The 133143-nt window shown below is 37.5% G+C and overlaps 3 protein-coding genes across 5 annotated transcripts; 1 reads left to right on the forward strand and 2 right to left on the reverse strand.

Moving 5' to 3' along the window:
* Nucleotides 1–31992: 31992 nt before the first annotated feature.
* On the reverse strand, nucleotides 31993–41380 carry MS3_00010888 (uncharacterized protein; the record flags this gene model as incomplete). Its single annotated transcript, XM_051219303.1, has 10 exons — nucleotides 31993–32072; nucleotides 32635–32703; nucleotides 34005–34064; nucleotides 35617–35682; nucleotides 36169–36207; nucleotides 36959–37015; nucleotides 37063–37110; nucleotides 39190–39252; nucleotides 39940–40002; nucleotides 41314–41380. The coding sequence occupies 10 exons, from the start codon at nucleotides 41378–41380 to the stop codon at nucleotides 31993–31995; spliced, it is 612 nt and encodes a 203-aa protein (XP_051066065.1).
* Nucleotides 41381–71064: 29684 nt separating this feature from the next.
* MS3_00007274 (uncharacterized protein) lies at nucleotides 71065–99659 on the reverse strand. The gene is made up of 11 exons (XM_051215540.1): nucleotides 99435–99659; nucleotides 99319–99398; nucleotides 99146–99286; nucleotides 98713–99112; nucleotides 93500–93785; nucleotides 91705–91855; nucleotides 86918–87067; nucleotides 79518–79647; nucleotides 78860–79011; nucleotides 77119–77151; nucleotides 71065–72383 (listed from the first exon to the last, which is right to left on the reverse strand). The coding sequence occupies exons 1-11, from the start codon at nucleotides 99610–99612 to the stop codon at nucleotides 72324–72326; spliced, it is 1761 nt and encodes a 586-aa protein (XP_051066066.1). The 5' UTR covers nucleotides 99613–99659; the 3' UTR covers nucleotides 71065–72323.
* A 14271-nt stretch (nucleotides 99660–113930) lies between these two features.
* SREK1IP1_1 (SREK1-interacting protein 1) lies at nucleotides 113931–119009 on the forward strand. Of its 3 annotated transcripts, none has more exons than XM_012944080.3 (5): nucleotides 113931–114121; nucleotides 114158–114214; nucleotides 114250–115550; nucleotides 117975–118023; nucleotides 118076–119009. In XM_012944080.3, exons 3-5 carry the CDS (start codon nucleotides 115352–115354, stop codon nucleotides 118227–118229), a joined length of 402 nt encoding a protein of 133 aa, XP_012799534.2. In that variant the 5' UTR covers nucleotides 113931–114121; nucleotides 114158–114214; nucleotides 114250–115351; the 3' UTR covers nucleotides 118230–119009. The 3 variants fall into 3 exon arrangements, with proteins under 3 accessions (XP_012799534.2, XP_051066067.1, XP_051066068.1); XM_051215541.1 differs by having other exon boundaries at nucleotides 114250–114393; XM_051215542.1 differs by having other exon boundaries at nucleotides 113999–114121; nucleotides 114250–114393; nucleotides 118080–119009.
* The last annotated feature ends 14134 nt before the right edge of the window (nucleotides 119010–133143 follow it).

A 133143-nucleotide genomic window follows, 5' to 3' on the forward strand; every position in this document is an offset into this window, starting at 1 on the left:
GACATGTTGACTCTCCAACACCCATACTGCACAGCGTGTTGACAAGTTATCTGTCACTCAATTCAACTTGGTCAATTTGGGCATTTTAAATAGGATGATTGCTACTGATGTGAACTAACAGAATCAAATATTTTTCAAAACAGTCGGAATGAATGTCTTGCCAGTGTTCATTTAGTCATTTGTAAGTAGTATTACAATCGATTATTGCACTTATACCACATGTTTATAGGATGTGAAGTGTAAAGTCCTGTTCCGCAAATGAACTGTCTTGTTGTGAATAAACCACTCACTATGAATTTCATTAGACTTGAATATTTTCATGACTCAAAATTCATGTTGTTCAACTAGCATGATTATTGATCTTTTGACTGCCAGTTTTCATCCAACACACTGTCCGACAGACACAGGATGAACTTAAGAAGACGTACAATTGATTACAGACAATTAGACTCTAATTTAATCTGTGGCGGATGTGGTGTTTGAATGAACTAATGATTTCTTTGTACTTGTTGAATGTTTGATTTCAAATTTCAAATACAGTATATTCGTTCGTGTCTCCCTAATACTTCTTGATCCAACTACGTTATTTCTGGGATTTTTAGTTCGTACTATAATTCAGATACTCTTAATTATCTCATTTATACTCTTGAAGCACAACTTGAAATTTTAAATGGAACTTAGTTCGTTTGACCTGCTCAGTCAAATCACATCTATACATCACACATGACATGTTGACTCTCCAACACCCATACTGCACAGCGTGTTGACAAGTTATCTGTCACTCAATTCAACTTGGTCAATTTGGGCATTTTAAATAGGATGATTGCTACTGATGTGAACTAACAGAATCAAATATTTTTCAAAACAGTCGGAATGAATGTCTTGCCAGTGTTCATTTAGTCATTTGTAAGTAGTATTACAATCGATTATTGCACTTATACCACATGTTTATAGGATGTGAAGTGTAAATACCTGTTCCTCAAATGAACTGTCTTGTTGTGAATAAACCACTCACTATGAATTTCATTAGACTTGAATATTTTCATGACTCAAAATTCATGTTGTTCAACTAGCATGATTATTGATCTTTTGACTGCCAGATATGATTTTCATAAGTACGGTTAAAAAGCTACACCTTGTGTTTTCACGCGATGGTACATGTTGTCGGGGGTTTTGTATGTAGTTATTTATCAGCTATCAACCGCACTATTTCCATCGTACGTCAATTTTCGTGGTTTTTGTACTTTTTACATAGCTTTTATTCCAGTTTATCATTGGTTTGACATAGCTGTTGCTCACTACTTAGGTGGATGTTAAGTCAGTCTAATGTACTTATTTGGAACAATGTAAACTCAAGGAAGTCAAATTCACCATTTATCAAGTCAAGAATGTAGAGTAATCAGATGCATTTACGCAGAAACATTCGATTCACCTTCATATATATAGGAGGTGAATCGGATCGAACCAACATCCATGTTCATCACTAGCCTAATTATAATTACATTAGTGGTGAACACTGATGTTGGGTTTATGGATTAGCCTAAAATGCGAACAGTTTAGATAATAAGATTGAAAATTTAGGTACTATCAACTGCACTAGTAAAATAACTAAATCCCTAGCTAGCTGTTGGCTAAACAAACGTTCAAAATCAAAACTCCGTAGCCTACTAGAATTAACACTAAGCGAATCTTTCTGAATTAAAATTTATAATTAAATTAGGCGTCTCGGATTCTGTAACACTACAAATTTCCGATAATTTTGAATCACCTAAAGCAAAAATACCTATTTTCCACTGGCTAATCCTCAATCAACACTATAACTAGTTAAATTTAATAGTTTCAGGATATCGTCATAAAGCATTGTCATGACTTGACAATCACGTAATATGATTGATAAAATTAATGAAACTATTAACGAAATCGGTCAACAAATTGACTTATAATTACCATTAAATGTTGTTTTCTTGGTATCTTTATCCATCACAGATGATTACAGTATGTTTCTCTCTCAGTTGCTCATTAAGTAAATATCTCAAAACCTTGTCAGTCTAATTGATGGTTTGGCGACACAACCACGCATGCAAATAATCAGTATAAGCAGTCGAGCAAATCTCCTGCAAACTGAAAACATCAATGTCGAATTTACCCCAACACTGACTAAGGTTCAAGCCATTATCATAGACATGAGTTGGGAGTGTACTCCCTTGGTTACAACTTATGTTCTCCCTGATAACCACATGAGCATCACTCATTATTAATCATCTTGTAAAAGCTTATTTAGCTAAATACATCTTGCAGCACCACATCACTTCGTAATATGACACAGGCCTAACTGATTTTAATAACTTATAACCACTATATCTCAATTAAATCGTATTCCGCCTTATGATAAACTGCATACTTGCAACTAACTTGTATGCCCAATCAGCCAGCAAGTATAAATATAAATAAATAGTCTGCCGCAGATCAGAACATTGAGTCCAGAGCATGTCTCTTACGAATACACTCATGTTTAACGATTTGTTCTTAACTATCTGTCCAAAATTCATATAATTATCACTCATGTATTTAAATTTTATTTTGATGAACATTCATATGTATTAGTAGTATTAATAAATTCTATCACGGTCAAGTAAAAATGAGGTTGAGAAAATCTCCCCGTAACTAAATAAACCGTATCAAACTAACTGGAACACTAGTTGGAATTCTTTTCCATGGTAATACTTTTGTTCTTTCAGTTAGCCTACTAATACAGATGCAATTGGAAATCACATATGGACGGGTTACCGGCATAATTGTTAATTGGTTTCATAATTTAAACCGAAACTAATACCAATATTAACATTTCTACAATATTCATTACTTTAATATTTCTAAACACAAAATACTTACTGCCTATACGTCAAGTTATTAACCAACGGCTAGTAACACGCATTGTATTATTATTATTACTGTAATCCCATTTTTTTATAGCTCAAATAATCTTCACCCAAATTGTCATTTTAAGCGTGTCAAGCATGAAGGCAGATTTTTTTTAAAAAATTATTACATGTATTTCCCGACCAGATGCTGCCGCCTTTTTGATTTATCTTTCAGCTTATCATTACCCGGGGGATTCTTCCTAGTCTTGGTAACCTTCAACGCACGACGATCCCATCCAATTCGGTATCGAACCAACATCACGTTGATTCTGGTGGGAGAGTAGTGGAGTGGCATTGAACAATAACCGCACAATCCACAAAGCTGAACACGAGGCTACTCAGAAAATAGATATTCAATATTTAACGCGTAGAAATACCTAACAATGGAGAAAGCGCGTACAATGAATTGAATGGACTGGAGTTGATCGAATGGCATGGCTCGACCATGCAGGCGTGGTCTCTGCTGAATATTACCTTACATCTTCTATTCATATTAAATATATTGTTCCTTCTCTAGCTTAACCTTGTTCTACATCATGTATTGGTAATTGATACGATACGGTGAGTTGGTGTAGTCGATGGTGTGACTTCCACGTAAGATCTTATAGATTAGGCAGTTATATCATGACAAATCTACAAATTTAGGATGAGGTCTATTATTAGAGCAGTACTAATATCATAGTAGACCATAATTCTACAGTTGTTTATTAAATGTAGGTTGAAGCAATTATTTGCTAAACCATTTTTGAACATTATATAAGTTGGAAGCATACAACCACAAACATTTCTATCCACTATTTTTGACAGAACTGACATTTTATTATATAACGTATCTGAGAATGGAAAATTATATGAGTAAAAATTGACGTTGATAGCCTTTTTTGTCTGTTTTCTGAACATGTTCGGGAATTTTATGTAAAATAACTGTAAGTGTCACATTAATTAGTGACATATTCTTCATAAGTGAAACGATGCTTGTTTATTTTGACCATGGTAACTGAACCGTGTTCTTAGTGAATACGGATTTATGATGTGCACTTTATAGAGATTGCGAGTAGATTTCTGTAAACAAAATCTGTAATCACTGACCAAATTATAAACGAATATCTGATGCGTATTGATGAATAATATCTAAGTAGTGATATCTAATGATGTTATTATTGCATGTAAACAGTGATTTGCTAATAGTATTATGAACGTTGCAATTCGAATCTTCTTAAATTTCATGATACTACTTAAAGTTTTTGAATCAGAGTTTTCGGTGCCTGCAATTCCTTTGCAAATATTAAATGACTAGGTGAACTTCTAGGAGTAAGACACTTAAGGATGAATTCTGTTAGTTGTTATTCCATTTACTTATGGAATTTGATACCCATGACGAAGTTAAACTATTTTTTCGTCGTTGATGTGTTGTTTTTCACAATGGCATTGATTAGGCTGAGAATCTATTCATACGTCTTCTGATATGCAACTCATGGCTTCTGTCAACTAATTGAAAAGCCTAAAACTTTCTAATAATCTAGTCTATACTGGCAAGCAACTTGAAAAAACTTTTGAATATGGAAAATTATGTGAGCAGACAATTTACAAGTTGACTATAACTGTGTTTATTATAGACTATGGCCAAGTTTATTCATCTACTGAATTATTCATATATAAATGTGACAAATGTACTCAGTCTTTTGTGCTATAAATCTTATTATCATTTGTCTGAATATGTTGTCGTGGTGAAGAAACTTTTATATGAAATGCAACATTTTGGCGAAACTTCTAAACTGATGCAGTACTACAAGTTTTTATAACCAAACGTGCACTTATAGAGCAAACACTTAGTTGTTTCTAATTTTCAAAAACATTTACGCGTCAAGATTATCGGTATACCTCCCCATAAAATTACGAAGACGATGAAGAGAAGAATTTGACAGAAGTTTATTGACGCATCGTTGCTGCTGGTAAAGGAAGAGCATCATTTAATGCAGAAAAATCAGTTTACAAGTTGTTTATATAGTGAAGCTAAAAACACAACCCCAATGAACCTCTCATAATAAACAGTCCCTTTAATGTCTCCATACTTTGCTATATTCCTTGCCATACTTTATATCGTAAAAAAGACTATACAAAGATAGGCGTTAGATAAACTGCAGTTTTACCTAGTTATTGGCGACTTACAGAAAAAAATTGTCGACGTTCCTCTACCATAGCATCGCAAAGTGCTCACTATATTTTTCAAAAATCTGTTGTTTGTACCTTTTGTAGCTTTGCTGGATTTGTACATAGTGTTTGCTTCGCCTGAGGAATGCAACTGTTGCGTTATTGTGGAACAACCTGAAATATAATTACATACACTTACATCACAAGTAGTGACCAGCTTACCAGTTCGATCCTTAATACTTCATCTGTAAATGGTGATTGCAGCATCACCGGCTTCAAAGTTCTTTTATCTTCTGAGGATAATCTTCTGGTCAATAGATCAGAAAACATCCACAACCTACTACAGAGATGATTGTGAAGTATCATGAATGATTTTCTGACGTATTTTTTAACGACCAAAGTTGCACGAAACACTGATTGGCAGTTCACAAACTTAGATCTCAAAATTCACATGTCGTTTAAAGTTCTCATGGTTTCCGACTCACTGTAAGACCTTGTGGCTTGCAGTCACGACAAAATGTGCACTAAAACGCTACATACATTTATCCAAATCTCAAGTTATTCAGTTATTCGCTTTTGAAATTGACGTATTGAGTATGGTTAGTCTGAGAAGAAATAAAAATATTCATCCCTACCTTGTAGAATTCATTTAGCACACGAAATGCCTGTCCAGTATTATGCGCTGAAACGCCTCTCATACGTTCATTGAAATATCTCTTAAACGTGAAGCACTACAAACAGAACTGGATAATTATTGAGAAATGTTACCCATTGCAATGATACTTTAATAACTGAAGAAAGTATTACTAACAATTAAAACTTACCGGTTATTTTACAATTTGTTTTAATATTTGCGTAAAACAGAGATTCACGCAAACTTTGTGTATCTAGAACTGTTAAGTTATTCTCATTACACTGCTCTTTAGATCTTATTAACTTCTAGAAAAGGACGGGGAGGTTCAGTAAAGTAATTGGTATTCCAGATAAAGTTATGAAACAACAACTGAGTCAACGTGTACACTACATAACAGAAAGCTAAATTAATGTTTTTCTGGATGATCTTGTGATTTTACTGCAGCAAAAGACTACTTAAAATTCATGCAAGCCATCAGACACCCAACACACGCACAGCAAATGAAATACGGAATGGTCGCTTAGTACCAGGCTGTCTAAGGTCGATGGAACGAAATGGTGGGCGGCTTTGAGTAAGCATACCTTTTTTTTACTGTCCCATTTTGATGAGTAGGGTCAGGAGAAATTGAAATCATAGGTATCTTAATGACATGACAATATCATATTAGGCAAAATAGATGACTTTATACGAGATACGATCAAAGTTCAAATGATACAGAAATGTTTAACTACACAGGTATGAATAATTAAGCTTATCATTATATTTGGAATTTTCTTTTACAAAACACTGATGATGAGTTAAAGTTTCCAAAACTGTTACTTTTACTCAGTGTAGAAATTATGAATCACTGGACTTCATGTTAAAACATAATACACATTAACATAACTATCATTCTTTCTAAATTAAATATTCGAAACCAGAAATGTATTCTTTTTAATATTCCATAGGTTATAAACTATGGTAACGTGTAAACTATGGATTTATATACACAAATATCTATCAAAAAACTGTTCTCAGATGAACAGACTATTAAACTGATTAGAACACATAATGTATGAAATGAATTTTTGCCTCATTATTGACTGAATATACAAAACATTCAAAGAAAAGACAGCATTACATAGTAATAATAATATAAGAATAATCATTTGTTTATGTTCGAAAGATATATAGTAGACACATCTCGAAAATCTAATTTGTGCTGATGTTTGATATATTCACTTTAAATACGCCGTTTCATAGACAATTTAAAGAGTTTTATTTGAATTTCGGTTGATATTCAAGATACGTCTAGTATCCAATTTGTAACACAAAAATTAGATTCGAAGTTTTATATTCATATTCTGATCGTAAGAATAATTAACATTTAATCACTAAGAACATACTTTAGTTCCATTGATAATGCACAGCATTCTATGGTATTGCAGGAATATGTCTCTAATGTATATACATTCAAGCAATTAATTTATTGAAGTCATTGGGAAAATTCAAGTGTATCGTAATCTCAGTTGCATTCATCATTAAATACAGGGAAAAATACTCTACCATCTTATAGATCTTAGAATAGCGAATTCCACATTCATAACAGAATGATATCAATTTCTTTAGTTCGTAGATTTCACTCGGACATAAAATTCATCAATGTTATTAGAAGAGTACGAATAAGTTCATTCACTGAAAGTTCCATGAGAGTGCTGAAACATCACAATAATCTAACTTGAAAGTTAATGTAATATAAATCATATTATGATCGATTGGTGTCTAGGAAATAGACATAAAAGTGTGGTCAAAATCCACGATATATATTTATATACTTCTGTTTGACTGATTTGGATAATCATTTGGAAATTTTTTCCTCCCGATGATTGTGCATTCGATTCCTAATCTTTTCTATCACGACTGATACTGATACTGACTGTGATATTTGTTGGGATTTGTCCTTACAATTTCGGCTCGCTGTGCTAATGGGGTATGGCAACTTGAATCGATGTACATAAAGACCAGGTTCTGCATAATAATTAACTCGATGGCTGGATCACGTTTATTGAACATTGAAAACTTCAAAGAAATCTAATCATTGAATATCTGCATTAAATGTTTCATATTTATTCATCTAAATTAAATGAATGTTGTAAGCCACTAAAATATGTCTAACTAGTAAGTATAGCCTACTTATACTGTCTCACTGATCATATTATTTAGTAGTGTACTACACACATCTATCACACTGATACCCTTGATGTGGAAATTCATAAATACATTGAGATGATTACAGTCAAAGGAGACGAGCTATTGAACAATTTATCTCGTTTAGTTGTGAAAACAATCCGTTTTCTGGCCCCAGTATCACTATATTGTAACCTGGTTTGAGGTTGTGTCGTGTAAGATTTGCAGTTTGTTTTTGGAATCCAGAGTCATAGTGAATATCTAACGAAGGATTGGAGACGTTTTCTTCTATTACTGTTGTTTAGACAGTTATAATTAACATCGTGCCAGTATTGTTGTTCCAGTGAATGAACTTACTGCAGCTATTGAATAAGTGGACTCCTGTGCTATTGTTCATTCACTAGTTCTGGTTTGGCAGATGAGTACAGTTAGTAAAAATTGTATTTCGTTCATTGTGAAGACTTCGATATTACAACTGCGACATGTAACTTGATAACACAACTTGCATAAAGTGTTGAAAAAGCTAACAAACGTAAACCAAGTCAGTCATATTGTTCATTTCCTCAAGTTAACAGCTCTGATGAATTCATGAATAAAGTGCTTATCTGTCATAGCGATTTTTTTCTCAGAATTGTTTAGCTTTAATTCCGTTTTCCCTAAAATATCTACAAATGAACAATAGATTGTTTGAAAATGTTAATAAACTACTGTACAGTAAGTCGTATAGATTTGATCATTTATTTCAAATCCCATTTCTTATTTAAAAAAGATAGTTTTAAAGTGTATGTTAAAGTAGAGTCAGTATGAATAATTTTTTTTCTGGTAAGCGTTTTTTAGCGAGTTAGTTTTCCACGTCATGGGGTCGCCGACCCCGTATCCAACGCTCCTGCTTTATCCGGGCTTGGGACCGGCAGTAGCCCCAGAAGGGCTCCAGGTGGAGCTGCTTATATATAATGTTCCCAATTATTTGAATTATAGTACGAACTAAGAATCCCATAAATAACGTAGTTGGATCAAGAAGTATTAGGATGTACTGTATTTGGAATTTGGAATCAAACACTCAACAAGTACAAAGAAATCATTAGTTCATCCAAACACCACATCCGCCACAGCTTAAATGAGAGTTTAATTGTCTGTAATCGATTGTACGTCTTCTTAAGTTCATCCTGTGTCTGTCGGACAGTGTGTTGGATAAAAACTCCGTATTATCTAGAATTTGCTCATTAGTATTGGAATTAACAACCAAAATCGGAACAGACTCACCTGGTTCCTGCAATTGTATACAATCAGCATGTCGATTTCTGACTGAAATCATTAATATTTAAAAGTTGAACCATAGAATTTCCAACATTATCCTCCCCCAAGAAATAATGTTGGATCTTCATATCCCCAAGTTATGAATGACGTGGCTTCATTTAAAACATATTCCTCACATTGACTAGAGTAAACATTAGAAGTGACTTTGCGATAACTATAAACAGCAGTTGACATGGAATCATCCGAATCGTAATCAAACTCTAGCTCATTTAGTACTTGTGCATCTCATTGAACAAGTTTCCCACAAGTAACAAATGCATTATGAGCACAAATAATATTTGATATGACATCAAGATTTGATAATTTCCGAAATGATTTTCATCAAATTTATTAAGAATGTCATTACAGACTAAAGGATCATTAGAAAAATTGGCATCTATCAAAACACCATCAGGTTTTCGATCATGATTAGGTTCACTCAACATGTTTTCCTCACATTTGCAATGAATTTCATCAGAAATATGTGAATCATTAGTAAAGAAACCATATCTGGTACAATAACATTAGAAATCTGATAAGTTGACAGATTAGAAACTGTTGTCTCGAAAGGATTCTGATTTTCATTTAACTCTGAACTGCTATGTGACTCTACACTGTCTATTGCAATCGTTGATGAGGATAAATGATCATTATAAATACTCAACCTAATAGAATCAGAATTACAGCACTTAATATTAGTTGCAATAAGATGAACATTAGTATTACAGACTGACTGAATATGTCCAATATCACCACATTAAAAGCCCTTGGAATTACGAAATTTACATGAATTAAAAGAGTGGAACCTGCAACTGGATAAAAATTGACTAAACTTGTGCCCATCTTCGTGAACTTCATCGCAACTCCTCAACGAATTGTTATCTGCATAACCTTGAGTATGCACTGGATTGGGATGGCGTGATAATGCATTGGAATTTTTTATATCCTCATGAATCATTTTATGAAATCTCCCTCCTTTACCCCATTCGAAAATTGTATACTTAACATAGTCTAGCAGCAGTTCCTTCAGGGTTGTATAAGAAGGCGAAATGGGTTTTTCTGGTAAAGCCAGAGTTTTTAATAATCCGTGTGCTTCTTTTCCGATGAGTGTGAGGAAATGTGACACAATATTAACATCCTCATAATCTTCCTTGCTCATAGCCCAGATTTCGAACCTTTCAAAGTAATACTCGAAAGCATCAAAATCTGAAAATATATTCAACCGTTCCATCATAGGGTCCTGCTCACGACGCCAATATAATGTTTTGAATTATTTGAATTATAGTACGAACTAAGAGTCCCACAAATAACGCAATTGAATCAAGAAGTACTAGATGAGCACAAACGTATGTATTGTATTTAGAATTCGAAATCAAGCATTCAACAAGTACAGAGAAATCATCAGTTCATTCAAACACCACATTATATCGAATAATCACCGACATACCTATACTTACATCTATCTTCCTATGTATCTAACTTCTTATTCACTTAGCAATTTTGTTAGTCGTATCTAGTCAACTATAAATATATATCTACATACTTCATAATATTTTTTAAAATGCCTTCAAAATGTAAGGAAAATATTATTCGGTGAATTACTATATACATACAAAACTTCATAACCTGCTTACTGTGTGTGTATTTATGTATGTAGGTTACTTTCTAGTTAGGCACATACGTATATTCATTTACAATCATTGAATTAGACTCAGAAACAATTATACATCTACGAAGTAATTACTTGTTAGATTTTGTAGAGTAACCGAAATATTATTCGACACCATTTGATTTCTCATTCCAACTATCTACAATTTAAACATGAGCAAGTTTATTTGAAAATTCAAGTATTTCTCTTCATGTATACGATCATATATCAGTTCGTTATACTCACTTTTATTTTACTTCTTATATGAATCAGTTACAGAACATAGATTTCAGTAGTATTAATCAACTCATATGTTGAATCCATTCATGTTCATTAAATAAATCATATTACATTTATAAGATGTAAACTATTCTAATGTTACTATTTATATAATAATATGAAAATTTTTTTTCTACATATTTTTCACTGGTATTCAACCATTAAATTCTATACATAATTATGATCAGTAATGTTCCGTTTCTTTCATTCACATCTTTATGGATTCTTGTACTGTCATAAACTAATACAGTAAATCAATAAAATAAAATGGATGTAAATATTTATTCTTATTGCTTTGGATGTAACTCCTTGATAGAAGGTAATATATTAACTTGTTTAAAGTAAATCATGTGTTAAAGCTTGTTTTGATACTCTATAATGACGTTTATTTTTGTTTTCAGCAAAACTCTACAGTATTTGATAATGACCAGTAATTTCAGTTTTATTCACTTACTTAAATAAATCGGAATGTATGATGCAGTGGATTGTAATATCACAAATAAATGACATCATCCGATTGGTTTGCGACTCAACAGAATACTAACTTCAAATGTGCTGATGAATACAGTGATTGCTTGTCAAATATTGCAAATCCAATAAGTATGCTCAATCAACGCACAAGTAACGTACAGGATGAGTAGATTGACTAATGCGAATTCCATTCATACTCTGCATATAAGAATAAATAACTAAACAGTCATAGATATGCGAATGAAAACAAACATGATAAGTCTTGTTAATTTGAACGCTTTATTCGTTTCCTAAGCTATTCTGGTAACCCGCAAGCTAGAACTACGCAGTGACCTGAACTCGAGGGAAGAGGAGCAAAATAAACGAAAAACACTTTACTCCAAAGGTTCATTTCTGTACAGAAAAACACGGGTATTTATAGATGTTAACATTTGTTAAATCAACATCATATTTTGGCCCACTCGCTAAAGGACATATTATGCTACTGACCAATAGTAGCACGCCACGTTGATATTCTAGAGGGCTCCATAATGCTCTGATTAACTAGGACTCTTCGGCTCCTTTAGGGCCTCTGGAAGCTCCGTTGCAGTTCTCGGAAAGCCGACACAACATCACACACATTGGTGGATGCAAAACTCAAACACCTACTTGGTCATCAACTAATGACCTAAGTCTATTACGCAGTTGTCTGTTGACGGTACATTCAGTCAAGATCTAGCGTAATCCACACTTCCTTTGTACAAGTTTACAAAACTCCAACTCCACCATCAAGTCCCGTGTCCATAGATCGGACAAAGCATTACACACAGCTTCCACAATCTCACTCCAACTAATCATCTATTCCACACTACCAAATATATTGCACTTTGATTAGTCTAGCTGAATTAAACTAAATTATATCAAACTTCACTATAGTAAGTGAGCCATTTGATTGCAAATATTAAATTCACACACGAGATGAGGCACTGGACATAATTGCATTAAGGCACTGATACGTCTTGCTGATGGGATGCTATTTTTGGTTCCCAAGTTATTCTCTTAACTCCCAAGCTAGAACTACACAGTGACCTGAACACGAGAGAAAATTCTCAAAATATGAGAGGAGTAGTTTACTCCAAAGGTTCGTTTTAGTACATAAAAAATAGAGTTTTTATAGTAATTTAGATGTCCTTGGATTTCCCGAAGATTCTGGAATGCTACTAAACATAGTAGCAGTATAGTAATCAGCCAATCAGAAACTCTACATGTGACTTTTCACTTTCTTGATGTTCCTGGCTAAACTTCTAGTAAACGCTGATTGGATAAAATGCTTCTTAGTGTTTTTCTGATCCTTTCCTGTCTTTTGAGAGAAGTTTTCTGGATCACCACAACATCAGCCCGCTTTAAAAAATAAGACCATTTCTTTGCGTCTACTTGATAACTGGTTTTCTGCGGCGTTCGGACTTTCTTGGTGTTGGGGACGATAGATCCCCAGACTCATATTTTAAATTTTATCTTATCGATTAAATGCTAGATATTTTTATTGGGGTCAATTGATGAACTATCGATTAAATGCGCAAATAGGTCAATTGATGAACTCGTTGATCAATGTTTAAAAACATTTTACTATGACAATATCGATTGTAAATAATTGTATAAATACGCTTGATTTGTGTGTTTGATTTGACTTGTTATCTGCTGTTTGTCTGTAGAATACACTTTCTACACCTTACCCAGACTTCTGGATCGAGTTAGCAGAGTTGGGGACAACGAACCAGAATAGCTATGGAGTCGCTGAATCATTGATCCTTCGTTCTGTTCGAGTAAGACGCATCAGTAATTGCATTCAAGCAATAACGAAACATAACAAATTGGCGACGGTGGTTTTTCAATTATGGACCCTGCCAAACTTGAACTGTTACTTGAGCAGCAGCTGAAATTAATGCAAATGTTGATGGAGACCAAGGTTACACCTCCTTTACAGCCAAGCACGTCTATTTCAACCACGGCACCATCAGTAGATGGCATCGCAAATAGCATAGCTGAATTTCATTACGATCCTGATTCTAATGTTACTTTTGAGATGTGGTTCAGGCGTTATGAAGATCTATTTAAATTTGATTTCGCCAATCAAGATGATGCTTGGAAAGTGCGGCTGCTACTTTGTAAACTGGGTGCAAATGAGCTGGACAAGTATTGCAATCTGATCTTGCCGTTGAACCCACGTGATCGATCATTTGCAGACACAGTTCAAACATTAATCCAACATTTTGGCGATAACTCGTCACTGTTTAATACTCGTTATCGTTGCTTGAAGCTAACTATGAACGAAGATGATGATTTTCTTACGCATGTGGGCGTCGTCAACCGTGAATGCGAACGCTTCCGGTTAAAGTCCTTGACTGAAGATCAGTTTAAAGCCCTGATCCTTATTTGCAGCCTACAGCACCAAAAGTTCAGTGACTTACGAACAAGGCTACTAAGTCGTTTGGATCAAGAACCGAAACTCACCCTGAGTGATATAGCTAATGAATATCAACGTCTCATTAATCTTCAACGAGACACTTCTATGGTCCAGAGTGGTGGTTCTAGCCGATTTGAAGTACGAGCGGTGCAACAGACACCTCACAAAAACAAACACTTCCCCACTTCATCCAGTCCATCTCACTCCAGCTCTAGACGACAGACTAAAGCAACTCCTCCTGCTCCTTGCTGGCAATGTGGTGCATGGCACTACGTTCGAAACTGCCCATTTAATCAACATCGATGCAAGAAGTGTAAGGTTATTGGTCATAAGGATGGTTTTTGTCTGACGAAGAAGACTCGAAGTCAATCCAGAAATACCAAAAAGACCCGTCCTAGATCCCGCAACAGTTCATTGAGCTTAGTATCTTCGTGTCAAAGCTCATCACTAAGTCAGAGAAAATTTATTACTGTTAACATCAATGGGCATTCACCTAAATTGCAAATAGATACAGCATCAGATGTCACTATCCTCTCTCGTAAGACTTGGATCAAAATGGGCAGCCCAAACTTGCAGCATACAACGCAAAAGCCTCGTACTGCGTGTGGTAATTACCTTCACCTGCTAGGAAAAATGGAATGTACAGTTACTTTCCATGATTTGGCATTTGTTGGGGTATGCTACATAACGCCAGCTGATCTAAATTTGCTCGGGTTAGATTGGTTTGATCACTTAAATTTAGCTGATGTCCCGTTGAATACCATATGCAACCTGGTATCACAACCCCAACTGCGACAACAACCACACGACTTGGAAGCTTATACGAGGAACCTAATGACGCAGTTTTCAACTATTTTCCAACCTGGATTGGGTCGCTGCTCTGTCATGAAAGCAACACTTCGATTGAAAACTGGGGCTAAGCCTGCTTTTCGCCCAAAGAGACCTGTCCCTTATGCAACATTACAAACAGTAGATGAAGAATTGAACCGCCTTCAACAACAAGGAGTTATCACTCCCGTTTCCTACTCTGCATGGGCAGCACCTATCGTGGTTATTAAGAAGGCCAACGGCACGATACGTATATGTGCTGACCTTTCAACAGGTCTCAATGCAGCTCTGGAACAACATCATTATCCCTTGCCTGTTCCCGCAGACCTATTTACCATGCTGAATGGGGGAAGATTTTTCGCTAAGCTGGATCTAGCTGATGATTATTTGCAAGTGGAAGTAGACGAAGCATCAAGAGAGCTGTTAACTATCAATACTCACCGTGGTTTGTTCCAGTATAACCGTCTACCTTTCGGAGTCAAAACTGCACCATCTATTTTCCAACAACTAATGGATACCATCCTATCAGGTATCTCGGGAGTCGCGGCTTATTTGGATGACATTTTAATTGTAGCAACGACATTAGAACAGCTACGAGAACGCACGACATTGGTACTGCAACGCATCAGTGACAACGGGTTCCGGTTACGCCCAGAGAAATGCCAGTTTTATTTGCAGTCGGTAAAATACTTGGGGTTCATTTTCGATGCCGACGGCCGCAGGCCGGATCCTGAGAATATCCGAGCTATCAAACTGATGCCCACTCCCACTAATGTCTCGGCACTACGTTCCTTCCTGGGACTTGTCAGCTATTACTCAGCGTTCGTTCCATCGATGCATGATATTCGCGCTCCACTCAATAGCTTACTGCAGAAGAACAGCTCTTGGAACTGAACTAAACAGTGTGACACTGCCTTTTGTAAACTGAAGTCCATTATTAGTTCTGAATTGCTGTTGGCACACTACGATCCAGCCATGCCGATCATCGTAGCTGCAGACGCTTCAGCGAATGGCCTAGGCGCTGTTATCTCCCATCAGTTTCCGGATGCGTCGGAAAAAGCCATTATGCATGCAGCCCGTACACTAACCCCAGCAGAAAAAAAATACAGCCAGATAGAAAAAGAAGCGCTTGCACTTGTGTTTGCTGTGCGCCGTTTCCACAAGTTCCTGTACGGTCGGAGATTCACGCTTCTCACAGATCACAAGCCTTTACTCTCAATATTCGGGTCGAAATCTGGCATTCCAGGTCATTCAGCAAATCGTCTTCAGAGATGGGCTTTAGCACTCTTGGGGTATGATTTCGAGATCCAGTACCGACGCACTCAACAATTCGGTCAGGCGGATGCCTTATCACGACTCATTAGTGACCAGTTGGCGGCTGAGGAAAACACGGTAATTGCATCTCTGCTAGCGGAAGACCACGCCGAATGTTATCTGACGACCGCAATACGAACTTTGCCGGTATCTGCAACGGACATACAAAATGCTTCTAAGAGCGACCCCATCACCAAGAGAACTATGAGCCATGTCACCAACGGTTGGCCGACTAAGAAGTTTGATGGTGATATAAAACAGCTGTATCAGCGGCGGGATTCTCTATGCATTGTGAACGACTGCTTGATGTTCGGAGAGAGAGTGGTTGTGCCAGAATCCCTTCGTGCAAAAGTGCTGAAACAGTTCCACCTTGGTCATCCGGAGGTTAGACGAATGAAATCCATACCCAGGAGTCATGCGTATTGGCCGCTAATGGATCAACATATAACAGAATTGGTTGGGAAATGTATGCGGTGTCAGCAAGCGGCAAAAATGAACGCCAAAGTTCCACCAGTTTCATGGCCACAACCTGATCATCCTTGGTCCAGAATACACGTCGACTTTGCAGGCCCGATTAACGGAACCATGTATCTAGTTGTAGTTGACGCCCTTTCGAAATGGCCTGAAATCAACCCTATCATACCGCCAACGACGACTAAAACAATACAGATCCTCACAGAAATTTTCTCCCGAAATGGTATACCGGATGCTATTGTATCTGACAACGGTTCACAGTTCAACTCCAGCCAATTCCAGTCATTCTGTCAACGACTAGCCATAAAACACTTACGCTCGCCACCATACCACCCGCAGTCGAATGGGCAAGCAGAAGGGTTTGTGGATACGTTTAAAAGAGCCTTGGCTAAGGCAAAAGGGGAGGGGACGCCAGCAGACGCGTTGCAAAATTTCTTATACGTGTATAGAACAACACCAAATGAGACGTTGCCTGAGCGAAAGTCCCTAGCAGAGATCCTAATGGGAAAAAGACTGAAGACGATCCACAGCCTGATGCATCCAAGTAATGCACCGACACCAGTACGGACAAAGTTCGAAAAGCGGTCCACGTACGAAGTGGGATGTCCGGTGTTTGCCCGTGATTACAGACCGACCCATAGTCCATGGACAGAAGCGCGAGTGGTCAGAAGAGTTGGCCGAGTCATGTACGAAGTTGAGGTAGGCAGCGACAGGTGGCAACGCCATCGGAATCAGTTACGCAAACGGTTAGCCCCAGACCGCCCATCAACAGAATCAAATATTCCTCTTGACATCCTGCTAGACACATTCAATTTACCGGCAACCCCATCACAAGAAAAACCTCAACAACAAGCTGAAACACGTCCCAGACGGTGGCCTATCCGAGAACGGCGAGCAACAGTCAGGGTGCAGGTTGACCCCAGGAAAGCCCGCTATTAAAATGGGGAGGAGTGTTGGGGACGATAGATCCCCAGACTCATATTTTAAATTTTATCTTATCGATTAAATGCTAGATATTTTTATTGGGGTCAATTGATGAACTATCGATTAAATGCGCAAATAGGTCAATTGATGAACTCGTTGATCAATGTTTAAAAACATTTTACTATGACAATATCGATTGTAAATAATTGTATAAATACGCTTGATTTGTGTGTTTGATTTGACTTGTTATCTGCTGTTTGTCTGTAGAATACACTTTCTACACCTTACCCAGACTTCTGGATCGAGTTAGCAGAGTTGGGGACAACGAACCAGAATAGCTATGGAGTCGCTGAATCATTGATCCTTCGTTCTGTTCGAGTAAGACGCATCAGTAATTGCATTCAAGCAATAGCGAAACAAAACACTTGGTATCTAGCGTCTATGAGTGTCTGTTGGGGTTCCTGTCATTGAAGCATCTGTAATTATCTGTAGCGGTAGCCTCACTCAACTATCTACAGCGTTTAGAGTCCATTTTCTCCTGTGTATTTGATTAATGTGTCTGATTCACGTATCGAAAGTCCCACGCACTTTGTATAAGACATTTACCATTTTCTACTCAATGACTCCCGGTTCTCAACGATTTTTTCCAGTGTATGACTTGACGAGCACTTTATCACCGACGTTGGAACTCAGGATATTCTCATTTTTTTCTGCGTCCATCCATTGGTTTGGATGGTAACGTGACGTCGAATATAGTTCGGATGCTTCTCTCGAACATCTTTTCAGCAAGAGATTTTCCATCTGGGATGATAGGGTTCGGCGTAGTTCTATAAGCTGTTAACAATTTCATAACTCCCCGCTCCTTCCCCTTTCAGTAGTGCTCTTTTGAATATGTCCACGAAGCGCTCTGCCTGTCCATTTGATTGAGGGTGATAGGGTGGATATCGTATCTGTAAAATTCCATTAATGTCTCAGACGTCCTTGAATGACTCTGCAGTGAATTGTGAGTCGTTATCGGTCACTAAAGTCTCCGGAATACCAAATCAGCCAAACAGTTCGGGTAACTTGCTGATTGTTTCACTGGCTGTGCAACTTACCATACCGTAGATTTGTGGCCATTTTGTAAGTGAGTCTACTACGACTAAATACATTCTTCCTCGTATTGGACCGGCGAAGTCTGCATGCAGCCTCTGTCAAGGACTATTGGGTTTTTCCCATTGTTGCGGTTCACACTTCTTTGGAATTTTAGCTGCCTGCAGGCAAGATGAACGGTTGCGGCATCTGGTTTCGATATCGTGATCCACTGTAGGCCAGTATGCGTAGCTTTGAGCCAAAGCTTTCATCTTATTGATGCCAGGATGACCTCTGTGGAATTATCCCAGAACCTTGTAGCGTAATGTTTTTGGAACAACACTTCTGTCACCAAACAAAATACATGAATCGAACATCATGAGTGAGTCCCTTCGGTGAATATATTGTAGCATTTCTCCTTGAAAATGACGGTTCGGCCACTTGGTGAGAAAATAACCACTAACGTCTCCTAAAGTCTTGTCATTTTCAGTGACTTCTTTGATGGATTTGGTAGCGACTGGTAAACCATCGACTGCGTCTTGCAATACTCGATGTACGCATATTTACATCTCGATTGCTGTCACCAAAGTGTCTTCTTCCTGTTTTACTTGTGAACCAATCAGTATAGATAAAGCATCAGCTTGTCCAAAATCAGTAGTGAGCAGGTACTTGATCTCAAAGTCATGACCCAAGAGTGTAGTTCCCCAACATTGCCATCTGTTTGCTGTGCATGCCGGTATACCTTTCGTCAACCCGAAAATGGCTAGTAATAGCTGATGGTCAGTTGATAGGGTGAAGTGACGTCCAAATATCAGTTTGTGAAGTTACTTTACAGCGAAGATAATCGACAATACCTCCTTCCCTATCTGACTGTGGTCACGTTCTGCTAAAGCTAACGATCTAGCCGCATGTGATATGGCTTTCTCAGATCTATCTGGCATGATGTGAGAAATAATTGCTCCACTGCCATAGTTTGAAGCGTCTGATGCTACTACAATGGGTAAGGATGGATCGTAATGGGTGATCAATAGATCCGAGACTAGTATTTTCTTGATTTTATCGAGTGCAGCTTGACAAGTTGCAGACCGATCTAATTTTAAATTCTTCTCCAGAAGGTTGTTTAAGACGGCATTCAGTTGATAAAGGTCCGGAATAATAATGACTAACTAGTCCCAAAAAGGATCGTAGTGTGGGGACATCCGTCGGTCTTGTCATAGTTTTCACTGCCTGGATATTCTCTGGATCTGGTCCTCTGCCGTCTTTGTCGGTTGTAAATTTGAGGTAGCGTAATTTTAGCATACAAAAGTTACATTTCTCTGGGCGAAGCCTAAGTCCATATTCGGCTATTCGCGACAGCACTCGGTGGAGCTTCTTTTATAGTCTATTCTATCTACTCCCATAATTATTATATCACCCAGATAAGCTGCAGCAAGTGGAACATCCTGTAACACAGTATCCATAAATTGCTGAAATATGGATGGGGCCGTCTTGACTCTGAAGAGTTGTCGATTATACCGGAATAAACTCTTGTGTGTGTACATCAAAAATTATTTATAAAATACATTTGTCATGCTTATCTCCACACAGCTCCCTCAGAGTGTTCGAAAGTAACACTGACTGTAACAAAAAATATGATAAAACAGGTGATTGTGGAAAAATGTGACTAATTATATACACGTGTGAAAAGAAAAAAAATAGTAGATTTCATTGGAAAATTGAGTGAATTTAACGGTGCAATACGTGCCACTGATTGTTTGTTTTGAGTTGTTTCATCCAGCGAAATGTAAATAACGTTTGAATTTCTCTACAGTCCTGCCTGAACATGTTAAGTAAATAGGCTTGATGCTCGGTTTTTCATTCTCCTCTGTCTCGTGGTGATTAGTGGCAGGGGTTGATGGACTGCGGTGCTATCTTCTTTGTCTTGTTACGCCTCATAGAAAGCTGGCTTTACTCTATCAATAGCGATGATCTCCTTCTTTCTGGACTTGTTGATTATGAAATGTTTATTTGTTCTTTTAATTACTTGGTATGGTCCGTCGTAAGGTTGTTTCACTGGCTTTTTAACAGCGCCAACTCGAAAGAAGACAAACTTCACGTTTCTAAGCTTTTGTCAAGTTGTATTCGATTATTATGTCCTCGCGGCGGTATTGCCTTGACTCTTTGCATTGTTTGTAGAAGTCGACTAACAAAACTACTTGGATCAGTTGATACTGATGTGTCTGGATCTACTAATTGTCCTGGTAATGTAAGAGTTGCACAGTAAACTAGCTCAGCGGCTGTGCAACCTATATCTTCCTTCATGGTTGAACGGATTCCTAGGCGCACGAGTGCTAATGCGTCACTCCACTTTGACGTATCAGCCTGTGCCATCAGAGAGCCTTTTAATTGGCGGTGTAACCTTTCGATCAGACCATTAGCTACTGCATGATAGGCTATTGTTTTGATAAGCTCCACACACAGAAGTTTTTTTAATTAATGAAATAGGATAGACTGGAACGGAGGACCACGGTCTGTAGAGACGATTAAAGGCACTCCGTAATTTGGTATCCACCAATCAAGAAATACAGATACAACTGTCTCTGCAGACGTATCTGAGATAGGGTATGCTATCGCCCATCGTGTGAACCTATCCACCGCTGTAAGAATGTCCGTGAAAGAGTTTGATGGTGGTAGGGGACCGACTATGTCTAAATGAACATGTTGAAAACGTTTATCGGGCGAACGGAATTTCCCAACAAGACTAATCGTGTGTTTTTGAATTTTGCTACATTGACACTGTATGCAGCTACGAGTCCACCTTTTTACTTCTGAGTCGATTGTTGACCAAACGAAGCGTTCTGCGATAAGTTTTGTGGTAGCTCGAATTCCAGGATGTGAAAGCTCGTGTACTTGTCCAAATACATGACGTCGGCAAGCTTGAGGTAAGGAGGGGAGGCTACTGCCTGTTGAAACGTCACAAATGATAGATGCGTTTGAGCAAGGAATGGGTACAGGTTTGAGAATAAAGTTAGACTTTTCTTTGCAGCTCTTTAGGTCTGCATCGTCTACTTGCAATTTTGCTATTGTTTCATGATCAATGTCTTGTTTACGTACCAGCGTATTTATATCCTTTCATGTTAGTGCATCGGCTACGACGTTACTATGTCCTTTGATAAATTGGATATCCGTTGCAAATCGAGAGATGTAATCGAATTGTTACGCTTCTTGTGGTGAATTTCGATTGTAAGAGGTGTTAAATGAATAACTTAGAGGTTTGTGATCCGTCATAATAGTGAATATACGCCCCTGTAATAAAAACTTAAAGTGTTTGACTGCCAAATAAATGGCGAGCAGCTCCCGTTCGAAAGTTCTATAACGTTCTTGGCTTGGTGACAGTCGCTTGGAGAAGAACGCCATGGAAGTAGTCAGGTTGTTTACTCGTTGTTGTAATACTGCCCCGACGGCTTTTTGAGACGCGTCCGTGCATACGATCAGGTGGGTTGTGGGGTCAGTATTTAGATGTTGTAACATAGTGGCACTGGTAATCATTGACTTTGCTTTCTCGAATGCTATTTTGGCATCACAATGTAGCTTGAATATGTCGTTCTTTTCTTTCTTCGTTACCTTTTTATCACTTTTTAGAAAATCTGTTAAAGTTTGTAATACGTCTGCGCAATTCGGTAAAAATCGTCGATAAAAATTACACGTTCCAAGCAAACGGCGTAATGATTTTATTGGAGCTGGTTCAGGATAGTTGATGATAGATTCAACTTTCTCCGGAAGTGGTTTAATGCCTTGAGAGTCGATGTAGTGTCCTAGAAACTCTAAGGCTGAGACGCGGAATATATACTTGGAAGGATTAATTACGACACCATGCTTTTTGAAACGGTCGAAAAGAATCTGTATATGCTGAACATTCTCTTCAGTTGATGAGCTAGCAATTAAAACGTCGTCGATATAGGTGAATACAAAGCCCACACCTCTGGTAACCTCGTCCATAAATCGTTGAAACGTCTGAACTGCATTTTCTAGTCCGAATGGCATTCTTAAGAACTCAAACAAACCGAGAGCTGTAATAATGACTGTTTTCTCGGTATCTTCTGGTGCCATCGGAATTTGATGGTATGCTCGTACGAGATCAAGTTTTGAAAAGAAACGCTTTCCATGTAGGTCTAATGAAAATTCGTGTATGCGTGGAATCGGGTATTTATCTGGAACGGTTTGGTTATTTAAACATCGGTAATCTTCACATGGGCTCCAGTCTTGATCTTTTTTGGGAAACATGTGCAATGGCGAAGCCCATGGGCTGTTAGATTGTCTGATGATTCCAAGTTGCATCATATGTTCAAATTCTCTTTTACCATTCTGTAACTTGTGTGGAGGTGACCTCTTCGCCTTGGCACAAATGGGTGGACCGGTGGTGGTAATGTGGTGTTGCACATAATGTACGGTGCATTCCGTTTGGTAATCTACTTCAGAGATGCATTCGTATTTCGTCAAGATATCGGTGAAAAGATTGTTCACAGGTTTTCTTATTCACACACCATGGATTTCATAGTCGGTAGTAAGTGTACCATTCACCTGCAAGCGTGTATTTTTACCAGTCAACTTCTTTTTGTTCACATCTACTAATAAGCTGTATGCACTGTGAAAATCGGCCCCGAGAATGGGTTGCTTGACTTGGGTGACTATAAAAACTCACGTGAATCTTCCGCGGAGTCCGAGGTCTAAAAGAAGGGATTGTTCTTCATAAGTTTTAATGACCGTGTTGTTAGCTGCAACAAGTGACGATTTGGTACTTGTAGTGTGCTGTCGTCGCGAGAGGTGAAGTGGGACAATGATGATTTCTGCTCCTGTATCAACTAAAACGTCTGAGCCAGAAATACGATCACGGACGTGAAAAACGCGGCTAGCGTGGTGGCCAGTAACAGACTTCTCCATTACTGTCTGACCGGCCAGTTTCCTTGGGTCTCTTGTTTGTTTGGTGTGAATTTGCACGGCTGTGTACAGCGACATGCTTTTGCACCATGCTTGTGATGATACCAACAAATAGCAGCTGCCCTCTTGGGTGACGTAGGGCGCTGTCTGGGGACTGGTCTTCTTCCAGACGTGGATCTAGCCGGTCGGGAATGGTTCGTTGCGATAGTGGCCTATAGTGATGCTAACTGCCTTGTCAACTGTGTTAACTCTTTTTGGAAGTTAGATGTTACTCGTATCTTCTTTACTGGAGGTTTGTATCGCGTTAACTCAGTGACCATCGGGGTAGATTTCCATCATTTTGTCCACCATATCTGCTAGATCTTCTAGATTGACGGAATTTCCAGACACACTAAGGATTTGCTTCACGTTATGTGGTAAGCGTTGAAACTACACTTGTTTAAGCAGAGCTTCGTATAATTTATACGGACCTGCAAGTTGTTTCATATGTCGTAACAACTGTGGTGGTCTCTTGTCACCTAGTTCGCATGATTCTAACGGTTGCCGTAGTCGTTTTTCGTCAGAGACTGATGTACGTTGTATTACTGCGGCTTTAATTTTGCCGTAACGTTTGATCTCTGGTACCTAGTCGATTAAGTCTCCGGCTTCGGTATCGATTTCAATAGGAAGTGCAGCGACAACGTAGGCATACTTGGTTGCCTGGGAGCGTATACCTCTAGCTATGAATAAGGTTTCTATTTGGGTAAACAAAATCCTCGGGTTGTTTGCTCAGTATGCAGGTAGTCTGAATTCAGAAATGCGGTTAACTGAACTTAAAATATTATCGTCAGAATGTGATGAGTTAAGAGGATTTACTAAAGGACAGTCCATGTCAATAAGTTTGTTTGTTGAGTACATTATGTGAAAAACAAACTAATGTGTCAAGTAAAAAATATAAGCAATATAACAATTAGAATTAACTCGAGGCTCACCAGATAATTGTGGTGGACCAAACAATATCAGAACTCAAAAATAATATCAGAGTTATTGAGTACAAACAGTAATGTTAATATATTTCAGTTAAGCGTTATAAACACAATAAAAATTAGGGACGTTACTTAATTCAGCAGGTTTGTGCGTGTTCAGGATGGGTTTGGTACCAAAATCCACAATTATGGATGACTGATGGTTCCAGTAAGGTTGTTGTCCTTCCAGTGATATAGCCAAACGTAAAATATAATATAATTTGGTTGTAGTCTATAAATGTAGACAGTAGGTGATTTAGAGTTCAGTTGTCACAGTTATGAGCAAAGAAGAACAAAAAATATGTGTATAGTAGTGTATTTGTTAGTAGGTAACAGCGTGTGTCATGCTATGAGTGTAAGACGACGGAAGTGTGTTCAAGGTCATACACTTAAGCAACATGTGTGGTCACTTAACGATAAATGTACAGGCTGTGAAAAATTACAGAATAAATAAAATAACATCAAAATCTATTTACAAAATACATTTGTCATGCTTATCTCCAGAGGATAACTTTGAAATGTTCGAAATCTGGGCTATGAGCAAGGAAGATTATGAGGATGTTAATACTGTAGCACATTTCCTCACATTCATCGGAAAAGAAGCACACAGCTTATTAAAAACTCTAGCTTCACCGAAAAAACGCATTTCGCCTTCTTATACAACCCTGAAGGAACTGCTGCTAGACTATGTTAAGTATACAAATTTCGAATGCGGTAAAGGAGGAAGATTTCGTAAAATGATTCATGAACATATTGAGTCAGTTTGTATTACTAATGTTCATCTTGCTGCAACTAATATTAGGTCTTGTAATTCTGATTCTATTAATACGAGTATTTATAATGATGATTTATCTTTATCAACGATTGCAATAGATAGTGTAGATTCATATAGCAGTTCAGAGTTAAACGAAACTCAGAATCCTTTCGAGACAACAGTTTCTAATCTGTCAACTTATCAGATTTCTAATGTTATTGTACCAGATATGGTTTCTTTACTAATGATTCACATATTTCTGATGAAATTCATTGCAAATGTGAGGAAAACATGTTGAGTGAACCTAATCATGATCGAAAACCTGATGGTGTTTTGATAGATGCCAATTTTTCTAATGATCCTTTAGTCTGTAATGACATTCTTAATAAATTTGATGAAAATCATTTCGGAAATTATCAAATTTTGATGTCATATCAAATATTATTTGTGCTCATAATGCATTTGTTACTTGTGGGAAACTTGTTCAATGAGATGCACAAGTACTAAATGAGCTAGAGTTTGATTACGATTCGAATGATTCCATGTCAACTGCTGTTTATAGTTATCGCAAAGTCACTTCTAATGTTTACTCTAGTCAATGTGAGGAATATGTTTTAAATGAAGCCACGTCATTCATAACTTGGGGATATGAAGATCCAACATTATTTCTTGGGGGAGGATAATTTGAAAGTTTATGGTTCAACTTCTAGATATTAGTGGCTTCGGTTCACAAGCGACACAATGATTATACACAATCTTTGAACTCAGGTGAGTCTCTTCTGATTTCCGTTGTTGATTGTAATACTAGTATTTTAGATGTCCTTGGGTTTTGCTATACATTTCGAACAATCCGTTCACACATATTTTTGTCAGGGTATTTTTATATGAAAATACTGAAGGTCAAACAAAAAGGTTCAATTAAAATAACTAAAGGGAGAGAAAGAATAAGAAATTGCCGCGTTATCCTAGGTCATAGAATAACTTAAGGATTACCAATGTAAATTCAAGGTTACGACAAATTGTTTTTGTACACATAAAGGGGGTTTAAATTTACGAGTAGCCAAGGCTTCAATAAACTTAAAAATTCGTCCTTGACGATTCCTATACAACGTTCTAAATGCTGTATTAATGTTAATTTTGAGCCACGTCTCAATTATGTTTCACTATCGATGAACTTGGTTTTCTACCGCCTACCAGACTGTTCGAAATGTATAGCGCAAATACATAACATTTTTCAGATCAACTCCGTCTTCTCATTGTTCTATCGAAATCTATAAAAGGGACTAATTGCTTTAAAGTCCTTGGGTTTCCCGAAAATTCTGGAATGCTACTAAACATAGTAGCAGTATAGTAATCAGCCAATCAGAAACTCTACATGTGACTTTTCACTTTCTTGATGTTCCTGGCTAAACTTCTAGTAAACGCTGATTGGATAGAATGCTTCTTAGTGTTTTTCTGATCCTTTCCTGTCTTTTGAGAGAAATTTTCTGGATCATACCAACAGGCACAATGAATTTCGCGAGACTGACTGTGTCAGTTGAAGATCATATGATTAAGTTGCAGCGGACATGGCCAGCATAATTTTCATTGTTCAGTATGGTTACTTTTAGTTCGTCATGTTTTTCTTGTATAATATTACTACACATTTTCAGGAATTGTTTAGCTACCTTACAAATAATGGGTTTTCAGATTCAATCTTCTCGGAATATGCTTCTGTCGGTCTACTTTTTATTTTTATGTTGCTTTTGCTTTCGTATGTCAGATTCAGATCAGATTCAGATTTGTGTAGTAAGGACAGAAGGCCTACGGCCTATGTTATTCCTTTTCTAGTATGCTTCTGTGAGTACCCAGTCTTCTCTTGAAAGAGTCAATTGAAATTGCGGACACCACTGCTTCAGGCAGCAGGTTCCAAGTATTGATGACGCGGTGTGAAATCCTGTATGCCACGGGTATTTTGTTTGTTCTTGGCTTTTCTACTCGCCTGCTATGTCCTCTGAGGTGCCCCGATCTAGTGGGAAGAAAGAGAGAGAATAAGTTAGGTCCGAAATCATTTCTCAGTATTCTGTACATCAAAATGAGATCTCCCCTTGGTCTGCGATAGGACAGAGTAAAGAGGTTCAGTTTTTCAAGCCGCTCTTTATATGATAAACCCCGGGGTTCCGGACTTGCACGGTTAGCTGCCCTCTGTACTTTTTCTAGTATGTCTGAGTCACCTTTGAAACAGAGGCTTGCAGCCTGAACGCAGTTCTCTAACTTAGCCCTCACTAAGGATGTGTATAATGTGGTGAACATGGTAGTATCTAACTTAGTGAATGTCCTTTTTAAAGCCCAGAGGGTTCGAGACCCCTCAACTGCGACCTCCAGGCAATGGGCCGTCGTCATAAGATCATTACTCACTGTCACCCCTAGATCCTTATGAGACCGGACTACTGGTAATGACACATCCCCTATGTTGTACGTATTAACCTTTGAATCCCCCAAGTGCATGTAGACACACTTTTCCGAGTTGATAGGCATCAGCCACTCTTTAGACCAGTTTATCATATTATTTAAGTCTGCCTGAAGAGTAAAGGCGTCTTTGTCTCCAGTTATTACTCGCCAAATTTTTACATCATCAGCGTATAATAACATTGGAGACTGTACTATACTTATAAGATCATTAACGTACATTATAAAAAGTAAAGGACCTAAAACGGAACCTTGGGGTACTCCACTAAGTACTGGTCTCCAGATGGAGCACTTGTAATTTATTCTTACTTTTTGTCTACGACCTACTAGGAAATCTTTAATCCATTTTAAAAGAGATCCGGCAATACCAAGGTTTTCCAACTTCAATAGCAGTCTATTAGTTGGCACCTTGTCAAAAGCCTTACTGATGTCTATGTAGACCACATCCACTGAGTTTCCGTTGTCTAGCGCATTAATCCAGAACTCCCTAGCTATAAGTATGTTCGTTGTACAGGATAGACCCTTTCTAAGACCATGTTGTTCCATGTTCAGCAAGTTATTGGTTTCCATAAATGCCGTTATGGTCCGTTTGATTATTCTTTCCAGTATTTTAATTACAACACTGGTGAGGCTTACGGGTCTGTAATTCGATGGAACTTGTCGTGGACCTGTTTTATGTATGGGAGTGATGACTGCGTCCTTCCAGTCCATAGGTAACACACCTTGGTCAAGTGACATATTGAATATCACAGTCAGTGGGGACGCGATATATTGGGCAATATGTCTCAAGATTTTGGGGTGTAGTTCATCTGGTCCTGTTGACTTCTCCATGTTTAGGGTGCTAAGAGCCTTAAGCACATCGTTTTTGTCGAAGCCGGCGGTGAGCAGGTGGTTTGTTGACTCTGTATTTGGGTCTGGTTCTTTCTCTAGAGGAGGTTCCTGAGTGAAAACTGCCTCAAAATAGTCAGCCATAACCTCTGCTTTTTCCTGATCTTCCTCTATCATTTCAAATCCACTTCCTACTTTAATTAAGTTGGGAATCCAATGATGCATCCTTGTTCTGTAGTTTATGTACGAGAATATTACCTTGGGCTGCTTGAGTGCAGATTGTGCCAGCTGCATTTCATATTTTCTTTGAGCTTCCCGAATTTTTGTTATACACTCGTTTCTTATCGATCTGTAGCGTTCCATCGTACCTGCTGTGCCAAGGCGGATGGCAACATCCCAGCATTTCTTCTTTTGTCTTAGTAAGCGTCGAATATCCCGCCCTATCCAGTGATGTCCGTGCTTCTTTTTCTTTGGGACAGTCCAGGGTATGTATAGTTGAGTTACCCGATTGTATAACTGCCTGATTAGAGTTCATGCCTCTTGTACTGATGTCTTTGAGTCAATTTCCCAGTTCTCAGCCGATGCTGCGGAGTTAATTGCCTGCATATCTGCCTTCCATATGTTATGTGTTTGCGCTGTGGTGGATATTTTCACTTGGACTTGACTGTGTTTGCATACGTTTGGATGCTTTTTTGTGAGGTACGGGAACGAAAATTCACACTTGTATATTGGATGTCGACACAAAATCCGAATGTCGAACTGTTCGGCTATCCTAAAACGTTTATGACGCGAGTAAATCTGTATTTTGCAGAATTATCTGTTGTGTTTCGTTATATATCATCGTATGAGACGCAGAACATATCTTGATAGTGTCAAAGCGTCATTCTATTACAGAGAACGTGTTAATTTGTCGTGTAACATAATCAAATTTTAGCGTCACCCCAGTCTACCTCCGATGAGCGCTTAATTGACACTTATCTTTCGAATGATTGTTATTATTATTCTTGCCACAAAAACCATGATATATTTTGATCTGTATCATCACGTTTATCGATTACTCTAATTTTATGGACCAAAGATCTCCACTGCTTACTTAACTTACCTTTTAGTGTCTAAACTTTAAATACCACAATGGACACATTCTTTCAGCATTCAAGGCAGTAGATATGAACATCACTATTTTTGAGGATTTTTAACATTGAATAATTCAGTTATAATCTTCACCAATATCTTCTAATCTACTGTTTATTGTATCGACATATTGACTAATGTATAACTCAGGGATTTTAAAGAGGAGGTAACAAAGAAACACTTTGCCTAAGTGTGCTTGATTTGTAAATTTGCGTTTTGTAGATGTAACCTGGTATTCACCCATTCCTTTCATCTCTGTGAGCTGGTTGTTGTTGTTCTGGTTTTCACTTACTCAGTCCTCTATTTCGTTCATTGTTCGATATCTTCTAACGTTGTGATTATCGTCCTTATCATTACTGTGATCTTATTTCATCTGCGGGTCAAATATCATTAAACTAGACTATTTGTGAATATTCTCAAACTGTTTACCAACGTTATACTCTTTAGGTTGCGAAAAAACTGGTGAAAGATTGGGTTGTGGTGACTTAGACGGTATTCATTCTAGTAGTAAACGCATTGACCATATTTCATCTCAAACATGTTTGCACTCAGTACTTGTAGTGAACTCCTGGAATAGTCGAATAATTCGTGTGTCTGTATAGTTGTGTGAACAATGACGCTAACATGGTAAATAAGACGAACCTATGAGGATAGTTAACATGGACTTATTTTGTGGTGGATTTTTTTTATTAATCGGAATTTCTAAAAAAGTGAATAATAACAGACTAATTACAAAATAAGCCTATGTTAATTACCCCCACAAACCCTAATAAAGTGAAATGTACAGTTAGTTATGCCAGCCTACATGACAACTGAGGGTGTTGTGCGAAATTCTGTGTAGGATGATTATTATCTTTGAGGTTTCGCTCACATATTAGTAATTCTAAGTTGTATCAATGCGTGTTATGGATGAGTGGCGATAGTTGGAATGATGTCACCACTTTCAAACATCTGATTACAAATCGCGTATTACTTGGCGACTCTGTTACTTAGTGAATTCTCAACATGGTGAGTTTGTGATATGGCTCTGTGACACTAAGGATAACAGTATATGGCTGATAGCCGTTGGTGAGTCACGACTTACGATTTCAACTTCAATCGATTATGACTTGAGACGCTAACAAATATGGCTAAGGATTGAAGCGAGTTAAGGAGTGAGATTTCAATGGCGACAAATCGTCAACGATTCGAAAATTGATTCGTATGCGATGTTTTCAGTGTAACTTGCCTTCAATTACTATGTAGTGTCGATTGCTATATTAAGCCCATATAGCTTATTCTGGCTTCTGGACAAACCAATTTATTCATTTTTCTTGAGTCATATTTTGACCTTGTCAATCAGTCGGTTAATAACCTCGACTGTTTTTATATACGCGTATGTGTGTGCATTTCTTATCTTGCTCATCATTTGGCTGTAACTGATTTTTGTCTGATTAAATTGAGTTGGCTTACATGCTCACTCCACTGCCCGTTGTTTCGCTTCACTCTCCTCTTTGCGATTTCCTCACTTAGTTCCTCCGACCGTTTTTCTGAATCAACGATTGTATGAAATATACGTATTCGAAATTCATTCTCGTATTTGACTTATTTAATTGCGCTATTCACTAACGCCAGTTAAGTCGATAATTATATGCAAGGATTGGCGAAATGTATGTTTCAATAAAAATCATTCACATTATCTAACTGGAGTCACGTCTAGAGCCACTAAAACTGTAAATCAAGTTTAAAAGCAAGGAAAATGAAATTGACAAAATTCCATTAAAACCATTTATTGAAACGATTTTCGAATGATATAAATTATGGAATTTATACTAATTCTCATCATAAGAAAACGTGACTTTGATCACTTTCATGCATTATCTATAATAAACAAAATCATGGATTTTAGTAAAATCATGCAAAATGATCGCAGTTAAGAAATGCTTGTTATTTTCTGTAAATTAAGTCAAAAGAATGCACTTGTATACCTGTTATACGACTGATAATTATCAAGGAATATTCTATAGTTTAGATTGTGGCTAATAGTGAGATCCAGGAAGCGAGTTTTGTTTTCTTATGTCGCGTCATTTAAATATATTTACTTCACACTGCTGGTGCTTATAATGAGATGTGAACCTATTATCTACAGTTTTAATCGCTCAACCGAGAGGAAACCAAATACAATAATTTAAATCTCCTTGGTTTACACTGAAGTCTAATGCTGTACAATTACCATTTTACATTCTTTTTTTATACACCTAGATTCCTCGAAACTATCATTGAATTTTTCATCATTTTTATAAATGCTTAATTAGTCAATATGAAATCGATATGAAATTAACTTACTCGGTTTGGCTTTGTTGACAAAATCTAATATAAGTCCGTATTTAACTGAAATGTTTGCGAATAAACACTGAGTAAATCATTGTAAGGTATAACAAACAATGTAAACTCATCAGTTAACTTTATGAAACCTTTTTATGTTAAAGTTAGTAGACCACCAAGGAAAACCTGGAAACACTGGACGGCCGTTTCGTCCTATCGTGGGACTTCTCAGCAGTACGCATCCACGATCCCGCCTCGCAGGATTCGAACCCAGAACCTACTGGTCTCGCGCATGAGCACTTAATCACTAGACCATTGAGCCGATGGGCATCTAATGGTGTTAATGTCTAACTTCAACTAATCCACGAAATTGAGCGACACATTAACCATTGTCTTCACTGAGTTACTATATCACAACTGACCCGACTGAACTCCACTGGTCACTCCAATGTTACTTAATATATTAGTGAGTAGTACATTCTTTTATTTCATTTAGTCCAAGATGTACATTAAGTATTACAATATGAAATTTGCATAAACATCTGTATACTGCTTTAAGTCTAGTGAATATATTATTCAATAAAGAGTATTTATTTTATCAAATAAAGTTTTGTTGATTATTACTTACACAAATTTTCGTTGTAACTGTTGATAATGCTGTATTTATTTCTACTCAACTCAATGAAAGTTTCCATGTCTGAAACATATGAAAATATTGAGAGTGTATTCATATTTGCATTTGTAATCTATCATTTATTCATAAGTCTAAATTCATGAAACAGATTAAAACTAATCATGTACATATGTGTATGCTATCGAAACTGTACACAAATACTTAGATGATATTGTTGTTAATTAATTAGTTCATTGTTTCACTGGTTGAAATCATGAGTCAATTGAAGCTAGACCGCCATGGAAAACCTGGAAGCACTGGACGGCCGTTTAGTCCTGGTATGAGACTCCTCAGCAGTGCGCATCGTTGGATGCCGGCTCAGTGGTCTAATGGTTAAGTGCTCGCGCGCGAAGCCAGTAGGTCCTGTGTTCGAATCCCGCGGGGTGCGGATCGTGGATGCGCGCTGCTGAGGAGTCCCATACCAGGACGAAACGGCCGTCCAGTGCTTCCAGGTTTTCCATGGTGGTCTAGCTTCAATTGACTCATGATTTCAACAAGTGAAATTTCTAAAAATCTCCACAAAACCAATTCTGATAATAGTTCATTATTGTTATGAACAAGTTACCAGTATGATTTGTGAAATAACAAACTATTACAAGCATATTATTTGATTATGCCCATATGTGAACTTGTTATTATTTTGAGTAAATGGGATATTAAATAAATCCTATCACAAATAACTCTTATTTGGTGACCATGTAATATGTGTCCTTATCAATCCTCTGACTTGATTGTGCTTTTTATAATGTCATTTTCCGTATATTTCTGTGTATCCTCACATAAGCTTTCATGTCTATTCATTGTACTCAATGAATAGATATACAAACTGAGTATCGAATTCATTCTGTGGTTTGGTTATTAGCCAACATTCATGCTTCATCAATTTGTTCATCTTACTTCAATATGATTTGTCTGCTAAGATGTGTGTCTGACGAATAAGTATCTTCGAAATATTTCGGATCAGACTCTAAAAATATCATGCCATTGAAGTCAATCTAGTTACATAACGAGGTCAGTCAAAATACAGTGATCCAGATTAATTCAGAAAGCTATATTTCATTCCAGTCATGCTCTATCGTAATTAGACCGGTAGCAGTATCTCAGTCTCGTTAGAATATTTAATGTTGGTTTCATTTAATGAAACTTCTGTTTAAGTGAATTATCATCTATTAAGAATTACTATGTAAGTGATTTCGGTGTTGTTTGGTTCTTTGAGCCGTATTGTTTAGTCAGTACTTGAAGAAAGACTCTTGAAAAACAGCTTTAATATTCACCTACAATTGCCACTTGTATAATAATTAAATGGGTGGTTCATTTCAGCTTACCTTTGTAATTAAGTCCTGTAGGGATTTCACATTGCGTTCCGCTGTACTTAACCGCCTTTTCTATATAATTGCAAAAATTTATAAAGTAAGCTGCTTTTCATAAGCTATTCAAAATTTGTTTAGAAAACAGATTGCTATGGATTACGGACATTCAAACTCAACTACCATTCATGTAAATATAAACACAAGATTTTTAAATGAGAATAAGATGTAACCACAGATGTCGTAATTGCTTATAATAATGAATTTTGTTACCAGGTAAGACAAAATGAGAATGATTTTATCATTCAATCAAGAAAACTATATGTATGCTTTGGAAAGTGACAAATAGTCAGTAGATTCAGCTCTTTTAAGACATTATGATGTTATGTCTTGCAGCTAAGGCTAATCGAAAAAACATAACTATCCCGCAGTCAATAATTGTAAATTATAGTGAAAATTCCCATTTTGCCATTTGGTAAATAAAGAAATTTCTTCGCTCAATTCGTTCCTTCTTTAATTGTAAATTATTTGGATAAAGACATTTCTTTCCAAAATTATCAGTTATTGGACCAAAATGGTATTGAATTACTTATTGTATAGATCTTTCGTCCTTTTAAAAAATATCGACTGATTATATGTGGAAATTACCTTTCATCCGAATTCCAGTATTGGGTTATATTCGAGTGTAAGTTTCCTAGTACTATCATACTAAATTAATTCAGCATATGTGATTAGCTTATTCTAGATGGATTACACACACAAGTTCAATGTTTAATACACCGCCAACATTAGTTATCGAAACTAAGAGATTTGTATGTTATACAAGATACTGAAAATGAAATACATTATCTGTTATCATTATTGCCACCATGAAATAATAACGAATGTAAGTTATCGGTTTACATAATTCACTTCATAAAATATCTGTTTCCCAAGAGGGCTCTGATTCTGTTAACAATCCATTCCAACTGAATACAATTACTATTACGAATTTCGAAATAAGGATGACTTTTAAGACTTAGAATATACGAGACATTTGTTTATTCAACTAACACTAGTAATGTTCGTCTAAGAATTATATAATATTTTAGTAAGGTAGATTAACAAGAAGTTGAAATCCTTGTTATTTGAATAACATGAAAACATTAGATTATGCAAATTAGTAAGTTTGTTTTTAATTGAGAGCATGAAGCGGTTGATGTTAGACCACCATCAAAAACCTGGGAGCGCTGGAAGGCCGTTTCGTCCTATTGTGGTACTCCTCAGTCGTGCGCATCCACTATCCCGCCTCGCAAGATTTGAACCCAGGTTCGAGGTTAGACATTAACACTATTGGATGCCGGCTCAGTGGTCTAGTAGGTTAGGCGTTCGTGGGCGAGACTGGAGGCTCTGGGTTCGAATCCTGCTAGGCGGGATCGTGGATGCGCACTGACGAGGAGTTCCACAATAGGAAAAACGGCCGTCAAATGTTTCCAGGTTTTCAATGGTGGTCTAATATCAATCGGTTCATGATTTCAATCAAAAACCTACTTATCTCCATAACCCCTATACTGATAAGTTTTAAAAAAAAAATCAAATGATAAATAGAATTAAAACATTTAATCATGTAGTTTTGAATATTTACTCTTACTTTGGATTTTTTTTAGTTCCTTTTGCAAACATTTATAGCGACTTGAAGATTTTGCGACTTTCGCTTCTATATTGAGTATAATCAATGAATAAATAGATTGTTCATCTTAAACCATCATAAAAATTGATATAAATAACATTCTTTCTCAATTAAATACACTAAATATATAAATCAAAAAAAAAAGTTTATTCAACATTGTTTAATTGTTTAATTAATGATGAATTTTCAATAGATTATAAATACTAAATTCACTTGGTTTTGTTTGCTTGTATCATCCCTATTACACAAGTAAGTGGCTATCAGGACTCAGTAGCTAAGTGGATAACACAATGATATTTGAAGTCAACGGTACTGAGTTCAAGTCACAGAGTAAACATTAACTCTAAGATGCAGGTATATTCAATTGACGAGTCCCAAATAGGATGAAACACGCATCCTAGATTCTATTGCTAGCCATTATCTATCATTGCATATAAAGATTATAAATAATGTTCAAAAAAAAATTGTATATCTTTCAATAATACATATTTATTAGCTAATTGAAACACATACCGCGTTTGTTCATCACTGAACCAACTAATTTATCCAAACCTAAAATATTTTAATTGAAAATAGTAATACAATTTCACATAAACAAAAAATTCACTTATAGAATCATAAATTCTACGTAATTGATACTTAGATTATGTAAATATATGTTTATCTAGTAACTTGAGACTTGCCCATTCAATATACTTGTATATAATATTAATTAAGTAAAATTTATTACAGATTATAACCTCATGGAATATAACATACAAATCAGTATTAGGTTGTGGAGATTGTTGTGTTTTTTTATTGTGATCATAAATCGATGAATGTTAAACTAACATTGAAAATGTGAAAGCAATGAACGACTGTTTCGTCCTAGTATGGGACGACTCAGTAGTAATTAACTACAATCCTGCATGTAGGATTCGAACTCAGGATCTTCGGTCTCTCATGAAAACGCTTAATCTCCAGATCGTGTTCACGTCTAACTTCAAGTCAATCCATGAAGTTGAACGACTATCTTCTCATGTACACGATTGTGGATCCACATTGCTAAAGAGTTTCATACTAGGAACAAATGGTCATCCAGTATTTTCAGGTTTTCAATAATAGTCTAACATTCATCGATTCATGATCTTAATCAAAAACTCAGACAATAATGCTTAATAGTAATAGGTCATAAAATGAAGTTTGTAATGTTAAACTATCTTATAAGATAGGTATACAATGAATTTATATAGAAATATAGATAAAATGTAGTACACTTATTTTTAATTAAAAATAAAACAATATTTTGAAAACATTTTTGTACCTTGTCCAAAATTAGTTTTATGAAGTAAATCTACTGATAAATCAAAACATTTAATATCTAAAATTCATCATTATTATTAGAGTATTCATTGTATTATCACATACATTTAGTGAATACTTCTTCATCAGTTGAATACATTCGGGAAAGTCTCTCTAAAATTTAATATAATATAAAGTATATTATAACCGATAAATATATAATACCAGTGTTATTTTATAATGAATTCAGGATAACTTAAGTATGTTTTTCTACTATCAAATAAACTTAAATCATGAGTCAATTGAAGCTACACCACTATGAAAAACCTGAAAGTACTAGACGGCCATCTCGTCCTATCGTAAGACTCCTCAACAGTGCGCATTCACGATTCCGCCACGTGAGATTCAAATCCAAGATCTATCGATCTCGTAAGAGAACGTTTAATCTCTAGACCACTGAGCCAGTATTTAACGGTGTTAATGTCTAACTTCAACTAATCCACGAAATTTAGTGACACAGTTCTTCTAGGTTCTCCATGGTGGTCCAGCTTCAATTGACTCGTGATCTCAACTATTAAAATTAATATAATATCCACGAAAAAAAACCTCTTCCGAGATAAACTTTCTTGATAAACATAAATAGTTGGCAGTCACTTCTATTTTATTAATAAATACTATTAACTACCGATCAAATTGAGATGACCTAATCATTAAATAGCTGCTTGAAATAGTTCAGATTTATTTATCAGAAACAAACGAGTGTTTTTTAATTGTTTAAAATCTGTCTGTCTAGTAGGTTCAATCTACTAATAAATTTTGTTGCTTATATTAATTCGTAGTTTATTATACTTGTTATATCCTAGTGAAGATTAAATTAGGAGTAACTTCTGAAAATCGTCAACTTGCATCACGAGGCAAGCCCTAACCTGGAATCCTGAAGGGAAGTGGAAAAGAGGAAGACCAAAGAACAAATTACGTCGGGAAATAGAAGGAGATATGAAAAAGATGAATAAGAACTGGAAGGAGCTGGAAAGGATTGCCCAGGACAGGATTGGATGGAGAATGCTGGTGAGCGGCCTATGATCCTTCACGAGGAGTAACAGGCTTAAGTAAGTAATTAAGTAACCGTTTCGAAAGCTAATGCTTATATTCAAAAGCAATGATATACATCCCATTGTTCATTTCATGACTTAATTGTAGGCACAAACAGTATAGAGTCCACTATTTCATTGGAGAACGGGAATTCTTTAGATCTTAACGTTGTTGTACGACCCACTGAAGTCTCACTATCGAGGATTAGTGGACACAGACTGCCAATATGAGGATACTGTGAATTGTTAATAAGAGATGATAATTCTTCATACATGCCTTGTGAAGTTTTAGTTAGAGAAACAGGACTGTCAATACTGGATTTAAGAAATTTGAAAAGTCCTAAAGTGGTGTTGTATTTACCCGTTTCTAAAGAAAATTCACATGTTTTACCTAAGGATTTGATATCTGCGTGTGCTAAGTGCAGTGGAGATATAATAATTTAGCCTATAACACTTCAGGTACAGGGTGGTACAGTCTTTCTTAGAAGACGAATAACTCCTTATGGTCGTCAGGAAACATTACATTAGACATTGAACGGCCACATATTGTATAACTGTTCAGTAATTAGATTATATATATCTATATTCCTCTTATTATAATTGTTGTAACGTGTGACTTGCAGGTTATGCTAGGCAGCGTTTATATCGATCGATCACAGTAACACGGAAAACACGTAGTGGACGTCCTAACAATAATTTTCATTTTGACTCATAGACTATTATGATGAGATTTACTGTTCTTAAATTATGCTCATCTTATTCATTATTGTCTCCTATGTTCACAGTCACATTTTGATTTGATCTTGTGTAATTGTTAGTTCCTATTTCATGGTGTAATGTGGTTTGTTTAGCTGGTATATAAACCATATATGTTTGAAATAAATGATTCGTGTAGTAGAAGCTGTTATTGACGTTCTGGACTCAATTAGATGGGTTAGGCGAACAAAAACAGAAACCAAATAAGAACACTAGGCTGCTCATACAAGTCAATTGAGGAATAAATCACGTCATAATTAGCCGGATTCAAAATCACAACACTATTGATATTCTTTGTGTCTTATTGTGATGGGTACATTTTTTGATACGAAATTAAAGTGTTATTAATAGAAATCAGCTTTTCAAGTAAAAATTATTTATATATATGAATTTATGAATAAATTACCTATTTCTTGCTTTACTTTATAATCTGCAAGATGTAGACTCCGTGCGAATTCGCCTAAGTTAACTGCAAATTAAATATTAGTTCATTTTAAAACTTTGATCAATTACTTCTAATTAAAATGTATCAGTTTAAATAGTTACTTTTAATCCCATTTCATTTGACATAAAAACATATTTATGGAGTATAATGTTATAAAATGATATCAGTTAAGTGATCGGCTTAGGGTATTCATTTGTTCTAATCTATTTATCTAATCTATATATGTTAATTTATTATAACAAGATAGTTGTTCTATCTCTATTTACATTGTTCTATACATTTCATAATGTTTTTGAATGTCAGGGTTTTTGATTAACGTATCGTTCCACGTTTAGTTGTCTCCAAAACGTCACATCAATATACTTATTCAACTTGACTGTTTGCATGTCGAATACAAATCAAATCCTTAGAGTGATAAGTCAGCTGATTTAAGAGTGTTGTCAAGCATGAAGACTAAACGGTATGACTGGGATAGTTATAGAATCATAATTCATTGATTAAGTAGTATAGTTATATATTTGTTCAGAATACATTTATTAATAACCTGTCAATAAACGAACAAAATCATTTTATCACTATTCAGATTCAAAAGTGCATTAATCATGTAATTTTATATATTAGTGATGACGATTTTGTTGATATATCTTATTCTATCCACTCTCAGGGACCACATAAAGTTTCAACACATCTATCAGTCTATTATCTAATTACCTTTTAGATTAGCCAAAATGACCTCTGGATTTCCGAAACTATGTAGCTCTTGACTTTTACCATCTATAAATTGAACATAAATAAGTTTATTTGAAAATATGAATATTTGAATTCGGGTATATGGTTACATTTTAAATAGCTATTCTTTACTTTCATCTTACTTTCTACGAGATTTAAACGAAGAACTCAGGTTTGAATAATGTTAATCAAGTAGTATATTGAGAACTTTCAGGTTCATGGAATAAACTATAAAAATAGTTACATGTAAGTTGTACTAATACTACTAAGTATTCTATACTATTAGCCGTGTTCATATAGTTTAATTTATTTAATCAGGTTAGCGTTTTTTAGCAAGAATTCTTCTATAGGATGAGGTTATTGACCCCATGCCCAACCCACCTTCTTTACCTGGGCTTGGGACCGCTAATAGCTCTAGAAAAGCTACAGACGGAGTTCGGTTCATATGCTCTTCACTAATATCCACCCGTTATTTTCCATACATCAACACGTTCGACAATATATACCCAAAATTATTCATCATAATGATACATTCAATTTTATTTCAAAATGAACCATTTACTCTTGACAAGAATCATTTTTTAACTTTGAAGAAACATTAACTATTTGTATATCTACTCAATTTGATTCAAAAGAAACATTAAACAACTCCATGAACAAGGAATGAGCTTTGTCTTTATAAAACTCAAACATTTTCACCCGTTATTCTTTAACACGAATCTATTGACTGAAAACATAGTTTCTATTCTATCGGTTAAATGAGTAGACTAAAATTTAGCTTTCCAATCTTTAGATAAACTATTTACTATAAGTTAAATTTGATCAGAAAATAAATAATTACTAAAACATGGCATCATTTAGCACTGACACAACAATCAACAACGATCAGATAGAACAAGTATCTAAAGCAATTAGTCCCTTTTATAAATTTTGATAGAACAATGAGAACATGGAGTTGATCTGATCAACTTCATCATCTCATAACAAGTATCATATTAATTATACACCTTATAAATAGCATCCAGATCCCAGCGGAGGAAGAAATCAGCAAGAGGCACTGGAAGTGGATAGGACACATATTGAGGAAAGCACCCAACTACATCACAAGACAAGCCCTCACATGGAATCCTCAAGGCCAAAGGAAAAGAGAAAGACCAAAAAACACATCACTCCGTGAAATAGAAATAGACATAAGTAAAATAAACAAGAATTGAATGGAACTAGAAAAAAAGGCCCAGGACAGAGTGGGTTGGAGAATGATGGTCAGCGACCTATGCTCCATTAGGAGTAACAAGCGTAAGTAAGTAAGTTATAAATAGAATAATTGCGTAAATATTATTTAAATGTAAAACTTACCAACTTGTATTGAAACAAGTATGATCAAATGTAACACAATGATATCAAATAATAATGAATGAAACATTATTTAATGAAACTAATCATTTTCATTATCCGCTTTTATACTATTGATAATCAGTAAACGTTGATAATGATAAACTTAGTGACAAATAAAAACAGCAACAACAACAACAAAAATGTGACAACCAAACTATTGGTTAATTAAAAGAAAAATAAATCGTATGGAATTTAATTATTATTTCAGTAATATCAGCTTGTTTTCTTTCTTTTTTTTTTATTAAGCTTACTCTATTACAAGTTCAAGTGTTTTATGTTAATACTAACATCTCATTAGTCTTAGTTTGTTTTGTATTCATTACAATAAAATGTTAATTATAATAATTAGCATAATAAAGTGGCTAACATTTCGGAATTGTAATTTTATAATAATATGGGTTGAAATAAATACTTCATTAATGTTACATATGATGTTATATATGTGATTGTAGAATATTAAGTTATTACTAGTTTAACAAAATAAGTAGTATCTACTCAATCAAACAATGGATTACATGTAATAATTTAATGATTAAAGTTTTATAGACATTAGGCTCTAAATAAATGTGACAGTAGTTTACAATATGTAATCAATTAATGTTATTATCAATAATAAGATGTCTTTTATAGAATGATCATTTAATTTCTTGATGGAATCACTCATTTATTCATTAAAATGAGTCCTAAATAGGACGAAACGCGAGTCCTGGATTCCACTGCTAGCCACTATACATCATTGTTTACAAAAAGCTCATGAATTAAGGCAATATCGAGGCATACGCACAGTATGCACATATGCCAATAACAGACTGATCAATTGCAGTCTTAAACCTCAATGGGAAGATATAAGCCAAACAATACCAAGTGGATTTAAATTCACCCCATTGCACAAGCAAGTGGCTATCTGGACTCAGTAGCTAAGTGGATAACGCGATGGCGTTTGAAGCGAATGATACTGGGTTCGAGTCCCAGAGTGAAAGTCAATTCTGAGATGCAGGTACATCCAGCTGACGAGTCCCAAATAGGACGAAGCGCGAGTCCTGGATCCCACTGCTAGCCACCATCCATCATTGCTTATTAAAACTTCTAGTTTCAAATGAATGAAGGAATAATTTTGTAAACATCATTGACTGAATTTGAATATTTCATTGAAAATCAAAGTCGTTAATTTAATCCATTAACAAGTCCAGTCATGATTAACTTTGTGTTCTTTATTGCAGAAACCTTATCCAAAAAGAACCTAATGTAGGCAAAATATCTTTTTATTCTACTACTAAACATTAGAACTGAAGAATAAAAGTTTTTGAAAATTACTCCTTTTGACAAATTGATTGTTTGATATAATTATCATTTCATATATTGTTTCTTATTTGATTGCTTCGTTATGTATCTTACAATAAACCAGTTAATATCGGTAATTAATACTGTGAATGTTTTATCACCTTCACAAAATTTATCTTCAAATTCTTAGCAAAGATGGATGGTAGCTAGCAGTAGAATTCAGGATGCGCGTTTCGTCCGACTTTCGACTCGTCAACTGGATGCACCTGCATCTAAGAGTTGACGTTCACTACAGGACTGGAACACAGGACCACTGGTTTCAAACGCAATTTTCTTATCCACTTAGCTACTCAAACCTGAGAGCCACTAAGTTGTGCAATGGGGTGAAGTTTGAATTCATCCATACACGATGCACATATGCTAATAAGACACTGATCGTTTGCAGTCCTAAACATCAACTACTGTCAGTTTTCATATATCATGAAGACCACTGAACAATATCACTTCTCAAGTAACCAGTCACGATCCTAGTTCTCATTGATGCCGATTCCATGTCTCGTATTAGCGCTACAGTCAAATGTCCCGGAACTGGTAAACGATACATCCAACAAGCACTACTGAACCTGAGTCGATGCACCTAATTTCGTAATGGCTCTTTCTTTGCAAACTTCTCCCTATGTTACCTATCACTTCAAGACCATAAACTGCATTGAGGCAACTCTCCTTTCTAGCATAATTATCACAGACCCGTGAGCTAAAAAATCAAGGGCGTAACACTTTAGTTATATGAAAGCTACAGGAAGAAATTTTATATAAGTGGATTCTACGGTTAAGTATAGTTTATGCAAACAATCAAGCATCTAGAAAGTTAAATCCAAAATTAATAAAAGCGAAATATTTTTAATATCTCAATTAGTAGAAAAGTTAAATATTCCGACTTGTCATGACCCCGTGTAAGCCACCTCTTCACACAATAAATAAACAAATTAATTTCACTCAAGTTCAAATAACACAAAGGAACAAAGTGAAAATAATTATAATGATCAATTAACAAGACAAGAATGATTAATTTGATGTTATGACATTTCGGTCAAGGTGATCTATGTGATAAATGCTTGGGTATTTGCGTTTATGTTAATGTATGAAAAATGTGACATTTTTTAATGTGAAGTGATAGTATTAAATTTGTACGTATGATAATGGTTTGAGATGAGGGGATAGAATCAGTTATGGTCTAAATCGGATTAATAATAAGGCTTTTTTCTATTGAGAGTAGTAGGATTTAGCAACTCGCCTTTTTTTGTAGTTGGACAAGTCTTTTTGTATTATTTTTATATTTTTAATATTGATTTGACGGTTATTGAAAGTGGCACGTACCGATATCTCCAATGTAATTTAGAGTCTCTATAGTACCACAGGATAATCAGGTGTTTTCGTGTATTTAAGATATTCTTTGGTTTGATTCAATATTTCAAGAAATGACTTTCTAATATAGAAGGTGTTATAATCGACACATCTTAATTTGTAGACGCAATTCTATGTTGATACAAACGGGATCTTTTTCTTTATTAGAACTAAAGCGTTTTCAGGTGTGCTGGTTCTTTAGTAGTATGTATTAATGTCATGCACATAGCCCCGTTAGATTATCCTAAGAAGAGCAAGAACGAACATTGAAGCAGACTAATATGAATTGATTTTATTTCGTTATTCTCATCAGCTGCTTACAAGCTATAATGTGTTTAAAATCAACGTGGTCTTTGGATAAAAGTTGAGACTGTGGTATGGGGGAAACAAGATATTGGTTTGCGATATCAACTAGTTTAGATTTTAATCAGTTTTTCTTGTCTTCACTAACTGGGTGCAACTCTTTAATTTGATCAGATAAATTCTCAAATTGAGTTTCTGTGTCGATTCTGTCGGCACGCATTTCGGGGATATGAAATTTAAATCCAAGCGACAAAGCTTCTGTTTCTATCTGATTTAACGTCACTACTGATAGATTATAGAGACATTTTTCGGGGTTTTCCGAAAACCATAGTGTTATGATTCGTTAATCTTGAATTGCTATTACTGATTCGTCTTACTCGAACGGAACGAAAGATCAATGATTCAGAGACTCGATAGCTATTCTGGTTCGCTGTCCCCGGCTCTGCTAACCCGATCAAGAAGTCTGGGCAAAGTGTAGAAAGTGTATTCTACAGACAAACAGCAGATAACAAGTCAAGTCAAACACACAAGTCAAGCGTATTTATACAAATATTTACAATCGATATTGTCATAGTAAAATGTTTTTAAACATTAATCAATAAGTTCATCAATCGACAGGCATTCAAATATTTAATCCATAAGTTCGTCAATTGACTGCTATTTAATCATTTAACCGATAAGTTCATCAATTGACATCCATTCAAATATTTAACATTTAATCGATAAGTTGATCGATAATATGAAATTACAGAATATAAATTTTGGGGATATATCGTCCCCAACACATAGTATAAGTGCTCCATTGACAGAGCCATTGACAAGGTTATGTGGAAATGCTTGCATATTTTGCATTGCAGATCTTGATGAATTAGTCAACGGTCTAAGTATCGTTTGTCGCATAAAATTTTCAACTTTATCCAAGGTCTCCAAAGAAAAGTGTGTTAGTTGTTTAGGAGTGTGCTTTAACTCTGTGTGGCGTCAAGACGTTTTGTAGTTCTTCTGTTCTAGTATGGTAATATGGTAAAACTACAGTACCTACCCGTAGCATTTGATTCAACTTATTGTTTAGCAACAAGACGTTTTGTTGTATTGCACTTTAAATGATTTTAATGCGAAACTTATTGAATCGTAAGATGTTAATTATATGCTTTTGTTCTATTTGTTTATCCTCCTCAGATGAAAAAATCTCGCTTGCTCTTCTAAAGAGATTTAGCGCAAAGAAAATTTTTACGCTGGATGAATATATTGAGTTAAAGCCAATATCATAATTTGAATGTGTTGGTTTTCGCTAGATACTTCTATTTAGAGCTCTACTTAGATCTATTTTAACTAAACAATCTAAAAGTGACAGCTCACTGTGTTTATCTCCATTCTCTTAAGCAAATTTAACGTGAGATGAGAGTGTATTGATCAGTTTAGAATAAGTTCGTAAGAGAGTCCTTTACATGATGAAAACAATATCACTCACATATCTGAGCAAAATTCATGATTTAAATGTCATTGGCGAAAATTTTTGATTCTATATGTAACATAAACAGTTTGTCTACAATCGAGGACGCGGGAGTTTCGATTGCCTCTCCATCCCGTCGAATTTAAGCACAGTTTTATGGGTTTGATGATTAGACTGATGTTTAAAGTACATGTCTTAGATAAAGCTGACTATTCTCTAGTAAACCACCAATAAAGTCCAAGCATCTATCACAAAAATATCCATGAAGAAAGATATAACATAATAGCTTATCATGGTTTCATGGTTTACTATAATTAATTTCGATATATTTGACCTAAAGCCATAGGAATATTTATTTACATTACGTAAGTCATGTTGAAATAACTTAAATTTGCTAATCAAATAATTAAATCATTCATATATCGGATTGTTTGTAAACTCAACCCTATCATTTCACATTGCAAATGTCACATTTTTCATACATTAACATAAACGCAAATACCCAAGCATTTATCACATAGATCACCTTGACCGAAATGTCATAACATCAAATTAATCATTCTTGTCTTGTTAATTGATCATTATAATTATTTTCACTTTGTTCCTTTGTGTTATTTGAACTTGAGTGAAATTAATTTGTTTATTTATTGTGTGAAGAGGTGGCTTACACGGGGTCATGACAAGTCGGAATATTTAACTTTTCTACTAATTGAGATATTACAAAATATATTATGTTCTTTAATAATAACAACCTACTCAAAGCTCGATTTTTTTTTAAGTATCAAGTCAAACTTTAGTAAAGATACCTATTCTATTGCAGTTGTTCATGAAAATTACAATTAGAGGCCTACCTCTGAACAGGAATCCGTATTTCAAATGATACCACATGAAAATGACTGTTTATTAATCGTAATAATTTATCAAAAGTAGAAGTGATTTTTCTGGATAATTAAGATTCTTTCCATGTGTTTTATTGGTCCGAAATCTGAATTCGATAAAATCGTATGAATGATTGTTATTGAAGTACCCATGTCATCAATCTTCATATATTATTATCGACTTAAATAGACTTAATGAATAACGGAATTAAATAAGTCAAATACGAGGATGGATTTTGAAAAGTGTATATTTTGTACACTCAGTTTATTCATTCGCCTTAGTTGCACTTTGACCTTGTCAGTTATTCGCTTATTAAACCTGACTGCTTTTGTATGGTTATATGTGTGTTAATTACTTACCCTATTCATTATGCGTCTTCAACTTATTTTTTCTGAATATAAATGTTAAGTAAAGCTTGATTAAATTGAGTTGGATCACTTGCCTTCTCAACTGCTCGTCATTTCGTTTCGTTTCGATCTCTCCTCTTCGCTTTCTCCGATTCGTTTTCTTGACTGTCAGTATAGATCAACGATTGTAGGAAATATGGGTCTTCAAAATCCATTGCCGTATTTGACTTATTTAATTCTGTTATTCACCAACGCCAGTTAAGTCGCTGATCATATACGAGGGTAGCTGGGATGTATATTTCTATAGCAATCAATCGTGCGACCCAATTGGAACCAGATACTGGGTCACTCATAGTTATAAAATCAATCGACATTTTATCATCTTTAAAATTGAGCGATCAAAACCAATAATCAAAGGATTCCAAGTACTACTCTCCTTCTGTCATGACTGATCGTAAGTTGCTATGACTGAGTCACCAGTTATTGTGTCTGGTCGTCGCTAATTTTTTTGTCGTAATCGCTTACTCCTTATACTTTAAAAAAAAGAAGAACGACTGCAATCGACATGACACCTAGTAAGAACACCAAGATTGGTACGAATGAAGATTTACTAACCTCAAAACACTACTACAACCCTAGTCGATAATACACTCATTTATACATTGATTGTAAACCCATTTTAATTGTTAATTAGAATGAAATCATATGAGTGGAAAAATACCCTGAGGATTACGACAAAATCACGCATGCTACATACTGTACTATGCATAATACACGTGAATTTAATACAAGAATATCATATCTCGAATAGACATTACACTCGAATAAATCCATTTAAAACAACTAGTTACCTTGATAAATTTCGATAATGCAATGAAAAGATGAAGATAGTCTGATAATCGAAATAAATTAATGTTATACCGAATAACATGTCACACTGGAAAAACAAAATAAATACTATACTGAGTAGTCAACACATTGAATTAAAACGGGTGCATTATTGAACAAAAATCACAATGAGTAGAAGAACGTAACGTTATTTTATTCCCGTCATATCATCTTCCCACTGAGACTTATTGCTGAATAATTTCACCAGATTATTAAAACATATGGAGGGTAGGAAAAATAAATAAGAATATTTGAGGAAGTGCTAGAAACGGGCTATCTAACACCATGTTGATGAGGTACGATTTTCCCATGCTCTTTCCGGCTATCAGTTGTTTATTCACCTGCCTCTTAAGTCGCTCTCAAGTCAAAAAATGAATAAAAATTTACTTTGAAGAAAAAGATTATTTAAAGTCAGTCAAACCTGAAGAATCGCTCCACCGTTTGTATAAAACAATCACTTACAAAACGAAATGTACAATTATAAGTTATTTTTAGTTGGTTTTAGTAGAAACGTCATTAAATTTTAGGCTCAAGCCAAAACTGTAGATATCCTTGTTTGAACAATCCGTTGTGCCCATTTAACCGTTTTAGCTACCTGTGTAGATTTCTCTTGGTTACTTGTCAATTCTATAACTGTTTTGTCAGGCAAACGGTCTAATAACATGTATAGTGGTTCATGGTCTAAATAATCCAGTTTCAGCCTATCAATACATAATGAGTCGGTGTTTCCCTGTTTTCGTAACTCTCTAAGCCAAGCTATCTACTTTCAGCACGAGAAATGATAAACTCACTCGATGGTCTTAGAGTCATCTTGAAGACTGTTTCTGCCGTTGAACACTGTGAACCAGTTTTGACAAATGTTCTTATTCCCAAAATAACTTATCACATGGATTCTGTCCACTGACTGCAGTTTGGCTGTGATACCAGGGTAGCCTTTAACGGTGCAACATATTCTTTTGGAGCCTAGAAGTTTAGATAAGTTACTGAATAACTCAGATTCAAATCGAGCCCCTACATTAGTCGTTATTGCAATAGGTGCATCAAATCGGCCACTCATTTCCGAATGTAGACTTTGGCCACTGTTTCATCTATGCTTTCGGCTATCGGTATGGCTATTGGGAACCTCGTGAATCTGTCTATGCATGTAAATAGACAATTAAGACCATCAAAACTGGGTAAAGGACTTACCAAATCGATATGAATATGGATAAGATGTGCATCTGGCCGTGAGAAAACTCCGATAGGTGGATTTGTTTAACAGTTAACGTTTGGTTGTTGACATACCGAGCACTTTGAACCACTAGTGTACATCGTTTCGTAAACCTGGCCATATATATCTGGCACTGATTAGTTTGGTAGTAGCTTTCGTGCCAGCGTGAGATTAAGTATGGAAGTTATTAAATGCTAATTTTCGGATATTTTTGGGACGAAGAACCAAGCAATTGCCTTGGTTGTGCCATAGTAAATCGAACCACCTTCAATAGGTGGTGGTAGCTATCTTAGTTTGAGACTAGAGTGCTTTGCTGTGGGTTGGTTTTACAATTCTTGTTTCTCTTTCTGATTATCCCTCAATGCCTCGAAATTTAGTGAAGACTGTTACTTCATTTTTACTTCCAGTCGAAGTAGTGTACCTGTCAGCTGATTGCCTTGACTTTTAACATGTTGGATATCACTGGTGAATTGCGATACATAGTCAAGGTGCCGGACTTCTCGAGGTGAGTATCTATCGGCTCTCGTTTTCAGTTCATTAATTAGTGTCTTGTGATCCGTAAAAACTTAGAAGTCTGTGCCTTCCAACATGTATCGGAAGTGCTCAATGTTTAGGTAGATTGCAAGAAGTTCTCATCCGAATGTAGAATACCTTGTCTCTGCTGAAGCGAGTCTTTTTGAGAAGAAAGCAATTGGTTCCCAGGCGATTTTAACCAGTTGGTTAATGGTTACTCCTACTGCTTTGTCTGAAGCATCCACCATCAAAGTAAGTGGCGAGAGGGGATTCGAATACTTTTTCAAATACAGTTGATCATTTAGCTGTTTAATAGCCTCAACAACCACAGAGGTCAGCTTGAAATATTTTGATTTTCTTTTAAGAGGATCTGGAGTAGTGTCTGATGGTGTCCATTTCTTTTTTGATCGGTTTAACCTCTTCTCGGTGTATTGTGTGCCTGAAAAATTTTAAATTTCGAACACCGAAAACACACTTGTTGTGACGTATGTTCATTCCATTTTCATCCAGCCGTTTTAACACTGCTCTCACATGCTGTTCGTATGATTATAAACCGGGACCTGCAATTAATAAATCGTCCATATACCGCGGTGCAAATGGAAAATTTCGAAGTAGGTTATCCATAAATCTTTGAAATGTTTGTGCCACGTTCCTCAGGCTGAATGTCATGCGTACAATTTTGATCAGTTCAAAAGGTGTAGTAATAGTTGTCTTGAGGAAATCTTCCTTAGCTACTTGGATTTTGTGATATGCCTTGACCAAGTCCATCTTGGTAAATATGTTCATATTCCGTATTCCATTTCTAAAATCTTGAATATTAGGTATTGGGTACCTATAAGGAACGGTTTGACAGTAGGTTTGTGTTTATAAAAGATTCATATCTCTCCAAAACTTTCACTCTCAGTATTGCCAGATCCAAATCGGCTGTAGTGAAAACCCAAGGGAAATACCTCCTGAACCCCAATTCTAGCGTGAAAGTTTTCTGTCCAAGCGTCGCGATTTTAGATTTGTTGGCAGCTTGAAGTGTAACTGAAGAAGGTTCTCAACCCAGCTCGGCTTTATTCCGAGGGACGATACTATGAGCAATGTGGTGTGTGCTACTTATACTGATATAAGTAGTATATGTCGCGAGTTGAAACGTAATATCTGGCAGCAGAAGATGAGGTGAAGATCAAGAAAGAAAGAGTGAGAGCACAATGGAATTTGTAAGAAAACGCATGTACAATGGAATGGGAGACAATGGATTAGTGTTTGCAACGGAAACAGTCCAGTTTGATTTGATGCATGAATATTTTGCAAATTGACGATTTACTATATGGTATTCGGATTTTGTTGAGAGAGTCTGTAATTGTTGTGCTAAGTACACCTGTATGTCCCCACACGTGTTCTGGTTCACAACAGCAACATTAGTATCCACCGAAAGGTTCGGGATCAGATTTCTGTCTCTCACATAAAACAAGCAATTGTTTGGGCACCCCTCCGCAGTCGTCGCGACCCGGGGAGTGCTTATTGGTCTCGAATATTCTTGGAAGTCTGTTCAGACCAGACACATGGTTGACTGCACTTGGTCGAGTTGGAATGAAACTTTCAGTGATACCAACAGAACTGCCCAGATTGTCTGAACGTTTGTCAACCGATTTGGTACTTGGATGTTGGTCGTTGTGTTGACTTACCCATATTTCTATAATCAGCTAGCGTTTCGGTTACAACCTCTGTTGGACTTTCAATATCCGCGATGAATTGTGCAATGACAGGGCCTATTAACGATTCATCTTTGTGTATATGATGTATCGTACGATAGGCATTAGTGAGATCACTATCCGTCATTCTACCTCAAATACGCGAAACGTGAGATGGCCGGGTCATGAGCATTCAAAATTTGTTAGAAGTAGCATAAAACAGCCCGCATCAATCATTGATTTGGAAATGATTTGACCAGTTCGCTGTCACCTACTGCGTTTTAGCATACAAATAATGGAGGGTGATATGAAAACTGTGATAGAGAACTATCATCTATTTTTTTCCTACAAAGAGTCTTAGGACTATTTGGAAGTACAATAAACATACATATGTACCTGTTGTGTTTTGTGGACAGCAGATTAGAGCCCGGCGTATTATCGATCGGATCAATGACACGTAAAATTGTACGAGCAGTCTAGAGTGCTGATTGGTCCTACTTTCCTGTCTAGCCCAGCCATCTGAGTCGAGAACGCAAGACTCATCCTCTGAGATATGAATCATTATAAATCAAACATACTCTGTTCATATACCAATCAAGAAGACCACATCCAAAAATAAAAAAGAAAATAACAATTTACACGAATGACCAGTAGTGAAACGACATGTGAAATAAATACTAACCAATAAAGAAAAAAGCAATCTCAAGTCCGAGGATGGCATTAGACCTAAAAGAATAAATCCTTGGGAAAATTTTCTGAATATTTCAACAGTTACTGCGAATGGTAACACACACAGGGGACCTTAGGTCACCTACCAGATTCTTAACCCAACTCTGTCCTGGTCAATCCTTCCCAGTTGTTTTCAGATGCTATTCTTTCTCTGGATGTCTGCCTCCAATGCCCAAAGCAACGTGTTCCTTGGTCTTGCTCTTTCTTGTTTCCTTTCAGGATTCCAAGTTGGGGCTTGACTCTTGATGCAGTTTAGTGATTTCTACAATATATGTCCTATCCATCTCCAACATCTTTTCCTAATTTCCTTTTCGGATGAAAGCTGGTTCGTTCTCTCTCACAGTAGGTTGTTGTTGATGGTATTCGGACATTGAGTATATTGCATGGACAACTGTTTAGAATTACTTGTGCTATTCTGATGATGGTTGTGGTTGTTCTCCACGTTCCAGCTCCGTATAGTAGAAGTGTCCTGATATTCGTATTAAAAATTCTTACTTTGATGTTCCCTGACAGTTATTTTGAGTTCCATATGTTCTTCAACTGTAGGAATGCTGTCTGCTTCGGATTCCTGGTGTTAAGTTTACCTTTAGAAAACTAAGCTTAACATCAAGTGTTTTTAATATGGTAAAAAAGGCTAAAATGGCTTAGTTGGTAGCTTGACAACAGAGTAAGCATTAGCTCGATCAGACTTACTTAGTTACTCAGGCCTGTTACCCCACTTGAAGAAGCATAGGTCACTCACCAGCATTCCCCACTCAATGCTTTTCAGTTCTTTCCAGTTGTTACATTTCTTTGCCAGCATCTTCGTTGTGTCATACAGTTGTATCATATTTCCTTCTCTTGAAATTTATCCGTTGTCGCTGCTAGGTCTTCCACGTGTTTCTGCTTGTCAGCTCTAATGCTCCTCTTCACCCTCTTGCTTGCTTCTGTGTATTCAGTTTGTGTTTTGGCATCCTCTGTTCTTGTTCAGCTGTTGTTAGTTGTTTCCTACTTGTTCTCCCTTTCTTGAATCTTGTCCAGAGTTCCCATAGAGATCTATTCTTTATGAGGATGCTTGTTGCGGCCAACACCTCCAGACACGCTGAAATTAATGCTTCTTTGATCGCTTTTCAGTTGTCCCTCATGGTAGTTTCCTCTTTCAGTTGATCCTGTAAGGCTTGGGACCTGTTATCGATAGTTATCTTGAATTCGTTGAGTTTGTCAGTATATCAAAGGAAGTCTGTATTTAACCTTTGTACTGATGTTTCCCCAGTTTTCCAGTGTTTCTTTAGCTTCAGTTTCACTATGGTCACAACCAGGTGGTGATTTGGAACTATGTCAACTTCTCTCCTGATTCGCACGTCTTTCAATGCTCTTCTGAATTTTTCAGTGATGCAAATAAGATTTACCTGATCCTCTGTGGTGTGATCCGATGATACTCATGTAGCTTTGTGTATGCGTTTGTGAATGGATATTGTGCCACTCATAACTATTTTGTTGAATGAGTATAAATTTGCGGATATCTCACCATTCTCGTTCGTTTCTACCAGTTGTCCATGTCGCCCCATGGTATCCTCATGCCCAGTATTGTTCATTCTGACATCGGAGTTTAGGTCCCCCATCAGGATGGTCAGGTCTTTCTCTGGGCACGTCGCTATAATCGATTGCAGTCCCTCATAGAACTGATCGTTATTGTTGTCTTTTCTATCGTTGGTGGGTGCATAACATTGGATAACATTCATCGTGACTCCCTCCGTCTTAATTTTGAAAAACGCTTTGATAATCCTGAGTCCACGAGATTCCAATCCTATGGGTGAATTCCGTGCTTCTTTGGACAGCATCAGAACAATTCTCTGAGTGTGCTGAGTATTCTATACTTCGTGAACAGAGTACAGAAACATCTCTCATGAATCGAACCTTTTCTATACAGCTCGGACCCAACGTGTTTAGCAGTTTCAGAGCGCCGCCCATTGTATCTCCTCATTTTCGATGCTATTTGACTGGTCTTCTCGGTCTTCTACATTGCCCGGACATTCCACGTACCTATAAAAACTGTTGTTCTGGTTGCCGAGAGAGGCATCGGCTTCCTGACTTCGGAAGAATCTCGACTTTCATCATGAGGCGTCATAACTTTTCCGTCAACTCGGAGAGCAGAGCTTTATTGATTTTATTTATTTAATTGATGAGACTATACTTTGTGGACGACCTCTGAACCCATCATAGTGATTTTGAGAATGTCTACTCACTATCTAGATCTGAACAAGGGTCTTAGTGCAGTTTGAATAATAAGGAATATGATTCCCATATGATGGTTAGTGTTAGGAATTACATTTACGGTTTTTAAGCACGAGCTAAAATGCCAAGAAGCTATTTGGCCAGATGGGTGAGTAAATTTCGCGCCAAAATCAAAGATCCGTTACTCTAGATGTGATTATGATCAATATTTTTAAGCCCAATGGTTCACGGTTCCTTAGCTCCTCGTCTGATAGCCAGACCAACACGACAACATAGCAGGTAAAATAACTTCCATCACGCGATTCTGTTCATAACCCGGGTTAGTCCGATAATAAAGACTGATTTTCAGAACATATGTTACCACAAATGAGAAATTGCTGTATGATTGTAACCGTAAAGTAAAATAAGAGCTTCACAAGTAACTAATCATACCTTCAGCAAAATTAAGCTCTGAACAATGAATTTTTAATAAATACCATGGCTGAATTCTATAATTTCAATTAGATTTAGCATTCGGTGGAAAGATAGTTCTAATAAAATTGTTATGTCATGTAGTATCCCGATGAGCAAACGTTTGGATTTCTGAAGTTTTGTGATTTAATGTAAGTCAATTCTTCACAGTAAAGACTTTAAAAACGCTACATCAAATATCCAAGTTTCTACTCATTGAAATGTCACAAAAGTATAATTATTTTTCTGTTGTCATTAGATTTGGCTAAACGTCTGCGACAAGAACAATTATAAAGCACAAAAATCCAAGTGTTTAACAGTTATACAATAAAAATATAAACAATTATTCTTCCAAAGGTAGTCTCAAAGATTATAGGTTTAGAATAGTTACCTTTTAATTCAGAAAGACTTTATTTGTTATCTTTTGTTAACCTGAAAAACTGAGCAGCCCAGCTTCGGACTAGAGTGAGACAGGCTATTTGACTGTCATGTAACGCGACTTAGAAGTAAGACCATTTAAGTTGTTCAGTCACATCCTTCTTGTTCAACTCTGGTCTAAGAATCTCCAAACGGTGCATTTGATCCGAGAAAAGTGCTAGGGATCTTAATCGCTATCCACCATTCCTTCAGCAAGATACAGAACAATTGTGTTCGGAAGTGTTCATGAAAGCTGTTGATTCGATCAATTATGTTCACTTCTTTATCGCGTTGAATACTTAAGGAATGCGTTTGAAAGTTGGCCCAATAGTCCAACTATGTATTCCTCAAAATACTAGTGCATACAAAGCAAGAAACATTGGTGCATTTGAAATTCGCGAGACAGAAAGAGAAGTGTTTACTCATTATTATTGGAAAATTAAGATAACTATTGTTAATAATACAATCTATCTTTGGCCCTAGTTACAATATATTGATACTTTGTTTTATATCCTTAATAACATCTCAGCTAACTCTATCGAACAACGGTGATGATGGAAAGCCAATTACAAAATCTGGCTGAAAGATTCTGATATGAGCACTTATATTTGATCGGGTAAAATCATAAGTTCACATCGATTGAGTGAAGCATAAGATTAGCCATATACGAAGTCATCAATTCACTTCTTGTCTTAACGAATATGTCTCAAATGGACAGAGTAAGGCAATAGATATCAATAGGTATACCTGTAGAATTATGGTCTACCATGATATTAGTACTACTTTAATAATAGATCTAATCCCAAACTTGTACATCTGTCATGATGTAACTGCCTAATCTATAAGATCTTACGTGGAAGTCACATCATTGTCTACACTGGCTCATCGTATCGTAACAATAACCAATATATGATGGAGAACATATTCAGGCTGGAGATAGACCAATGTATTTAATATGAGTAAAAGATATGTGGTATCATCCAACAGGGACCACGCCTGCAAGGCCGAGCCATGCGATTCGATCAACTCGAGTTAAATCAATTCATTGTTCCCGCCTTATCCACCGTTGGGTTTTTTTCGCGTTAGATACTGAATATCTAGTTCCCCAGTTGTCTAACGTTAAGCTTTAAGGATTGTGTGCTTCGGGCCCAATATCACCACATACCCAAGTAGATGAATAAACATTTTGCCAAAATACAAAACATCCTGTCCTAAAACTTATTCGTTTGTCAACAAATTATAATCTCACCGACTTGTTATTCATAACCGCAATGAGCTTTCATCATATGTTCAAAAGTAAAAATAAAATCACTCAGGCCTATCCGTATCACCAATGCAGTAATAAACGGATAACACTTGTGGTTGAAGTTTGAAATAATAGGTAAATCCGTAACAATAAAGATAAACTGAAAACATCGTTACAATAAAATAGTAGATCACAAGCACCTTTCAGTAGACTGACCTGAAGCTAAACAAGACAGATGTTGGTGAAGGCATATCAGATCGCAGGCGAAGGTAGAGGAACGTGGGGCTGTTTAATAAGATATAACGACAATAAGACGCTGTTCATGCCGGGAAATTCGGATGTCAAGATATGGACGAGCATATGTGGCACCAATGTTCAGGGGTCACAAAACTTCGCTTCAACGAAACTTCAAGAAAATATCAACATGTCTTGAACAGCCAACAAAAATTTGGAAACATCTCGTCCGAGAAGAATTAAACAATTTAAATTCTGTTCTCCGAGTTGACGGAAAAGTTATGACGCCTCATGATGAAAGTCGAGATTCTTCCGAAGTCAGGAAGCCGATGCCTCTCTCGGCAACCAGAACAACAGTTTTTATAGGTACGTGGAATGTCCGGGCAATGTAGAAGACCGAGAAGACCAGTCAAATAGCATCGAAAATGAGGAGATACAATGGGCGGCGCTCTGAAACTGCTAAACACGTTGGGTCCGAGCTGTATAGAAAAGGTTCGATTCATGAGAGATGTTTCTGTACTCTGTTCACGAAGTATAGAATACTCAGCACACTCAGAGAATTGTTCTGATGCTGTCCAAAGAAGCACGGAATTCACCCATAGGATTGGAATCTCGTGGACTCAGGATTATCAAAGCGTTTTTCAAAATTAAGACGGAGGGAGTCACGATGAATGTTATCCAATGTTATGCACCCACCAACGATAGAAAAGACAACAATAACGATCAGTTCTATGAGAGACTGCAATCGATTATAGCGACGTGCCCAGAGAAAGACCTGACCATCCTGATGGGGGACCTAAACTCCGATGTCAGAATGAACAATACTGGGCATGAGGATACCATGGGGCGACATGGACAACTGGTAGAAACGAACGAGAATGGTGAGATATCCGCAAATTTATACTCATTCAACAAAATAGTTATGAGTGGCACAATATCCATTCACAAACGCATACACAAAGCTACATGAGTATCATCGGATCACACCACAGAGGATCAGGTAAATCTTATTTGCATCACTGAAAAATTCAGAAGAGCATTGAAAGACGTGCGAATCAGGAGAGAAGTTGACATAGTTCCAAATCACCACCTGGTTGTGACCATAGTGAAACTGAAGCTAAAGAAACACTGGAAAACTGGGGAAACATCAGTACAAAGGTTAAATACAGACTTCCTTTGATATACTGACAAACTCAACGAATTCAAGATAACTATCGATAACAGGTCCCAAGCCTTACAGGATCAACTGAAAGAGGAAACTACCATGAGGGACAACTGAAAAGCGATCAAAGAAGCATTAATTTCAGCGTGTCTGGAGGTGTTGGCCGCAACAAGCATCCTCATAAAGAATAGATCTCTATGGGAACTCTGGACAAGATTCAAGAAAGGGAGAACAAGTAGGAAACAACTAACAACAGCTGAACAAGAACAGAGGATGCCAAAACACAAACTGAATACACAGAAGCAAGCAAGAGGGTGAAGAGGAGCATTAGAGCTGACAAGCAGAAACACGTGGAAGACCTAGCAGCGACAACGGATAAATTTCAAGAGAAGGAAATATGATACAACTGTATGACACAACGAAGATGCTGGCAAAGAAATGTAACAACTGGAAAGAACTGAAAAGCATTGAGTGGGGAATGCTGGTGAGTGACCTATGCTTCTTCAAGTGGGGTAACAGGCCTGAGTAACTAAGTAAGTCTGATCGAGCTAATGCTTACTCTGTTGTCAAGCTACCAACTAAGCCATTTTAGCCTTTTTTACCATATTAAAAACACTTGATGTTAAGCTTAGTTTTCTAAAGGTAAACTTAACACCAGGAATCCGAAGCAGACAGCATTCCTACAGTTGAAGAACATATGGAACTCAAAATAACTGTCAGGGAACATCAAAGTAAGAATTTTTAATACGAATATCAGGACACTTCTACTATACGGAGCTGGAACGTGGAGAACAACCACAACCATCATCAGAATAGCACAAGTAATTCTAAACAGTTGTCCATGCAATATACTCAATGTCCGAATACCATCAACAACAACCTACTGTGAGAGAGAACGAACCAGCTTTCATCCGAAAAGGAAATTAGGAAAAGATGTTGGAGATGGATAGGACATATATTGTAGAAATCACTAAACTGCATCAAGAGTCAAGCCCCAACTTGGAATCCTGAAAGGAAACAAGAAAGAGCAAGACCAAGGAACACGTTGCTTTGGGCATTGGAGGCAGACATCCAGAGAAAGAATAGCATCTGAAAACAACTGGGAAGGATTGACCAGGACAGATTTGGGTGAAGAATGCTTGTGGGTTACGTATTTTCCTTCGTGATTGGATATAGGCCTAGGTGAGTTATTTCCTTTAATTGTTGTTCCTTTTATAATATTCGCATTCGTGATGTAATGGTAGTTTGTCTATTTTTAAGGCCTCAAATACGTATATTTTTAGCTTTTCGTTGACACACTTTCGATTCGCTTCAGTAACCTACGTTTATCCTCCTAAATCTTTCGCTGTTAACACTGACGAAATCAGAAATGCCGAAATTATTTTTGACATTACATACATGTATATTTAGCCTTCTGATGCTGAAATCAAACTTTTTGATTCAAATTAGGAACATTGACAGAGAAATCCACTTGTAGTTTTCCACTAGGTCGCTTTGCCGATTCACTGACTGTTAACAATGTGTGATGTTTTATTGTGTAAATTCACGTGTTTCAACAAAATATGAACAAACTGTCCTTAAGTCACGAGACTGTAATTCAAATATGATGGGAAACTAATCTGATGCTAAGGCTGTCTCAATCACTTCATGAATAAACGTTGTGTTGCGTTATATAGGATTTATACTCTATTTTAACCTTGACCAGATTTATTTGAAAACTTCAATGTTTGTTTCGATTTCCAGTTGTCTTCCAAAGTGTTGCTTTGAAATCCACAAAAACATCATCTGTAAATATAAGTACTCACCAAATGAATATTCCTGATGTACTGGACTTGAAGCACCTTTTAATTTTTGAGGTCTTTTGCACGTATTTCTGTGTTTCAGAGACTGAGAAAATTCCCTCCTTATTCAAGTTATATGACACCAACATTTTGTTTACCCATTGTTATGAAGTAACTCATCTCAACCATCTATTATCCTTATATAATGATCTATTCCAGATAGCGAGCAATGTTAATGGTGATCGTTACCTTAAATTACGTTTCTTTTATTATGTTTCGTATGTTTTGATATAGGCCGATTGTCAGAAGTTTAGTTCTAACTGACCTTTGTTTTGAACGACCACCATATGCATTTTCCCTCCTTTGGCTGCACTTGGTTAAACTTATTAGCTCAAATTGTGTCGTTTTGAATTGTGATGAGCTTGTAGCCCTCTGGAATCTTGTTACTTTTGACAAAGCGTTGTTCTGTACAGTTTCTTGGTGCTTTGCTTCTTCTTTTATGACAATTTTTTAACCATATTTCATGTCTATAAGGGTTGAACTGTGTTTTGCAGTCCTCAGTGATTTTGCAATTGCTACTTTTAAAGTTTGGTCACATCACAATTTAAAATCATAGGCGAATCGTATGATTCTTTTCCTGAAAATGCTCAAGAATCCTTATAATTCCACTCTAATAATAATTTTGTTCCGAGTTTGTATCATGCTTCCGCGTAATGCCATGGTGTGTCGCTATATAAATCTGTGTTAGTCAATGAATACAACATCGAGTTGCAAACACACGGTTAAGGAACGTCAGCGCTTTCCAACTGTCACATAGTCGCATTTTCTCAGTCACCGCAACTACAACCGGAAGCTTCAGTTGGCAAGCGGATGACGAATGGAACGAAGCCCACCCTCTCCAATTCATCAACCTTATAGCGCCTAGTGATAGGGTTGCTAGCAATGACATGCCATCACAAAATGGCACGCAATCTAAAGGTAACCTGTTTCTTACAGTCCAAAAAGCAAAGCATTTCCATTGCAAAAAGTGGATTGCGGGACATTAGATGGTGATCGTGATTTTGACCAATACTCATGTTCTTGGCCTTATCAGAAGAATATTGATGATCTCATTCAAGGGTCATGGGTCTTTTTAGTTATAGGTATGATGGTAGACATCATCGCCCATTACACAAACATCAGCGTGTCGTAGACTCAAATAATACAGTTGTCGTATAACGCCTTTATCGATATGACAAAGCGCTTTCCAGTTTGATGAATTTCGGGATGGTTTCAGTTGAGATATGATGGAGAGACAGGGAGGTCATAGGCTTGACCATCATAGATAGTATGTCCGGCAACATTATAGTAAAGTCTTATTGCCCACAGATTATTCAATTTGTCAGGTCCCAAATCTCTGTAATGATATAGATGGTATGCGGCAAAGAGCCTCAAAGTTTGCCTATCGTGCATAATCAAGATGAATAAGTGACAGAACATTTAAAGAGGTGGCTGAGCTTGAAGGATTTAAATTTTAACATTTTAACTAGTGACATCCTACAAAGAATGTGTTTTGATTTGGCAGAACTGTATTGCGTTAGGCCACTGGTGACGTAGAAGTAACCATGTACACTATTAAGACCTTTTGGGTGTGGGTGATTCTTTGCAAATCAGTAGTTCTTATGAATCAGTGCGCACAATACTAAGTGAACAATTTGAATTCACACACTCGATTACTAATCGTGGAGGATTTATGATAAAGTACACTTGATTGGTTAGTCATTATTAGTTTCGTAGACGAAAACCATACAGACAGTACTATAGGGAGTTTCCTTCTCAGGCTGCTATTCCATAATCCAACTTCCTTCAAAAATGGGTGTGAATAAGTACATAGCAACCTAACAGCTAGCCAGAAACTTACTTAAGTTTTTAAGACGTGGAATTATTCCAGTTATTGGCTTGCGAGAAAGTCGTTCTAAAATGTTGAAGGCAGTCTTAGTAAACTATATACCGCGATACTTTTGAAAGCACAACACTAGTCATAGTATCATCCGCTTCGGTACTTATTAAATTGTGAAATGGTCTGCACGAAATAGCCTGGATTGTTTAGAGCTCTTTTCGACTTCGTAGTTCGGTGTGTAAGAGCTTTGCTGAACCATAGGCTATACCAGGGACCAAGCACTAATTTATAATTCTTAAATATCTTATTACGCTCTTTCTGTGAACGTGCCACCATTTCAGCTGTTGTGGAAGAAAATATTTATGTAAGTACATTTTCCAGAATTTGGCAGGAGAACAGTGAGATTTTTATGGTTATAAGACAGTAACACTCCCAATGAACCCCTACTAATGTGAGGATAAGTGAAGTAAGCAGAAGAAGTCAGCCCAATTGGTTGTATCGAGAGTTTTTGGACCAACTCAATGACTGTGATTCATTAAATTCATAACCCTGATAGCTGACTTAAAAAAATTTATGTAAGACCGATTGTCTCTGATTTATCAGTATTCTTCGGTGGCGCGGCGATATGACATCAATTCTGATGATCTCTTAGTATACCTGGTTTCAAGCTAAAACGGTTCGGAATCAAGAATAACATTTGTGCTCTCGTTAAGTGGAAACATAAAACAAAATTCTGAGTAAGTCACGGTTCTATATAAAATCATAAATTAAAATATACATTATTACTTAAATAAATATTACCAGCCAGTTATTCAACCAATAATATTTGATCACAGGCAAACAATCAAACTTAAGTTACATCAAATAAACAAATTGATAATGAACATAAGATAACTACCAGTCCCCACATTCAATTGTTTCTATCCTTTCTCGATCAATTACGTACAGTTTGCTCGAAAAGTAATACTTGACTCAGTAACAAATGTATCAGGAATTAATTACATAATATAATGATGATTATTACTAGTTCCTAAACTTTTCTTTAGTTCACAATTAAAAAAGCACATTTCCAGTCAGTTTAATCAATCCTGTTTAAGAGGGGGGACCAACCAATATGGTAGAAGCCATAAGCCAAACGTCAAGTAAGACATCGCAAATGCAGTTTGTACGAATCCACGGAATTTGAAATAAACGTGAAAAACATGAACCATGATTGAAAAAATGGATTGCAATTACCTCATCGAGGACCTAAAGATCAGTCAAATGTACAGCCAAAGGGATCAAGAAGAATAACGTCACATTTAAAAGTTAAGCAACAAATTAAATTAAGAAAGTGTTAACTGAAGGGATTTTCACACCCATCCATATAAAACCTCCAAAATAGATTCAACAATGAAAGTTGCAAAAGAAGAGAAGCTTCAAAAGTCTATCTGGAAGGTCCTGGTTTTTCAAAAGATTATGATATGCACAGTTCTATTGACTATAATTTGCTCCTGGAGATATTCACTTGAAGCAATTGGTGGTCAGAACCAATACAAACATTATAAGATACGTATTTTACTCACTTTGAAGTCTTTGCTCACGTTGTGTCAGGCTCTTCAGAATATTGGTGTGGTTTAGGCGATTATTTGAGTATTTTAGTGTCATGTTCATATTGTCTGAGGTAACCATCTAAACTGGATAGTACTGAAGTCAAGAAATCAAAGCTGTCAAGTGTAGAATTTTCATTTCGGCGTAAGTATAAGCTTGCGGGTGATAGCGAAAGACTTAAAAAGAAACAGAAAACTGAGAGACTATAAAGATCTAAATTATTTATCATCTATAACCATAGATGGGTTATGAATGAGTCAAATAGCGCATAAAATACTCTGAATTCCCAGCTTTTTTCAGAAATCCAGTGATGTTACCTAGGCTTAAACTAGTAACAAATCTGATCATTGAAGTTAATTATCGTAAAGGATGCGTAATCAAGGAAACTAAAGATGAAACCCATACATAGGCAGGATACTATGATAATTAAAAGTATTCTAATTAATGTACTGACCGAGAAACTCCAAATAGTGTAATTTAAGGCAAGTAGAACTTGATGATCATAAATGAACGGTTTGTATTTGGAATTCGTAGCCAGCTGTTGACCATGTACAAAGGAATCATCATTTAGTACAGATACCAGAGGTATGTAGAAGGTGATACAATATTTTCGTGATTTAGGTAGATAACCCCGAACTTCACTTGGCCCACAGAAGTAGACCTATGGAAAAAGACTTCGTTATGTTTTCAAATGTCTACAGGTCCAGAATTTGAGCTTGGAAATGACGCATTGTCTGTGTACGAACTCTTTTGTCATGACATTAGTGGGTTTCATTGAAAAAATTAGGAGATGCGCAACGACAATGGATCAAACTTTAGAGGTTCTGTACCTAACCTGCACCAAATAATGAAACACTAAGTCTAGCAAACATTGAGCGATAAATTAATTTCAAGACGTATGTAGTAGCGTTTTATTCCACCATTATTCAGCTATTGGAGGAACACGTGATTGAGTCTGTTCATCTGTTGTTGCTGACTGTTTCTAAGTTGCAGATTCTTTTTGAAGCCTTATCTGGCCTAATTAATAAGGATACCGAGCAACTTCTCACTTGTACCAGGAGCACCGAACGTTAAAGACAGATTTACCCGCAACCTGGATAGTACTTCATCGCGAAGCGAATATCAAGAACCTACGCTAGAGATCAACGGCAAAGTCGAATGCAACGAACAATCTAGACTAGCTATTCATCTTACTGATTTAATCTGTAAAAGACAGTTGCAAAAACGTTAACCTTCTAAGTATATTGCTCAAAGATGGTTGTCTTAGTAACGCAGATATATAAGTACATACAACACTACATCATACAGAATCAAATTTAACGTAATCAGACCTACTTCTATTGCACTGAATATTTTGTTTATCTACGCCTTTATACCTAAATTTATATAACTGACTTTGCTTATTAATTAATTCTCTGAATAAGCGACTTATATTGGACCGCGAAACATTGAAAACTCAATTTTCCACTCATTGGAAAATGACTAATTTACTAGTTTATTATCTCATTTACTATTATTTAAATTATTATCTGACAACAATCGTAAACCAGGTAGAACTGATTGTATGGCTGTTTCATCGTAGTATTCAACTCATCATTATTATTCCTGTTGTATAGTATCGAAATGCGTTCCTTTATTGTTCGGCCACGTATGTGAACAACTGATATCGTACTTTATTGTTTCCACTTAAGATGGCTGATAGATTTTATCATTTGTGATAGAACCTCACCCATTTAGCCTCAAGAGTCTTTCATTTTTAATAGTTGAATTCACGTGTCGGTGTAAACTAGACCGTCATTGAAAATCTGGAAGCTATGGATGGCCTTTTCGTCATAGTATGGGACACCTTAGCAGCGTGCATCCAGGAACCCTCATGCGGGTTCGGCCTCGCGCACGCACGCTTAACATCTAAGCCACTGAGTCGGCATCCAACGGCGTTAATGCTTAACTTCAATCGATGCATGATCTTGTGAAACCATTCATTCATTGTCTGAGGCAGATACCTGTTTCTACCCGACATTGATTCGTCTCCACTGGTCACGGCTTCTCACTAGAACTTCAAGAAAACCATCTTGAGGCTTTTCACTAGTGAGCACATGATCATTATTAAGATGAGGGGCTGTGAAGGTTGTAGTGATTTTAACAGTTGAGTCCATGAGTCACGTTTATGTGCGAGACCGAGGGTCCTGGGTTTGAGTCCCACGCGCGGGATCGTGGGTGCGCACTGGTAAGAAGTCTCATAGTAGAACAAAACAGCCGTCCGTTGTTTCCAGGTTTTCAACGGTGGTGTAGTTTAGGTCGACTCATGAATTCCACTATTAAAATCAATACAATCTCCACAAACCCCCATTCTAATAATCTTTCCTTTCTCAAAAAAGAACCAGTTGTACTCCTGCCTAATACTTTTATTTATGACGATTCTTGGGGTACGAGTTGGGTTGTATGGCCTTGAAGAAATAACGTTCAAGTGTTTTATGCACTTGCATATTTTGAACGTACATTTATGAGAAAATTGTTACAATTGTGTCTTAAATGATACTCAGGTAATGCAAAATTTTAATCTGGAATTGAAGAAAATTTCTTAAATTGAGATAAGAGTTCAGCAAACAGTGGGCTAGTTATTATCCTATATGTGGCTTTACAACTAACTCGCAAGACTATCTTTACACAGACGTCCTAAAACAATTTAATCTCATCTGGTAAACATGATCACTTCAAACACATTAATGTATACCACACCGCCTAGAAGTCAGTAACGTCCTAAATACTAATGATGAAGATCATCTTTTCCGTGTGCTTTGCTACAAATTCTCAACACGTTTGATCGCAAAAGTTTTTTTCATTATATTTGGGTGAACTTCATTCAGTTAATATCTGCTGCTGTTTACGATATTGCGTCGTCATTAAATGGTTACTGAATATATGTATGACGGATTCAATGTTTTACAATTCACATCAATAGCTTCTAACATAATTTAAGGTGATGTAGCCAGTCCCCTTACTCTTCACCGATTGTCTGTGAATTTTGACACGCTTTTGTGAATGAAAAACTGTACGCTAGCCAACTTAAGTTGGCGTACTCCTACTCTATAACTTTACAGTTTCCCAATATTTGGTTCGAACCTGTCTATAACAAGTAACAACTTTTTAATAAAATTATCAACGATATTGTGGTAAGAGTCATTTAGGGCCAGAACGTAAGGTAGCTTACACATACCCGTTTATACGATTCGCTTTCCCCTGAACTGAAGTCGTAGTGTTAGGAATTTAATGTACATTACCGATTCTTCCCTCAATTCAGTCCATTATCTGGATTGAAATATGGTGTGTGAATATTATAATAAATCATAAGGTCTCCCTGAATAACTTGTCAAAAATGTTTCTACCTAAAACAACTGTTGTGCCTTTTCTTTGATATGTGGATGTTTTCTTCAAATATTACCAGTGGGATTTATCACTAAAAGTTATAGGCTATATAACGCTTCACCTCATGCAGTATTAAGAATGTCTGTATTTTTTATGTTGAATGAGATCCCACATAAAAAATATCCACAGAATATATGTGGTCAATATTTATTGCATTTGTTTGACATGTGATCATGCAGAAAACACTACATTCATGTCTATGAATTAAAACCCGTCGAATGAACGTCACACAGATGTAATGTTTTATCAAGTCAGTAGCAATCATCCTGTTTTTAAATCTCTGAAATGACCAAATTGAATTGAGTGACAGATAACTTATCAACACATTGTGTAGCATGTGTAGTGACTTAATTTAATCACGAGAACACGATTGGTTTAATGAAAACAATTATTATTATAACCAACTGTACCTGTGCTTTTTTTAATGTGTTTTGTTTAATTGTGATAATTACAGCCATTTTGTGATTCCGTTAAACTCCATTATTGTTCCTCGATTTGGTTAACTTCTACCGTCGTTTCATCTCACACGCGGCGGAACGGTTACGACCACTAACCGACTTACTTCACGGAAACCCACGCAAATTAGAAATGAACGGTACTGCGCGTACTGCATTTACAGAGATCAAAAGGGCTTTGGCGCAAGCCACACTTCTCGCCCATCTCGATCCATCAGCCACGCTTAGTATAGCGGTTGATGCATCTGATTTTGCTATAGGAGCCGTCATGCAACAAAACATCTCCGGTAGTTGGCAACCCCTCTAGTTTTTCTCACGACGCCGTACTCCCACGGAGACGAGATATAGCGCTTTTGGTCGCGAACTGCTAGCAGCTTGCTGCGCCATCAAACATTTCCGGCACGCGGTAGAAGGATGCCATTTTATCTTATTCACCGACCACAAGCCCTTAACGTATGCTTTGCATACCAAGTTTGACCGCTACTCACCACGAGATTGCAGACATTTTGACTTTATCTCTCAGTTCACGACAGATCTTCGTCACATCAAAGGGGAGTCGAACTGTGGTGCCAACGCTCTATCACGAATCCAAACGAATGCAGTAACCTTGCCGGTGCTCGATCTTCCTGCTATGGCCGCCGCCCAGGCGAACGATCCCAGTTGTACAAAAGCTCCACGACCTACGTCACTTCAGTATCAGGAAGTACCACTAGCCACGACTTCTGGCACCATCCTATGTGATACATCTACCGGTCTTCCCCGACCCATCGTACCCTCTGTTCACCGCCGCCTCGTATTTGATGCCCTGCATGGATTATCTCACCCAAACATCGCAGCTACATTACGCCCCATCGCTGTACGACACGTCTGGCCGTCCATGAATAAAGATGTTGGTATGTGGGCGAAGCAATGCTTACGATGTCGACGATCAAAAGTGCACAGGCACGTAGCCGACCCCTGGGGCACGTCCGCTACGCCAGATGCTCGCTTCGATCGCGTTCATATAGACATTGTAGGACCACTGCCACCATCGCATGAGTATGATCACATATTCACGTGGATTGACCGTTTTACAAGATGGCTCTAAGCTAGTCCCATCACGTCTATTGCGGCGGGAACAGTTGCTCACCGCTTCATAGAACGATGGATAGCACTATATGGTTGTCTCTCGATTGTCACGACTGACCGAGGACAGCAATTCGAGTCCGCACTATTCTCCTCACTTACCCGGCTGCTTGGTACGGAATGCATACGCACTACCGCCTACCACCCAGCTTCAAATGGTCTATTTGAAAGGTTTCACCGTCAACTTAAAGGTGCTCATCGAGCACACGAAAACGACAATTGGTACGAAACCTTACCGCTCGTTCTCTTAGGCATCAGAACGAGCCTGAAGGCAGATATACAATGTTCCACCGCTGAACCGATATACGGTACGACATTGCGTCTGCTTGGGGAATTCTTCACACCACGGAGCATACCTGATTTCGGTAAATCAGACTACGTCCAACGACTGTCTGCATTTATGCGAATGCTGCCTCCGGTGTTAACTCGAATACAACATCCACACGTCGCTCTCCCTCGAGAGTTATCTACCTGTTCACATGTTTTCATACGAGTAGATTCGGTACACTAACCTTTGCGACAGCCTTACGAAGGCCCTTTTCACGTGATCGCACGTCACGAAAAGACCCTCAAGGTTGATCGACATAGCCGCGTCGAGATCGTCAGCATTGATCGTCTCAAACCAGCACACGTCGATGACAGTGCCCTATCTGATAACTCGAGACCCAATGCTAGACCTATCAAACCTAGTAGCGGGATCCTTAAATCTTCTACAGATCCCACGCTAGATACATCTGAAGCGCCATTCTCAAGTCCCGGTCAACAGCACGCTTCATCTGCACCATCTACGGACGAGGCTCTAGTCCCACGTCCAGATCAGCAGACCACGCAGCCCTTGACTTCGGATGAGATTGCAGGCTCACGAGACTACCGTCCCACGTTCCGGTCGCCGAGTACGGTTGCCCGTACACTTCCGCGACTAGCCGCACAGTCAACAACGGATACGGTGTAGGACTATCCCTATACTACTTGCATGCAACACTCCCTTTTTTATTTCTTTCTGTATTCTGAGCCCACACCTCCGACTACCCCCGTTCGGTACCGTCGACTTCAGTCAACGTTGGCGAAAGCTGGCCTGATCACCTATGCTCTAGTCAACGCACTCAGTCGATACTCTGGTCTCGAATCTACCTGGCATATGTTTGGTTTCTCACTTGTTCGTTATGGTCGCTTTCGGTTTCTTGGCTCAACGTGGTTTCGTCCTACGTCTGCAGAGTTTTCTGGTCCGGACCCCTACGAACGCAATCTTCAGATCCTGTATACAAACCACTCTGGTGTGATATGCTAACTCGAGCAACAAATGCGGCACATGGCTCCTGGTACCGTTCTCCGATAAAGACCTTCGTTGGCAACTCGAGGATCAATGACCGCCTCCTGTTCCGCCAATTGCTTCGCCTACAATCGCCCGTCAGCCGATCAGTCCCTCGAATCAAACCGCTACTTATTGAAAGTGTAAACCCTTTCTAACGTACTCTGTTCTCCTGCTTTCGCTCGTACCATTCCCTGGCACGATCTTGGTATTCATTCGATACCACGAGATCGCCAACTAAATAAACTTGGTTATATTCCGCCTTCTGATTTTATTGGCACGTGTTTTCCTGTGGCGGTGTTCATAGTCAACTGGGACTCGACACCACGCTACACATGAATACCTGAGGGTCAACATGTCACGTGTAAGGTATCGCTGTAATTTGACTGTACAGGGTACATGAACTAAGTTTTATTCAAAACCTCAGGATGTATTTCAACAATGGAATTGAAATTGAAGTAAATTTGCAAATAAAATAAGCAAGTACTATTGTAGTCTTGAACAATGCAATAAATCAACACATGGAATATATAAACTCGATTTCTGTTCGTTTGCAGATAATTGCGCAAAAAATCTATTTATCGAAATGATGAAGAATAATGTTAGGATGACTTTAAATTTAACTTGTAGGATCTGATGCACATATATAGGCAAGGATTGGCAAAGAAGGGACAGCATTCCTACAGTTGAATAACACATGTAACTCAAAATAACAATCAACCAATGTCAAAGTCACAATCTTCAATACGAACGTCGAGACAATCCTAATGTACGCAGCTGAAACTTTCAGAACTACCACAACCATCAACAAATTAGCACAAGAATTTATAAACAGTTGACTACACAGGATAGTCAATATCCGTTGACCGGATACCATTAACAACAGTCTTCTGTGGGGGTGAACAAACAAACTTCCATCTGAAGAGGGAATTAGAAAATATTGGAGGTGGATAGTACATACATTTTGGAAATTATCAAACTGTATCTAACTTGGAACTATGAAGAGAAATAGAAAAGAAGAACAAAAAACACAGAGTCGGGAACTAGAAGTATACATGAAAAGGTTGAATAGCAATTTGAAAGGTTTCTCAAGGACAGAATTGGATGGAGAATACTAGTGGGCGGCCTATGCTCCTTCACGAGGTGTAACATGCCTAAGTAAGTACCTTCTTAGACCTGGAGAAATTTGCTCATCAGGGTAAATAAATCCACGATCCTGTAATTTTGTAACGACACCTCGTGTGTCCATACTTTTAATAAAGGATTATGGCAACCAATGCGTAATCCACTATTGTCTGCTTATTAAACATATCATTCTTATCTGGTCAAATATCTTTTGACCATCTTGTGTACTCTGTCATATGTAGCTTTGTTCGGCATATTCATATGTGATTTGTGAATGTGATGGCCTTATGTGTGTCAGTCATTTATATTCGCATTTGTTTTCTGAAACTTATTATATGAATGCCAAGTCATTCATTAACTAAGCTAAATCTGTCTCTTCAGTCCACATACATTTCTCTCGGTCTGTCTGTCGAATAGACCGTATGAGATAAACCCATATGAAACATTTGTATCTTGACCCTAAAAACACCGTTCGAAACGTTTAGGTCGACAGAACATATGCAAATTTAAGTGGGATCTATGTCTCATTAGCACCACTATCTGCTATTCACGCTGACGACACTAGAGCATAAAAATCGCGATGACCATCATGACAGCATATTAAATAAAAAGTTCTCCCATAAATAAATTTTGGGATTATTTGTTCATCCTTAATTATAGAGTTAACATAAATTTATAGAATCACTAAGAAGAAAGTCAAAAGTCTTACCTAACTGCCATATTACAAGTGAAAATAATGCTGAAATCTAATTCAGCGCAGACATCCCATTGTGATTGGTCGAAAACCATCCAATCAAATGTGACATAACTTTATTGTCTGCCATGAAAATAAATGTTGTTTTCGGCTAAAACAATTATCTGAAATGGCTATTTCAATTACAAGGCTATCTCATTAATACAGTGAATGTTTGTTAATCAAAAGAATTTCAAATTATTATGCAGACAGAAAGAGCACCTTTGTAACACATTAAACTCCATAAAATACCCCTCAATACATATGAAAATATACCACTTTCTGACGGTTGTACAGTCGAAATTACCTAAATAACTTACTCCACTCAGCATTTTCTTAGGATTAAAGGGGATGGTTGGTAGTTTTATGGAAATTTCGGAAATAACATCACAACTGTGAAGTGGATAACACAACATCGATCCCTGTAGTTGAACAACGCATCTTGAGTATACAAGGTCCAACCGAAAAGCACTAAAACGGGTATGTGACTTCATTTAACTCGAAATACTCCACACGAACCAAGTGAATGGCAAATGTGCAGGTATATAACTCACAAGTGGTTTTTTTAGTGATTGATTAACAATGTTTGTTATATGTTAAAACAATTGAATGTAGTTGTATGGTTATACTGCTTATGATAAGAAACAGGATGTAATTCCTTTACATCCTTATATACATTGGTCTTTCGTTAAATCATCTCAAGTAATATAAAAATTAACATTGAATACAGATATATCGTAAATATATTAACAACAAAATGTTACCTTCTCAGGATAAAAGTAAATGAAAACAACTGAAATGTATAGAAGCATTTAAAAGAATAGACGTACATTTTCAGTGCCTTAAATCTATTGTCACTATAAAAAACTGTAAAATGCTGATGAACAAAAAGACACAAAGTATACATTTAATCTGCAAACTATACCAATTATCTTTACATATACTTATATATATTTGCTATATAGAGCAGTATAATTTACAATAGATATAAAATAAGAATCAAATATAATCCTGAATACAAATATTCCTAATAGTTCATTAAAAATACATGAAGCCTGAGTGGATAAAACTGACATTGTATATGATTATAAGCAGACTGTATTTCAGCTTTACCGTACTCCATAAACAGTCAGTAAAAATTTCTAGTTGACTAAATATCCACGACAGTTTTTACTTCGACATAAGCATTTCATACGAGGACCCTATGACACAAAATAGAAAACAAAGCGTAATATATACATGTGAACAAAGGAAGTGAGCTGAACGAAAAGCAAATAGATGAGTCTAACATGATTAAGTTTAAAAGAAAGCTAATAAATTTAAGAATCACTTCGTAGTATTACAATGGTATAATCGAACTCAGTTCCGTGTAGTTTTGGTATTTTTTCGAAAATCCAACTAGCATTAAAGGTGTATGGATCCAAGAGATCACTTAATGCAGCAATTCTCTACAATAGTAAGCTAAATTTTGTATTTTACACGCTACTCAAATTCATTTCGACACTTAAAAGCCTTTTGCAGAGGACAAGGAACAAAACAATAAAGACTGCTCTCTTTGTTGCCGACTAAACGCTACATAGATATACTTACTGTTTGGTTCCATAAAAAAGCATACAACCAAACAACTTGAGAAAGGTCAAGTAGTCGGTATAAGATCTGAGAAGGAACTAGATGAGAAAAATTCTATGAAATCATATGCTCAAGCTTTTTCAGAATCCATGGAAAACTAATCACCTAGTTACGTCTTTAAAGCTACATGGTATGAGAATCGTTAATCAATCGGAATGGTTCCTTATACTGCAATCTCCATTATTTTAGAGAAAGTATTCAGTACACTGACAGCATTGATGACCCAAATTTCAGTGGTATTTCAATTATTTACAGTACTTTGCGCTCCAATGTTTGATGAGATAATGGAACTTTTACACATCGACAATAAAAAACATATAAACCTTGACACGCCCTTAACATACTGAGCATTATATAGCGTACTCCTAAGTTGTTATACAATTGACTAACCAAGCTAATGAGGAAGAAACTAGCCAACTAGACATATTTTCACCGTTGATAAATAAGCATAGACAACATAGACGTAACCTGACACTCCTTGACAGTGAGCATTCACCAATTTTAAGCTCATGATGTAGCCATGGACTTGAAATTCAATGATATTCCTTCAACATTGGTCAGTTGGTGAAATAATCCTATTTTCATAGGATGTTACCAATGAGCTACTATCTTATTTTTAATTATGTCGATTTTATGAATAATGCCTTCCAATTGAAACTTTAAGACATCTTTATTGAAATAGCTACCTAGTTAGAATTCGTTTTCAATTGATTTAGTAGATCTTGTGATTTTGCATGTGAAGGCAATTTTCAGAAAGAACTGAGAACTATTAAACATACAAACTCAACAAAAGGGTGTAGAACTTTGTCTTAACAGGAATTTAGTTCGGTCAACAGGGAATTCGAGTTGACAATTACTAAGAAACGAGACATCTATTAACAATTTACCACGAACTACGTTTTCAAAATTGTGGGGAGACAAAGTTAACAGTATTGTTAAGTAAAAAAACAGACACCAGCTTCAACTTTTCATTATATTTCTATGTAGTTGGGCTGTGTACTCCTGATTTTAGTCTGTTCAATGTTTCTATGCCAGCAAAGGTATTATTCCTAGGAAACACAATCAAAGTCAATGGTAAGAATATAGAGAAAATAGGGATGCGACAACAATTACCAAAAGCTGGCTTAGTCACTTGAGAAGAATAAGTAAATGAATAGACTACTATAATCAGTATTCAGCACAATGCGACAATTCTCATTACAAAGGGTTTCAGTTTATGACGGTAATTTTTTTTATCTAAACCATAAATTTACTAAATTTTTAGACTGCGTTTTGAAGTTAATTGCAGGTGTTCATACCGTAGGTCACAGATGACATCTTCATATGGAGAATTTCGGATATTTAACTGAAAGGCATGACCATTATCTGAGGACTGAAATTCGAGTCCCAAAAGGTTATTCGCACATAGTCAGATTTGAATCTCTTACTACATCGTAAAATAGCTTCCTAACTCAATGTGTGAAATAGTAAACATTCCTGAAGGTCGATCTCAACTATAGATCAGCAGATTGTGCAAGATTTAGTAAAATTGTTGACATGAGACAAAATCTTCTATGAAATAAGGATATTTATACCAGAAATGTGAAAAAGTTGAGACTTCATTAAAACCGATAATGAGAAAATATACAGTAAGTTTAAGCGAACCCAAGGAAAGTTCAATGTTATGTCTTCGTCAGTCATAAATATTTCACAAATTTCTCCGGATTCAAGTCTCATAATCGGTCAACTCAACATCAAAAAACATAATACGACAGAATGCATATATGGTGTCGGGTTTTATTTCGATATATCAGCCGAATTGGGCATAAATTTATAGAACAGCTACTTGCAGGCACATAATGAGTCTCAAGAGCTTATCATCAGAAATTAAATGTTTAACTGGAGCCGGATACAAAGAAAAGCTACTGAGGACAAGGGTTAGATACTTATTCACAACCAAAGAATCCAAACAAGACCTTAGTTACCACAGAACTTTTCGCCAAATGAGATTTCACGATCGATTTAACTTGTGAATACCTTCGGAATTCCGTATACTTAGGGAACGTTGAAGTATCTTAGGCGAAAACGGGTAAATGATATTTGGAAAATAATGATATAAGAAATCCCTGTTTCCATAACAGAAACGTCTAAAAGCTATAGGAATTCATCCTTGTATACACTGGACCACCATTATAATAACTTTAAACAGGATTGAAGCTTTAAGTGCCAATGTAAACAATAATAATGTCCCTATTGCCAATGTACACTCCAGTAACCACTGTATTATGGTATGTAATATGAAGTTTAGAACGTAAGCAGAAGTTTGGATTTGTGAACTAGTAACTAAAGGCCGTGCTTTAAACGTTAAATCACAGTTTCATATATATGATTCAGCCACAAGATGAATATATTACTTTAGTTGCTAAGATCAAAGACGTCACCATGTTTATCCGAGAATTAGTATAAGACATGATTTACCATAGTAATTAAAAACTATTACCTCAACAATATATTATGAAGTAAACACACAGGATATTCATCATGCAGTGTTCCAGATAAATGGACAAAAAACAAAAAATTACATTTCCGAATCACGACACAACGTTTGCATAGAGTTTCAAACAACAATTGTTAAATTAATAAATATTGCGAATCAATAACATCAATAACTTTACCTAGTAAATCCGGCTTTACGTATCATAAATACAAAAGCCTATCATCCAAGGGTGATACTATCTTAAATAGAACTAAATGATCTATCAAAGCTATCTACATTTTATTCCAGATGTACCTGTTATGTGAACGTTTAAAAACGTCAATTGGCTGTCAAAACTGAGTCGGTTGAAGTGAAGTGACAGTGAACCACTTGATCACAAGCCATATGCTAAAACCGATGGACTACAGCTAATTCTACACACGAAGAACCCTTCTTTTACAGACAAATCAAGTGAAAGTTATCTCAAAAAATGACTGCCAGACGAAACTTGCGCAACGTGGAACAAAAGAAAAATATAAAATTCATTGACAAAGTATTGAACAATACAACTGGTTTCCAGCTAAACTCTAAGTCTCCAAACTAGTGATACTATCTGATTGCCGAAAAACTGAAATAGGTGAAGTGATATGTTCGAACCTACAACCAAACGGATGGCCACGCGTATACAGCCACTGTTAGGGAAGTCTTTTAACCAATGAGTAACCGCTCTTCAGTACAGAAAGAAATTAACAAACGGGAATAGATCAATGATTTCTTTCATTCCGATGATAAGTGAATATATCTATACACTACATTGTTTATAAATAATGTTTAGTGTTGACATATTGTACCAACCCCAATCACTATATTCATACAGTTTATGTTTATAAACCTATTCTGAAATCAACTATTTCAAATTTTAACGAAATTTTCAGCTGAAAAAGAAATAAGTGGTAAAATATTCAACAACAAATTTATTTGAACAATTCATGACAAACGTTTTTTATTGTCAGGAATAAAGAAATCTCATCATAGCAGAAAGCTTTGGAAGATCTCTGAACATCAGCGGACCGAGAAGAGATACGGCTGCGATATTTCGTATTTTACATCATGGAGACGGATATATTCAAAATTCAAACACGGAAATCTCTGACATGAAGTACTCCATGAACCAGTCTCATATGAACTTCCACTGGACCAAAGGATAGCTTTTTAGTTCCAATAACCTAACAGACACGTTGTGTTTGTTATTTTTGTCCCGGTTGTTCAGTGTTTTTCTATCTGACATACAAATTACAAGCGCCTCTGAGTCTTTTTTAACAAAGACAATAAAGGTTTACTTTTTATATAAATCAGGCAACAACTCGGAGTTAGACTTAAGTGTTCACTATGAGTTGCAAAAACCAGATTTTCCAAGTTCGATGTCAGATATTTTGTACAACAATTTACCTACTTGATATATTGAAATAAAAGATAGTTATCTTCATATAATTGATAGTGAAATTTTCGAAAACATTCTACAGGCAGCCAAAAATATGCAATTAGCGGGGATTTACAAAGTACTGAAGAGTCGTTTTGATCCGGTTTCTGGTCATAAGCCCAAACATTCATAATAAAAAGACTACTGATCGTTTTAAAACACCCTTTCAATAGGTAGTGTTTGGAACGTAAAGTAATAATACCGGTATGAACAATAGTACTGATAATAATGACGCTTATATTGTGCTGAATGGTAAATTGTTGAAAGAGATCTGTATATGTGAATTATTGACACAAACCTGTCAAAAAACTGACATAAATAATATTTTTTAAATAATAAATCATTCCAGATTAATCAAATAAAAATTTCTTACTTTAGATCCCAGAGATTTGCTATCGAAAGACACCTGCAATAGGTAAACAAAGTGGAAGCATTTTGAAATTAGTGGTATGATAGTGTTACTTTGTAGGAAACGAATTTTTATTTTCAAAGTAAACAATGTAAACTGAATCTAAATGGTAGATTTGAATAATGGCTAGCAGTGAATAACAGAATGAGCGTTCCATCCTATGTGGAACTTTTCAGGACGTATATCTAGTTCTTAGCATCATCAATGGGGGAAAAACCCTTCCAAATAAAATGTTGCACAAGCTACCAGATATCTGGACTCAGTAGGTCAGCAGATAACGCGGTAGTGCTTAAAGCAAAAAGTAGTGGGCTTGAGTTTCATTCTGAAAATCAACACTAGAACGGAGATACATTGATCCAACGAGTCTCATATAGGATGGGTAGGGTGCTTTACTAGGTTCCATTGCTGGGCATTGTTCAGCTTTAATAGCAATAAATCAGAATAGAATCCTATGGTATAGTTAACTGGTCCCATAAACCTAAAGCACCTTTCAACGTAACAACACAAATATGGCCAACAAGGAAAAAGAGGCGTATTTTAAATCCATGTTCAATAGAACACTGGATAATAATTTAAAACCCCACCTTCATATTTTTAATAATCCATACAAACATGTCGTAGGACTTTGAATATTCCAGATATTGCCAAATTATCGAAACAATAAGATTTGACTTGAAATCCAGACTACCATCAGTATGTGTAACATAGTATTCGCGAAGATCTGCTGATCCTGGCACCAAAACTTTACTTATAAAATGAAACTTTACACAGAGAACTACAAGAATTTATTTGTTTAAATTCAATCTGTTGGAGTTATTTGCTAAAAGTTATTAAAAGTCTATCCCATACAACCATAACCTTAAATGATATCGAAGCGGTTCAAATGCCGACTACTGATTAACTTTTTCAAGACTCATTCATGATCTGTGTGTTATCCATCCACAGAGCAGACCTTTTAAATTGCGCCTCCACCTTTGGGCATGACTCATTCATAGGGCTGATATGACTAATCCATTTAAAGTCTGTCATACATGGGCAGGTGAGAGAAAGAAACCAATTAGCCAATCGAATTACAAACTTTAAAGGTGACTGTGATTGGCTGAAACCATGAGTTCTGAATTTACTAAAGAGCCATCGAAAACGTGAATTTGACGATATGATGGGGAATTAACTGATTACCGGGTACAATGATGGAGTGAGCAACTAGATAAAGCATGATGAAATTATCACCTGCAATGAGAACAGTTAACGTCCTCAGAAAATTCGGTCAGTTTGGTTTTACCGATCCCTACATGTCAAGCAAATATACGTTGTTTACAATACCCAACCTTCAAAACCTCTGTAAAAAAAGATAACTTCATCTAGAGAAGCAGTTCCAACAAAGTTCCTCACATTGGAGCAAAATAACTGGTTCAAGATAAAGCTGCACTGTTACATATTTATTCCATACGTAATTGGGATGAGACAGAGATAAAAACTAATGGCCATATATAAATAAAATTAATATATTTGTAATATCCCAATGAGTCAAAAAATTAGATTTTCTGACGTTTCGTGACTCAGCGTAAGCCACTTCTTCAGAGAATAAAAGCCATCTAGTCGAGCGAAGATAGTCAGGTTGGAGTAGTATGTCAGATGAAAATATAATACAGAAGTAAATATTTTAGAACAAATCTACAGACTTAACTTGCAAACACCCACTTACTTCACTGCTTGTGTCAGGAGTTACGTCAACTGAAGAAGAAGATGGGGTCGGACTCTTCCCACCATTATTCGATGACCCTGACTGGGTTTCTGAAGGAGTTTCTGCCTCTCCGGCACCATCTATAACTACACTAGTGTCCGCAGCCACAGCACCTGAAAATAAAAAGTCCTATAGTGTTATACAATAACATATCAACTCGAAAGTTTGTCTCGAAACAAAACAAAGTTATTGTTTTATTTATTACTTGTGCTAAGGAATGGAAACTTTTAACTAAGCTACCCAGGAAATAACCTCAAATGAAAGAAATCAACAAAAACGAGACTTGGGTCACATTTGCAAGATGTACAAGCAATGTTGGATAAGATATTTATACAAGAGTTCTAATATTAAACTCTTCAAGGAATCGATTCAAATAGCTTCGAGCAAATATATTTAGTTTAATTTTACCACCTGAAGTTGTTAGAATAACATAAATATACTCTTAGTGACAAATTTCCATTGTTCATTAATGATAAAAAAACAAGAAACTTGATTGGAAAGCTTTCTGTTAATCCCATCCAAAACGCTCATTACTAGCAGATTTACATTAGTCGCGCAAGACATAACTATAAGAAACATATACGCATTTATGTATAAAAATCATAAAGGATTCAGTTACCAGTCATATTGTAGTCGAATGTAAGTTCTTCACCTTTCCTTATAAATCTAGACGCGTAAAGCGCAATACGAGGTAACTTCGTATTGAGACACTCAATAAAAACACAACGAACTGTGAGATTGGGATCACACTAAAAAAGGGAGAGCAAACCAAATGGTAATAGTAATTTGTATCAAACATAATAAATTGAACATTATTAAACTATCTGGAAAGCACCATATAAAACTATTCTATACTACATACCTCATGAAATGCGACCAATGTGTAGCAAGTCCGAATCTCCCCCCCTATTTCGGCCTAGTAATCCAAGTGGTACCAATAGGTTTAACACAAATGCTGTAGCCGAAAATGGCAGACAAATGCGTATTTCCTGAATGATTTTTATGCAGTGCGCTGCAAATGATCCTCGCAGTAAACTACATGGGGACATATCTTTAAAAACGTGATGCGTTTGTTACCCACTGAGGAGCATTCATACAAACAACACAGGCCTTGAGCAAATCTGAGAATTTTGAACATACGTAGCATAAACAGGATAAAAAAATTTGACATCGTTTGAGGGTTAAAAGCATCGCAACAAATGACGACAACCGAAACACATTTTACAACAGTCTTAGCTTGGCTATTACAGGCCAGCTGGTCGGACTGTGGTAAGTCTGAAGGAGCCAAACTCGAGGCCCAAAGAGGACACCGTACTATCAACCACACAAGTGTGACGGCAGCAAGGTGCCACTTTCAGGCAACCAAATTATGCAACAGTGCAGCCTTTCTATAACGGGAAGCTGTTAGATAAGGTTAGGTCTAAAAAATAGTACACCTTGACTCACCTAACAGATTGCTTTCACTGGTGGTAAGACCGTATAAGCACGGGACCAGCAAATTTAATATTACTCACAAAAAGGATATGTATGACAGTGTTGGCGATACTGGATAATCAGGACTCACTTGGTAAACCTTTATTTTTGTAATCTTATTTTAGAAACTCCAGTTTTCACCTTCATATCGTAATTCTCACTTGGCAGAACTCTTCATGTCACTGGTTCGTCGCCTCTTTCATTGTGCTATTTTGTGACGTTTACCAAGGAAATTTTTATGCTGTATATATACGCTTGAGTTATGCTTGTTGTTGTTGTTCGTGCATCTGGCTGCTTGTGGAATACACTTTCCCTCTTCTGAACCTAAACTTTTTCTAGTTAGCGGGGTTGGGACGCATAGAATGGTTAGCTTATTGGTCGTGTTGCTAAGTCTTCGATCTGTTGGTAGATTTAGGTGATCTCATAATCTCTTCAAACACAGCAGACAGGCATCAAGCAGTTTCCCCTTTAGCCCTGTAGTCATGTTCTCAGATTCTCAAGACTATTCTTTACTACTAAGCAAAGATGGATAGTGGCTAGCAGTGGAATCTAAGACTTACTACGTTTCTTTTTTAGGTCACTTGAGAAGAAATATCTTACCATGGCATAGTCAGCCGCGAAGCGACAACTGCTCTTATTCATACACAGTGCTTGAGATAATCTTGTTCACAGTCGAATCGCTTTTAGCTCAATCGTAAATACCTACGAAGTTCTGACAACCCACAAATTGTTTCATATTTATTTCAATTGCTTAGTTCAGCTAACAACTGAGTTGTGTTAAACTTCGCATTGCAATAAGACAAAGACACCATGGTACTTTAGTATAAGGTGTGTAAAGCAAACTGCTTATTACATGTCTACGATTTAAGAGAACGCAAAAATGTCAGAAGAATGAATCTGAAACAAATCAGAACTGGTTGTAATAGATTATTCATACGTTCCATTTATTTTCCGTTAAATAATCAGCACTTTGTTATCATGTAGCTATTCAGAGATAAGTGATGTGTAGCCAAGTTGGTATTTCGTTTTTTGACTTGGATATTTAATTATGTTATGGTTCAGGGCAGTAGGGTCAAAATGTAGCGATTAACTGTACACAAAATTACTTACTTTTAATTTATATAGTATCTTTCTACTATTTAATGGTTCGTTCTGTGGATTTGTATATAACCAACTTATGCTATATCGTAGCATATTTATCTATGTATGCTTAAAAGGAGTAGTGATCGATAACCATAAATAACTAACTGAACTTATCAAACGAGCAGTTATTACAACGTTGAGTGTTTGTGAAACTAACTCCAAGAAATATGGGACTTTGATGTACACTTGTTGAAGACAATTGAAACGAAGGGTTTCAAACAACCCGAATAGGAGATGTAAATAAGTCATCAACTCTTAACCACCTTGAAAAGATCATAAATAATCTGATATAAAGGTCAGCTATACCGAGTTACCACCGAAGACCTTTAAGGATGGTGGCCTAGTTTTAATAAGTACATTTATCGAGATACTGGCTAGAGTTTGAGAACTGGACATGATCCAATCCACCTCGTTACGATCACTGATCGTTCTGGTTTATGAGTACCAAACAATCTAGCGACAACCACAGAAATCAGTTTGAATAATATAGTATCTAAAATATTAGCCTTGATAGTCAGTCTTTAACTAGGGCTCGTAAACAACAAACTTCGGAAAACCAGTCTGGTTTCGTGCCTAGAAGAATATGCATCGGCCAGAAATTTACTCCACATCAAATTAAAGGAGCTTTACATGCCTACTAACTCCACCTGTAGCTCTTCTAGAGTTACTGCCGGTCCCAAGCCCGGGTAAAGGAGGAGGGTTGGGCATGGAGTTAGCGTCCCCATCCCGTAGAAATCTAACTCGCTTAAAAAAACGCTTACCAGAAAAAATAATTCAAACCATTTTAACTCTGCCCTGAGAGTTACAAGGTCTTCATTTAGAAGAATTATGACGCTTCATGGTGAAAGCCGAGCTCCTTCGGAAGCCACGAGGCCGATGCCCCTTCTAACAACCAGAGCAAAAATTTTTATAGGTACATGGAACGTTCGAACAATGTGGGAAACCGGGAAGACCAGTCAAATAGCAACGGAAATGTGGAGATACAATTTGGCAATACTGGGAATCAGCGAAACCCACTGGACCCAAGCTGCACAGAAAAGGCTAGCTACGGGAGAGATGCTGCTATACTCCGGTCACGAAGAGGAAAGTGCTCCACACACTCAGGGAGTTGCTCTAAAGCTGTCCAAAGGAGCACGAAATGCACTTGTAGGATGGGAATCTCACGGATCCAGAATCATCAAAGCATCATTCAAAACAAAGAAGGAGGGGATCACAATGAATATTATCCAATGTTATACACCCACCAATGATAGCAACGACGACATTAAAGATCAATTCTACGAGCGGCTGCTGTCAATCATAGAGAAGTGCCCAAGAAACGACCTCACCATTCTGATGGGAGATCTAAATGCCAAAGTCGGAATAGACAACATCGGATATGAAGATATCATGGGACGGCATGGACTGGGAGAGAGAAACTGAAATGGAGAAAGATTTGCAAATTTGTGTGCATTCAACAAATTGGTCATAGGAGGCACAATATTTCCACACAAGCGTATACACAAGGCTACATGGATCTCACCGGATCACACTACAGAGAACAAGATAGATCGTATTTGCATCAACAAAAAATTCCGAAGGACAATGGAAGATGTGAGAACCAGGAGAGGGGCTGACGTAGCTTCAGATCACCACCTAGCTGTAGCCAATTTAAAACTGAAGCTAAAAAAGAACTGGACAACTGGACAAACGGCACTACAAAGGTTCAATACAGCCTTCCTTCGAGATACTGACAAACTCAGTGAATTCAAGATAGCTCTCAACAACAGGTTCCAAGCCCTTCAAGATCTACTGAAGGAAGAAGAAACTACTATGGAGGACAACTAGAAAGGTATCAAAGAAGCATTAACTTCAACGTGTCAAGAGATTCTGGGTCTAAAGAAACACCATCATAAGGAATGGATCTCTATAGAAACACTGGACAAGATCAAAGAAAGGAAGAACAAAAAGGCAGCAATTAACAACAGCCGAACACGAGCAGAGAAAGTTCAAGCACAAGCTGAATACATAGAAACAAACAAGCAAGTGAAGAAAAGCATTAGAGCCGACAAGAAGAAATACGTGGAAGAACTAGCAACGACGGCAGAAAAAGCTGCTAGAGAAGGAAATATGAAACAAATTTACGATACAACGAAGAAACTATCAGGGAAATACAGAAAACCAGAGAGACTGGTCAAGGACAAAGAAAGCAGGCCAATCAATGAAATTCAACAACAGTGAAACAGATGGGTAGAGTACTTCGAGGAACTCCTGAATAGGCCGGCTCCAATGAATCCACCGGACATCGAAGCAGCACACACAGATCTTCCTATAGATGTCAATCCACCAACGACGGAAGAAATTAGAATGGTCGTCAGACAAATCAAGAACTGGAAAGCAGCAGGACCCGACAACATACCAGCTGAAGCAGTGAAACCAGACGTCGAAGTAACCACAAGCATGCTTTACCTCCTATTCAGAAAGATTTGGGAGGAGGAACAAGCGCTGATGGACTGGAAAGAAGGACGCCTCGTCAATATTCCAAAGAAAGGAGATCTGAGCAAATGTGAAAACTACAGAGGCATTACACTACTGTCAATACCAGGGAAAGTCTTCAACAGAGTGTTGCTGAACCGGATGAAAGATTCAGTAGACGCCCAACTTCGAGATCAACAAGCTGGATTACGTAAGGATCGGTCGTGCACAGACCAAATTGCAACACTACGGATCATCGTCGAACAATCAGTTGAGTGGAACTCGTCACTATACATCAACTTCATTGATTATGAAAAGGCATTTGACAGTGTAGATAGGAGGACATTATGGGAACTTCTTCGACACTACGGAGTTCCTGAGAAGATTGTCAATATTATCCGGAACTCATACGACGGACTACAATGCAAAGTCGTGCATGGAGGACAGCTGACAGATGCATTCCAAGTAAGGACCGGAGTCACACAAGGCTGTTTACTCTCTCCCTTCATCTTTCTTCTGGTGGTCGACTGGATTATGAAGACCTCGATATCTGAGGAAAAACACGGAATACAATGGACAGCTTAGAATCAATTATAAGATTTGGACTTCGCAGATGACCTAGCCCTCCTATCGCATACACACGAACAGATGCAGATAAAGACAGTCAGTGTAGCAGCAGTCTCTGCATCAGTAGGCCTCAGCATTCACAAGGAGAAAACCAAGGTCGTCAATTTCAAAACGAAGAACAACAATCCAGTCACTCTCGATGGAGAAACTCTGGAAGATGTAGAGTCCTTCACATACCTAGGATGCATCAACGATGAACAAGGAAGTTCAGATGCAGATGTAAAGGCGAGGATGGGCAAAGAAATGGCCGAATTCCTACAAGTGAAGAACATATGGAACTCAAAACAACTGTCAACCAATATCAAAGTGAGAATCTTCAACACCAACGTCAAGGCAGTTCTACTGTATGGAGCTGAAACTTGGAGAACTACAACAACCACAATCAAGAAAGTACAAGTATTTATAAATAGTTGTCTACGCAAGATACTCAACATCCATTGGCCGGATACCGTCAGCAACAGCCTTCTGTGGGAGAGAACAAACCAACTTCCAGCTGAAGAAGAAATTAGGAAAAGACGATGGAAATGGATGGGAAATACATTACGCAAATCGTCAAACTGCATCACGAGGCAAGTCCTAACTTGGAATCCTGAAGGGAAGCGGAAAAGAGGAAGGCCAAAGAACACATTACGTCGGATAATAGAAGCAGATATGAAAAGGATGAATAAGAACTGGAAGGAGCTAGAAAGGATTGCCCAGGACAGGGTTGGATGGAGAATGCTGGTGAGTGGCCTATGCTCCTTCACGAGGAGTAAGAGGCGTAAGTAAGTAAGTACATGCCTACTGACGCCTAACTAAAATATTTCCTGAGATTAAGGAAGTATGCCTACAGACCACCTGTTTTGAGTCCCGCGATAACCTAGACTGGTAGTTGGAGGCTTTGGATAATATGGCTCAAAATCGCTCACAATGGTGCAGATGCATTTACTTTTTTATTTTTACTTCGATCATGAAATCCAACATTCCTTCATATAACCTTCACTTTATCTTTTCGAATTCTACTATCAGTGCTTAGCCCTTTTCATCGTCATCGCTATCACTTTATCTGAAATTCTTTTGCTATACATCTTATTAACTTTGTCTCTTCGTTTTAATTGGTTATGACAACCTGGATCAACAGATATGTGTGCCAGGCCCCACGCTGATGATTTACTAACTCATCTTTTGCGTACTATAAATGAAAAGACCAAGTGAGAAATGTCGATGTCAAACACAAAGTACTCATCAAAGATAGGAAGTCTATTAATCGTTATCGTCTGTATTTTGGATATTAGTAGCCATTCGCTACTTATCCGACGAGTGGCGTTGGGTGGTGTACCGGATATGTAAGAAAAAACCCAATGGTAACCAAACAAAAACATGGTATTACTCCACACAGTGACTAGTGCTAAGGCGGTCGCAAGAATGGTCAGATTTTCTTAGAAGGGCTAAGATCTCTTCAGGAACGATAACCACTCGCATACTTTCTACCGATTCGATTTTCGTCGTGACGTTTACCCTTTGATTGGTTGTCATTGGTGGTTCGCTAAATTACTACATGCCCGAAGGTCACATTTTGCTACTTGATAACAACTTTTGTACCGATTCCTTTTGAGTCGCTTGCTCTACCACAAAAATCAAGTTACCTGCAGTTCCGATTTCTTCCTGTCTTAGCCCTTGAGGTTTCATGTGTTGAGTATAATTGACTGTTGTTAATCCCGAAGAAAGCCGATCGTATTAGAGAAGCTCAATTGTTTCCGTCCCTAAAACCATAACATCGTAGGTCATACTGAACCCCAAATAACAAGACAACACCTAGGCTGAGAGATATCAGTAGGTGAGGATTAATTGGTTGAGTTTCTCAAGATTATACTGATCAATGGTTGGATACATTGTTCAATATGCATTAAAATCTATCTCAATGGGGGAGATTCATTCTTTCTTTGTCTACCCCTAAATCTTAGGTCTGAAAATTATTTGAGAATTCCTATTACACAAATTTACCCTTTCTTTTTTAACTACATTCCCTATGCTGGTCCTTTTAATAATCGTTGATAATGCTACTACTATGGTGATGACTTTATCTCGTTTTGATGTAGTTTAACAAATTATACCTATGCATATATATGCGGTGTTTTAAGTTCTTATGATACTCCTAAAAGACGGGATTCAAGAGGTGATGGTGAACAGACAGTGACAAGTTAGGAATGTAGTAGGATTATATTACAAAACAACTAAGCAACCCAATGTTTAACAATTTATCACACGCGCGTAAGACTTCAAATAGAAAAATAATGCCAAGAAATATCGTAATAATTACCTTCTTGTAAACAAAACACTTACCGAATGATTAATAAAATGTGATATATTTCCCATCTGAGAAGCATCTACAGTGTAATAAGCATCACCTTCGAAATCCAAATCGAAAAGATATGTCATAGTCTGTTTATCGTATATTATTCCTCGTTTTTCTGCTTCATCAAAATTAAGAATCTGTAAAAATGAACAATAAGTCATTAAATAATAGCTCATACGTGATTATTAATCGTACGAAACACAAACGAATAGCAGTGGTGAAATTTATCATAAATAGAGATATTCACAAAATCCTTTATAATAGACGATAAACAGATAAGTTGTAACGCAATTCCATCATTGAGAGAATTCGATCAACAATATGAGATCAAAGGAATCATTTTATCTAACGTATTTCGACATAATTGCTTGCACAATTCTGACGTATTAAGCAACATGACCATACATGTCATACATTTATTCGATGTATGGCAGACTAACACATCTAAAGCTTTTTAACAACCATGTTTGAAAATTTTACGACCAATTACTGATAAATGATTATTCATTTAGGCGTATAAACAGTGCCGCAATGGGACGCCAAAAAACTAATTAGGAGTAGGACCCCCAATGGCCTGCATTTTGAGCTACATCTGAGTTGCACAATCCCTAGGACCCTAACTGGAGTTGTAGTGCAACGACAGATGTTATCCCTAAACAGCTCCTACACCCAAGCATCAAATCACAAACTGACGGCCTATCTTCTTTTTCTGTTCAATCACAACGTCAGCAGATAAAGTCCAGCGTATAAATCGCTAGGATGGCCAAACCGACGAATTCAGTGCTTTAAGATCGTGGCGCCAATTGAACTATAGTTACTGCACCCAAATACACATCGCCACAACAAGATATTGTTGACGTGTTATCACTACAGAAACTAATCCTTTCCACCCAGAATACACGTATACAAATCTACATCTACTTGAAAAGAGATCTTTGTATTACGATTGTTTCATATTGCTTCATCTCATACCTTACTAACCAACTTAAGCCTGTTGTCCCTCGTGGAACAGCATAGGTCGCCCACCAGCATTATCCACCCAACTCTGTCCCAAACAATTCTTCTAAGCTGTCTCCAGTTGCTAATCGTCCTTTTCAAGTACGCTTCTAATTCTCGACGCAGTTTGTTCATTGGCCTTCCACTTTTCCGTTTACCTTCAGAATTCCAAGTTAGGGCTTGCCTCGTGATGCAGTTTGGTGATTTCCGCAATCTATGAACTATCCACCTCCATTGTCTTTTCCTAATTTCCTCAACAAATGGGAGCAAATTCGTTCTCTCCCACAGTAAAAATGTTGCTGATGGTATCCGACCGATGGACATTGAGTGTATTGCGTAGACAATTGTGTAGAAATACTCGTACTTTTCTGATGATGGTTGTGGTAGCTCTGGAAGTTCCAGCCCCGTACAATAGAAATGTCTTGATGGTTGTAATGAAGATCCTTTGATGTTGGTTAACAATTGTTTTGAGTTCCATGTGTTCTACGACTGTAGGAGCGCGATCCTTAACAATCCTCGAAAATGGTGACCAAGTACGTGAAAGATCCCACATCCTTCAGAGCTTCTCCACCAAGTGTGATTGGGTTGGTATTCTCCGTGTTGTATTTGAGGATCTTTCTATTTACTTTGTGTATGTTGAGGCTCACTGATACACTGGCTGTCTTCACCTTTCATTTCATAGCAGTGGGAAGCAATCGCAGAAGCCAAGACGTTCAAACTAACTGGATGTAAATAGTCTTTTGGAGACAATGACGGTCAAACATAAAATGTCGCCAAACATCCTCAGATCGAAGGTTCCAGGTTTAGCAAGCACAAAGTAAGAATGGTCCCATAGAAACGCTGTAAACCTGGCCTTTTACAGCCAGATTAACATCATGACGGGGTCAGGGTTGGATCAGACTGGAATAAACCACGCTGAGTTTGACTACGCGCAAATTGGTCTCATCACCCGAGCCACCATTAGCACCGAAATAGCTGCCCAAATAAACGTTGTTCACTTTATACAACCGTTCAACATAAATATTCCCGGAATATGCTCCTACGCCTTGCAGAGGTATCTGGGAATTTTCATTAAGTGAAGACGTAATTAATATATCAACGATTTAAACAAAAACCACATAAACCTTTGCAAGCCAGCCTTTCATAGATTTCACACAGTTTGCGGAGTATAACAGGACCCAATAGTTAAAAATTATTCGACAGTAGCCCTACTTCCTAATATTTGTATACACTACATCGGGAATTTCCAGAGTAAGAATGACAACTGTTTTATTCTGAAATGTTGGGACATACTCAATTTCCTAAAACTAAAGGTCGGCTCGAGAACGATAAGACCAGAAGCAGCAGATTAAAATCCGAGAAAGTGTATGATGACTGCAAATGGGTGTGGCAACAGTAAGGAGTTCGCCTCGAACAACTAGCATCTGGAGCGACCCTGCTTTCTCACAACGGAAGAGGTTAGAAAAAGTCGACTTTAGAAATATCACACCTCACCTTACCCCATGGATTTCCGTCTCCGGCGGTAAGGCTATTTAAAGTGCAGAGCTAACAAATTAAAGCCTTTCCATAAAAAGGCAATTAGCGACCGGTCTCAATCATTTGATCCTTGGGCTCTGGGGTATACACTCTCAAGTTGTTAAGGCCACCACTAATTCATCTATTTTTCAGGTCCCCTAGGAAGAAATATACTTCCACAGTGTGCGAAACCGGGAAGTGACAACCGCCCTCATACTCCTGACGGCACCCGAGATCACCTTGTTGATGATCGAATCCCTCCCTCACATCTTAGTAATGGCCTTCAGAGTCCGCCCGACAACGAATCCAAATAAACCACATTGCTGTCAGCCATCGTCGGAGAGGCTTGGCAGAAGACTATCGCTCATTCTGGAGCATGTTTAGACCCAGATCATGCTCCAGTTCGAGCACGCATTGGTTCGCTTCTTGTTGGACGTGAAAAAGCCACGAGAAGGAAACTACTTAGAGCACAACCTAATGATGAAAAAGTTAATATATTTCAGGAACACCTAGGGAGAGAGCTAGTCAATCGTGAAAATGATATCCACCCCAAGGCAGCTTTATATGATATCCAAAATGCTGTGGAAACAGCAGTGATATCTACTAGTAACATGAACCAAAAAGTTGGGAAGAATCAGTGGTTTTCAGCGGCGTCTACAAAACTGATAAATGCTCCGAAATTCACCCCGTCTGACTCAGAACACATTGAGAAGTGGATGCAGCTTAACCTTAGGACTACAGGAAGCCTACATAATGATCATAAGCAGTGGTGGATAGTGAAAGCAGAATACATGGAAAATGCAGCAGCGATAGGTAACAGGAGACAACTGTCTGGACTTATCAAGGATGCAGGTATTAAAAATACAGCTGTTAGTGGGAATATCTTGGAGAAAGATGAGACTGTTATTCACTCTAAATACAGGACATTGCACCAATGGACAGAACACTTCAGGGACACAGTATGACTGGTTTTCAGATATACGTTATTTACTCACTATCTCCACCAACTCTTAGTCAGGTTGAAAAAGCTATACGTAATCTAAGGCGAAGGATAACAGCAGGGTCTGATGGACTAAGCCCTGAGAATTTTAGGGATGGTGGTCCAGTTCTAACAGCTAGACCAGATGAAATCTTAACTAGAATCTGGGATCTGGACATAGTTCAATCTTACTGGTCTGGATCGCTGATTGTCCCAATTTATAAGAAAGGACAAAAATCCTCTTGTAACAATCACAGAGGAATAAGTTTAGCAAATATAGTGTCCAAAATATTAGCCTCCATAACATTTCGTCGTCTAACTACTGGTATTCTGTTATAGGTGTCTTCGAAGCATTGCTCTTGCATTTTGGGACCACGGAATAAGCAGTTTCTGGGTTAGGAATAAGGTATTAAGCGAGGATGACAAGTCAATTGGTGAGGTAGTAAATCTCCGTCAACTGAAGGTGGTTGGGACATGTATTATGTATGCCAAACCATCACCTACACTGACGGGCGATGTTCTTTGGTGTATGAGTGGGCTAGAAGAAGGGTAGAGGCGAGGAAACCAAGATATGGCATCAGTTCACGAAGTCACAGATAAGTGAACTGAGCCATGTTAATAGGTATAGACTACTTGGTTGGGGTCCGCATGACTATCGTAACCAATGGCTAGACTTTGAATGACATGGCTCAAAATCATTTGCAATGTCGCAAAAGCATCCGTTCTCCGTCTTCCCTGAAATTCTGATTTCTTTAATTCCTTATAACATTTATAGCGTTTTATTTCACTAATTTTATTTTAAGTCGTATTTTCGACATTGAATATTTTCAATCACCACTGATACTTGTACTGCTTTTAGTATTCTAGGATTTGGTCAGACAACTTAATCTGTCTATGCTAACGGGGTATGAGAACTTTAGCAGATGTACATATGTACGAGGTTGACTGACTGGTTGATTTGTATCTACAAGCCTAACTTAAATTACTACAGCTAGCAGTTAGTTGTACCACGTCTCTCAAACCGAATGAAGAAACATAGATTTGAAGCATTGGCGAAATAACTGCAAGTTATACACTGGGATGGCTTTATTGTAGACTTTCTGTGTATCTGTCACAATAAAATCAGACTAATTCAGTGACGAAACAGTTCACAAAAACAGACTACTAGTTAGTCGATGATAAGGAAAAATATATATCAGTAAGATGAGGGTTACGTATACATGACTTTACTCAACAAATTAATTTGAAGCACCAAACTTTTTAAAATCTAAGAATGTTGCTTACCTCTCCTAAGTATTCAACGACAAATGTCCCTTTACTAATGGGGACCACTGTTTTAACGCCCCATCCTCGGTCACGTGTACGGAAGACACACAAAGGAACTTTCCGTCCAAGTTGAACAACACGAAATGGACAAGACGAATCGCATGGACATCTAAAATTTGAAGGAATTGCATAAAATTACTAAAACGTTTATAATGAGTTAGTGATTAGCAAATAAGGACACTTTAAAAGGAACAGGAACAGGTCCTAAGAAATCAGTGATAAGAAGCTCAGTAACAATGATATCGTCCCTTTCCAGTTGATAACTCTACTATATACAACAGTAAGAGTCAAGATCGCTCATGTGGTTGAAAAGAGTAAAATTGATGGGGCAGTGGTTCAGTCATTTGATCCTCAGTCACTAAGTAGCAGATTCGAACCTCGCTCCGCTACTCCGGTTCCGGAAAATGGACAGTATCAAAAGCCCTAATACTTGGGGTATGGCTCGAAGCCAAGTACACAAGTCCGTACTTGGTAAATGAATTAAAAAATAAAAGTGAGTAGACTGCATCGACAAAACTCGAAAATTTCATATACACGATTTTAGTGACCCAGTAACTAGGTTTTAGGGTTGTGAAATATTTAGAACCCATTTAAATATGCATAGAATATCGTTTTGTAATGGATATACTTAACTTTTAACTGCTGAACTGAGTTTAAATCCCGTTATGTCAATTTACTTTACATACACGGTTATTACAATTCATCTGTACAGAAGTGTAGTTAATAGCATACTTTGATAAGTTAAGAAGTCTAGATATTAAGTGACCAAAACACAATTATCTAAACCCAATCATTTCCAAGAAACAATTTGTAACGATGGTGGATAAAACGCTTATTTATAGTTCATAATACTCGGGGAAAATTATATAATATATAGGAGAAGCGTCTAGACTAACGACAACGTTCAATAACAAATTACGTTAGTGTTATTCATCAATGAACTTGTAAAACACTAAATAGTGGGCTACATAAATTTATTTTCTAGATACCTACTTGAAATAAAATCTGATGAAATAAATAAAGGAAACACTGTTAATGAATAAATTTAAAATTTATTAGCCATTTGAACAAGATGAATACCTAAAAAAAAACATAATTCTCGATCAAAAATCGTACTACTAAATATAAAGTATCATGTAACTAATTTTAGTGATTGAATGAAAAAATCTATGGGACATATATATTCTAATTAGAAGCAATCAATTATAAAACGTAAAAACGCTCGTTGTCAACCAAACAATGTTTACACTTTTGATTGAATCCAATGTAGATTAAGTAAGTTTGATTATAATTCAATATTTTCTTTAAATCCTACTACATTAGTTCTTTAGAAAAATGTTTTGATCATTTAGTAGATTCAATTATTAACAATTTTTGCTAGGGTTAATCAAACAAACTAAATTAGAGCAGAAACATGTATGTCCTTTTTTAAGTCTTCTGGTAATAAATCTACCTAATAAATTAAAAAATATACCAACAGTCAAAAAGTTTTTTAAGTGACAAGAAAAGTGTACATGAAAGTTAAGGATAGTGAGATAAAACAACACACTCCCAAGTTTTTAAATTAATTGTATAAAGGTAACCGAAATAAACAGATGAAATAAGTTATTGATATTTCAAATAATGACAAAGGGATTATAATAATCCTAAATCCATGAATAGTAAATCGTAATCGGTAAATAAATTTTCATCAACTATGAATATTGGTTAAAAATCAGTTAGAATATACATAAATAATGTTAAGTGAACGCACAAGGAGTTACATTCATAAACAGGATGACCAGGAGGGGCAACGAGCCTTTTCCGTTTGTCATAGGGTGGAACTGCACCAGCACGAACAGCACAACAACTACGTCGTTTATTGATCCAACAAGGATATATAACTGGTGAACTGCTTCCATCTGCTTTACGAATTTTGGCTAGCTCTGACTGATCCAAATTGTCCATCGTACATTCACATCCAATAGGAGCTTTGGTTGGTAAGAATACATCTTGTCCAGGTAAATAATCTGGAATCGGCTGGAATTCAACTGGTGGGCCTGAAGTGAAAATAATTTTTAGATATCGGGATTAAAATCTAAAGGATGCCTAGATATTTAAATTGAGTCATATGCTTAACGACGGCTTTGGTTACAAATAATTAACAATCTAATTACAATGTTACACAATATTCCAATAATGTTTGTCATAAATCTAAAGTGTTAGGCACTGAATATGGTTAGATAAACCTAACCTACAAAAAGTCCAATATGTATTATCTTCTACAAAAATGACTGGATCTTTTGTACCAACAGTATGATTAGTGGGTTTCCAACTCCAAACAAATACATATTCAAAACTACAGTAAACATGTGATTTATTTATTATTTATTTTAACACATAGATATTGGTACAAAGGGGCACTAAATACATATGCGCCACACAAACCTCATTCGAAATGTGAGTAGGCTGTGATACTGCCCGGGTGCCCAAACCGAAGCAGGTGGTTTTCTTAGGGGGCCACTCTCCGAGCCTTCGACCTGAAGGTCTGATCCACAAGGCAGTGGGGCATCGTAAGGAGATGCAGTCCCGTGGAAGGCAGTGACCAGCGATTGGTTCATACGCCATTTGTTCCCTCAGGATACTGGAGCCCATGTGCACCATTGGTTTGGGATCCGGTTAAAGAGCCGGACATTCGCTTTTCGTCCTCTCATTTTCGTAGACAACACCCCCGCCACGAGAAGGTAGTGAGTAGGAATTCCCTGGCAGAGGCTATATACGCATGACCATGTGAGAGCATTTCGAGAGGGAGAGCGGACTCTCCCCACTCTCGGCCGTACCAGAGCATTTAGGGGCAAGCATGTGATTTCATAAAGTCACAGTTAAAAAGTCCTACTAATTTATTTGAAGTTCCGTTAAGTGATAGTCAGAAACACTATGTGAGTGTACTACAACTACATCTCACTGACCTTTGCTTTGAATAGATAAACTACTAATTTTGAAAAAAGAGATCGTTGCAAAATGTAAAATTTGGGAAACGATCTAGTACTACTCTGATATGTTTACCATAGACGTTTAGTCTTTCGTCAAGATCGATTCTGTTGTTGAGCTAAGGTATTTTCTGTAAGAATATCGACTGAAGGGAATCTAAGATCTACTTAAACTCCTAGGAGTTTATTTATCAGTAAAGCTCTCTACTTGACAGCAACTCGTTGTACGTGAAGTCCGGATTCAAGACTCTAGTGAAGTAGTACAAATGTGATGCTCTACCTGTCGATTCGAAAAACTTGTTTCATGTGAGGTTATCTGGAGATTCTGTGCCATTTTCGTTCGGATAAGCTGGCGTTGGTGTCTCTCTAAGCTCCAGAGCAAGGGTGGTGCTAATCGATCGAATCCCAACCACCAGTCGTTTATGCGCCATCAGATTAGAGATTTATCAAAGTGAGGTAAAATTAGAATGGGAAACTATGTCTCTTCTTCATTTCCCCTTACGTTCTGATAGATTACAGCTTAGATGCAACCAAGGATGAGTTCTACCAACAGTTTGCTGGTCCCTTCAAGAAAGCACATTATTATAGTGCTAACCAGAAACTCTAATGTACAAGTCAGGCATTTAGGAACATAGGAAATTCGCCTGAATAATCTTTGGGGTCACGTTGGCCAGATAATGGTGACCATCTCCTGACGTATTGTGCAGACAAATTTGTTTCCAGCTACCAACTATCGGTACAGTCATCGCCAATGTACTACATTGAGTCCTTCCTCAGCAACTTAAGCCCGAACTTAAGTCAACTACGTGGAGATCAGCTACTATTGGTGTAATCATATATAAGACTCACTTCTTTTGAAATAACTGTGCGGACTTTGAACATGACTTGGTTTGCATCAATCTTATGTTTTAGTAGCCCACAAACTTTTCGTCCTAAATGAATTGGTGTAAGCAAATTGGCTACACAATCAGCCGTAACCCAATATCAAACGAAACTAGATTTAAGGCTAGCTATCAACCCACCGAAAAGTATATATGAGCACTGTCTGCATTTGCATGATACCATGAAAATGCCGATTAAGGTTGCTTGTGGCTTCGCAAAACATCTCGCTCCTAAGATTTGGTTTTTTACAGTCTCCTTACAACCCCTTGACGAGCGTCAGTCAACTCCAGCTAATCAGGAGCGTGGCAATAAAAATAAACTCTTACATAAGGTAATTGTATAAAGTTTTCTTAAGGACTGAGAGGCCTCGTAGTCGAAACATGCGAGTTGGAAGCAAGAGTCTCATCAGACAACAGTCGGGAGCTGTCAACTCATCCGAGCCAAAGACATCAGTAAGTCTGGAGTGAGTGAAACAATTTATGAAGCTATTAGGACCCTAATCAACAACACTCAACATCTTGGACGATGGACAGAGTTCTTCAAGAGACAGTCCAGCCCATTCGCCCCTACCCAGCAACATCAATCACTTTCGTTCCTTTCGTGATCAGTGACGGCTGATACATCTAATGAGACAAAGTTCCGCAAGAGAATCCATCTTCTGAAGCGCCACAAACAATCAAACCTAGACGAGTTAACCTCAACCTTTTGTAAGAATGGTGCCAAACTTCCGATTAGGGAACTGGCTGGGTTCTTTGAAAAGGTTTGGTAATAAGAGCAATCAATATCCGTAGAAATCGTATATGCTTTACACCTCCCAAACGCAAAGTACTTTTACAAGACTGGCAGCAGCTGATGCTTATACTCGCTCTTTATAGAGCTCTTAAAAATAGTCGAAACGTTCTTGAACCTAGATAGTTGTGTGGGTTGATGATTTCATTTCAGATGAGGTCAATCAACGTATGGTGTAAGGCAGAGCAGCTTGAGCCAATATGAACCATCTTTAGCGCCGTCATGATGTTAATCTGGCCGTAAAAGATTAAGTTTACAAAGTGTTTGTTAGAGCACTCCTAACCTATGTTTGGGAAACCCGGACACTGTGGGTTGAGGATATTTGGCCACGTTTTGTACCTGATCATTATTATCTCCAGAGGATTCTACGTGTTTGTGTCCAGTGATGATAATTCAACCCATGTTACCATCTTGAAACATTGGCTTACATGGCGTGAAAATGTGTCACAAATGTCTTTCTAGTGGCTTCCAACTTACGTCAACTATGAAGAAGGCGAGATATCCGTCTATCAATCAAGGGACAAGTATATTGCGCGGCAATTCGTTCTGTTTTACTTTACAGCCGCGAAACGGCTATTAACTGTAGAAAATACTCGTCAGTTACTAGTACTTGACCACATATGTCTTAGAAATATGGCCAACATCTGCTGGGACCACTGGGTAATAGTGAGGTTAGACACAAGGTATTAGGGAATGATGGTATATCAGTTGATGAGGTTGTGAATCTTCATCAATTGGAATGGTTGGGTCACGTGTTGCTTATGCCTAAGCACCGATTACCACGACGCGCAATGCTGACTAGTGTGGGGAATGGTTGGAAGAAAGTTAGGGGCGGTCAAACCAAAACGTTGCATCAGTGCTTGAAGTCACTAACTTCTTGTCTGAGCCATGCAGTTACATGCAGACTACTTCGTCGGGGTCCGCGTCACTATTGTAACCAATGGTTGAAGACTCTGGGTTAAATGGTCCAGAATCGATCACGATGGCATCGGTGTATACACTCTGTCTTCCCTTAAACCGTGAGATCAAAATTGCTTTATATCTTTCTTTCTGTCAACTAATTCTTTCTTCCTGTACCATATCCTTATATGCAGTCTTTCTTTTATATATTATATATATTTTATATATTATCACCACTTCTACTACTTCTATGAATTCTGTATTTACCGACAATTAGTACTCTAATAAGCTAACGTTGTCAAGTGTTTGATTCCTAGAGGCAGTCTGCCGAAAAAGTAACAATCCATATCAAAGACTATTATCAACTCGAAGTCACAACTGCTCACATCACTGGTTAACTACCCTCACTTATTTTAATTCGCTAGTATTGTTGCTTATATGGACAAACAATTCTAAAACCCAAAACGCTAAACGAAGCTACAGAAGATCAACTACTTTAACTAGGTTTTAATGAGGTATTGATCGTCAGGTTTTGGAATATAGACATACTTTCTGACATCTGACCTCAGTTATATTCCTTGACCTTAATCTATTACCTGACTCTGTTGATCGAGAGGTCCTGTGGTAGTGTCGGCAATCAAAAAGCCTGCCAAAATACACCAGCCCTGTAAGGACTTTACTTGAATACCGATGATCAAATCAGAGCTTATGGAAAATTGTCATCGGGATTGATAACTTTAGGTGTACGTCAGGACTACTCGACTCACTGTTCACCGATTTTGTTTGATTTCTTTGTAAACGTGCTCCCATAGGTAATTAACCCCTCGTCAGGTTAATTAAATAATAACTTACCTGAACACTATCTTGTTGGCTGGGAGCATGTCAACGACACTATCTGATTATGCTAATGAAATGTAGTCTTATAGATCCATTGAGTAAGATTAAAAGGATATCTGGGTTGTATTTCATATACTAAGAACAAAATGTTTCAAAACCAGTCTGTACCAATCGCGTGTGTGAGAATTAAAGCTGTTGTGGTGACCGCCTTACCATGGAAGTTCAGGCGACCATAGTATGCTTGCAGCGTTATTCTGTACCCTTAATTTACCGGTCTCACTCGTTTAATATGAAAGATATTCTAAGCAGTTTATTCACTAGCAAATCAGATACTGTCATTTCGACCTCGCTGACTGATCCTAATCCTAAGGTTACTAAAAGCATAGTAACTAGGTTTAGTAAATACTTCTTAATGACTAATAAATGCAGCAAGCACTGAATACATGCATCTCAGCTTGTCCATAGAGTGAATATACATTTTTTACAAGACATTTAAGTGCGAATGTCTGATGGAAACAGAAATCTAGCTTCATAATGATTCATTAAAATGCATTGCTAGACAAACTTTTACGTAAGAATAGGGACTCACATTCAGAATCTACAGAATTTTCGACAGTGATTGGTGCTTCATTTGAGTATACAGTGTTGAGTTTTTGTTGAAAAGCACTTAGAGCAGAATCTAACACTTGTTTATCTTTCCGACTAAGACGAATACGTTTGGTAGAAACTGGCAAGAGATCAGCGACACTGGGAGGTCGCTTGAGTGAAATAGATTCTATAATGCCTTGTGATATTTGTGATGAAAAAAGCTTTTCGATGTTTATGGTGGGTAAGTGTTTGTATGGTCGAAGGCTATTAGTAGGATCAGGTTGGAGACTAGAAAATCGTTCAAGTAGATATAATGGTAGCGACCCAGATGTATTGACAGCTTCCTTCAATCGATCCATTACTTCCTGAACCTGTGATTTTCTATCAGGTTGATTATCAGGCTGAATATATGATTAATTATCAACAGAACATACAGGAAGCATTCCAATCGTCGAACCATAAGATTCAATAAATTTTTGTATTAAATCCTCACATCCATGAAGATTAGATTCTGGTTCCCATGTATTGAACACAGGTGGCCACCCAACCCATTTTACATAATAGAAAACAACACCCTGGAGTTATGAATACGAAAATGTGATATTACTTTGTTAACAGATCTGGCACGTATGGACTCAACTGCAAACTCGCTACCTTCTGGAAACCTTAACTCTTCAGTACTGTATACTAAATGACGGTAAACATGTAGTCAGGCAAACGTACATTCATCTAGAAGTTGGTAAGTTTTCTTCAACGGAATTTTCGACAGACATGAGTCCAGCAAGCACCAGCAAGTTTCTTCCGAAAGAAGTAAATTGTTTTCTCTTGCCAACTTAACTACATTTCGTAAGCAGTCAGGTTCCACAACCGATGCAGGTGAGAATGAAAATGTTAATACCATCTAAGATCTGAAGAAGGCGCAACTTCTTAAACCTTAGGTTGTGATATAGAAAAACAAGTACTTCAAATAGTGATTTTAGGCACTAATTATAAATTATCGGTGGATCAAAAGTTAATTAAACAGTAAACTTTCATTTTTATGTGTGAAATTATATATGAGGACACGAAGTACATTGGGTATGTAATAGTAAATAAATCCCCGAAAAAATAGTTTTGTTGGTCGTCGACATTGATGCTGACCTTATTGATTTTCATGGACACACCTCAGCTAAAGTCGCTTGGCCAAACATCCACACCAAACTACGGGTTGGTAAGCCATGCTACGCATCCCTTTCAACTACTAGCCAGTTTAGACTAAACGCTAATAGACAAATCGATAACCTGCCAAATATATCTTCGAACTCCATTCCCGACTCATGGTCTGGCTGAGTTTGTATACATCGATTATAAAGGTGCCACTTGTAAAGACGTTCTTCGCCCACACCACTTGATTGTTGTCGACGGAACTCTTGAGAAAGATAACGAGATAATTTCAGTTGGAAACATTAAGCTCATTGATATTTTTTGTGATAAACGAGGTAAGACTTTCAAAAGTCACAAAAATTAGTAATTAGGAGGAATCAGCTCGCGTGGATTGGTGATTTTCGCTAATTTAACACCACATTCGCAAACAGTGACTAATTGGAAGTTCTGAACATTTTAGGCAATACAATGAATTAAACTGACCGGTAACATTCAGCCAAAATTCACTGTTAGCATTTATCTCCAACTCAGAACACGTTTTTCAGTGTACCTGTCCAAGATTTCCTTTAATGTAGCCTACCTATTTTGTTAAGCATGATATCCGTATGCGAGTTCAATTTAGAACGTGTTTGAGATACGCTTTTGGCAGATGAAGCTTTATGTAGATATGGAAGCCCTATGGGCTCGCTTTTTCAGTTAACTAGTCCCTTCCTCACCCCATTATTTTATTATCTGTACTCCATCAGCAGAAAGACTGGGTTTGATTTACTTCTATGTCTAACTCTCCCATCAGTAGGCGTCTGGATCGCATAAATGTAAAGTGGTCCCCGCGTTTAGTAATGAGGGCCGTCATTTAAATTAAAGGGTTACACTAAATGATTTTCGTAAGTTACCTTCATCTTCCTTATGAACTGAACCCATGTTTTCGGAGACACACATAATCGGTTCAAATATCTATTTCACAGACATCTGATCTAGAAAGTCTAGGTATGTTTTCGGAATCCGGACCTTCAGAAAGTAATTAGATCACTACATTTTTGCCTAGAAGATAAGGAGTCTTATAGTAAATCAGCCTGTATTGGTGGTTTGGTCACAAACTGAATACAGAGTGTTGGTGATTACTTTCGAAACCGAGAATGCAAATATAATCCTAAGCTTCACCCTGTCTTGTACAGTGTTTCATTTGTAGTGTCAATCACGCCATCTTTACTGATGATGTTAACAGCATTTGAGTGCCAGGACCACTGGCTCGTGTAACAGTACGCCGTGAGGCGGGAGTTGCCTGTACAAAAATACAAAGAAATATGATGTCTATACAAAATATGGAAGTGAGCTTTATTGTTTTGACATATATCTAGTTATTTTAGGTCAACTCATAACTACTCAACCTAAGTTATTACAAAGTCACGACTAACAGTTAGTACGTTGCGCAGACTAAAGTCTCGTCATAACAAAGTACGATAGATACTTTGATGACCTTACACCACAAATGAAGTCATTACAGAAATATATTATGATGAGTAGGTATGTACTAGCATTGGGCCATAACCACACAATCTTCAAAGCTGAACACGAGACGACTGAGAAAATATGTGTTCGATATTTAAATCAGAGGAAAACCAAATGATGGAGAAGGCGGAAAGAATGAATAGGGTTAGTTCGAAGTAGTCGAACGGCATGGCTCGGCCTTGCAGGCGTGGTCGATCTGTGCAACTTGCTATCACTCATATTAAATATATCGTTCTATCTCCAGCCTGAATACGTTCTTACTATATTTTGCAACCACACATAATCATATACTTTCAGTTTCTTTTTGAACCACCCCCAATTTCACACTTATTTATCCATTCATACCTTATTTATGCCTATTTTCCTTAATCTATTAGAATGCTTTCGCATGAAAAGCACCTTAATAAAAGAGAGTTAGACTAAGTAGTCATACTCTAACTATTCCATCACAAATGACTCAATAGGCATGAATATTATCTGCTCTTCCTGACGTCCTTTCTTTTTCTTACCCTCCTTTTCAGCCCACTTATAGAACGCGTGACTTCGTCCTGCGCCATCATTAATGCCTCAGATGATTCAGAGGGATATAAGGTCACGGTTCATAGAAATACTCAAGTTTACGCAGATTTATTCCTGACCATCAGTTGCACGTCGCAAAGCAACCTCCATAAAACGCGCTAACTGTCATAATAACAGTAAGAATCTTAATAATATTATTTGCATTCATACGTCAGAAGTGTTATTCCCCATAATTTATGATCGATGTACCTCATAAAATATCACACTAATTGAGTAATTCACCACAGCGAAGACTGTATCTTCTGTAACAAATTGATCTTGCCTGTGAATTCAAATGCTCCATGTAACAGACTGTTACTTGAGAATAAATTGTTGTTATTATCATAAATTTACATATCTGTACACAAACACACTTCAAATTAATTTTTCACTCAAGCGATTAACATTCAGTTGATGCACATTACTATGGGTGATCACCTAACACATTAGATATTCTTTTATCTCCCTCTCTTCCTCCCACACAGATTTTATTCCTCAACAGCCAAATTTTATATTCAAGACATCCTGTCTCGCGCTGCACTTAGACAGAATATCTTTGTGGATTCATTTTATCTTCACTACGTAAACGTGACCCATAAAGATTGGTATTTGACGACTATTCTCTACGATTAATTAAGACTTCCACAGCGTCATTCTAAACTATTACTGCACAAACTCGTAGATAATAAACTCAACTTTGGTCCGTAATTTTGGCAGTCCACTTAGCGGACAATCAGAATGAAGCGGAAATTGTCATTTCCGATACCTTCGTAAGCAATGGCGGTAGGTTTGTAGAATTATGGTCTACTATGATATAAGTACTAGTCTAATAATAGACCTAATCCTAAAATCGTAAATTTGTCATGATATAACTGCCTAATCTGTGAGATCTTACGTGGAAGTTATATCATCGTCTACACCAGCCCATTGCATCTCAATAATTACCAATGCATGATGGAGAACAAGCTTAGGCTCGAGATAGCACAATATATTCAATATGATTAAAAGATGTAAGATAAAATTCAGCGGAGACCACGCCTGCAAGGCTGAGCCATGTCATCCGATCAACTTGAATTAACCCAATTCATTGTTCCCTCCTTCCTCATCGTTGGGTTTTTCTCCGCGTAAAATATTGAATATCTATTTCCTCAATTGTCTCGTGTTCAGCATTGAGGATTGTGTAGTTAGGACCCAATGCCACTACAGGTTTGCCTCGTTCTGTGTTTTTAAGGAGTGGAAATATGTTAAACTCTGTCACGTGTATAGTAGGCCGTGTAATGAACGAACACATAGGCGGGGACAACCAATATATATCAATAAAATGTTACAGAATCCCCTAGCAAAATACAAGAACTCCACTTGCGAATTTCAATTATTTGTCCTTCACATTCTGTGTGATTCTCCTGATTCATAATTTCCTTCTCATCCCGCTTCCATTTTCTTCAGGTCGACCTTCGTAACCTTCTGCTGCCAGGGTCCTCATTCCCCACCGGCGTTACATACTAATTATGCCTGTTGACATAAGTAGCATACACCACAGGTCGTAACAACGGTCATGTTTACGTACATTTAGTCAATTAATTTGTCATATTATGATATAATTTCTATTAAAAACCAGATTACGCTGTGAATTTTGCTACGGCTTCAATTTTCATCCATCATGTCGGATCGCCTTACGCCGGACATGCATTACATGCTGGAATGCTATCTTATGTCATATGAAGGTTAATAAAAGTTGTGGCTGTTTCGAGGTAGACCGTCAGTGAATAATGTCACTGGTAAAATTTTTATTGCGCTGAGAACTGTGTTTTGTTGCCTAAGCAGCTGTTAACTTCAGTATCGAAACACCACTGGACGTCATTCTGAAAATTTATATCAATCCAACCCCAACATGAATGTCACGAGAAACATAACCATGTTAGAAGTGAAACATCAAGTTGACATTCATTCTACTCTTTACGAGTAATCAAATAATGAGGTTGCCTAACGCCTCAATCGGTCCAAGAAAGTTTCCAAATTTCTTTGAAGAAGAAGCTTGATATATTGTCAAGGATTTAGAACAGAATATCATACACATTTTCTATCATACCTTTTAATTAACCGCGCTTTTTGAACGGGAAGTTAAGTCCCAACGTGATTTGCATTTCTCAAACTTTTGCTGTGTTCTTACGCAACAAAAGTACCATTTCCGATCTAAAGAATCTATTCCGAGCTATACGTTTGGTAGGTTGCTTTTTATAAGTTTCATCCAACTTAATAGTTAACTGTGATTTTACCTCAGCTTACTATTCGGTTTTTTTGCAGTTTTTCACGTTAAGGCTAGTTCAGTTTATCTCATCCATTTTCGCTCGTTTTTAGTGTATTTTTGTACAGTCTTAGGCTTTTACTAGCATCTATAACACAGTTTACGTCAATATAGTCATGAAAAATTCATGCGAACGACCTGGATGCCGTTTTGTTAATACATCTGGCATGCAGTGCGACAACTGCAGAGGTTGGTTTCACGAAGCGTGCACAGATCCCACAGCAACTGCTTACTACAGACTCAGTAAGTTGGGTCATAAGTGGGAATGTGTTACGTGCAGCACGGATGCTGTAGCCTTGCTGAGTAACATCATTGTCCTATTGACAGTCCTGCGGAGTAAGTTGTCAGCAAACTTGGAAAAAGACAGTCATAAAACGGGTAGACGAGCAAGGACGCTCAAGGAAAACAAGAAGAGGTATGTCGACAGGTCTACCATCGATGGAGCATGCATTAGCACTAATGATGACATGTTGAAACTCAGCACCATCATCACGTCGACGGCAATCGACTCTCCCAGCTCAGGGTCCTTGAATGCAACAGTGGTTCTCAAAAACTCTGTAGGTGATTGGACCCACGTTAACAGAGGCAAAAAGAACCAGGCGTCACCGTCTAAGCTGACCATCCCAGGTGTTGTACGGGAATCAAGTGATTTGGTTGCCCAGTCTACTCTCAAGAATGTCCGTCCGGCCATCAAAGAGCCTAGGATTCAGAAACGTGCTTCAACCTCCAAACAACAAGATACTGAACCTGAACGCACAGGAAAACCTGGGAAAACAATAACAGTTCGTGATGACTCTCTCATAATCATGAACCTGAAAGACAACTCTGACCTTCCTCTCAGTTTGCAGGACAAAAATGACAGGATGCTCTGGGGTGAATTGAATACGAAACTTGAACTTCCAAGAATAGAGCCTTTGACGGTCACACGGCTCACTCGGCGAAAGGAATCTAAGTATCAAAATCACCCGAGGCTACTTCGTGTAACACTTAAGAATGCTACCGACGTAGAGGATGTCCTGCTAGCTAGTCATTTACTGAAATCCGATGGGAACGTAAAAATACTGCCCGACATACTGTATTCTGAGCGCAATCTCATCCGGAACACCTCTAAAGAATCTCGCGAGACATTTTTCTGCGGAAGAAATGTAATTGTGCAAGGTGCGCCGGAAAAAATGGACCCTAGTCAAGCAAACTCTGATATTAGGGAATGAAAATTCATCAAACAGTCCTTGGAGCTCAGAAGTATACTGACTCTACATGTGACGAGACTGGCGAAGAAGGACGGTGATTCTTGACCCCGGCTAATGAGGATAACTTTCCCATCCTATATGGCGGCTGCAACTCTGGAAGTATTTCGTACCAACAGACGTCGGTCGCCAACTAGAATCCACATGCACCCGGACAGGCCATATGAAGCCAGGACCAAGCACAAAGACAAGTCGGAGCTGATCATTCCACTTGTAGACTATCTTGATGATAAAAAAACGTGTAAAGGACAGAGCCTACCTACTCGGCAAACATTATATTTTAAAGAGAGCAAGAACAAGGTTAGGTTCTCATTAGCTGCTTACAACCTAAAATATATGAAATTCGACGTTATTATAGATATTGACGTACTTATACATCAGAGGGTGATGAAGGATGAGTTAACCTTATATTGGTAGGCTACCTGTCAATTCACGTAAGGCTCATATAGACAAACAGGAAGAAGCTCACGCGTTTCAAATTGAGAGCATAAGCTGTTTATACACGAACGCCGCGAGTCTACCAAACAAAATGGATTAGCTACGTGAACTTAGCAATGCTACTAATGCTTATTTGGTAGGAATATCTGAATCTTGGATATCTTCTCAGTCCTCAGACCAGAGGCTAGCAATACCTGAGATGTCTTTGTTTCGCAATGACAGAAAAAAGAAAACTGGGGGTGGACTAGCTTTATACACATGATCCGACCTGGAGGTACACCAAGTTCACAACCAAGAGTTTATCAATTTTAATGAAGCCGTATGGTGCTCGGTAAGATTATCTACTACTTCGAGGTGCCTAGTCGGAGTCGTATATAGGAAGCCCACTGCCGACATCGAGTATGACAGTCGTATGCCGGAAGAACTATCCCTCTACACTCCTGATTCTTGGGGACTTAAATCTCCATAGAGTCAATTTCGCGGAACATACGTATATTGGAGGTGAAAACTCAACTGCAGCTCGGTTCTTCAATCTAATTGAGGATTTGGGATTATACGAAAATATGAAGGTGGCAACTCGTCGGAGAAACAGTCAGACACCGTCGCGCTTAGACTGTGTATTTACAAACGAAGAATTTCTAGTTGACAACCTCTCAGTCGTGGCTTCTGTAGGGTGAGCGATCACGCCATTACAACCTTCAGTTTTTTCAGCAAAACTGAGCTAAGATACCCCACCAACAACTTGCGCTGGAGTTTCAAACGGTTGAATGTGTCAGTTCTACAGGACTATCTACAACAGGTGGATTGGGATGTTCACCCTCAACTCGATGTGGATACTCGTTGGGACTCCTTACTGCACACGCTTTCATGTGCTACAAAGCAGTCAGTTCCTCAAACGGTCCCCAAAAGCTACAAGCAACCTAAAATCATCAAGAACCGCACTCTTCGCCTGCTAAGCCGCAAAAGGCACTGTTGGGCAGAATACAAACGAACTGACAACAGTGGGGCATACAGGCAATACAAACATATAAGGAATATATGTACGAAGGCTATAAGAGAAGACAGGTTTGAGTACCAGGCAAAGCTTACGGATAAATTTGTCTCTAATCCCAAAAGCTTATTCAGTTATGCAGCCTCTCTTTGTCAAGCCAAAACTGGAATTTCCCAACTACTAGGTCCTAACGGCCCGACCAATAACGACGGCCACACCTCTAACCTTTTGGCTGAACAATACTCTCAGACATTGCAACCGATCCACATCAACTATACTGAGGACAGCTTCATTTGCAACTGCACAGGACTTTCCGTAGTGAACCTGAGCGCTGACTTGGTGTCCCGGAAAACTGCAGCACCTAAGAACAGACACTTTTCCTGGTACGGATATTATTCATTACATCGTACTGAGGGAAGCAGCCTCAATTCTGGCAACGCCGCTTAGCGTGATGTTCTCACACTCGCTAAGCCGAGGCAAGCTACCGGAAAATTGGAAGCTGGCTCACATCACACCAATTTCCAAAGGAGGTCGACGCCGCGAACCTTCAAGTTACCGACCAGTGGCTCTTCTCTCTATACCTTCAAAAATCATGGAGTCCCTGATATTCGACGGTATACATGGCTATTAACTGTCCTTAAATTTTTTCTCACCCCAACAGCGTGGTTTCAGGAAGGGTTACTCTTGTATAACCAACCTGCTGACTGCGGTGGACAGATGCACAAGCATCCTCGATCGCAAGGGGAAGGTTGATATCATTTACCCTGATTTCTCAAAAGCTTTTAATAGGGTTAACCATATATGTCTTATCAGACCACCTCTAATCGATTGGCTCAATTCATATCTGAAAAATTGACATTTTAAGGTCAGGGTTAACCTCATTTTATCCCAGGCTATAGAATGTCCTAGTGGGATCCCTCGGGGCTCAGTACTGGGACCTCTTCTCTTCTTGATTTATATAAATGATCTTCCTCAACAGGTATCGTCAGACTTATTACTTTCTGCCGATGACGTGAAACTGGAGAGAGATGCGCAACCAAGACGATATACAGGCACTTCAGGAGGATCTGACGACTTCAAAGTTGGGCAGACGATAACGGACTTACCTCTAACACTTCAAAGTGTAAAGTAGTCCATCTGCGACATGTCGCAGACGATAGGTACAACTTAGGAAACTCCCCTCTAGTATCGCAAGTCAAAAAAAGATTTAGGAGTCCTGGTGCCCTACGATTTAAAGTCTTATGCTAACTGTGGCAAAAATGCCTTTCCAGCAAACTTTGCAGTGGTAACCTTGAAGCGCATTTTTGGCCAGTTTGACGGAAGAAGTTTCCATATAATCTTCAATAGTTTTATGCGTCCCCATTTAGAGTACGGAAACATAGTATTTCCCCCCTCACTCCAAAAGGATAAGGACACCCTGTAGCGTATCCAACGGCGAGCCACGAAGTCAGTTTGGGGACTCAAGTTCAAACCTTATGAAGAGCGCCTCCAATCACTTAAACTTTACCCATCAAAGTATAAGCGTCTTAGACGTGACCTTCTGATGGCTTACAGTATCCTTAACACTTCCGGACATCCTCTTAAACACCTACCTAATCTTAGCCCCAATACCAACCTAAGGGGTGAACCCGGAAATTGGAGACACAAGAGAGCAGAACGAACTGTAGACACAACTTCTACTCCTTAAGAGTTGTTAAATGCTGGAATTCGCTGCCGGCCGAGCTAGTCCAAGCGACTTCCCAGGAGTCTTTTAAGATGCAACTTGATCTATTCTTAAGGTCTAAAGATGGTGAAGATGACACAGGTATTCAGTGTTTGACAACGCTTTTACCAGCAACACCTTCTAATATAATTTGTACCCACCGAGAGAAATCAAATGACAGAGTCGAGGAGATCGGAAGAGTGTATTTGGCGATAACCAATATATCGGAATTCCCTGATCTAATCTGGCTAGCGATTGCGGTAGATGTTGAGCACAGCGTTACCACACGTGATCTGATGCGGATGCCTGACCGAGCTCCTTCAGCTAGATGAGTCCACTAAAACATATGGTCAGCATCCAATGTCGAAAACCTACAGGGCTATTTATTTTGGGGATTTATTTACCGCTACAGATCACTCCCCCCTAGTGGGTTAGTGATGACCCTAAGACGTGGCCAGCCAGAAGTTTAAACCCAGCGAGTTTGTCGTTGGCAAACACTCTTCTGATAGCTTGCTAGGATTAGCAGCGTCTGGTCGTTTTTCCTCATTATACAACATAGTAAAAAAAGAAAATGTACAATGAAAATTTCAGATCCTCATAAACGTCATCGTTTTTTTCCAGCCGTCCTGGAAAAGAAAAAAGAAAATGCAAGAGCATGTCGAAATACATTCGTACGTGCGTGAAAACACAATATCGGGGAAAAAATTGGAATCTAAACTTATTTACACGTAATATCGTTTAAAAAATTTTAATGTTTCTTTGTTTTTTTTAAATAAAAATAAAAATATATAACCATATTGAAATTGTTTTTTTTAAAAAATATATTATATATCGTAAAAAGAAAGATCGAGATAATATTAAATGTCTAGTAGTGCCTTACGTGCAATAGTCGTTTAAATGTTCTGGAAATCTAACTTTTCTTCCAGAACGCGTCGTTTTAAGTTTATTTTCAGATACATTCGGAGTATCATCGCGTGTGTTGGTTGTCGATTGAGGAATTATGAGTGGAGTCGTGTCGTTCGATTGCACCGAAGGAAAATCGACGTAGATAGGATTTCCTCCTAAATACGCTGCTTTGAGGCGATCGATGCTGATGCTATCGTTTGTTCCGTTCTTATCGACTATATAGTACTTCGGTTCGCGTTGAAGAACTTTGAAAGGTCCTTCGTATGCTGATTCGAAAGGTCGTCGATGCGAGTCTCGACGAACGAAAACGTGTGTACTATATCGTAAGTCAGGTTGAACGAAAACATCAGTTGATTGAGGTCGAGCGGAAACAGGTTTAACTGAACGCACTGCGTTTGTAAGCCTGTTCGTGTAGGAGGTTAGATCCATGTTCATTGATGAGGACGAAGGATCCACAAATTTTCCTGGAAGTCGAAGTGCTGTTCCATAAACGAGTTTAGCTGCCGTATATCCAATGTCGGCTTTCATTACCGAAGTTTGTTACCCATCGTTCGACGAGGGTGCGGGCCACCGTTTCAGCAGTGATGTCCTTGATAGGTACTGCTTCTGGCCATTGAGTGAAACGGTCTACGCAGGTTAAGAGGTAAGCGTATCCATTTGAATCTGGTAAAGGTCCTACCAAATCCAGATGAACATGGTCGAAACAAGCATCGGGAGTTTTAAATGAGCCTAAGGGACACTTACTGTGTCTGATGACCTCAGATTTTTGGCAGCTTACACAGGAGCGTGCCCAATCCCCCACGTCTCTATTCATGCCAGGCCAGCAAAACCGTTCTGCTATAAGCTTGATGGTCGCACGAACACCTGGATGCGAAAGTTAGTGCAATGTGTTGAAGACATTGCGTCGATGTTTCGGCACGATTGGGCGATCCCTACCTGTAGATGTGTCACAAAGTAAGGTTTCGTTACCTGTTCCCATCTGTTTGATGCGTAGTTTAAGTGTTGTGGACGATAACTCGTGCTGAAGATCACTGTCTTCTTTTTGAAGCTCGGCGAGTTTAAGAAGGTCGATTCCTTGGAAACTGTTCAAGGAAGTTATACGAGATAAAGCGTCTGCAACTACATTGTTTGCTCCAGAGATGTGTTGAATATCTGAAGTAAACTGCGAAATGTAGTCCAGTTGTCGAGACTCACGGGGAGAGTACTTGTCAGAAGGAGAGCTTAACGAGAAAGTGAGCGGTTTATGGTCCGTGAAAAGAGTGAATTCACGGCCTTCGATATAGTGTTGAAAATGTCGTACAGCACAATACATAGCTAGGAGTTCCCTACCGAATGTGCTGTACCTCGATTCGGTGTCTAGCAACCGTCTAGAGAAAAGTGCCAAGGGTTGCCAGGAGTTGTTAACCCATTGTTGTAAGACTCCTCCGATTGCTGAGTCGGATGCGTCTACCGCGATGCTAGTGAGTGCTCGGGTGTCCTGGTGTGCAAGCAGTGTTGCTTTAGCGATGAGTTCCTTAATTGTGGAGAATGCTTTTCGTGCACTGTTGTCCAGATTGATGGATTTTGCATTTCCTTGAAGTTGGTCGGTTAGCGGTTTCATAAGTAATGCACATTTCGGTATGAAACGTCCATAGAAACTTACGAGGCCGTTAAACGTTCGTAATTGCTTGACGGTGGTCGGTTCTGGGTAATCCAGAATGGCCGCCACTTTGGTTCTAAGGGTCGAATGCCTTGAGCATCTATGGTGTGTCCTAGGAAGTTTAATGAGTCAGTTCCGAATTGGCATTTCTGAACGTTTACAGTAATGCTATGTTTTTGTAGTCGTTCGAAAACAAGATCCAGATGCTTGAGATGTGTTTCTCTGTCCGGACTTGCGATTAGGCAGTCGTAAACATACGCATGTACGAAGTTGAGACCTCGAAAAACGTCGTCTATGAATCTTTGGAATGTTTGAGCAGCGTTCCTTAGACCGAAAGGCATTCGCAAGAATTCATAGAGTCCGAAGGGAGTTATGATAGCTGTTTTTGGTGTGTCATCAGTAGCCATAGGGATTTGGTTATACGCTTTAACCAAGTCGATTTTCGAAAAGACAGTTGTACCTTTCAAGGTAGCTGTCAAATCGTGAATATGAGGCAACGGGTAACGATCGGGAATGGTTTTTGCATTCAATCGCCGATAGTCGCCAGTTGGACGCCAATCGTTGCTGTCCTTTTTAGGGACCATGTACAACAGAGATGCATATGGGCTACTTGACGGTCGTATGATTCCTAAGTCTATCATATGGTCGAATTCGTTTTTCGCTAACCTTAGCTTTTCAGGAGCTAATCGTCGTGCTTTAGAGAATACAGGTGGTCCTGTAGTCGTGATGTGATGTGTAACATTGCTGGTTACACACGGTAGTTCCGGTTGAGTTTGTTGTATCCCAGGGTACTTATCGAGTAGTGGCTGATAAAGTGGGTCTATCATATGTTTAATTGTGACTGGGGATAATCTGCAACCAGAGAAGGAAGTTACGCAGACGGACAAATTAGTGTTTCCGTCTACTAGCCTCCGTTTGCGCGTGTCGATGATCAGATTGTGGTGTTGTAGAAGGTCCATACCAATGATTGGCATAGAAACATCTGCAATAACGAAAATCCAGTGGATGGGTTTGCGTAAACCCACGTTAAGGTAAACGTACCTTTTGCCATACGTAGCGATCGGTTTTCCGTTTGCCGCCTGTAAGTTTAGGGTCGATTCGTTAAGCCGGTCGTTGGGATTCGCTGGGAAAACGCTAACTTCTGCGCCAGTGTCGACGAGGTAGCGAACCCTCGTTGTCACACCTGTGACGTACAACAGACGGCTATGTTCGCCGGCTACGGTTGCCGTTAACGCATGCCGGCTTGAAAGTTTCCCGAGTTGTTTTTAGAGTCAGTCGGTTTCTGTTGGGAAGATCGCAGGGTTTTCTGCGATTTCTGGAAGACTTTCCATACTGGTTATGATACCAGCACCAGTCGGGATTATCTGTCTCTCGTGGTCTAGAGACAGATCGCTTACGAGAAATGCTCCTACGTGGTGTGCGCGATCTCTTACGGTCGGTACGAAGACTAAGATAACGCGTGAGTGTGTGACATAAGTCGTTTATATCATTCTGAGTCGTGTGAGGCTTTTCTTTGACTGAAAATACCTCGGTAGTAGACGATTTCGTTATTTCTAAAATACGGTCGGCAGATGCAGCTAGCTCGTCTAAGGCGTTGTTCTGAAACGAGACCAGAACTGCTTGCACCTGTTGGGGAAGTTTTGACAAGAAAAGTTGTTTGAATAGGCCTTCGTCGAAAGTTCTTGGGCCTATAATCTCTCTCATCCATTGCAACATGTCTGTCACAGAACCGTGTTGCAGGTCGATATTGTTGAAGAGTTGATCTAACCTTTGTCGATCGGTTAGGTCTCCTCGTTTAAGAATCGAGCGTTTTAAGATTTCGTAAGGATCGGAAACATCACTAGTAAACACACTAGGTGTTACGTACCTGTTGAATTCGCGCGGTAGCGCCTTGACTACTGCGAGGAATTGTGCACATGTGTCGTTCACGCCGTGCTCGTGGAAGTCGGCTTCTGAGTAAGAGAACCACGCTTCGATGTTGTCGGGCCAGAAGGGCATGAGTTGGAACGAGGGTGGAGACATGGTCTTAATCTTAAATACCTCAGGAGTCTGTTCGGTCATAGGGGAATATTAAGTACGAGAATACGAGGGAAGAATATAGATATCCTGAGACACGGAGGAAAAAGTATAACACTGTATAAAAATTAAGAAATAAGGCAATAATATGTAAAAATCCCAAAAAGGAACAGACTCACAGTTGCAATTAGGTGTACCAGATCACGTCGGTCTCACCAATGAAAATGACACAGGTATTCAGTGTTTGACAACGCTTTTACCAGCAACACCTTCTAATATAATTTGTACCCACCGAGAGAAATCAAATGACAGAGTCGAGGAGATCGGAAGAGTGTATTTGGCGATAACCAATATATCGGAATTCCCTGATCTAATCTGGCTAGCGATTGCGGTAGATGTTGAGCACAGCGTTACCACACGTGATCTGATGCGGATGCCTGACCGAGCTCCTTCAGCTAGATGAGTCCACTAAAACATATGGTCAGCATCCAATGTCGAAAACCTACAGGGCTATTTATTTTGGGGATTTATTTACCGCTACAATAGTATCATACTACGATTTACCAAGTTCGTTTTCCTCTTTTATCTTTAACATACCTGAGTTTCTGCCTGGAGGTATTGGTGATCCACTGCTACTAGACACGAGAGCCTGTTAAGCGAAAGCTTCTATTCCGTCCACAACCATTTGAACCATATGAGTTTGTTGTTTCAAACACTAAGGGGCCTAATTAGTCACTTTACTACTAGAGACAAACGTTCACTACACAAAACTCTTATTTATTCTATCCATAGCCAGCTGAACCATCTTAGCTCGTCACAAAAATGCTGGATATTGAAACTTGAATCTGTCCCAAAGGAACAAACTTCTGTTGAAAAAAGTCTGGAATTCGAGACGAGTTCGTACTGCTTTTCAAGGTTGTGACACGCCTGCCGTATTGCAGCAGGGTAAATGGATTGTAAGTGTACCACCTTTGATTTCAATAATTTTGCAGCTAAACCCCGTGAATCCAGGACGAACTTTCGAGTGGGCTGTAAAAAATGTGGATTTAGTAAGCAGCAACATACTTACTAACGGCTGATACAGCCGGTCATTTAACATTTCAATGTCGCAATTATTTACGCGGTGGTGTATCAGGTGATGTGGTTCTAGATGTAAGCAGTACCAGCTCTCAGTCTGATGAGAGCGAAATAATTGCAGCAGCCTTAGAATTACGACGTGCTTCAATGGGTACGTTGACCTGCTTACACTACACCATATCGTGTACAAATGTTTATTTCCTCATTGTACTATCGGTTCGCTTTGTTTGCCTACTTATCCTCATGTTGGGAATCTAATATTCAACGATGCCGAGTGTCAGTGGTAGACCACTAGTAAGTCCGTAGATTTATGTTGTTAGGGGACAGGACTTTTGTGCTACCACACTTACAATGGTTTAAGAATGAGACAATGTAGTTATGTAGAAATTACTTCCCTGAATAAGTATCGCCCTAGATATTTAGTTTTGATATCGACCTTATTGGTTCTGACGGATAAGACTGGTTGAAAGGTTTATGTTAATGATTATAGCTGTGTAAATTCTGTGAAACATCACGCCCTTGGCCAGATAACCCAGCAGTTAGGCCACTGAATATCGGTCAGCTTACCAATCCTTGTCAAGTTTAATTGCGACCTGTTATATCTGAGCGTAGTATAAATGATTGATAACTGCTGGGAGTTATTGTCATACATATTTTTATTGGATAATTACCAGGTAACTAAATTGTGTATGTATATATCCGTATTTCTTTAATCTCAAGCTTTCGTATTACCAATTGTGTACTGCAATGTGGTTTGCCATTCTTAGCTTCCACCCAATTTGTCAGTTTCAGTATCCCACACTCACAGCTAACTTTGGCATGATCTTGTACAATTATTATTATTTCATTATTTTGTGTGATGAGGTCTGGTCTGTTTATATGTCTGAAATGTACGATCCACGCAGTGGAGGTTGATATTTGTGTTCTGGACTGAAGGGACTAGACTAGGTGGATAATTGCTATGAAAAGTACCGATAGGGACTCAGGGTTGATTCAAGGCTGCTAATGCTGTCTGACGCATCATCAGTTTAGCACAGGGGCGAGGTAATAGAAGTCGGCATTCTGATAGGTGGCTTTGTCACGTGATATTTGACAGGTCATGGAACATTATGCAACCAACTTACATTAAAGGACAGGCTCATTCGGCAGTGGTCGCGATCTGTTGCTTGTACCTATTCTTAATAATATATTTGTGTAATGACGGTGGTTTCTCAGGTGATGTGGTCCTAGATGTAAGCAGTACTAGTTCTCAGTCTGATGAGAGCGAAATAATTGCAGCAGCCTTAGAATTACGACGTGCTTCAATGGGTACGTTGACCTGCTTACACTACACCATATCGTGTACAAATGTTTATTTCCTCATTGTACTATCGGTTCGCTTTGTTTGCCTACTTATCCTCATATTAAGAATTTAATATTACAAGAAACCGAGCGCCAGCGGGATTCTCAATCTTAAGAGGACTATCGCGGTATTATATAGTAACGGTTGTTGATACGATGGCGAGACTATATTTTATAAACGAACCAATCAGATTTACGATAACAAGTTTTTGATCTAGGATGTACTTATTAGTATTAGGATTAACAATGAGAATTAGAACAGACTCAACTGGGCCCTTGTAATATTCGGTTGTTGTGACTGGTTTGTATTTAAACTGTAGATTTATCAACCATTTTTGCAGACCTTTCGTGGAGTGCGGAAAATCAGTTCTTGTATGATTATTTCGCTCAAGCAATTTCATCATTGTTTCTTTTGAGTACAGTCTGGCAGTTCTTCACTGAAAGACTATTTACTCCCCTCTTAGGATCTTTGAGTTTTGCAACAGTAATATGATTAACGTTTGTATTCTAGGTCTTGGTATTTCTTGCTTGCAGATCAAAATGAGAGGGCTTTGGATTTGTGTAATTCTCCGCACTTCGATCCCATAGTTAACAAGTTATCAAGCGTTTCATATTTCCATGAGAGTAGGGAACTATCAAACAAACGCAAGCTTGAGCGACATTGAGAATTTAGTTCACCACGATGACTGAGTAAAGTATTAAAAACTTTCACTGACTGGAAATCAAGCTCACTTACTGTCTCCTAGTTAATACATGGTGTGTCAATTTCTTAGAATAAACTTTCGGGCTTTCGAATTTATTTTCTAAATTCGGAATATTTATCCCAACTACCAATCGATCACGAAGTTGAGTTTCCGATTCGTCTCCAGAATTGCGCTTCGTGGCCTGATTCTGTACTTTAAGTATAAAGTCGCATTGATCTCTTTCTGCACTCAAAGCTAGCACTGAAAAACGACCAAGTAGTAATTTCTTGAAAGATTCATATAACAATGAGATTAGTTTCTCTGGAAAGGCCATATTCTTTAGCAGGTTATAGGCTCCTCTGTCAATGAACGTCAGGAAATAAGCTGTGAATTTACCATTTTTAATATCTTTTCTAGTTATGTATCAGATTTCAAACCGCTTAATGTCGTCTTCAAAGTCATCCCCACTTGAATTAGTATCTAACTTTCCAAGATTTGACTCCATCACGACGCAAATACGATAATTAGAAGTATTCGAATTGATATTCTAACTAAGAATCCCCTTAATAGTACAATTTAAGGTACGTAGAACTCTAGGCGAGCTTAAATGAACGTATTATATTTGGAATTCATAATCAGCGGGTAGTCAAGTACAAAACAATCGTCATTTAGTACAAATACCACGGATAGGTTAGTAGATTATGGCAGTGGGATTTTTCGTCCCAATTTCTTGAAGTATTGTTGTCCGAGGTTTAAAACCACTGATTCACAGCCAATTAAGTTAATAAGGTGGCTTAAATCACCGTACAGCGATAAAACGAAAATGCAGTAAATTTGCAGATTTTTTCTTACTTAAACCATCTTGAGAATAGTTTGAAATAACGTTATTTGCCTCTAGTTTGAAATGCATAGAGTCCCTCAATATATCTGGACAGAATCCTTGGAAGTAGTTTTGGTAATTACAGTATTCACTTCAGTAAAGCAGTTTCTTACATTATTCTGTGAACTTTTACACAAGCTACTCGACCCACTATTTTCATAGCGCAATCCAAACGTCTCCACTGCTAGTCTTCACTTTTTGGTGGAATGATTAGTCGGCCTTATTTAGTCTGCATGAGATTCCAAACGCTCACGAAAGCAAGTTCGGATGGCACACGCAGCATTAGAAAAGTTGTATCAGATTTTGTATTCGATAACATAGGATAAAAATTAAACGGAATAAGAATGTAAAGCAATGCTAGATAAATTCATTCACAACGACATCGTATGAAGCCCCATGGTAGCCAGTAAATAAAGTAAGCTCGTCCGTCATTCATTTCTTCGGGGTCATGAAGCTCGTGTTTATCGTCAGTTTGAAATTAGGATTTTCTTAACTCTCCTAAATGGGCCCTCAATTGACCAACCCAGTTTAAATGCTAAAAGTTTGCTTTTTGTCCTTTTTTTCGTAAAGTCATCCCCTCGTGAAGAAGGTATTAACCTACAGTTTTCAAGTTTTATAGCATTTATGCTACTGTCAAACCACTTAAACTAGTTTGTTCAAAATCTGAGCACTTGTATTTCATTATTGCAAAAAAAAACTTTGAAATGCCTACTTCCAAATAACTCCGTGCCCATCATCAATGCAAACTGTTGTTTGGCTAGCCTGCTCTTGAAAACCCCTAACTTGTTATCGTGGTTCATTGTTTTTTGTATTCTTACTTCATTCTAGCTGCAAAGAAGGAAAAGAAAATGAAAAAGAAGAAACAAATGTCGAAGCGGTAAATCAACTTGTATTTTTTGGTTCATTTTATTTGCTTATTTTCCTCTTAGGAAGCACTCGACCACAGGGTCTTCAGAAAGTAGTAGTAGTAGATCGTCCACCCCCGATCACTATCATCATCACCGTCATCATAAGAAAAAACACAAATCGAAGAAGTTACATAAACGCCCAAAAAGAAAGCATAAACATTCTAGAAGTGAATGACTGTGTTTTTTGGTGAAGGCTTTTATTCCTTATTTATGTACAGATTTCTCTGTAATGAAATAAATTGTTACTTTTTAATAAATACATTTCTGTTGCACACATGAATCGGTAGTATTAGTAAGGTACTCCGATGTCAGCTAAAAATCCAAGTACATGAAAAGCATTACTTGCTCCACGTCACTTGTTGTTTTATTTGAAAATAGATTTATTTGTTTGAACACATAAATATTGGTACAAAGGGGCACCAAATACATATGCGCCACACAAAAATTTCATTTGGTTTGTGTGTGGGCTGTGACATTGCCTGGGTTCTCGGACCAAAGCAGGTGGTTTTCTTAGGGGGCGACACCCGGAACCTCCGACCTAAAGGTCTGACCCACAAGGCAGTGGGGCATCGTAAGGAGATGCAGTCCCGTGGAAGGCAATGACCAGCGATTGGTTCATACGCCATTTGTTCCCTCAGGATACTGGAGCCCATGTGCACCATTGGTTTGGGATCCGGTTAAAGAGCCGGACATTCGCTTTTCGTCCTCTCATTTTCGTAGACAACACCCCCGCCACGAGAAGGCAGTGAGTAGGACTTCCCTGGCAGAGGCTGTATACGCGTGGCTGTGTGAGAGCATTTAGAGAGGGAGGGCGGGCCCACCTTGCTCTCGGCCATACCAGGGCATTTGGGGGCGAATTGGGGTCTGGGTTTTCAACACAAACTGACATCAAGTATAGTACAATAACCTTGCCATTCTCCTGTTTACAAACTTCAGGAACTTGGGCTTGAGATTTAGAGTAAGAATAAGAAAGGGTAGATATTTTCTAGCTTCACTTAACACTCGTGACTACATGATGAATAACACTAAGTACTTTGATACTCAATCTCCCTGAGAAGCATTATGTCATGCATTTGAGCTTAAGCACTATCTGTAATACACTTTATTAGTGAACAATAAATATGTTCATTGATTTCAAACATTTTAAGAACCAAATTTTGCCAATTTTCACTTAGTTAATGATAACATACACGTTATATATCACTTTACTTTAACCTGTGAGCAAAATAACTAAGATGTTATCTTAATTCAGATCCATATTTGTATATTGAGGACAGAAGGCCTTTTCTGGTAAGCTTTTGAGGATGCAAAATCTCTTGTATGAGTCATTTGAAGGGTTTCTGACAATTCTTAATAAAACGATGTTTCTGGTGACCCTACTTCTAAGTTTCTCCAGTTTATGGAGGATGCATTAAAGTCATATACTATAAGGCTTTTACACCTGTTTGATCAGGATTTAAGTTTACCTAGGAGGAAATCATCCATTACACATTCTGGGCTGTGGTATACTACAACTAATTCAATATCTTACTGACTATATTTCATCTAGTAGCGCACCAGTTCACATATCCCTAAGTCGTGTGCCATTTTCTCGACAGCTCGTATGGTTAAGATGCTTTTCATGTACAGGATAACCCCACCACCCGTATGGTTTAGTCTGTCTGGCCTGCAAAGTAAGCAACCGAGAAATCGGATTTCACTGTTATGCACTTCTGACGTTAACCATATTCCTGAGGTGACAATGACATCAAGGTTTTCTGTGTCCACCACTGTTTTGAGCTTTGACATTTTATTTTGTTGTCTGCAAGCAATTGTATATTACAGCTTTGGGGATAGTTTTGCTTCGATCTTTTACAATGTGAAAACCCTTAAGTATGAGGACTTTTCACTATCTCGGCAGTGCTTATTTATTTCCACCTCTGCCGGTCGTCTCTTAATACGATTAATCAGGCTAAGATCCTCACAGACATATATCCTGGAACCAGTCAGTTTGCTTGAATTTTCTAGTGTTAGGTTCCTTTCTTCAGAAGCAAAAGTAACTTTTAAGATACGGCTTTTCTGCGTAATTTTAAAATCTACTTTATATCTTGCTCTATAAAACTTATAAATGCTAACTCGTGCTACTGTTTCTGGAAGTAGCGTGCTTATCAACGACTTAATGTGGCTTAGATCACGTCCAAATACAGACTTTGTTTCCTTTTCGGAAGGTTCTCTCAACTTATGAAAAATGACTGACGTATCAGTGATATCCGTTTTAACGAGCTGTGAGGTTTTGCTTCCTAAATTCTCATCCCTCTACTCCGATTTGGCATCAGACATACAGGTCTCACTCTGTTTACATACTTTTTTGGGTGTAACTGTAAGTCAGTCATTGACCTTATTATGCCTCTTGATCGCATCACCTGCACCGCTCCGGCTGTGTTTCTCCATAGTCTGTTTTGCGTTGCTATGTGAGTCCACAGATGAAACTGTCGACCCACTTATCTCATACCTCCCTGTAATTTGTTTCTTCACAGCATGCTTTTTCTTTTTTTGTAACCATGCCTACATCTGTATGTTTGTTATTCGTTACGTAGAGCGGGATGCTTTGCACAACCAATGTGATAGTAGCTTTCATAACCTTTTATATACATCCTGTGTTAGTCCACGGCCTACGTTGGTATACCCCTTGTTGCATCTGTCACATTTTATTTCATCCACGACTAGAAAGATGCACGTGGGTATACCGCAACTTTGTTTTGTTTTCACCATTAAAATTGTTAGGTGAGCTCACAGAGATAACAACACAAAAAATCTCTATAAGCGCAAAAAAACTTTTACGGAATAAGTATTTAGTAAGTTCTGAATGTGGTAGACACTGAACACAAAAGGCTAAGATTTCTATGTTACTGTCGCTGAAACTCCAACTAAAATAAATATAAGGAAGCGTTTACACTAAAAGATTCACTCGACGAGGACAGATACTACTGTCCTCTTTAAATAGAGAGTTTAATCCTGATTGGTTAGTTCAAGGATGTAAGTATATAGTACGTTTACCAGTAGATCATCGTTTTTACTAAAATATTGAGTAACTAAATCTGTAGCTGGTCTCCGTAATTACGCCGAGATATGAATGCTATGGGCTCTAATATTTCAACTTACATAGTCACATTTGTTGATTTTGTAAAGATAAAATTCGTAGGTGGTTTTTTGAACCCATCATTCAGATAACAACCTGATGCTTTTGGATAGAACAGTTTCAACCTATTTCAATCCCAGCCAAGATAAAGTTTCTTACGCTTGTCACCCTTCGTGGCGCATAAGCCCCCGGTCACGAATCTCCAACCGCTTCAAATTAAATTAAACCCGACTTTCTTTTTTATGGTTAGCAAACCTTGACAAAATATACTAACAAGGGAAGGCGAAAGTTAGCCTTAGTTTAGTTTGAAAGGGTTTGGATTATCCGGTTGTTGATATTTTGATTGAAATTTAGTCAATCTTTGTTGACATATGTGTATTGTTTTGATATAGCCATTATTTCACAAGTTTATATATAATAGATGGACTGTAGCTAGCAGTGGAGTCTAGGTTGCGTAAAGTTGTGTAAAGTTAGCTTTACTTTACCTTTTGGTATTCTTTCTTATGGTACATCAGAGTTTATAACTTTCCAAGTACTCTTGGAATTGACAAAGAAGACCTGGTAAACTCGCATTTCTCCATTTTAATCCTGATTACGGTTCCTAGTTCAAGTAAATTACAACCAAAGGTTCCTATTATCTTATTCTGTGGTAATAATCGCGAATAAGTATTCTGAAATAATGTCCTACGGTATAGGCGTACGAGTTTACATAAAGTGAACGAAAAAGCAACCATTTTCACTGAAAATCCGAAAGCTAGACAACTAAATCAGTTATCAAACGACATTAGGCCTGCTACAGGTAAGTATCGGTTCAAGTTCCAACGCTCCACAGTAGCATAAACGAGGAAAATTCACAATACTAAAAGTAAGCCTAAGAAAAATAGTTTAAAAAATTGGTTAAATCGGTTAAAAAAAGTATGGGATGATATTAAGGTTTAATAGTTGGGAAATAATGGGCGGGTTTCTCTCGCTATGCGTTTTTGTATCATATCACCGTAGGTCTCTAATTATCATTTAGTATAATCACGTGGACCCCAGTTAGGGAGTACTCACTTCTCTATAGTGCTCAAACTAGAAGTCCCTTGGTTCATGAGCCAATGCCACATACATCTAGATTTCCTTTAGCTAACTCTTATCCTAGCCACCATCGCACATGTCATTTGTCCACCAGTTTTCTAAATGTTCTTTTAATTTTCCTTAGTAGATTAGATGTTAAGGTTCCATGAAGTGAAACAATTGGCTTTAGCGAAACGTTTATCTTATGTCGTTTTGGCTTATCATAGAATAAAGACGCAACTGGTTTGTTAGATTTCATTCACTATCGGTCTTGTTTCAATTATAACAAGAACATATGAAACTTTTCTAATTGAAGCAGAGTTAGTTCTGGGAAGAATCATCATTTTCACTAAGGTTGTAGAAATGCTTTTTGATGATGAACGCCTTCAAATACATCCTGCGTTTTTTATGCATTTGCTTCTACGTTAAAAAACTTGGTTAACGTTTACATAAAAGTGCTTTGAATTAGTTGCATAGTTTGTGGAACATTTATATATCTAAAGGAATGAAATGTACACAAAGCTATTCATTTTCTTTTCTTTATGGTGTTCTTAGTCTTGAATAGAGTTGTTCTTTCATCATATATCTTTAATATTTTCTCTACAACTTTGAACTAAAGGGATAAAAGTTTATATGCAAGTTTTATTGAATACATTTATCACAGTTCGATTCGTCCTAGCTTTTAAAATTTTGTGATAGTCTGAAATCATGTAGAGCTTATGGATAGAGTACGATATTTAGCAACAGAAAATGTATACGAACTTAATAAACCTGCATATTTTCTTTGTGATTTTCCGTTTCTTTATATGAGTTCTTAGTACTGATATCGGTTGATAAGGTTGAAACAATTCCAAGCGCTTTATTTCGTTCATATTACTTTCTTATAGTACTTCGCACTACTTACTAATAACCAGTAGTTTTGATTGTTTCTACAAATTTGTTTTTCTACCAAATGCAATGTAGGGTGTTTCTTGAAATGAACAACTTATGTCATTCATTTCTATGCTTTTATTTTTATACTTGTGGCAGTATTTCCTTTTTCCTTGACTATGTAGTATTTCTTGGATATGCAAGTGTTTGGCATTCTGTCCTTAACCTATTCTTGTTAATCACTGATATTCACGCTTGACGTCGTCAGTTGCTGTTTTCTGATTAATATTATGTGTTGTAATTTGTTATTAATTCGCTTGTTTGGTGTGAAATATACCGTCTTCAATTCCTAACCAATTAATCCAATCATAAGCTTTACATATACATAATAAAATTCTATCTATTATTAGTACTTCAGAGTAGTCAATCTGTTGTCAAATAATCGTTGTTCCTTTAGATACATCAGACTACCATGTGCATACAATTTGTTAAAAGAATATTGTTTTCGAAATTTTATACCTGTAATTGTTTTTTCTTAAGAAGTGAAATTAATATTCATCTGTTTTGAAGGGTTATAGTTGACAAACTGTGATCATCCAGGCATCGGGCGTAATACCTCATATATTTTCAATCTCCGCCATTCAGTAAAAGTTATGTGTCTACACAAACAAGAAACTAGAGCCTATAGTGATAGAAGCAATACGATTCGTTTCCAATTGATTTTATCTTCTTGTGAAGTTTATTGACATAACCTATATTATAAGTAGAATATCGTCGTGAAAGTTAATGTGTAATGTTTTATGAAAACTAGTCAAATTACAATTGTTAAGTTTTTCGTGTCATAAATCTTGATATTAAACTGCCTTTGTCCCTGAGTGGAAGTTATGGAACATTTCTCAAGCTAATTAAGAGAACAATGTTGTCCTTTAGGATTGTGGCGCATATATATCTGGTGCCCCCTTGTACAAATATTTATGTGTTCAAATAATAAATAAAATAAATTAGGATTGTCCAAGCTTTGTCTGAGCTTCTTCACTGTTGTACGCCCGTCGCAAATACTTAAATCCTTGAAGATTTCGTTTCAGGTGACCTAATAAGTGTTATGTGAAGAAGAGAGTTCATAATTTCACCCTATTCCTATTTTAACATGTGTTTATCGAGTTTGACTACTTGAAGTTGATGAGAACTCGTTCACAGATAGTTTGCCCTGTACATATGGAGTGCAATTATTTCACCCCAGTGATTATGTTATAATTGTTTGTATGTACATTTTCTTGACCAGCTATCTGACATTGTAACCGTCTATCACTTTACTTCTCTTCCTAATAGACTGAGTCTATATTTATATATCTGTTAGTTGCTGAATGACCTAAGTTACTTATTTCCCGTATGTTAATGTTTTTCTAATCAAATTGATATCCAGTTATCTGAATTATGATTGTCAATCTGTTGTGAAGCTTGACAAGTGATTTACATTCAGGTGTAGATGAAGAGGTCGACCATTTTCTTAGTTTGGAGATTTTCGCAGTTGTGACAGCTTAGTTTATAGACGATATTTAGCTTGTCTTCTTTTTTTCTAACTGTAAACACACTAATTTCGTTGATAACTGGTTTCCTAAAAATGTGAATATGTACTTTTTTTAATTTTCAGTAATCAGTGGTCGACGGTGGTGTGATATCGTGAATTTTTTGAAGTTAGACATTAACACCGTCATATGCCGGCTCTGTGGTCTAGAGGTTGGGCGTTCGCCTGCTAGACCGAAGTCCCTGGGTTCGAGTACTGCGTGCGGAGTCGTGGATGCGCACTGCTGAGTAATCTTGTACTAGGACGAAACGGCCGTCCAGTGCTCCCAGGTTTCCAATGGTGGTCTAACATTCACCCATTCATGATATCAATTGAAACTCAACAATCTCCACGACCCTATACTGATAATAATTAATACGTTTTTTAATGGGTGTTCGACATAAATCAAGCTTTGAAAGACTATGCAACATTCAAGACGTTGAGTTGATGTAATCTTTCCATATCCCCTAAACAGAATTCATATACACAGTTTTCTGTATATATTAGTACACCAGAAAAAAGCTTCTGAATAATGTGAAATAAACACCTTTTTAGAACCATGAAAGTCTTTACAACATTTACCGTCATAATCAGAAAGGGTTTTTTGGAATTTATTGTAACGTAATAATTGAAATCATGAGTCAATTGAAGCTAGACCACCTTGGAAAACTTGGAAGCACTGGATGGCCGTTTCGTTCTAGTATGGGACTCCTCAACAGTGCGCATCCACGATCACGCCACACTGAGGATTTCTCACACAAGGATGAAATGGTCGTACAGTGCTTCCAAGTTTTATCGTCATAAATCAAATTTCATTTTGAAAATTAAATTTTCACATCTATGACTAATTATTCTCATGATATCATTATTCCTTTTAATCGACATAGGTGGGTAGTTTTAGTACTTCTGATTGATAAATTAATCAAATGGTCTTTTGTTGTTGTTGAATAAATGTTTGTATTACTTCATTCTAAATGAATGTAACCATTGCATTTTTTAGTAATCATAACTAATAAATAATTAGTTCAGGATTTTCTCTTGACTACCTCCAACCACCATCTTATCTCAACATAGTGCACGCAATGTCGAGTCACCTAGACTAGTGGCCACATTGCAACTTGGTCGATAGCATTCGATCTGCACTGCGAAGGACTTGACACATATGACATTGATCACCATCCAGTGATCAATCAATTGTGAGTTTTCAACTACTCACATACGGAGAGCAAGAACAAAGATTGGTGAATAATAATAAATAGACTCATTTTATTTCGTTAGGTTCTCATCAGCTGCTTACAACCTAAAATATTTGAAAATCAACGTTATTACAGATATCGGCATACTTATACATAAGAGAGTGATTCAAGATGAAGATATGTATCATGATGTAGCGAGGATTTCAGTCGAGTTCATTCATTATTTCAACTCCTTCTGAAGTTTCAATTACATAATTGTCGTTTTTCTTCAATTCATATCTTTCTTTATTACCATTAATCTATTTCCAGTTGCTTCATTATACAATCATCTAATGTTTGTTAACTTCATGAGTTCTGTTATAACTGTGGGTTTTCCACGTTAATTTACCTTAGACAAATATCTACACTAGATTTCTTCCCATTGTCTATTCTGCAAGACTTCAACACAACTCAAATCAAGAACACGTGATTAGCCTGACTAGATCCTAGATATATTTTCATACCAAAAACCGACAACAAGCCGACATAATCCAACAACCATCAACAGTCAATTTTAATAAGGATAGGGGGATATACAAATCATCTAACACTTGTCAGACTATCAACAAGTCTGACCAAGCAAACAACCAATCATTATTATTCTCGCTCACACATCAAGTTCTGATCACTATCTCAATGTTCTGGAACTTTCCCTACCAAACTTTATTTATTCAAAACAAAATTTTTATGACCTTATTAACTCTATTGAAATCTTCGCTACATCATGATATATATCTTCATCTTGAATCACTCTCTTATGTATAAGTATGCCGATATCTGTAATAACGTTGATTTTCAAATATTTTAGGTTGTAAGCAGCTGATGAGAACCTAACGAAATAAAATGAGTCTATTTATTATTATTCACCAATCTTTGTTCTTGTTCTCTTTCAGATAATAAAAGGAATTATGTATATGAAATTACTCACAATTTTCAATATCAGACTATTAGAGTTACTGAACTTATAGCTTCGTGTACGAATCCATATTTTTAATCGAGTATTTACTCTTGAATAAACGTTTTATTTGTTACCTATTTTCAAATATGTGATTAGATTAGTAGTATATGTATACTTTTCTAGTAATGATGAATAAATCGTTTGTAGTCACGAAATAATATTTGAAATCTTCATGTTTAGGTTGTCTGCCATTAAAGAAGGGTTCAAAATAGTGCAGTGAACAGGAAGACGAGTGGAGACAATGGAATGTATTGGACAAGAAATTACAGAACATTTCACTAAGATCTGAGAACCATATAGTAAATAGTTAATTTGCAAAATATCAATCAATCGTCTCAGATTTCATTGTTCATGTACTTTCATTACAAATGCGTTCCGTATCCGTTCCTCCCTTATCGATCTTCTGTTGAAATATATTCTATATCTGACCACCGTTATGTACTGCTTATGTGAATATAAGTAACCCACACCACAATAGTACTTCTTGTAATAGTTTGTAAACGTTTACTTTATAGAATAGTTACAATCTAAATAAAACTTTTATTACGTGGTTAGCATTAAAAGAAATAGTACATAATATTAGTTACTATTTATTAATTGATCAGTTGATATAAACTTTTTCTGAAAGTATCAGAAGTACCTAAATAATAGTATCATAATAAAAATTCAAACTATGATGCTTGGTAATATAGATTAGAGATTGAAAGAGCATAGGTTTCTTCGATATTATCATTACCATTCTACCTGCTAATGAACATCTATAATCACAATTGTTTAAGTCATAGGTTCGAACTTTGGCCCACTTATTTCGGCTTGAATTGTCTCGTATTATCAATAACCTTTATACACATAGTACAGCTCAACACAAAACAGAAAACTAGTACTTGATAAATAAAATTTTATTAAGCTTAGGTCTGAGTCGATTTTAATTATTTTGCCTTAAACCACTTAAAGCTTAGGAAATTTCTGTTTCTTTTCCATACCCTTTATGGATATTATGAGAGTAGAAGACATATGTAGGTTTCAAGTATATAACTATCGATGTCTTTGAAGTATTACTCATGTATAGTGAAACGATCTAGTGAACAATGTCGAGGTTAATCATAGAATGAGACTTAGAATAGATCACGGTAGCTCGAATGTATTCATTTCTCATCTTCAGAATAATTTCGTACTTTTTATCTCTAAATATTCATCCCTTCAATGATTAGTATTTATCATTACTTTTTTGGCTATTATTATTTTGACTATCTCGATATTGATCTTGTTCATTTTATCTCGTCGTGCTGATGTGATATGGCAACTTTGAGTTACACGAATTTTTATGAGACCCTATGTTAATTAATATTAACTAACTGAACATTATGTTACTAAGAAAAAGAGCATTTACTACTTAACTCTTTTGATTTTCATCGCGTTAATTTACTATATATATGTGTGTAATGATATGAAGCATGTCAACTTTGAGCAATCTATGTTTGGATCATCTTCTAAGTTCTTTACTGACTGCAAAATGTATTAATTTACTTGCTTACTTACGCCTGTTACTCCTCGTGAAGGAGCATAGGCCGCTCACCAGCATTCTCCATCCAACCCTGTCCTGGGCAATCCTTTCTAGCTCCTTCCAGTTCTTATTCATCCTTTTCATATCTGCTTCTATTATCCGACGTAATGTGTTCATTGGCCTTCCTCTTTTCCACTTCCCTTCAGGATTCCAAGTTAGGGCTTGCCTCGTGATGCAGTTTGACGATTTGCGTAATGTATTTCCCATCCATTTCCATCATCTTTTCCTAATTTCTTCTTCAGCTGGAAGTTGGTTTGTTCTCTCCCACAGAAGGCTGTTGCTGATGGTATCCGGCCAATGGATGTTGAGTATCTTGCGTAGACAACTATTTATAAATACTTGTACTTTCTTGATTGTGGTTGTTGTAGTTCTCCAAGTTTCAGCTCCATACAGTAGAACTGCCTTGACGTTGGTGTTGAAGATTCTCACTTTGATATTGGTTGACAGTTGTTTTGAGTCCCATATGTTCTTCAATTGTAGGAATGCGACTCTTGCTTTGCCAATCCTCGCCTTTACGTCTGCATCTGAACCTCCTTGTCCATCGACGATGCTTCCTAGGTATGTGAAGGACTCTACATCTTCCAGAGTTTCGCCATCAAGAGTGATTGGATTGCTGTTTTCCGCTTTGAATTTGAGGACTTTGGTTTTCCCTTTGTGTATACTGAGGCCTACTGATGCAGAGACTGCTGCTACACTGGCTGTCTTCATCCGCATCTGTTCGTGTGTATGCGATAGGAGGGCTAGGTCATCTTCGAAGTCCAAATCGTCTAATTGATTCTGAGCTGTCCATTGTATTCCGTGTTTTCCTTCAGATGTCGAGGTCTTCATAGTCCAGTCGACCACCAGAAGAAAGATGAAGGGAGAGAGTAAACAGCCTTGTGTGACTCCGGTCCTTACTTGGAATGCATCTGTCAGCTGTCCTCCATGCACGACTTTGCATTGTAGTCCGTCGTATGAGTTCCGGATAATATTGACAATCTTCTCAGGAACTCCGTAGTGTCGAAGAAGTTCCCATAATGTCCTCCTATCTACACTGTCAAATGCCTTTTCATAATCAATGAAGTTGATGTATAGTGACGAGTTCCACTCAACTGATTGTTCGACGATGATCCGTAGTGTTGCAATTTGGTCTGTGCACGACCGATCCTTACGTAATCCAGCTTGTTGATCTCGAAGTTGGGCGTCTACTGCATCTTTCATCCGGTTCAGCAACACTCTGTTGAAGACTTTCCCTGGTATTGACAGTAGTGTAATGCCTCTGTAGTTTTCACATTTGCTCAGATCTCCTTTCTTTGGAATTTTGACGAAGTGTATTTCTTTCCAGTCCATCAGCACTTGTTCCTCCTCCCAAATCTTTCTGAATAGGAGGTAAAGCATGCTTGTGGTTACTTCGACGTCTGGTTTCACTGCTTCAGCTGGTATGTTGTCGGGTCCTGCTGCTTTCCAGTTCTTGATTTGTCTGACGACCATTCTAATTTCTTCCGTCGTTGGTGGATTGACATCTATAGGAAGATCTGTGTGTGCTGCTTCGATGTCCGGTGGATTCATTGGAGCCGGCCTATTCAGGAGTTCCTCGAAGTACTCTACCCATCTGTTTCACTGTTGTTGAATTTCATTGATTGGCCTGCTTTCTTTGTCCTTGACCAGTCTCTCTGGTTTTCTGTATTTCCCTGATAGTTTCTTCGTTGTATCGTAAATTTGTTTCATATTTCCTACTCTAGCAGCTTTTTCTGCCGTCGTTGCTAGTTCTTCCACGTATTTCTTCTTGTCGGCTCTAATGCTTTTCTTCACTTGCTTGTTTGTTTCTATGTATTCAGCTTGTGCTTGAACTTTCTCTGCTCGTGTTCGGCTGTTGTTAATTGCTGCCTTTTTGTTCTTCCTTTCTTTGATCTTGTCCAGTGTTTCTATAGAGATCCATTCCTTATGATGGTGTTTCTTTAGACCCAGAATCTCTTGACACGTTGAAGTTAATGCTTCTTTGATACCTTTCCAGTTGTCCTCCATAGTAGTTTCTTCTTCCTTCAGTAGATCTTGAAGGGCTTGGAACCTGTTGTTGAGAGCTATCTTGAATTCACTGAGTTTGTCAGTATCTCGAAGGAAGGCTGTATTGAACCTTTGTAGTGCCGTTTGTCCAGTTGTCCAGTTCTTTTTTAGCTTCAGTTTTAAATTGGCTACAGCTAGGTGGTGATCTGAAGCTACGTCAGCCCCTCTCCTGGTTCTCACATCTTCCATTGTCCTTCGGAATTTTTTGTTGATGCAAATACGATCTATCTTGTTCTCTGTAGTGTGATCCGGTGAGATCCATGTAGCCTTGTGTATACGCTTGTGTGGAAATATTGTGCCTCCTATGACCAATTTGTTGAATGCACACAGATTTGCAAATCTTTCTCCATTTCAGTTTCTCTCTCCCAGTCCATGCCGTCCCATGATATCTTCATATCCGATGTTGTCTATTCCGACTTTGGCATTTAGATCTCCCATCAGAATGGTGAGGTCGTTTCTTGGGCACTTCTCTATGATTGACAGCAGCCGCTCGTAGAATTGATCTTTAATGTCGTCGTTGCTATCATTGGTGGGTGTATAACATTGGATAATATTCATTGTGATCCCCTCCTTCTTTGTTTTGAATGATGCTTTGATGATTCTGGATCCGTGAGATTCCCATCCTACAAGTGCATTTCGTGCTCCTTTGGACAGCTTTAGAGCAACTCCCTGAGTGTGTGGAGCACTTTCCTCTTCGTGACCGGAGTATAGCAGCATCTCTCCCGTAGCTAGCCTTTTCTGTGCAGCTTGGGTCCAGTGGGTTTCGCTGATTCCCAGTATTGCCAAATTGTATCTCCTCATTTCCGTTGCTATTTGACTGGTCTTCCCGGTTTCCCACATTGTTCGAACGTTCCATGTACCTATAAAATCTTTTTGCTCTGGTTGTTAGAAAAGGCATCGGCCTCGTGGCTTCCGAAGGAGCTCGGCTTTCACCATGAAGCGTCATAATTCTTCTAAATGAAGACCTTGTAACTCTCAGGGCAGAGTTAAAATGGTTTGAATTATTTTTTCTGGCAAGCGTTTTTTTAAGCGAGTTAGATTTCTACGGGATGGGGACGCTAACTCCATGCCCAACCCTCCTCCTTTACCCGGGCTTGGGACCGGCAGTAACTCTAGAAGAGCTACAGGCGGAGTTATTAATTTACTGGATCTAAGTTAGATAATGTTTTATTCTACATATTAGGATTATATAAACTATTGTGAAACCTAATACGAGTTTTTTCGCACCTTATGAATGAGGCAGTGTTCTTCTTCAAGAATAAAATTTTCATATATACGTTCTCACAGACAAAAATACTTTTTGGGTTTTATGTCTAACTACAATTAATTCACATTATTGTAATATTGAATGTCAGCTCAGTGGTTTAAAGAATAAATGTTCATCTCTTGATCCAATGGTTCTAAGTCTGATTCCCACTGAGGTCATGTATGTGAATTTTTGAGGAGACCATACTAGGAAGAAACAGATATCTAGTATTTCTTGTCTTTAAATAGTTGTTTAATTTAGATTGATTCTTGATCTTAATGACAACAGTGTTTAAATAACATAAATGTAAGTTTCATACACATAGTTCCCTTTATTATCTTAAACAGAGCAAGAACGAAGATTGATGCAGAATAATAAATGGATTCATTTTATTTCGTTAGGTTCTCATCAGCTGCTTACAACTTAACGAAATAGGACGAATTCATATTATTCTGCACCAATCTTCGTTCTTGCTTTATTTGAGATAAATGTAAGTTATGGAAATGCAAAAGAAAAGGATAAATATGCATTAACCAAATTAACTAATTTTATAAATAATAGAACTATTGATTTTTGTGCTTAAGGTTTGTAAAAACAGGAGAAAAGTTTGAACTTATTTCTTTGATACAAATAATTTTGGTTTTTTCTTAATTCGAATAAGTACTGCTTCTAACCTTTGGATTATTCTGAGTCTATCAGATTTTGACAGAAAATGACCTTAAGACTTTGAAGCATAAGTTCGATTTTGTGACTGAGCAGCAGTGGGCGTAGAAAGAAAAGAATAGTGCTATCGCTAAATAATAATAATCTAGATGGTTAGAAAACGAAAAGAAATGATGACAATTGGAGAAAACTCTATATCCTATCTCGATCCAATTCAATTAACTCACAAATATACACAAATGAATATACGAAAAAAGGATCAAGAAACAAATAGAATGTAAAAAAACAAACAATTATGCCAAACTAAAGTATTAGAGTATCGTAAATAAAACATTTAAATGACAATAATTTTAGAATAGAATAAAAATATAACAGTAATTTATAGATTAATCAATAGCCTACAACCCATTCAACAAATCAGGTCAGTTGAGTTCAACCGGGTCAGTTGTGAGACAGTAACTCACTGATGACAATGGTGAATGTGTCGCTCAATTTCGTGGATTAGTTGAAGTTAGATATTAACACCGTTGGATGCCGGCCGTCTCAATGGTCTAGTGGTTAAGCGCTCGCTCTCGAGACCAGTAGGTCCTTTGTTCGAATCTTGCGAGTCGGAATCATGGATGCACACTTCTGAGAAGTCCCACAATAGGACAGGTTGGCCATCCAATGCTTCCAGGTTCTCCATGATGGTCTAGCTTCAATTGACTCATGACCTCAACTATTGAAATTAATAAAAATCTCCACAAACCCCCTTCTGATACATAACTAAGTG

The sequence above is a fragment of the Schistosoma haematobium genome, chromosome 4 (genome assembly GCF_000699445.3).
Source record: "Schistosoma haematobium chromosome 4, whole genome shotgun sequence".
In the NCBI taxonomy this organism is placed as follows: domain Eukaryota; kingdom Metazoa; phylum Platyhelminthes; class Trematoda; order Strigeidida; family Schistosomatidae; genus Schistosoma; species Schistosoma haematobium.

Excerpts from the sequence above, each read along its gene's own strand:
- MS3_00007274 (XM_051215540.1), bottom strand. The coding sequence starts at position 99,612 with ATGGTATTAACATTTTCATTCTCACCTGCATCGGTTGTGGAACCTGAC. Across the intron at positions 77,152-78,859 it reads CTCCTGACACAAGCAGTGAA|GTGTCTTTCGATAGCAAATC; the intron begins GTAAGTGGGTGT and ends TACCTATTGCAG. Across the intron at positions 72,384-77,118 it reads GCAAATCTCTGGGATCTAAA|GGTCCTCGTATGAAATGCTT; the intron begins GTAAGAAATTTT and ends TTTGTGTCATAG.
- SREK1IP1_1 (XM_051215542.1), top strand. Across the intron at positions 114,215-114,249 it reads CTGTAAAAAATGTGGATTTA|CCGGTCATTTAACATTTCAA; the intron begins GTAAGCAGCAAC and ends CGGCTGATACAG. Across the intron at positions 118,024-118,079 it reads AAGAAACAAATGTCGAAGCG|CACTCGACCACAGGGTCTTC; the intron begins GTAAATCAACTT and ends CCTCTTAGGAAG.